Consider the following 144,179-nt stretch of genomic DNA (forward strand, 5'->3'; position numbering starts at 1 on the left):
TTGTCCATCAGAAATAACCCCTGGTCAAAGTGGTCTCGACTCACAGACCGTTTGTGTGAAGTGCTGCTGCTACCCCTTTTATTTTCCATTCATGTCCGATAATGGTATCAGGTTTGACCTCTGACCTATAGGCATACCAGACAGAGTCAGACAGCAACTGGAATGATCAAGACAAGTGGAGAAGAGGCTAGGTCAGGGAGGGAAACATGAGACCCCCACCAATCCTCTACCCACCCTGCTACACTGATCTATTCCAGACCTTGAAGGCCCTTCACCACCTCTCCCATTCTAGCCCTGTAAAAATAGACCCTATTTTTCACTAGCAAGAACACTAAGTAAGGCGACAGTCTAAATTCATGAGCCATGTAGATGTGTAGGTCTAAATAAAGCCCTGGTGGTGAGGTGTGTGGGATATTGACAGGACGAGCAAAGTATTTCCACAACACTTTATTTCTTTAAACTGTCAATTACATTAGAAAAATTACAGCTGTGTTTAAAAAACAACACCAAGTGAATTAAGTGCATTTTGCAGCAATTCAAGTTTTCAATAGTTTGACAGACAACGATATATTATACACAACATGAATAATGCTTTGCTATATTTTTCGATTTTTTTTTTCAATCTAGTCTAGACTTGAGCAATGTACATTATGTGAAAAGAGTTCAAGTGTAAACTTCGTTATTTCCATGAGATATCTATTTCAGTAGATATCAAAAAACAGTACCGTATAAACGTAGAAATACAAAAGTATAAAAAAAAGAACAAGTCTAAACAAAATGTTGCATTTTGTTAGTGAAAAAAAACGACTTTTCAGAATTGCACTTTCCACCTTGGCTCTAAATTGTGTATTCACCACAGTGAATATCCTAGTTATAACTAGTTGATAAATAACTAGTTACTCTTTCTAAAAAGCAGCTTGTTCATCAAACCAATCCTTATCTCTTAGTCCAAACCTCTCCTCAACTGCAATAATACAGTACTTCTAATACAGTCTTGAGTTAGAGTTTTACTATTCCTCCTCTTCTTCCTCCTCTTCTTCTTCCTCCTCCCCTTCTTCTTCCTCTGTCACCACATCATCATCATCATCATCCCCCAGTCCAAAGCCCATTTGGTACAAGATGACCTCCACGTCTTCTGTGCACAGTGTAAGGTGCTCCATGTTTTCGAAGCCAGGCTCGGGCCTCTCTAAGTGGGAGCCTTTAGCTGCCTCTTTGGCCTGTGCGATCAGCTCCTTCCCACTAATCAGGAACTCGGCTGCATTGCCCTTCTCCATGGTCTGGGCCGCCTTCTCCTTTAGGTTGATACTAGCCTGGAGCTGCTCCGTGTACCTCTCCACCAGGGACCTCAGCAACCCCAGCTTCCTCTCCTCCTCCTGGGTGATCTTTTCCAGGAGCTGGCCCTTACGTTCCTCCAGGATGGCATAGAGCAAGTCGAAGCTCTCCCCCAGACGTCTCTTCTGAAGCTGGCTGTTCTCCTCGATGCTCTTGCATGTGTCCTCCATCTGAGCCATCACGGCCTGGACACAGCTGTTACCCGCCGCAAGGAGATCTATGGCGTTCCGCAGCTCGGCCTTCTGGGTATCGTAGATGCTCTGCAGGGGTGACACCTCACAGTCCTTGTGCTGGCCGAACACTTTGCACATGGAGCAGGTGGGCGTCTGGCAGGTCACACAGTAAATATTGATGCGCTCGTCCTCGTGCTCCGTACACATGGGCTCCTTGGTGTCTTTGTCCTTCAGCGGTGGGTCTGCAACGTTACTTCCTACTTCTCCGCCGCCGCTCTCCGGCTGCTGCTTGTAGATATCAATGATGTTCTCCACTAGCAGGTTCCTCTGCAGGCCGTAGACGCCGTGGCGGTCCAGGACGACCTCGAAGCGGCAGGTGGGGCAGCGGAAGATGCCCCCGGAGTAGTGATAAGGGTTGCGGGAGTCGTAGAGGTCGCTGGCGCAGCCGCGGCACAGGTTGTGTTGGCAGGGCAGGATGACTACGGGCTTCTGGAACATCTCCAGGCAGATGGGGCAGCTCAGCTGGCTCTCCAGGCTCTCCCTGGGGCTGGGCTGGTGCGTCACCTGGCCGGTCTGGATATCCATGTCTGGATAGATGTGTTTCTCTGTTCTCACAAGGTATAAGTCCTTAAAGTTCAGAGTAGGTGGCCTAGGCGCTTTGTCTTAGGTGGTGTGGCTCTTTCTCTGTCTGTCTCTCCTTCTATTGCAGTCTGGTATAGTGACTGCTTTCTCCACTTGGTTTATTTTGATCTAGCCACTCTCCGGCCACAGCTGACGATTTATACCGCTGGGCTGGCCGTGACACCCGAGCCTCCACGCGGTCTGAGGCACGGGTCCCACCCTTTGCTTGTTTGCAAGGCTCAATTCTGAGATAATTAACCCCTTCTGGCCCCGGCACATGCCATACTTAGCAACACCCCCCGTCCCGCCCTCCCCTCTCTCTCTTTCTGTGGGAGGGGCTAAATCAATAGACAACTGGCCAAACAACCTCCAATAACAACAGGTCTCGTCACCCACCACACCACAAGACACGATTAGGGTCGTTCACATCTGTTTACATCTTTGATTGCCCCCTTTCGGCCTCTGCAGAAATAGGTCAGACATAATGCATATGCCTTCTCATAGCCAGACATTAGGTACGTTATAAATTCATCTCTCGTGGACAGACTACGTAAACATAAAATAAGCATCTGACCAAATTATGCAAGATTTTAGTTTCTGGGTTAATGGAGATTAGTGATAACATAAACATGTCCACATTCTGGCGTTATGCAGAGAAATTGTAAACATGTTGGTTTCCTTGAAGATGCTCTAGCAGACTGTAAATCTAATCCATGGCTGACAGAAAGAAATGCAGATTTGACAGAGTAAACAACGTAGAAATAGAATGAACACAAGTTGTAGAATCCACATAGTTTGTAATAGAGCAGGTAGAATGTGCCATATTGCTCTACTATATGTCTACAGAGAAGAGTGACTGAGCTGGTAGTACACACTATAGAAATAGAATGTCATGTCTTATCCTCTGCCAGGTTCCCCTCCCCCTCTCCCTTTACCCTGTACCCCTGCATAGCCTAAAAGACAGACTGTGTGTGTGTGTGTGTGTTGCACAACTCTGGAAAGTTTGGGGGTTGTAAACATTAAGTTATGTGCCCTCATCGACACCCCAGCAGGACATGGTCGACCCAGTCCGGGCGATCACAGCAGCTTGTGCAACACTGTCCACATCACACACCACAACAAAGAACATCCATGGTCCTCATTGAGCCGCTCTGAAAACCAGCAACAACAAAATAACAGGTGTTGTACACAGGGGGGTGTACTCATGCACATGGGCTTGGTTGCAGGGGTGGCATCCCAAACATTTCCACCGTGGAGGGGGGTTGTGTCAGGTTGTGACACGTTGGAGGTGTAGGGGGACATTAGCCACGTGGGTGTAATCATGTCAACATGCTGGATATGGCTTAGAGAAGAAGATGGGGCCGATCGTCTGTGGTTTAGGACAGACACACAGTATACTGACGGTCATCTCTACCTGCACTGGTTCACAGGTACTGTAGTTTAGGACAGACACACAGTATACTGACTGTCATCTCTACCTGCACTGGATCACAGGTACTGTAGTTTAGGACAGACACACAGTATACTGACTGTCATCTCTACCTGCACTGGTTCACAGGTACTGTAGTTTAGGACAGACACACAGTATACTGACTGTCATCTCTACCTGCACTGGTTCACAGGTACAGTAGTTTAGTACAGACACACAGTATACTGACTGTCATCTCTATCTGCACTGGTTCACAGGTACTGTAGTTTAGGACAGACACACAGTATACTGACTATCATCTCTACCTGCACTGGTTCACGGGTACTGTAGTTTAGGACAGACACACAGTATACTGACTGTCATCTCTACCTGCACTGGTTCACAGGTACTGTAGTTTAGTACAGACACACAGTATACTGACTATCATCTCTACCTGCACTGGTTCACAGGTACAGTAGTTTAGGACAGACACACAGTATACTGACTGTCATCTCTATCTGCACTGGTTCACAGGTACTGTAGTTTAGTACAGACACACAGTATACTGACTATCATCTCTACCTGCACTGGTTCACAGGTACTGTAGTTTAGGACAGACACACAGTATACTGACTGTCATCTCTAGCTGCACTGGTTCACAGGTACAGTAGTTTAGTACAGACACACAGTATACTGACTGTCATCTCTACCTGCACTGGTTCACAGGTACAGTAGTTTAGTTCACCTGTAGCCCAGATAGTTCACCTGTAGCCCAGATAGCTCACCTGTAGCCCAGATAGCTCACCTGTAGCCCAGATAGCTCACCTGTGGATGCTGTGCCGGATAACAGACCTTCCTTATTATCTTGTGTGTAATGATATCATCACTGAATGGTGCTTTCTAGTACACAACATTAGATTTTGAATCATGAATAGATCATCCATCCTTTCATCTGTTCACCCCAGAAAACACTCATAAAATATACATTCACAGTTTGAGTATATCAACAGCCATGTAACTAACCACTCCAGCATCCCTAGAGTACCACAACAAACGCATGAGGTTGTGGTGATGCAAGACTTCTCTGAACCTGCCCTGTCCCAGCCCTTCCAGTAATGTTGAGAGACAGAGTCATGTGCTGCCTGGTCCTGCAGTGGGTGGTGCTATGGGACAGGTGGAAGGGAGCAGACAGGGTAGACAGTGTACTTCAGAGAGAGATATACATGTGTGGTTCCAGGAGAGCAGTGGCGGGGTGAAGAGTCACACTCCTCAAAATGTCAGCAGGCGCATCACAGGCCAAGGCCACTGGCACCAGTGGATGAGGGAGGGAGGAGCTACGGGAGGACGTGCTCATTGGCTGGAATGGAATACATGGAACGGTATCAAACACATCAAAAGTTTGGAAACCACATGTTTGACTCCATTCCATTTATTCCATTCTATCCATTACAATGAGTCCGTCCTCCTATAGCTCCTCCCACCAGCCTCCACTGACTGGCACTAATAATGAAACCCTAGCCTGGAATCCAAACGTATATGCACGAATCAGAGCAAACTCCAGGCTAGACCGAGAATGTGGTTATGTAATATGCATGTTGTTGTTGTTGTTTGTGTTTGTTGATTTTCTGTTTCTTGTTGATCACTTTATCACTGAATTCTATTTGTTTTATCTGGGAACCCAGGACCAACTGTTGAATGCAGTGGACAACTCCTCGATTAGTTGACAGTTGCTTTAACAGTGTGTCATGAGAGCCTTATGTACACATTGCTAAAAACATTGTGTCAACTCTTCTATGACATCATCAGTGTGTGCCGGGTTACCAAGGTAAATAGTCAGTCATGAAACGAACCACTAGATGGCGAACCTTTACCATTTATTTATCTGATGAGACAAGTTGAGGCATTGACCGCCTTACTGGCATGATGCGTGACTGGGTTTGAGAGACTGACTACTTTTTTCCACACAGACATATGCACAAACACAGACAGATGCACAAACACAGACAGATGCAGACGCACACACAAACACACCCTTAAATGTCAGTTGTTTGGAAACTAAATGAATTTGTTTCCCCCCCTATGGCACAATAACATATCCAATGAGACTGAGTAAGCTGAGAGAATGTTTGTGTTCTTGTGACAATCAAAGATAAACAATCAAATGTATGTTTCCTCTGTGGTGCCACTCAGATACATATCAGCTGTCCCATCACCGTGTCAGAGCCCTGCCAAAATGAATGATCCATTGTGCTGTTGTGTATGGAAACACAATGATGGGGACTGACGTGGGGAGGTAAGTGGCTGAAGGAGGCCTAGGACCTACTGGCGGAGGATCTTAAGTTGATCACACTTTTGTTTTGAGAATTTTCCTGTACAGAAGGAAATGCAAACCTATAGTGTATTTTGAGGTTTGAAAAAGATTCTAAAGTTTGTGATTTCCACTTTAAAATGTCAGACTTGATTCGCCCTAATGAAAAATGGATCAGCCCCTACAAAGAATGTCCATTAATTGTAATTCACATAATAATTCACATTTCCTGTTGAGGCAGGATCATTTTCCTGCTGTAGCAAACTGGATCAAATTAAGATCCTAGGCCACAGCCCAGGCACAGGACTGCCAATATGGGCAGGAACAGGAACTAGGCAGCAGGAAAGGTCAGCCTTAGCCCGCCATCTTGTATAAACACCCTTTCTGTCTCTGAGACTGTGTTTAATTCCCTGGAAATCAAGGTCCACTTTGAGACATTATGCCATTCTGAGGGTCCTACCCTGTTCTGTTCTGTTCAGCTCTGTTCTCAGTGGTTTTCCCACGGTCAATTAATATACATGTCAGAATGTTTCCATGTTGGTTTTATAATGGGATATAGGGAGAGAGAAGAGGAGAACATCAACGTTGCCACTCATCAAGAGAAATAGAAGTGATTGAAACGTGGAAACCTGGGCCCTTGTCCACAAACTGTCTCAGAGTGCTGATCTAGGATCAGTTTAGCCTTTTAGATCATTATAAATAATATTATATGAACAGATCCTAGATCCCCACTCCTACCCTGAGACACTTTGTGTATACGGCCCTGACAGTAGACTGCCCTTTCACCAAAGTCCTTCTACCGACTGTGTTTTATTTTGATTTATTTCACCTTTATTTAACAAGGTAGGCCAGTTGAGAACAAGTTCGCATTTACAACTGCGTCCTGGCGTGTGTGTGTGTGTGTGTGTGTGTGTGTGTGTGTGTGTGTGTGTGTGTGTGTGTGTGTGTGTGTGTGTGTGTGTGTGTGTGTGTGTGTGTGTGTGTGTGTGTGTGTGTGTGTGTGTGTGTGTGTGTGTGTATTGTGTGGTAGAGGACAATGCAGGGATGTGATCTTACTGTGGCCATTCACACAGACCATGGCCATGGCGAGAAGAGGGTTAAAGTCTTATCTCTCTGTTCTCACACCAGTCAGGCTAAAGGTCAGCTTCCTTCTCTAGCCTGACCTTTCTCTCTTGCCTTTGGACAAATGTACATGTTATGTTATTTTAACATGGCTTTGGTGTTTATTTATCAAATTGGTATGACATTCATGATGGAGGGTGTATGGAGTGTGTATTTTGCAGTACTAAAATGTTACGTCATTACGAAGATAAGTTTTTAAATAATTTTTAGATGTTATGTTGATACCCAACAGACGTAGCAACAGAGTGTTATTTGTTGTCCCGTTACTTCTTGAGAAATGGTTGTTTTATTTCCCAGAGAAGACACAACGTACTGTAGAATCTTGTCACAGCAGTTACTCTTTCAGATGTCTTCAAACAGAAGGGTTTGTTTTCACCGAATATTACACTACAGCTCCCATTTCAGCCGGCTGAAGTCAGTTGAATCATGAATCTCCCAAATAAATGTGTATATTCATCAGACAGTTAAAAGACAAATAGTTGACTCCCAACCCAACAGGGGTAAAGGAGGCTCCAATTAGTAGTGATCTCTCTACCAACCTTTATGGCTCAGTAATCCCTTCGGAAGGAATACGGAGGTTCTCGTCCCTCAACCCTGACGAGTTTCATGTTTGCAGGGCTCACACATGAATCATGAAAAGCTTCTGGACTATTGACTTTCAGTTCTATGACTTTCAGTTCTGTCTGCTTGAAAATGTCCTTTGGGCATTACATAACGCTCATGACACAATGTTAGGTCACAAGTTCACAACCCTCCAAGGTCTGTGAGGGAGCCCCTATCTAATCTTTTGAGCAACATCCTTTATTTACTAGACTAGCTGTCAAAATAAACAGTTTTTTTTATTCAGTGGTGGTTTGTTTCCAGGTTAAACACTTCTAGAGCATTGAGGTTGGCTCTAAAAAATACTGAACATGAAGGAGTACTCCCAGTCCAGCCTGGTCTCATAAACTAGACGTAACATAGTAAACACTCAAAATTGATATGTTACGTTTGATATGGTTACATAAGACAGAAGGTTACTTAAGAAGGCTAAAGGCTAAAACAAAAGTAGGGTGGTTGGTCAGGGTGAATAGGTAGGCGTATTACGCGAGCATCTAGCAACCCAGAGGTTGCGTGTTCAAATCTGATCTCGGTTGAGATTAGCTAACTTTAGCTAATTAGCAACTTTGCAATAACTTACTACTTTTTTAGCTACTTCGCAACTGCTTAGCATGTTAGCTAACCCTTCCCCTAACCCTAACCTTAACCCTTAACCTAACTCCTAACCTTAACCCTAACCCTAACTCCTAGCCTAGCTAACGTTAGCCACCTAGCTAACGTTAGCCACCTAGCTAACGTTAGCCACCTAGCTAACGTTAGGCCACCTAGTTAACGTTAGCCACCTAGCCTCCTACTGTGACGTGGTGAGGTTAGACCCAGGTGCAAAGAGTCCAGATGAGTAATCAGTATTTAAGGATAAACATAATATTTCACAGTACACTGGAAAACTAACTCAGGAAACGACCGCACACGGTAAACATTTCAAGCTTCTGCAAAGGACAGCAGAAAACACAGGGAATTCATAATGAGTAAATTGGACACACCTGAGTGGCGTTAATGTCTCTAGGACGGTCTCTGCCATCCTCTGGTGACAGGTGGAACCATGAGCCCTAATTAATGTTAGCCACAACACATTGGAATTCATAACATATCATATGAATTGTAAAAGTAACAGATCATACAAAATGGATGATGGACAGTCACAAATAAGTGGAGTGTCCTGGATTTACATTTACTATGTTATGTCTACTCCTGAGTCCAGGTTGCCCAGTCCAGTTATTATTCCCATGCCCCTACTCTGCCTGCCTGCCTGCCTGGCTGGGCGGAAGGCGTGAGAATGTGGTTGCCTAGTAGTGTCATTGTTTACTGTGCCAGCCCCAGCGTGTGAGCCCTCACCCCTGCTTGTGAGGCCCTGGCCCACACTGTGCCCGCCTGGAGCCACTGGCGTCCCCTCAGTCTCCGGGAATGGAGTTTCCATCCAGGGGCCTCCCTGGCGCCAGAGTGATGCCAGCCCAGATCTCTCAACTTTGATTGAGGACTCAACCAGGGTTTTACCAGGCTCTCACTGGGATTTTTATTGTGTTAATTTATTGTGTGTAAGTTTACAGCGTCATTCATCCCCATGCCTGTCCTCTCCCCCCTTCTTTTTATGTTGATACACAGACAAATATATATAGAGCATAATGGCATGTCCATCGCACTCCAGAAACAGCTTTGATCCATTTAGAGATGAAAGGATGTTTGGCTTAATAGATAGAGCTCACTGGTACTTCCTCCTCTCACGTACTGCCGTGTCGCCTGGCCCTAAACTGCTGTCCGAGTCACACAGAACATGATGTGTGGAGGCAGTTTGACTATAAATGATTTTGTGCCTTAACATCCATCAGGCAGAGTCACACAAGATCCACCGCTGGGCACACAAGAGATTAGACAATCATGCTGTATCCTCGACTAATGGAATTAATGCTCAAACATGTTGAACCGGTAAATCAAAGGGATATTTGCGTCTGTCCGCCATGTTGCCTGTTCTCATGGGGCTCCTCTCTTTTCTCAGCGGTGCTGGTGAAAGACGGTGGGGTTTGGGTAAGAAGATCAGCATTGACTGACTGGCTGACTGACTGACTGGCTGACTGAGTGACTGGCTGACACTGACTGGCTGACTGAGTGACTGACTGACTGACTGAGTGAGTGAGTGAGTGACTGAGTGACTGAGTGACTGACTGAGTGAGTGACTGACTGACTGACTGACTGACTGAGTGACTGACTGAGTGACTGACTGACTGAGTGACTGACTGACTGAGTGACTGACTGACTGACAGTGACTGAGTGACTGACTGGCTGACTGAGTGACTGACTGACTGACTGAGTGACTGAGTGACTGACTGACTGACTGAGTGACTGAGTGACTGACTGACTGACTGGCTGACTGAGTGACTGAGTGACTGAGTGACTGACTGACTGAGTGACTGAGTGACTGACTGACCGACTGGCTGACTGAGTGACTGACTGGCTGACTGACTGACTGGCTGACTGACTGACTGGCTGACTGACTGACTGACTGGCTGACTGGCTGACAGAAAATCTGGTTCCTGACCATTGAGGAAGTCACATTATTTATTTTGGTGGCCACAGTGTTTGGGTTTACGGAGTAAAAATGTCCTCAGTTGAGACTCTTCTCGGAGATTTATAATGATGGATTGGTACAACAAAGTATTTTACAACGTTTGAACGGATGTTGATGTAATCTAAAAGTGTTACTGGCAACATTTGGGGAGAGGAATTTCAACCCGAGAGAAAAATATTTCCTTCTGGTTAATTATATATTGTATGTTTTTTATTTAACCGAATTAATGTTAATTGACATATTCTAAACATATAGACAAAACCTAATTTAGTAAGATGATCTGTGTGTCTTTGGATAAGCTAAAATGGGCCAGTGTCTCTCCAACTGACCTAACCATATTTTCCCATGAACTTTCTGAAAGACATTAGCAAGTCTCCCTCAGAGGGACAGCTGTAGGATGTGATATATGTTGAAACGGCGTGAAATGACCCTGCCTGAATGCTAGTGTATAACCTCCATGCTGCTTACCCAGGTCACATCTCTCCCTGATTAGATCAGATCAGGGAAGAAATATACACTGAGACCACGTCAGTTCTCTGATAGAGTCTGGAGCATGGCCAATGTGTTGAAACTCAGGTCAAAACACAGGTTATATATTATACAGTCTATGGTCAAAACACAGGTTATATATTATACGGTCTATGGTCAAAACACAGGTTATATATTATACAGTCTATGATCAAAACACAGGTTATATATTATACAGTCTATGGTCAAAACACAGGTTATATATTATACAGTCTATGATCAAAACACAGGTTATATATTATACAGTCTATGGTCAAAAGACAGGTTATATATTATACAGTCTATGGTCAAAACACAGGTTATATATTATACAGTCTATGATCAAAACGCAGGTTATATATTATACAGTCTATGGTCAAAACACAGGTTATATATTATACAGTCTATGGTCAAAACACAGGTTATATATTATACAGTCTATGGTCAAAACACAGGTTATATATTATACAGTCTATGATCAAAACACAGGTTATATATTATACAGTCTATGGTCAAAAGACAGGTTATATATTATACAGTCTATGGTCAAAACACAGGTTATATATTATACAGTCTATGGTCAAAACACAGGTTATATATTATACAGTCTATGGTCAAAACACAGGTTATATATTATACAGTCTATGGTCAAAACACAGGTTATATATTATACAGTCTATGGTCAAAACACAGGTTATATATTATACAGTCTATGGTCAAAACACAGGTTATATATTATACAGTCTATGGTCAAAACACAGGTTATATATTATACAGTCTATGGTCAAAACACAGGTTATATATTATACAGTCTATGGTCAAAACACAGGTTATATATTATACAGTCTATGGTCAAAACACAGGTTATATATTATACAGTCTATGGTCAAAACACAGGTTATATATTATACAGTCTATGGTCAAAACACAGGTTATATATTATACAGTCTATGGTCAAAACACAGGTTATATATCATACAGTCTATGGTCAAAACACAGGTTATATATTATACGGTCTATGGTCAAAACACAGGTTATATATTATACAGTCTATGGTCAAAACACAGGTTATATATTATACAGTCTATGATCAAAACACAGGTTATATATTATACGGTGTATGGTCAAAACACAGGTTATATATTATACAGTCTATGGTCAAAACACAGGTTATATATTATACGGCCTATGGTCAAAATACAGGTTATATATTATACGGTCTATGGTCAAAATACAGGTTATATATTATACGGTGTATGGTCAAAACAGGAACCTCATATTTAGATAATCTTTTGTTATTAGTTATTTCTCCACTTTAGCTGAAGTTAGTAGGCTATATTTGTTTGATTTATTTGACTATGTTATTTCTGTCCTCTGGCCTCCAGTAGGGAGACAGTGGCATTCTGACTTATTGTTTTGGATCGATGCCTTGTTGTTGCCAAGGGGGACCTCATACTGGTAGTGAAATATATTAGCCCAAGTATCTTCTTTTCATTTCTAAAACGTATCTCCGTCCCTCTGTAGTTCATTTGGGGAGATCTCTCTCTCTTTCTCTCTCTCTCTCTGTCTCTCTCTCTCTCTCCCTCTCTGTCTGTCTCTCTCTCTCTCTCTCTCTCTCTCTCTCTCTCTCTCTCTCTCTCTCTCTCTCTCTCTCTCTCTCTCTCTCTCTGTGTCTCTCTCTCCCTCTCTCTCCCTCTCTCTCTCTCTCTCTCTGTCTCTCTGTCTCTCTCTGTCTGTCTCTCTCTCTCTCTCTCTCTGTCTCTCTCTCTCTCTCTCTCTCTCTCTCTCTCTCTCTCTCTCTCTCTCTCTCTCTCTCTCTCTCTCTCACTCTCTCTCTTCATGTTTCCTTAACCTCTCCTTTGTCACTTTTCTGTTGATATTTTGGATGCTTGCTAAAACCTAAGGTATTCAGAATATGCTTAATTAATCATTGTTTTCTTACTGCAATGCTTCATTCTTCTTTTGTGAATCAGACACAATGTGTGGCAGAAGAACATATTCAGGGAAACAGAGTGGATTGTTTTCTCCTTCTACCTGTCTGTGAAAGTTGATTTGATAGTGTGATTTTATTTTCCCTTGTCTGCAGGTTAATATTAGAACACACTTGACCCTCTCATCAGAAGCTGGCTGGTAATGAGCCAAAAGAGTTCAGTGCTAATTGTCAGGGGTTTAAGCCGTCTTACTTTCTGAAGTAAATCTTAGTAAATCTTTGATGAATCCATCGTAGGAACTCCCTTAATTGGAACGTTTTGCAGCTTCTACGGGTCACTGCAGGGTCAAAAAGCAGAGTAATTAGAAGAAGAAGAAAAGAAAGGGCTTCTTGAGTTGATAGCACATGAACAATGGGCTTGTGTGGCATGTTTAAGCCTTTCCCAAAACGCTTGTGTATCTTCTTTTATTACAGGCTTGTTTTTGTTTACAGCACAAGGAAGTGTGTGGCATGTTTAAGTGTTCCCCAATCTTATTTGAAGTTCTAGGAAATTGTAACGGTTGTCTTCGGTGGAAGGAGAGGAGGACCAAAGCGCAGCGTGGTTTGTGTTCATGATATATTTTAATGAAATATCACTGGACACAGAAAACAAAAGGAACAAGAGAAATAAATGAAAACCGACACAATCCCATGTGGAACAACCACTGACACGGAAAAATAATTACCCATAAATCACAGGTGGGAAAAGGCTACCTAAGTAGGGTTCTCAATCAGAGACAACGATTGACAGCTGCCTCTGATTGGGAACCATACCAGGCCAAACACATAGAAATAGAAAACATAGAAAAAACACATAGAATCCACCCCAACTCACGCCCTGACCAAACCAAAATTAGAGACATAAAAAAGGAACTAATGTCAGGACGTGACAGAAGTGTCTGTGAAATGTGTCAGAACCACTGAAGCACTGCCCTAACCTGTCGTGTCTGGCTCCAAATATGATTGAAAGGAAGACCATTTACTTTTACCACACTGATTGACTGTGGTGGGTTTATGTTTGGGTTGATTTTAGACTCTGTGTGAAAGTAGGGTTCCAGTGGCTTCATTAAGGAGATCAAACACAGAAGGATGACTGTGAAGGTCATCTCCCTTCATCTCCCTTCATCTCCCTTCATCTCCCTTCATCTCTCTTCATCTCCTTCCTCTCCCTTCTTCTCCCTTCATCTCCCTTCATCTCCCTTCATCTCCTTCCTCTCCCTTCATCTCCCTTCCTCTCCTTCCTCTCCTTCCTGTCCCTTCCTCTCTCTTCCTCTCCCTTCGTCTCCCTTCCTCTCCTTCCTCTCCTTCCTCTCTCTTCCTCTCTCTTCCTCTTCTTCCTTTCCCTTCTTCTCCTTCATCTCCTTCCTCTCCTTCCTGTCCCTTCCTCTCTCTTCCTCTCTCTTCCTCTCTCTTCCTCTTTCTTCCTCTCTCTTCATCTCCCTTCCTCTCCTTCCTCTCCTTCCTCTCTCTTCCTCTCCCTTCATCTCCCTTCCTCTCCTTCCTGTCCCTTCCTCTCTCTTCCTCTCCTTCCACTCCCTTCCTCTCCTTCCTCTCCTTCCTGTCCCTTCATCTCTATTCCTCTCTCTTCCTCTCCCTTCCTCTCCTTCCTCTCTCTTCCTCTCCCTTCGTCTCCCTTCCTCTCCTTCCTGTCCCTTTCTCTCTCTTCCTCTCCTTCCTCTCCCTTCCTCTCCTTCCTGTCCCTTCCTCTCTCTTCATCTCCTTCCTCTCCCTTCCTGACCCTTCCTCTCCTTCCTCTCTCTTCCTCTCCCTTCGTCTCCCTTCCTCTCCTTCCTCTCCCTTCCTCTCCTTCCTCTCCTTCCTGTCCCTTTCTCTCTCTTCCTCTCCTTCCTCTCCCTTCCTCTCCTTCCTGTCCCTTCCTCTCTCTTCATCTCCTTCCTCTCCCTTCCTGACCCTTCCTCTTCTTCCTCTCTCTTCCTCTCCCTTCGTCTCCCTTCCTCTCCTTCCTGTCCCTTCCTCTCTCTTCCTCTCTCTTCCTCTCCCTTCGTCTCTCGTCCTCTCTCTTCCTCTCTCTTCCTCTCTTCCTGACCCTTCCTCTCCTTCCTCTCTCTTCCTCTCCCTTCGTCTCCCTTCCTCTCCTTCCTGTCCCTTCCTCTCTCTTCCTCTCCTTCCTGTCCCTTCCTCTCTCTTCCTCTCCTTCCTCTCCCTTCCTCTCCTTCCTCTCCTTCCTGTCCCTTCCTGCCCCTTCCTCTCCTTCCTGTCCCTTCCTCTGTCTTCCTCTCCTTCCTCTCCCTTCCTCTCCTTCCTGTCCCTTCCACTCTCTTCCTCTCCTTCCTCTCCCTTCCTCTCCTTCCTGTCCCTTCCTCTCTCTTCCTCTCCTTCCTATCTCTTCCTCTCCCTTCGTCTCCCTTCCTGTCCCTCCCCCCTTCCTCTCTCTTCCTCTCCCTTCCTCTCCCTTCCTCTCTCTTCCTCTCTCTTCCTCTCTCTTCCTCTCTTCCTGACCCTTCCTCTCCTTCCTCTCTCTTCCTCTCCCTTCCTCTCCTTCCTGTCCCTTCCTCTCCTTCCTCTCCCTTCCTCTCCTTCCTCTCCTTCCTGTCGCTTCCTCTCCCCTTCCTCTCCCTTCCTCTCTCTTCCTCGCTCTTCATCTCCCTTCCTCTCCTTCCTCTCTCTTCCTGTCCCTTCCTCTCTCTTCCTCTCCTTCCTGTCCCTTCCTCTCTCCTCCTCTCCCTTCATCTCCCTTCCTCTCCTTCCTGTCCCTTCCTCTCCCTTCCTCTCCTTCCTGTCCCTTCCTCTCTCTTCCTGTCCCTTCCTCTCTCTTCCTCTCCTTCCTCTCTCTTCCTCTCCCTTCGTCCCCCTTCCTCTCTCTTCCTCTCCTTCCTCTATCTTCCTCTCCCTTCATCTCCCTTCCTCTCCTTCCTGTCCCTTCCTCTGTCTTCCTCTCCTTCCTCTCCCTTCCTCTCCTTCCTGTCCCTTCCACTCTCTTCCTCTCCTTCCTCTCCCTTCCTCTCCTTCCTGTCCCTTCCTCTCTCTTCCTCTCCTTCCTCTCTCTTCCTCTCCCTTCGTCTCCATTCCTCTCTCTTCCTCTCCTTCCTCTATCTTCCTCTCCCTTCATCTCCCTTCCTCTCCTTCCTGTCCCTTCCTCTGTCTTCCTCTCCTTCCTCTCCCTTCCTCTCCTTCCTGTCCCTTCCACTCTCTTCCTCTCCTTCCTCTCCCTTCCTCTCCTTCCTGTCCCTTCCTCTCTCTTCCTCTCCTTCATGTCCCTTCATCTCCTTCCTCTCCTTCCTGTCCCTTCCTCTCTCTTCCTCTCTCTTCCTCTCCCTTCCTCTCCCTTCCTGTCCCTTCCTCTCTCTTCCTCTCTCTTCCTTTCTGTTCCTCTCTCTTCCTCTCCCTTCCTCTCCCTTCCTGTCCCTTCCTCTCTCTTCCTCTCTCTTCCTCTCCTTCTTCTCTCTTCCTCCCCCTTCCTCTCCTTTCCTCTCATTTCATCTCACTTCCTCTCCCTTTCTCTTCCTTCCTCTCCCTTCCTTTCCTTTCCTCTCCCTTCCTCCCCCTTCCTCTCCTTCCTCTCCCTTCCTCTCCCTTCCTTTCCTTCATCTCATTTCCTCTCCCCTCCTCTCCCTTCCTCTACTTTGTGTCTTGCTGTTAAGTGACATTGTAAGCACAGACCAGGGTTTCCTCTACTTACTCTGTGTCTTGCTAATTGAAAAACACAGTGACATGAACTCAGAGGCTTAATGTTGTATGCGAATTGCTGTGTACAACATGATCTGAGATGAGATGGTTGATAGCTTGATCTCCTTATTGTATTATTGAAAACGTCATTGTTTACCTGGAAGCCACACACTCTAGCTATATTCTGACAAATCTGATATCTGGAGTAACTTAAAGCAATATGGCTTTAGTAAGGCCATGTACATGTGTTGTCCATGGAAAAATAAACATGACTCGATTCAAACAAACCACATTCTGGTCTCCACCCTTCACTCCACATTAAAGTTTTCCTGTATACTTGTAGCTTAACTACCAACAGGACTGGGTGGATGGAACTGGTCTGAACTGATCTGAACTGTCCTCTAGAGGCATGCTGTATGAGGGTCTGCCAGTCCTGGGCTGCACACTGCAGAGAGCTGTGATGAGACTCCGATGCTGAGACCACCAGGGGCCAACAAGCCAGGGGAGCTGATGTTTCTGTTTATTAGTTGGTCCAGACACCAAACTGCCTCCTCTGGAAATTCCTTCCTGGAACTTGGATTTTTGATTTACTGGAACTTTTGCATCCAGAGTGGAGCAAATAAGATTAACTGTGAGTGAATTAACTGACCACAATGTATTTTTCCCATATTTATTGTGCATTTTATGTCTATTTCCCTTCCTTTTTAGAAAGTGGCAAGCAATTAGAGGTTCTATACTTGGCTGTTGAAATGTGTGTCTGTCAGCGAACCACTAATCATCTGCACTGTGTGTGACCAAACCATTACATAAAACGTGTACACATCCTCTACTTATATTTGTTAAATATACTGTTTTTACAATCTTAAACCATTGACTTTTCCTGTCTTTTCGTTCTACTGATATTGTCTGTAAGGTCTGTAAACATCTTTAAACAGTTGGTTTTATATGTTTGAACACCGTAACGGCCCGTAAAGAAATAGACGGAAGGAGTTCATTTGGGAAAGCTTAATAGCTTTCAGCACTGGTAGAAACACAACACTGACCATGCCTGGCTTTGAGATAAGAGCTCGATACATGAGGCGATGAGAGAATATGTCTGGACAAATGAGGAAATGAAATATTGCTTTTGTAGCAACATAATGAACACATTTCATAATTTCTTCAGACAATCAGGCACATTGCCAGCATTAGCACATGTATTTTGATCCTATTCAAGCCACCTCTCAACTCTCAAAAGGGGATGTGACCAATAAATGTTATATCCGTATATAACAGTATATCTCCGTATGTCCATTATATCTATTCGAACTATGTAATAATAACACATTACATTTAAGTGCCATCATGACTATATGTCAAGTAAGCTAACCAATACCCCACTGCATCCTCTATGGGCCAATCAACCTCCCAAATACACCCCCTTGTTCAGGCGTTTCCTCTGGCAGTAAATCCCTGACAGACAGACAGCTATAGGAAACACTCACTAACACTCACTAACCTGGTCATTGAAGTGTCCATGGTAGTTAATACCCCTGGTCTAACCTGGTCATTGAAGTGTCCATGGTAGTTAATACCCCTGGTCTAACCTGATCATTGAAGTGTCCATGGTAGTTAATACCCCTGGTCTAACCTGATCATTGAAGTGTCCATGGTAGTTAATACCCCTGGTCTAACCTGGTCATTGAAGTGTCCATGGTAGTTAATACCCCTGGTCTAACCTGGTCATTGAAGTGTCCATGGTAGTTAATACCCCTGGTCTAACCTGGTCATTGAAGTGTCTATGGTAGTTAATGTGTAGTGGCAGCAGTATAGAAACCAATAACCAATGGCTAGCACACCATTAATGGTACTTAGACTGACAGCCTGGCTCCACTCTGTGTTTACAGACCCAGAGCCCTCTATTTAGACACTATAGTAGCATGGTTGCCACAGTGACATGGGATTGATCAGTGGCAGGGGGCTGAAAAGAGACTGGTCTTTACAACTGGCAGATGTAGTTGGACTGGTCGTATTCTACACCACCTGAGTGGTGTTAATGATAGTCAACTGAAAGTCCAGACAGTCTCAAATACCAGTTAGATTATATAGAATATCTGAACAAGAGCTTCCTCAACAGGCTTGGAGCCCCACACATCCCCTTCAGCCAATCCGTCTGAACCAGTCTCTTGTAAAAGCCAGAGAAAGTTCCTTGTGGCAAGTGTTAGGAGGTGTCATCTCAGATGTTGAAGTGGTGTCGGGTTGAGTTTCCTCAGTGTGTTAGGAGGTGTCATCTCAAATGTTGAAGAGGTGTCGGGTTGAGTTTCCTCAGTTTGTTAGGAGGTGTCATCTCAGAGGTTGAAGAGGTGTCAGGTTGAGTTTCCTCAGTGTGTTAGTGCTGGTTCACATTAGTGGTTTGGTCAGGCCACCGCCACTACAGGCGTTAGATATTGTTCTTTCTAATCAGCACCCCTATCGGGTTTCTCTGTGGTGAAGCAAGGCGCCACAACCACGTACACACACACACACACACACTTCATCCATCCCCTTCTCCAACGACCGCCGACTGGCTGGCTGTGTGTGGGTGTGTGTGATGATGAATGAGAATGTGTACGGCCCGAGGTCCTTTTCTCCATTCCTTTCTCCTCCAACAGGGTTTCTTGTAGGTGTCCTATTGAGCCGTGGTTTGAGGGTGGCTGGGTGGTTGAGTCTGGAGACAGTGATGGATGGGACCATGCGAGGCCCTGTTAGCGTACTGTTATTAATTACAGGCTAAGAGAACAGATGAGTGGGAGAAAGACCACCGAGCCAGAGAGAGACAAGTAGAGTTAATGATGACGGCCTCCCTTGACCACGCTGAGACGGGCCACTTCATTCTCTGACTGGGGGCTGGATTTAATGGATTTAATGTTGAGGTTTACAGTTTGGGGGTAAATGTTGCTCCTAGAGAGGAAGCTGGTACATGGAAAATGTGATGCTTTGTGCTGCTGAGGCGTTTTGATGGATTTCAAATATGTATAATTATGAACGGGTCTTCTCCATAGACTGTCCCCAACCAGGAAGACATAAGGGAACAGAATCCTGAGACAAATGAAACAGCAAATAACTTCCACTTGCGCTTTCCACCCGAGGTCTGTCATACGGCTTGAGAAATAAAACTTGGGATCAACTAATCCTAACCTAACCTCATCCTAATCCTAACCCTAACCCGAGCTTCATATCCATATCCTGGTTCAAACCTAACCTTAGCCTCAATCCTAACCCTAACCCGAGCTTCATATCCATATCCTGGTTCAAATCTAACCTTAGCCTCAATCCTAACCCTAACCCTAGCTTCATATCCATATCCTGGTTCATCCCTAACCTTAGCCTCAATCCTAATCCCAACCTTAACTTCATATCCATATCCTGGCTCAACCCTAACCTTAGCCTCAAGCCTAATCCTAACCCTAGCTTTATATCCTGGCTCAACCCTAACCTTAGCCTCAATCCTAACCCTAACCCTAGCTTCATATCCATATCCTGGTTCAACCCTAACCTTAGCCTCAACCCTAACCCTAACCCTAGCTTCATATCCATATCCTGGCTCAACCCTAACCTTAGCCTCAACCCTAACCCTAACCCTAGCTTCATATCCATATCCTGGTTCAACCCTAACCTTAGCCTCAACCCTAACCCTAACCCTAGCTCTAACTGGTTAGGCTAATTTTATTCCTTGTGATAAACAACATTTATATTCCTGTGCTTAATTGCTTCTGGCTTTCTTTGCACGTAACTGAAAGTTGAGCTCCTCTTAGCGATATGAATTGAATCTAGCCCTTACTGTAGGTCGTGTCTGTGATGAGATGGTTGAATGAGTGATACGTCACCAGACAATTACCTAAAATAGCTCACCAGTCTTTTTGTTACCGCGATCTTTCAGTGAACTTAAACTATCACCACAGGGGAACAACAAATACAAGGACTGAGAAAAAGATCATCGAAAATCACCTTAGGTTGCCATGGTTATACTGTACTTTTTTAAATGGTGGATTAACTACCCCAAAGACAACACTCCATATTACCACTCCCATATATCCAAATCATTTGTCTGAATCCACCCATTAAGACATGTGGTTGAGTGGATACCATGTATATTTCAGTGTTGGGGTAATGATAATGATGGTGTTATTAATGTGTGGTATGCAATTGAATAGAAAATACCTGCATGCATACAAGCACAATGGGAAAGGAAATGATGCAAAATGCCAACAAAACAAGTATCCAGTTACACAGTATAATCAGATAAATAGTTTAGATTCTGTTTAATTCACCTCATACATTTTGTTTTGCTAAGTATACTTTTTGGCAACAGAATATCGTACCCAGAGAAGCATTAGAATTAAAGCAACATATTTTCTCAGAATCATAGACTGTTTCAGGATCAGTCTGTGGAGTGTTTGCACCACTGTCTGTTGTTTCCACTATTCCAGCTTTTTCAGTGTAATATAAGACTTTGGTCCCTCAACACCATGGTAGCCTATAGTTTTCATGTCATGGTTCAGGAAGAGTCTTACAGTGTTTAGTCAAATCAAATCAAATGTTAATTGTCACATGCGCCGAATACAACAGGTGTAGACCTAACAGTGAAATGCTTACTTTCAAGCCCTTAACCAACAATGCAGTTTTAAGAAAATAGAGTTAAGAAAATATTTACTAAGTAAACTAAAGTAAAAAATCCCAAAATCCAAAAAGTAGCACAATAAAATAACAATAATGAGGCTATATCCAGGGGGTACAGGTACCGAGTCAATGTGCAGGGGTCCAGGTTAGTTAAGGTCATTTGTACATGTAGGTAAGGGTAAAATGACTATGCATAGATAATAAACAGTGTCGTGTCTTTGGCTATGCCGGATCAAGTGATATGACATGCTATTCTATAAAATAATTTCTCCGTAATTAATATTACCTGATTGAGCTAATCATGTAAATGTAATTAACTAGAGAGTCGGGGCACCACAAAATAATATTTATAGAGCTGTTTTCTTCCGAATAAACTCTTAAAGGCATAGTAATATTTTACATCAATAGCAGTCAATATTAATCGTCACCTTAATTCAGTCTCATCTGAAAGTTGTAAATTCTTGGTTATCTGAATGAACCCTGGCTAAGAATTTGAATCAGCAATACAAAATTGGGTTTAATTATTTATTTACTAAATACCTAACTAATCACACAGAATTACACATACACGTAATTAAATCATAACTTGATTAGAAATTGCATCATAAAGGAAAACGTCCCTAGCAGGCGGAACAGATATGACAGCTTGTTAAACAAAAGGGCTGGGTTTGAGTGAAAGAGCGGGAAGACCGAGGAACAAAGGGAAGAAGCTGTGCTATCGTAAATACAGTATCATATGCATTCTAAATTACCACCCATTTGGAAAAGGAAAATGCAATAAATAATTACTCTGAGCTGCGCTTCGGTAGGTTGGTGGTAGATGGAAGGCCGTGTTGCCCAACCGAGTCCTTTAAAGAATGTCTCTGGTTGTCAATTGGATACGTTGTAGTAACGTCGTTGGTACATTGGTAACGTTGGTATCGTTGATAGACGGGATACTGTCTGTTCTTTCCTTGCCCTCGTTTGCATCTGCTGTTGCTAACTCAACGGCTAGGAGGTATCACTTCTGTTGTGGATAAGAGTTCAAAGTTCATACCATTCGCAACCAAAGCTCACGCTGATGTTGGCTTCGTTTTGTAGTTATTGTCTGAACCATTCTGACATAGGACCGTCGTCCTCACGTCCTCGGAACAGGAGGTTATATTGTCGTCAAGGGCTTATATAGGAAGGGAGAGGAGGGCGTGTTTGAAAAGTTTTATAGCCCATGTCCCTTCACAGGGGCGGGCCACTGATTGAGCAGAGGCCAATCTTATGAAAACCCAAATCTCACATTTTAGAAGCTAAAATCACATTTCATCCCAACACGAATAATTTAATATTCAAACATTTAAATTGAACAACAATTCCATGTGAATGCGATAACTCTGATGTGTAGACTTTTCACTGTAGAGTTTATGTCATCTTATCATTGATGAGAATGTCTCAGATGACAACCGAACTGACATCAAATTCATTAAGTACCACCGCATAAGCTCAATTGATCGGATTACCAGAATATAGTTAATTTCCCCCCACCTTCTGATGTCCCCAGAATCTCTATGTTAACCAAGGGTTCTGCAAATGTATCCTCAGTAGGGTAGAAAGAGGAAAAAGGGGGGAAGAGGTATTTATGACTGTCATAAACCTAACCCCCAGGCCAACGTCATGACAATAGCGAGTAACATCAGTGTGAAAACAAAGGTGGGGGGGGGGGGGGGGGGGGGGGGGGGGTCAATGCAAATAGTCTGGGTGGCCATTTGATTCATTGTTCAGCAATCTTATGGCTTGGGGGTAGAAGATGTAAAGGAGCCTTTTGGACCTAAAGTTGGCACTCCGCTACCATTTCTCTTACGGTAGTCTGGGCGGCCAGGTCGCAGTTGTAAATGAGAACTTGTTCTCAACTGGCCTAACTGGTTAAATAAAGGTGAAAAAAATTAATAAAAGTACAGTCTCAGACTTGGGTGATTGGAGTCTTTGACAATTTGTTGGGCCTTCCTCTGACACCACCCAGTATAGAGGTCCTGGATGTCAGGAAGCTTGGCCCCAGTAATGTATTGGGCCATACGCACACCCTCTGTAGCGCCTTACGGTCGGATGCTGAGCAGTTGCCATACCAGGCAATGATGCAACCAGTCAGGATGCTCTCGATGGTGCAGCTGTAGAACGTTTTGAGGATCTGGGGATCCATGACAAATCTTTTCAGTCTCCTGAGGGGGAAAAGGCGTTGTCGTGCCCTCTTCCCAACTTTCTTGGTGTGTTTGGACCATGATAGTTTGTTGGTGATGTGCACACCAAGGAGCTTTAAACACTCGACCCACTCCACTACAGCCCCATCGATGTGAATGGGGGCATGTTTGGCCCCCCTTTTCCTGTAGTCCACAATCATCTCTTTTGTCTTGCTCACGTAGAGGGAGAGGTTGTTGTCCTGGCAGCACACTGCCAAGTCTCAGAACTCCTCCCTATAGGCTGTCTCATCGTTGTCAGTGACCAGGCCTACTACCATTGTGTCGTCAGCAAACTTAATGAATGGTGTATGGAGTGGTGCTTGGCCACACGGTCGTGGGTGAACAGGGAGTACAGGACGGGACTAAGCATGCACCCCTGAGGGGCCCAGTGTTGAGGATCAGCGTGGCAGATGTGTTGTTACCTTAGTCTTATTCCTGTATTGACGCTTTGCCTGTTTGATGGTTTGTCTGAGGGCATAGTGGGATTACTTATAAGTGTCCGGATTCGTGTCCCGCTTCTTGAAAGTGGCAGCTCTAGCCTTTAGCTCAGTGCGGATGTTGCCTGTAATCCATGGCTTCTGGTTGGGATGTGTACGCACGGTCACTGTTGGGAAGACATCGTCGATGCACTGACTGTGACTGAGGTGGTATACTCCTCAATGCCATTGGATGAATCCCAGAGCATATTCCAGTCTGTGCTAGCGAAACAGCATAGCATCTGTCGTGTAGCGTAGCATCTGCACCATCTGACCACTTCCGTATTGAGTAAGTCACTGGTACTTCCTGCTTTAGTTTTCGCTTGTAAACAGGAATCAGGAGGATATAATTATGGTCAGATTTGCCAAATGAAGGGTGAGGGAGAGCTTTGTGCGTGCATCTGTGTGTGGAGTAAAGGTGTAGTGTTTTTTTTCTCTGGTTGCACATGTGACATGCTGGTCGAAATTAGGTAAAACTGATTTAAGTTTGCCTGCATTAAAGTCCCCGGCCACTAGGAGCGTCGCTTCTAGATGAGCATTTTCTTGTTTGCTTATGGCCCTATACAGCTCGTTGAGTGCAGTCTTAGTGCCAGCGTTGGTTTGTGGTGGTAAATAGACGGCCACGGAAAATATAGATGCAAACTCTCTTGGTAGATAGTGTGATCTACAGCTTATCATGAGGTACTCTATCTCAGGCGAGAAATACCTCGAGACCTTAATATTAGACATTGCGCACCAGCTGTTATTGACAAATAGACACACACCCCCATCCCTCGTCTTACCGGACGTACCTGTTCTGTCCTGCCGATGCAAGGAAAACCCAGCCAACTGTATATTATCCATGTTGTAGTTCAGCCACAACTCGGTGAAACATCAAATATTACAGTTTTTAATGTCCCATTGGTAGGATATTGTCGAACGGAGCTCATCCAGTTTATTCTCCAGTGATTGCACGTTGGCCAATAGAACGGATGGTAGAGGCGGGTTACCCACTCACAGACGAATTCTCACAAGGCACCCTGATCTGCGCCCCCTGTATCTCCTTCTTTTCTTCATGGGGATTTGGGCCTTGTCCGGGAGCAGCATTATATCCTTCGCGTCAGACTCACTAAAGAAAACATATTTGTCCAGTTCGAGGTGAGTAATCGCTGTTCTGATATCCAGAAGCTCTTTTCAGCCATAAGAGACGGTAGCATCAACATTATGGGCAAAATAAGTTACAAACAACGCAAAAAAACACACAAAATAGCACAGTTGGGTAGTTCCCAGTCATATCTCACTAGATACCAAAGCAAGGACGCGCATTCAGACACATACCAGTATTCAGGAAAATAATTTAAGGCCAGTTATCTGATCAACCTTACCCCACAGTCAGCTGAAAAATGCCTGTGATGAGAAGAGAATGAATAGGAACGATGCCCATCCATGTTTTAGCACCAGGATGCTGTTTGTTTTGGCAGTCTGACAGACAGACTGTGGAATGCAGAATGCTGTGTTTCCTCTGGGCCATTTCCATCCTATAAAGAAAGACTACAAGATACGGCCCATCTCCAGGGTGTAGTGTCATGACAACGCTGCCTCGAAGCATTCAGTAAATAGAGGTGTCATTTGTCAATCTGAGTTACACCATCACAAAACAGATATCATGTTTGAGATATCATTTGTCTCTATGTGACAGGAAGCCACAATGGAAGTTGGAACCCAGTTCAATTCCACATCATAATGTCGCTTTCCCCGGGTCTATGAGTGACCCTGGTGAGTGACAGGGTTCAGGACCCCCAAACAAACACGCACAAACACACACACACTGCCGTCAGCTGGCCTTGTGTGCTCAACGGCCCCTCGCTCTAAATAAATGAGCCACTGAGTTCATCACACTACAGAGGCCCTCAGACAGGATGAGGAAGCTAAGACCATTTGATGCATTTGCCTATAATATCTCATGATTCACTGCAGCTGTCTCCTCCCTTGTAGATCTTTAATTCCTATTTTTGTCCATTTAATAAGGGATACACTCATTCATACATCTTCAGTAGTAAGACTCATGCAGGTGTGCTGGAGACATTCCCAAAAACAGATTGCTAGCCTAAGTTGAACCTTTTTATTGAAAATGAAGTCCCTGTTTCGGTCTAATCAGCATGAAAGGCTTTAACAGAGGTTGGTAGACCAAAACATAACTCAAATGATTTTATGCCATACACGTACATTAGCAAATGCTTTCCAACAGATGTTCAATAGGACCTGTTTAGATTTTCCTTGTGTTATGGTTATCTTACTTTCCCAGCGGTGAGGTTTCTCTATCTTATACATGTCATAGGATAGATGGGAGTCCTGCGGTAATTACTACTAACCATTCATGAAAACAAAAACAAAAAGAGAGCAGCGAGGCAGAACTAAGACAAACCGCTGGCCAGCCAAGGTTTCGTGAACATGGCATGTTACTTAACGATGGCGTGCTTCGTTTGCCAACACTGACATGCCCACATTTCACAGGCTCATCCATCAAACTAAACTCTACCCTTTAAAGTGAACAAGTGAAGGGAGAAATATTAAGTGCATCTCTCCCTTCTTCTTCACGGAGGGCACGCCAAAACATAGAATAACTGTCTACGATTTACAAGAACAGGAGCATGATTATTTTGAGGGAGCTGAAGTAGTAGGTCTACTGGAGCAACCAGTAAAAGACATCTGGCCTCGGCCAATGAGAGCTCTTAAACACTGTCGTCCTGGAGACGTTTAGTCTAGGGCTCCATGCTGGAAGGGGAGGTCAGTGAAGCATGTCGTGAGGTTTGACCCCAATGGCATTTCCTATTGGCCAAGGTCAGGATTCTGGAATGTGTGGAGCCGGTGCCCTCTTTGTTTCACACCTGCTCTCGGTTAACATGACCTCTGTGGATCTAAAGGTTAACTGCATGCCCCTTTCTTAAATAGTTATGTGGTTTTTAGAGCAAGTGGCTTGTTTTGGGTGTGTGGGTGTGTACATTGTAAGATGCATTCTGGGTAAGAGCGCATACTATGGCTAAAATGTAAATGTAAGATCGCCTTTATTCCTTTCTACAACAGTGTTATATTTCCTTGTATTGCATTACAAATGTACATTTAGAGATTCATGCCTAAATAAAGGCTGATATAAGGAGCTATGAGCTGTTATGAATGCTTATAACAGGTCTTAGAATACATTATGATCTGATGGAAGGCTATGTAATGGTTTATTGGGGGATAATTTGAATGATGTGATTGGTATAGATCCAGCTCATACACCCTTGACGTATGTTTCTGGAACTAGTTGAAGGAACCCCGTGACAGTCAATCATGCCTGATGATTTTCAGTCCTAGTTGAAGGAACCCCGTGACAGTCAATCATGCCTGATGATTTTCAGTCCTAGTTGAAGGAACCCCGTGACAGTCCATCATGCCTGATGATTTTCAGTCCTAGTTGAAAGGGTTACAGTGCTGATAAAACTCAAACACAGATTGAGTAAGGAATGTCTGTCATATAAAACAGGGTTTGTTTTTAGAAGATATTTCTATTCAGGCTTTTTCCCTGGCAGTCGTTTCCCAGTCTGCATCAGAAGGAACTTACCAGGGAAGGATTGTTTCAATTAAATTGAAATTGAACTTCAGCGATTTAATCTTGGAACACTGACGTACCCTTTATTTACTGATTATAATGGGACATATTATCGGAACTCTGGGACATGGTTCTATTTTGATATGTCACGTCTCACTCTCACAGCATATTTAGCTCTTTCACCAGTATACATTTAGGTTTTCGCTCTCAGAGAGAAGATTGTAAATGTGAACTCCTTTTCTGGCCAAAGCTGTGTGAGCGATCTTAGTCGGACTGTCAAATTCACCTTGTACATAACACAAACTGCTCATGCTAAAAGCAACAATGAAAATGGAGACCTAACTCATCAACATGCCAATACTGCATACTTTTGAGGTCAGGGGTCAAGGGATGTTCACTTCTGTGAGTATAGATTACTTGTCGTCATGGTGACATATTATGGCATTCCTGCACGCCATAGCTCGGGGTGATTGGAAACGCAAGAAGGTATGAAGAGGTCCATTTCTCAGTCTCAGATGGGTAGTCTTTGTCCCAGGCCCATTCTCTTCTTTTGATTCCATTCAGACTTCGACATGCTTTGGAAACTCTATCCAGCATTGGATGACAGGGGATGACAGGGGATGACAAGGGATGACAGGGGATGACAAGGGATGACAAGGGATGACAAGGGATGACAAGGGATGACAAGGCAATATAAAAGATATCCAGCTTTCATGTCAAAAGACATATATTTTATTCAACTTCCATTTCCCCCAATAATGACTCAATGTTGTTTTTTCTGTAGGCTATATTCAGTTAGTTATGTGGCTATATTCAGTTAGTTATGTGGCTATATTCAGTTAGTTATGTAGGCTATATTCAGTTAGTTATGTAGGCTATATTCAGTTAGTTATGTGGCTATATTCAGTTAGTTATGTGGCTATATCCAGTTAGTTATGTAGGCTATATTCAGTTAGTTCTGTAGGCTATATTCAGTTAGTTATGTAGACTATATCCATTTAGTTATGTGGCTATATTCAGTTAGTTATGTGGCTATATTCAGTTAGTTATGTGGCTATATTCAGTTAGTTATGTGGCTATATTCAGTTAGTTATGTGGCTATATTCAGTTAGTTATGTGGCTATATTCAGTTAGTTATGTGGCTATATCCAGTTAGTTATGTGGCTATATCCAGTTAGTTATGTGGCTATATCCAGTTAGTTATGTGGCTATATCCAGTTAGTTATGTGGCTATATCCAGTTAGTTATGTGGCTATATTCAGTTAGTTATGTGGCTATATTCAGTTAGTTATGTAGGCTATATCCAGTTAGTTATGTGGCTATATTCAGTTAGTTATGTGGCTATATTCAGTTAGTTATTTGGCTATATCAAGTTAGTTATGTGGCTATATTCAGTTAGTTATGTGGCTATATTCAGTTAGTTATGTGGCTATATTCAGTTAGTTATGTGGCTATATTCAGTTAGTTATGTAGGCTATATCCAGTTAGTTATGTGGCTATATTCAGTTAGTTATGTGGCTATATTCAGTTAGTTATGTGGCTATATTCAGTTAGTTATGTAGGCTATATTCAGTTAGTTATGTAGGCTATATTCAGTTAGTTATGTGGCTATATTCAGTTAGTTATGTGGCTATATCCAGTTAGTTATGTAGGCTATATTCAGTTAGTTCTGTAGGCTATATTCAGTTAGTTATGTAGACTATATCCATTTAGTTATGTGGCTATATTCAGTTAGTTATGTGGCTATATTCAGTTAGTTATGTGGCTATATTCAGTTAGTTATGTGGCTATATTCAGTTAGTTATGTGGCTATATTCAGTTAGTTATGTGGCTATATTCAGTTAGTTATGTGGCTATATCCAGTTAGTTATGTGGCTATATCCAGTTAGTTATGTGGCTATATCCAGTTAGTTATGTGGCTATATCCAGTTAGTTATGTGGCTATATCCAGTTAGTTATGTGGCTATATTCAGTTAGTTATGTGGCTATATTCAGTTAGTTATGTAGGCTATATCCAGTTAGTTATGTGGCTATATTCAGTTAGTTATGTGGCTATATTCAGTTAGTTATGTGGCTATATCCAGTTAGTTATGTGGCTATATTCAGTTAGTTATGTGGCTATATTCAGTTAGTTATGTGGCTATATTCAGTTAGTTATGTGGCTATATTCAGTTAGTTATGTAGGCTATATCCAGTTAGTTATGTGGCTATATTCAGTTAGTTATGTGGCTATATTCAGTTAGTTATGTGGCTATATTCAGTTAGTTATGTGGCTATATCCAGTTAGTTATGTGGCTATATCCAGTTAGTTATGTAGGCTATATTCAGTTAGTTATGTGGCTATATCCAGTTAGTTATGTGGCTATATTCAGTTAGTTATGTGGCTATATCCAGTTAGTTATGTGGCTATATTCAGTTAGTTATGTGGCTATATTCAGTTAGTTATGTGGCTATATTCAGTTAGTTATGTAGGCTATATTCAGTTAGTTATGTGGCTATATCCAGTTAGTTATGTGGCTATATTCAGTTAGTTATGTGGCTATATCCAGTTAGTTATGTGGCTATATTCAGTTAGTTATGTGGCTATATTCAGTTAGTTATGTGGCTATATCCAGTTAGTTATGTGGCTATATTCAGTTAGTTATGTGGCTATATTCAGTTAGTTATGTGGCTATATTCAGTTAGTTATGTGGCTATATCCAGTTAGTTATGTGGCTATATCCAGTTAGTTATGTGGCTATATCCAGTTAGTTATGTGGCTATATCCAGTTATGTAGGCTATATCCAGTTAGTTATGTAGGCTACATCCAGTTAGTTATGTAGGCTATATCCAGTTAGTTATGTGGCTATATTCAGTTAGTTATGTGGCTATATCCAGTTAGTTATGTAGGCTATATCCAGTTAGTTATGTAGGCTATATTCAGTTAGTTATGTGGCTATATCCAGTTAGTTATGTAGGCTATATCCAGTTAGTTATGTGGCTATATTCAGTTAGTTATGTGGCTATATCCAGTTAGTTATGTAGGCTATATCCAGTTAGTTATGTAGGCTATATTCAGTTAGTTATGTGGCTATATTCAGTTAGTTATGTGGCTATATTCAGTTAGTTATGTGGCTATATCCAGTTAGTTATGTGGCTATATCCAGTTAGTTATGTGGCTATATTCAGTTAGTTATGTGGCTATATCCAGTTAGTTATGTAGGCTATATTCAGTTAGTTATGTAGGCTATATTCAGTTAGTTATGTGGCTATATCCAGTTAGTTATGTGGCTATATTCAGTTAGTTATGTGGCTATATCCAGTTAGTTATGTGGCTATATCCAGTTAGTTATGTGGCTATATCCAGTTAGTTATGTAGGCTATATTCAGTTAGTTATGTAGGCTATATCCAGTTAGTTATGTGGCTATATTCAGTTAGTTATGTGGCTATATCCAGTTAGTTATGTGGCTATATCCAGTTAGTTATGTAGGCTATATTCAGTTAGTTATGTGGCTATATCCAGTTAGTTATGTAGGCTATATTCAGTTATTTCTGTAGGCTATATCCAGTTAGTTATGTAGGCTACATCCAGTTAGTTATGTAGGCTACATCCAGTTAGTTATGTAGGCTACATCCAGTTAGTTATGTAGGCTACATCCAGTTAGTTATGTAGGCTACATCCAGTTAGTTATGTAGGCTATATTCAGTTAGTTATGTGGCTATATTCAGTTAGTTATGTGGCTATATTCACTTAGTTATGTAGACTATATCCAGTTATGTAGGCTATATTCAGTTAGTTATGTGGCTATATTCAGTTAGTTATGTGGCTATATTCAGTTAGTTATGTGGCTATATTCAGTTAGTTATGTGGCTATATTCAGTTAGTTATGTGGCTATATCCAGTTAGTTATGTGGCTATATTCAGTTAGTTATGTGGCTATATTCAGTTAGTTATGTGGCTATATTCAGTTAGTTATGTGGCTATATTCAGTTAGTTATGTGGCTATATTCAGTTAGTTATGTGGCTATATTCAGTTAGTTATGTGGCTATATTCAGTTAGTTATGTGGCTATATTCAGTTAGTTATGTGGCTATATTCAGTTAGTTATGTGGCTATATCCAGTTAGTTATGTAGGCTATATCCAGTTAGTTATGTGGCTATATTCAGTTAGTTATGTGGCTATATTCAGTTAGTTATGTGGCTATATTCAGTTAGTTATGTGGCTATATTCAGTTAGTTATGTGGCTATATTCAGTTAGTTATGTGGCTATATTCAGTTAGTTATGTGGCTATATTCAGTTAGTTATGTGGCTATATTCAGTTAGTTATGTGGCTATATTCAGTTAGTTATGTGGCTATATCCAGTTAGTTATGTGGCTATATTCAGTTAGTTATGTGGCTATATTCAGTTAGTTATGTGGCTATATTCAGTTAGTTATGTGGCTATATCCAGTTAGTTATGTGGCTATATTCAGTTAGTTATGTGGCTATATTCAGTTAGTTATGTGGCTATATCCAGTTAGTTATGTAGGCTATATTCAGTTAGTTATTTAAAACGTAGCTTTTAATTTCACGACTTCCGCCGAATATGGTCCCTCTTCTGATTCGGGCGGTGTTCGGCGGTCGACGGCAACTAACTTCTAGTCTTCACTGATCCACTTTTCATTTTCCAATGGTTTTGTCTTGTCCTCCATCACACCTGGTTCCAATTCCATCAATTACATGTTGTGTATTTAACCCTCTGTTTCCCCCTCATGTCCTTGTCGGTAATTGTTTTCTTGTTGTGCTTTTGCACGGTATGCTGATATTCACCGGGTTTTGTTTAACCCATTTATTGTATTGTTCTGTTGACGGTGGTTTATGGATATTAAACGACACCGTTGTGAATCAGTTTTTACTCTCCTGCGCCTGACTTCTCTGCCGCCTGTACGCACCTCACTACATTTATACTTTTCTTACTTTCTTTTGCAAGGCTAGTGCTAGATCAGTGTGTGATTCCAACACCAGATCTCCAGGTAGTCTCCTCATTTCTCCTCTTCTGAAAGGAAAGTGTGCTGGTCTGGAGGAGGTATGGCTTCCCTTGAAACAACATGCCAAGGACAGAAGCACAGCCTGTGTGGGCTCAAGTCCATTATCCCAACAGCACCGTCAGTGTGAATGCAGGCGCCTGTGGTGGGACTGTGCTAAGTATAATAGGATTTTCATGTTTCACCATGGTAGAGAGAGAGAGAGAGAGAGAGAGAGTCCACCTTTCCTTCAACACAGAAGGGGCCCTACTCCTGACAAGAACTGCAATGGGAATCATTTTGGTGCTTCTTTTGGGGTGTTGGAGGGATGGTTTGGGATAGGTTTTACAGTGTTTGCAGATTGCTTCCACACTGAAAGTGAATGCTGAGACTAAAGCGTCAAACCCTTAACTTTTGGAACCATGTTTTAAACAGAGGCACCAATTGTACAAGTAAATGTTCTGCTTTGTGCTTTGTTTGCAATTGTGCAACACACTTGCAAAACACTACACACTGTTTCTTACATTAGACACTTTGTTCAAGAATGACATTTCTTGCAATCATTGGGAAAACACTTCTATTCAAAATGCAAAACATACCTGAAATGTGCAACACACACACACACACACACACACACACACACACACACACACACACATGAAAACACAGTAGTTGAACACCAATTAGTCTGAGCCTCAGCACTACAAATAGACCTACGGTAAGCTCACCTCTTTTGTGAGAACTTTGCAAACATGGAGGCAGCGATAGTGAGAGGAAGAGGAAGAGGACGAGGACAAATAAGGGGACCAGGCAATAGACAGAGGCATATTTCCAACAACATTAGGGCCACTTTAGTGGACCATGTCATAAATCAAGGCCTGACGATGAGGGAGGCTGGGCAGAGAGTCCACGGTAGCATCCATAATACGGACATTTAGACTGGAGAACAGGTATGTCTACACTAGGCTGTTCCTATGCAATTGTTGTACATCATTCTATATCACAGTACAATACAAGTGAATTCAGTGAACCAAAACAATAGGTAGAGCATAGTGCTGTGAAGTACATGTAAAACAGTTTTGATGTTACTGTCTACAGTATGACAGTACAGTATGTATGTTGTCTGTGGGGGAACCTGCCTTGCTTGTAGTTTTGACTGAATGTGTCTGTCCCAACCCACTCTTCACCCCCACCCTCATCCTTGTGTGAAAATGTAGACATTGTAGTCCTGTGTTTTGAGTTACGCCATATTCACGGTACAGTGTCTGCATTTTCTGTTACAGAGAGTCCTGGACTTTGATGCAGCTGCACAGCCTCATGAGTTCTTTTTCATTGATGAAGCTGGATTCTATCTAAAACCAGGCGTCAGGGCCGACATGTTACAGGACAAAGAGCCGTTGTGAATGTCCCTGGGCAGCACAGGGAAATATCACCTTGTGGGCCGCCATTAGTCTGCAAGGAGTTCTCCATCACCATGCCACCCTCGGTCCCTACAACACTACACACATAATCATATTTCTGGATGCATCACCATGCCACCCTCGGTCCCTACAACACTACACACATAATCATATTTCTGGATGCATCACCATGCCACCCTCGGTCCCTACAACACTACACACATAATCATATTTCTGGATGTATCACCATGCCACCCTCGGTCCCTACAGCACTACACACATAATCATATTTCTGGATGCATCACCATGCCACCCTCGGTCCCTACAACACTACACACATAATCATGTTTCTGGATGCATCACCATGCCACCCTCGGTCCCTACAACACTACACACATAATCATATTTCTGGATGCATCACCATGCCACCCTCGGTCCCTACAATACTACACACATAACCATATTTCTGGGTGCATCACCATGCCACCCTCGGTCCCTACAACACTACACACATAATCATATTTCTGGATGCATCACCATGCCACCCTCGGTCCCTACAACACTACACACATAATCATATTTCTGGATACACTACATAATGCAGTTGTACAGGACGGACCAGAGCAGCCCAGGTTTGTTGTCATCTGGGATAATGTTAGTTTCCACCTGGCTGCTCTGGTCAGGGACTGGTTCACCAACCACAATAACTTCACAGTTGTGTACTTGCCCCCTTTACTCCCCATTTCTCAGTCCGATTGAGTAATTATTTTCGGCTTGGCGTTGGAAAGTGTATGACCGCCAACCACATGTCTGCCTGCCTCTTCTGCAAGCAATGGAAGAGGCATACGGAGTTATTGAGGTGGTGTCAGTCCAGGGTTGGCAATATTTTCCCTGTTGACTAACCAGGGATGACATTGCTTGTGATGTGGATGAGATGATGTGGCCAGACCCTAACAGAAGGCCGGATCCATAAACCATCCACTCCATCCCTTACAATCCCTTACAATACTAGTTTTTGTTTACCATTGCGCTGTAATTTTACTGTAATTATTTTTGAGTTTACAGTAACATATTGTATTGATTATTGTACTGTAATTCTACTTTTATTTGTGTGTTTTTGTTGTTGTAAAAACCTGCAATGGCAAAAAACAAACTGTATATATTTGTCTCTGGAGCCTTTCTATTTCTGTGTTCATTGAAATGTGAGTAGATGTACTGTACCGGAACAATCTTTCACAGAAGCCTGTATGAGAAATGAAAAAGGTAAACAAAGTACTAAAGACAGCAGTGTTTTGTATAAAGTACATCAGTGTGTTGTTGCTGCTGTGAAATAGTCATTTAAATGGTGCATGTATCATTTTGTTGTGTCTCATTTGGCATGTGTGTAGAGTTTTGACACAATGAGCCAAATTCCGCAACAAGTGTGTAAGCAATTGCAAAAAAACTATAAATAATTACGGACAGCACTTTGGCCGAGTCTGCTGGCTCAGTCAATTTCATTGGGACTATTTATCTCTAAAAATAAACCAATACCTTGGAGATTGTTTCAAATTGTAACCTTATAAAAATCTAAATGCTGAGCCATCTTTTATTTTCCTCATAAACTACTGTCCACACACACCCGAACTTTAACAGGAGTTTAAATTGCCTTTCCAAAACCATTCAGATTGATTTAACCACTGGGAAAATGGTTTAACTGCTACTGCATAAATATTCCGGATTTAGCTGGTTTAAGGAATTTATCCCTACTAGGATACCGCAGCTGCATACAATATCCAATATACCAGGGGTTGTGAAGAGGCATGGGTTTTATCCACTCCTCACCCTTATCTGACAGCCCCTTGCTGTGCTGGAGTGTCGGTGGAGTATTACTGATGCATCGTTCCCTAATGACACTGAATACAATCCTCAGTAGATAACCCAGGCCTAGCCAGGGACAATGGGCCTCACAATGGGCTGCTGAGCTGTAAATGTAAATCTAATATGCCACTGTTTGGCCAGGACAGATAAGCCTTACTGAGTCCCTGCTAGATTCAACAGATGAGAAGAGACATGAATCCTCAATACAAACGGACCAGACTGGCCAGAGGAGGAACCCCTATCAGAAAGTGTGTGTGTGTGTGTGTGTGTGTGTGTGTGTGTGTGGCTCATGGCAATTCAATGAATTGGTCAATGCACTGGAACATTCTTTTGGTCACGTTTTCTTTGGAGCTGAAAGCTGTGGATTGTGTGTCTATGAAAGATGTGTGTCTTTGAGTTAGAATGCAGATTTACTGTGCCATTGTGATTGCATTATTAGATCATTTGAATATGAATGAAAGAAACCTGGATCTCCACCATGAAGATAATCCCTTTTGGGGTTCTCACACACATATGTCAATCTCACAGAAGTAGCCCTGGCCATAGAGGCCTCTCCCCCTCTCCTTTTCCTCCCTCTCTCCCTCTCCTCCTGCCTGTACAGCGGTTGTAAGGTGATGCTGGCTTCTTTGAAACCTCTCTTTCTTTTCAACAGAAGACTTGGCCCTGCCCTTACACATGCCTCTCAGATCCCTACTCACACTACTCCTCCCATGCCTCTGAAGGGCAGAAGAGAGAGATCCCTACTCACACTACTCCTCCCATGCCTCTGAAGGGCAGAAAAGAGAGATCCCTACTCACACTACTCCTCCCATGCCTCTGAAGAACAGAAGAGAGAGAGATCCCTACTCACACTACTCCTCCCATGCCTCTGAAGGACAGAAGAGAGAGATCCCTACTCACACTACTCCTCCCATGCCTCTGAAGGGCAGAAGAGAGAGAGATCCCTACTCACACTACTCCTCCCATGCCTCTGAAGGACAGAAGAGAGAGATCCCTACTCACACTACTCCTCCCATGCCTCTGAAGGGCAGAAGAGAAAGAGAGAGAATTCGAAAACAACCCCAATTTTGATAAACTCCCATATCTACTGGGTGAACTACCAAAGTGTGCCATCACAGCAGCAAGAATTGTGACCTGTCCCCACAATAAAGGGCAACCAGAGAAGAACATATACCATTGTAAATACAACCCATATTTATGTTTATTTATTTTCCCTTTTATACTTTAACCATTTGCACATCCTTACAACACATCGTTACATAATATGGCATTTGTAATGTCTTTATTCTTTTGGAACATCTGTGAGTGTAATGTTTACTGTTCATTTTATTGTTTATTTCACTTTTGTATATTATCTACTGCACTTGCTTTGGCAATGTTAACACATGTTTCCCATACCAATAAAGCCCCTTGAATTGAATTGGCCTAACTGACTAACTAAGGAACTTCTGCCTCTGTGCCTGGCCAGGCCTGGGCCCCAATGTACTGACACACAGAAAGACATTTAATGGAATGATGCATCTTAAATACAGTGTAGTGTAATGCTTCAACCCTTCTGTGGTATGTCTAACTAATAATGATGTTGACTTAACCACATATTAATATAGGTAAAGAGCTTTGAGTTTGAGGAGTAGACGTTCTGTCTATGCAAATCATCAATATTACTTTCTGACAATAACACCAGATCTCCATGGCTACAGACTAGTTGCTATGGAGAGAGGTTAGATCTAAGAAAATAACCTCTCAAGTTGTCTAGGCTACTGAGCCTTGACCCACAATGCTGAGCGCTAGCTGCAGACTACCCCCTTGTCGAGGGGATGTCGGCTTGGTTTCATCTCAGCAGGACAAATATGAATTATGGATTTCACTGTTTGAAAGGGGAAAACCAGGCCAAGGCTTTCCAATTAGTGAATCTAGCTGAATGCCAAGTGCAGTTTGTTGCCCTAGTATCTTGTTCCAATGGGAGCCTTTTATATATAACCCCACTGATCTAAAAAATAACATTGTAATTATTAGATTTTTCTAATAATGCACCCAAATCTCTGTTTAAAAGGCTGCAAGCATTCCTTTTGTAGTCCAGACATCAATCAGATTAGCAGTTGGTTATTATTGAATCAAAGGTTAAATTCTACGTAGGAAAAGTATGAAAATCATTTATTTTTCCTTTCTTTCTTTTCAGTAACATTGTCCTCACACAGGAGGGCAGGGAAGGACAGGCTCTGTCTGTCTTCCCCTCGCTGAGTCTGTCTGTCTGTCTGTCTGTCCCTAGCTGAGTGTCTGTCTGTCTGTGTTTCCCTCCCTCTCCAAGACACATTCTGCTCCAGATAACTCTTCTATAAACATTACTGTTGATACTTTCACAATTTACAGAACATAGAATAGAGGCAAAACCACCTCCCTGTAAAAATGATCACAATCATCTCTTCCCATCATTACATGCCTGTTTTCCCAACATGGTGTTACATGACAGGAACAAAATAGGGATTTCTTCCATTTCGGACCGAGCCAGGAAGACCCCATTTGAAGAAATAATCATGTGGTCTCTGTACCCAGATGACCCGATAGACCGAAGGTTGTTCATTCCCCAATGCTCCATCTCCACTGACCCTTGACCCAGTTAGCTTCACCTTTCTATGGGTTAGGAATGTCCTCCCCACACTGGATAAAGACTGACCAATAAGCTAACCTAAAAACCAGTCCAGGGACACCCCATGAGAGAACCACTATGTCTATTTGCACTTTACAAGCTAATTACCAAACAACGGAGCAGGGTTAAAGTAAGTTTAAACTAGCAGCTCAGAACGCATATACACAGGCAGCTGTTGAATGGTCCATTAGCGCTATGCTAACAGTTAACATCAGTAGAGGCCCCACAGGGTGGAGCCCAGTGAAACATGCAAATCCACTGACCTCCGCCCTTTCCCACATGACCTATGCAGGCGTTCAATGATTGGCCTTGGATGCTCTGTTCCAATGTTCATAGTGTACCAATTAGAAGCAATGTGTTGGACATGCATTCTAAATGTTATTCTGTTACGCATGTTGGAACATAGACTTTTGTCTTGTGAATGCACTGACTACTCCTCATGAGTCTTATCTACCCACTATTGTTTCAGCTCTGACTATCCTCATGATATCAATGAAGAGTCTGAACTACCCACTATTGTTTCAGCTCTGACTATCCTCATGATACCAATGAAGAGTCTGAACTACCCACTATTGTTTCAGCTCTGACTATCCTCATGATACCAATGAAGAGTCTGAACTACCCACTATTGTTTCAGCTCTGACTATCCTCATGATACCAATGGAGAGTCTGAACTACCCACTATTGTTTCAGCTCTGACTATCCTCATGATACCAATGAAGAGTCTGAACTACCCACTATTGTTTCAGCTCTGACTATCCTCATGATACCAATGGAGAGTCTGAACTACCCACTATTGTTTCAGCTCTGACTATCCTCATGATACCAATGGAGAGTCTGAACTACCCACTATTGTTTCAGCTCTGACTATCCTCATGATACCAATGAAGAGTCTGAACTACCCACTATTGTTTCAGCTCTGACTATCCTCATGATACCAATGAAGAGTCTTATCTACCCACTATTGTTTCAGCTCTGACTATCCTCATGATACCAATGAAGAGTCTGAACTACCCACTATTGTTTCAGCTCTGACTATCCTCATGATACCAATGAAGAGTCTTATCTACCCACTATTGTTTCAGCTCTGACTATCCTCATGATACCAATGAGGATGAGGGAGGATGGGAGGATGAGGGAGGATGGGAGGATGAGGGAGGATGGGAGTATGTGGGAGTATGTGGGAGGATGAGGGAGGATGGGAGGATGGGAGGATGTGGGAGAATGAGAGGATGTGGGAGGATGGGAGGATGTGGGAGGATGGGAGGATGAGGGAGGATGGGAGGATGTGGGAGGATGAGGGAGGATGTGGGAGGATGGGAGGATGAGGGAGGATGGGAGGATGTGGGAGGATGAGGGAAGATGAGGTAGGATGGGAGGATGTGGGAGGATGGGAGGATGAGGGAGGATGGGAGGATGTGGGAGGATGGGAGGATGAGGGAGGATGTGGGAGGATGAGGGATGAGGGAGGATGGGAGGATGGGAGGATGTGGGAGGATGGGAGGATGAGGGAGGATGGGGGGGGTGAGGATGGGAGGATGAGGGAGGGGGTGATGAGGGGTGGAGGAGTGGGGTTGGATAATGAGCCCATACCTCCTGGGAGACTGATCTGACAGTGGATCAGATCGCTGTTTCACTGCCACATTCATGGCCGTGAGAACGAGGAATCCAAACACACACACACAACCACTCATGCACACACACCGCCAGCTTTTCTGTGTCCCAGGAGGAATGAGGATACAGTGAAAGGCTGTTTGTTCTGCTACATGGCTGTGCCGCCGCGGAGGCCTTTGGCATTCAGACGCACACTGCTCCCACGATCAGTCCATTCAGGAGGCCCTCACACAGGAGAGGGTGCGATGCTCTTAGACCTCTCTGGCGTTGTTCTGGAAGTCCCCATTGATGTTTGGACGGGAGAGTGAAACAGTGAAATAGCACAGGGAAGGTCTTAGCTGTTGTCTTACTGGATGTGTCTTAATGTCCTGACTGTCATGCCTCTTTCTGTATGTTCTCCTATAGAATCTTATACATAGTGGAAAGTACTTGATTGGGTCAGGCTGGGTAGATGCCAAACTAGTTAACCCTGAAAACCAGTTGGAAACCAGATACTCATGTCTGAGTTTCATTGACTGGGCTCCCCAGATATCCCTAAACCAGGTTCTGAGTCAACTCTCATAACAATCCATGTAACAGCTAACTTGCAAGCTTTCAAACATCATTCTGTCTCCTGCCAGAACGCGGCCTCTCTGCCTACCTGCTACTCCACGTAACAAGCCTAGCCTGAGGCCCCTGGGGTGGGGGACAAGTTTAGACAGGGCTGGAAGAATCCTCCAGGAGCCAGTCAGGAGCCACTGTCAGTCAGTCTGTCTGTTGCCCCAGGGATCATCACACTCCACTGGGCTAATGTGGATGCGACAGCCCCTGACACGGGGGACAACCCTACTGGAAGAGCATAGTTCCCAACAGGGAGGTGGTTTGTTTGTGTGTTTATTAAATATCATGTCTTGGTTGTTGTTATTGGAGAAACATGATTAAATGTGATTTCAATATTTCTCCTTTCATGTCCTGAATCTGCAGCAGCTAAACATATAAACTACCCCATATATACAGAGAGTTCATTGGGATAAACACGGTTTTAACAAGATTACTGTATGTTGTGGAAAAGAAGAGATGTGTTCAATAACTTCCATGCTGTGATATCCATGTGTTTTTCTTTCTTCCCATCAGCTGGTTAAACAGGGTTCTACCAGGACAGTGTCATTTACACACAGTTGGTGCAGCTTCAGCCCCCGGTGGGTAGAAAGGTCTGTCATTGACACGGTTAACTGACTTGGTGAACACCTGGGGTTTCTCTTCATCCAGACACAAACTACAGGGAATAACTGGGGTGGGGTGGAGCACAGTTGGTACTGATTAGGTTCTGCCACTCACGCACAGAGACATGTTGTTCTGGAAGAGAACACAACCCATACATTCTAGAACACACACAGACACATGTTGTTCTGGAAGAGAACACACCCCATACATTCTAGAACACACACAGACACATGTTGTTCTGGAAGAAAACACAACCTATACATTCTAGAACACACACAGACACATGTTGTTCTGGAAGAGAACACACCCCATACATTCTAGAACACACACAGACACATGTTGTTCTGGAAGAGAACACACCCCATACATTCTAGAACACACACACATGTTGTTCTGGAAGAAAACACAACCCATACATTCTAGAATACACACAGACACATGTTGTTCTAGAAGAAAACACACCCCATACATTCTAGAACACACACAGACACATGTTGTTCTAGAAGAGAACACAACTCATACATTCTAGAACACACACAGACACATGTTGTTCTGGAAGAAAACACAACCTATACATTCTAGAACACACACAGACACATGTTGTTCTGGAAGAGAACACACCCCATACATTCTAGAACACACACAGACACATGTTGTTCTGGAAGAGAACACACCCCATACATTCTAGAACACACACACATGTTGTTCTGGAAGAAAACACAACCCATACATTCTAGAATACACACAGACACATGTTGTTCTAGAAGAAAACACACCCCATACATTCTAGAACACACACAGACACATGTTGTTCTAGAAGAGAACACAACTCATACATTCTAGAACACACACAGACACATGTTGTTCTAGAAGAGAACACAACTCATACATTCTAGCACACACACAGACACATGTTGTTCTAGAAGAGAACACAACTCATACATTCTAGAACACACACAGACACATGTTGTTCTAGAAGAGAACACAACTCATACATTCTAGAACACACACAGACACATGTTGTTCTAGAAGAGAACACAACTCATACATTCTAGAACACACACAGACACATGTTGTTCTAGAAGAGCATTCTATACATTCCAAAACACAAATATTCCCCTCTCAGACAAAGAAGTTTGAGGCAATAATAAACAGTTTTGTGCATTTATTTGTTATTTTACACAAGAGCGTAAAAACATCCACTGACTGGCAAGAAACTGCGTTTGCAAATTCAAAAAGAGTTGCAAATGATGTGCAGGTTGTGACTGAAATGTACACACATTGGCTGTTTTTCTTTTGTGTAGTGAAATAAATGCAAACGAGTTGAACAAAAAGAACAAGATAACTGAAATAGAACTAATGGTATATTATTTTAAACAGTAGCAGAACTGACATTTTTAAACATTACACAGAAAGCACACCTTCATTGATTCCGTTTCACAAAACTTCACAAAATCACTGCACCTACAGATCAACAAATATATAAATATGATATTTACAAAATAAACAATGATCTAATAATGTGGATTTGAAAGTCTACTCCTTCATTCTACATACTAAGCACCAATACTTTCTAAATGTGTCATCTAGAGGAGTGTTTGGGACTGGATGGATTCTCCTGGCTTCACATTGACACCTCACTAACCATCATACACACATCAACATACATACATCTACTTCTCACATTGACACCTCACTAACCATCATACATACATCTACTTCTCACATTGACACCTCACTAACCATCATACATAGATCAACATACATACATCTACTTCTCACATTGACACCTCACTAACCATCATACATACATCTACTTCTCACATTGACACCTCACTAACCATCATACATACATCTACTTCTCACATTGACACCTCACTAACCATCATACATACATCTACTTCTCACATTGACACCTCACTAACCATCATACACACATCAACATGAATACATCTACTTCTCACATTGACACCTCACTAACCATCATACACACATCAACATACATACATCTACTTCTCACATTGACACCTCACTAACCATCATACACACATCAACATACATACATCTACTTCTCACATTCTACAGATTGGTTTCGTGTTTGTAATGTCTTTTTTATGGCCCCAGTGAAGACCAGAAGTTGCTTAAGAGTCAGCTGATGGGGATCAGAATAAAGAATACAAAATAAAATATAGCTCTAGAGTTTTGACTCTGGTCTCGGCTGTCAGTCCGTTTGACATTCCTGATTTCCATGTAAACACAGTGGCTTGATTCAGTGGCAGGTCCTTCAGGGTAATGGAGTCTGGTTGACTGACTGCCTGCTCACATAAACACTGGCAGGGAGAGCACCTCGTCTCCCTCCGCTGTGGCTCTGACCAGGGCAGGGGGAAGTGTGTGTGTGTGTGTGTGTGTGTGTGTGTGTGTGTGTGTGTGTGTGTGTGTGTGTGTGTGTGTGTGTGTGTGTGTGTGTGTGTGTGTGTGTGTGTGTGTGTGTGTGTGTGTGTGTGTGTGTGTGTGTGTGTGTGTGTGTGTGTGTGTGTGTGTGTGTGTGTTTACGGTGTCGTTGAACCATCTGTTTGGGTGACACCAAGTCTCCAGTTCAGAAGAAGTGCTTTCTCAAGAAGACCCCCCACCCCTGTTACTAGGCAAGGGGGAAGTTAACCAAACTCACTCAGAAAGGGGGAAGTTAACCAAACTCACTCAGAAAGGGGGAAGTTAACCAAACTCACTCAAAAAGGGGGAAGTTAACCAAACTCACTCAAAAAGGGGGAAGTTAACCAAACTCACTCAAAAAGGGGGAAATTAACCAAACTCACTCAAAAAGGGGGAAGTTAACCAAACTCACTCAGAAAGGGGGAAATTAACCAAACTCACTCAAAAAGGGGGAAGTTAACCAAACTCACTCAAAAAGGGGGAAGTTAACCAAACTCACTCAGAAAGGGAGAAGTTAACCAAACTCACTCAGAAAGGGGGAAGTTAACCAAACTCACTCAGAAAGGGGGAAGTTAACCAAACTCACTCAAAAAGGGGGAAGTTAACCAAACTCACTCAGAAAGGGGGAAGTTAACCAAACTCACTCAGAAAGGGGGAAGTTAACCAAACTCACTCAAAAAGGGAGAAGTTAACCAAACTCACTCAAAAAGGGGGAAATTACAACAAAACGGGAGTTACACTGAAACAGAGCATATTTGGTCTTGGTCTTTTACAGTGCGTCTAATGTGCTTGAGATGTCCTTCCCAGGGACTGCATTCAGTCAGTTAACTGTTCAGCCCATTCAGCAGGCCTTAAATAGAGTCCGTTTGGTAGAGAGTCAGTTCTCTGTGAGTTGTGTGACATCACCTCTGTGTGTCCAAGACAATTTTCCCCTCAGGGACAATTTTCCTCTCCCAGCGGGCCAATCACACGTTATTCTCCACCGCCGCCACGGCCAAGTACTCTGTCTCGGACACATGTGATGCGTCAATGAGCTTGGCCAGGCCCGTCTTGGTGGAATACTTGAAGATGAAGGCCTTCATGAGGTCGTAACGGTAGTTTCTGTTGATGAAGTTATAAATGACGGGGTTGATGCAGCAGTGGATGAGGCTGAAGCACTGGGTCAGGTGGAGGGACACATACAGGAAGTTCTCCAGCCTGCAGCTGAAGGGCAGGACGTTGAGGAGAGATAAAGTGTCGACCAATAGGACTCCGTGGTAGGGCAGCCAGCAGACCAGGAACACCACAATGTAGGTCAGGATGATCTTCCGGCTGAAAATAATCATTGATTAATCATTGATTGGATTTATAAAGTGTATGTGTGTGTGTGTGTGTGTGTGTGTGTGTGTGTGTGTGTGTGTGTGTGTGTGTGTGTGTGTGTGTGTGTGTGTGTGTGTGTGTGTGTGTGTGTGTGTGTGTGTGTGTGTGTGTGTGTGTGTGTGTGTAAGGGGGATACTCACCTGATGCGGCGCTCCTGGTTTGAGTTGGCGTTGCCAATGGAGCTTACTAATAACAGGTAGAAGACAGCGATGACTGGGAACGGGATGGCGAAGCCCAGGACGATGAAGCTAAGCTGGATGCCCACCATCCACTCTCGGGGGTTGTCAGTGGGGTAGACGGGCCGGCACAGGGTGGCGTCAGAGTGTGTGGACTTGACCGCCTGCAGAAAGTAAGTGTCTGGGACGGAGGCGGCCAGTGCCAGCAGCCAAACCAGGATACAGATCACCCTCCGCACCACCTTCTTCCTGCGGCTGTTCCCTCCGTCGCCGAATAGCGCCACGGACAGGTAGCGGTCCACGCTCATACAGGTGAGGAAGAAGATACTCCCGAAGAGGTTGACGCTGAACACCAGGTGGGTGATCTTACAGACGGCCTCGCCGAAGGGCCAGTGGCCGCGCTGTAGCAGCGAGCTGACCCAGACTGGGAGAGTAGCCACCACACAGAGGTCAGCCACAGCCAGGTTGAGGATGTACAGGTGGGTTTCAAAACGGTTCCTCTCTGAGCGGAGGTTGACCCACACCACCAGGGTGTTGGCGGCCAGGCCCACCAGGAAGATGAAGATGTAGAGGACGGAGAGGGTGTAGAGCACCGCCGCGTGGCTGAACCCAGCCGGGCACAGCAGAGCCTCTACGTGGTGGGATGACATGTTGTCCCCTGTGAAGTTAAGTTCCGCCCACATCTCCATCAGCTCCGTCAGCTCGTTCACACTCAGACTCATGGTGGCGTTCACCGCAGTAGGGGGAAGGCTGTGTTGTGAAAAAGCCAGAATCCACAATCTGTAAAGCAAGAAGTTAGCTGGTTAGAGTTTGCGCAAAACAAATGGATCAACTGAGGGGAAATATGTCCATTTGCAAAACAAGACATTTGCTGGGTGACCACACAAACATATGGACCAAATATGTCAAACAATAATTTGTTTAGAGGGACAACAGGCGTTATCTAAAACATCTCAAGAGGCCAGGGGCGTCAATGACCCCCGAAATCTGAGGGTACAAAGTATGTGATGATGTCTGGGGGGGGGGGGGGCTAGGTGGTCCTGAAGTTGGAGAATCTTCCATTTTTCAAACTCCTGAAACAGCATTTTCCATGCTTAATTCTACGTAAAAAATATATATTTATTTTTTTGCATATCTAAGCATACCTCTTGAGCTGTCTGTATCCTCCTGGACCGTGGTTATTATTGTAAAGAAACTAAATATGCTAAAATCTGGGTAACAGATTGAAAGGTGTGTGACTTATTCAGTACATTTAGTTATTGGTTGCTTTTCTAAAGTCTTCCAACCTTGCCAGCCGGCATTCCAGCTAAGATGGTTTTAGACAAGCTAGCTACTCCAACTAGATTGATAACCTGAAATGGCTTCTGGGTAGCTAGTTACTGGGTTGGGGGATTGGGAACATATCTGAAATAGCTAAAGCCAACTTCATACAATTGCAAGGTGGCTAGTAGTGTTAAAGAGACGTTTTAGTATTTTTTATTACAGGATAAATCTGAGGGTCATGTCCCCTGTGCTCCCCATGGGCATGGCGCCTCTGTCCGAGGCGGCATGGTGGGATGTCAGGGGGTTCGACCGATCGCATGCTGTGTCCAGGAATGTTCTCAATGTTTTCCCTCTAGTTCATTAGACAGAGACATTCCTCAGGACTCCCGAGTTCCTCCTAGTCCATCGATAACAATCAAAGTTCCTCCTACCTAGTCCATCAATTACAAGCAGAGTTCCTCCTACCTAGTCCATCAATTACAAGCAGAGTTCCTCCTACCTAGTCCATCAGTAACAATCAAAGTTCCTCCTACCTAGTCCATCAATTACCAGCAGAGTTCCTCCAAGTACATCAATAACAAGTAGAATTCCTCCTAGTACATAAATAACAAGCAGGATTTGGGCCATCGCTGCCAAAGGAGGAGTTATCATGGTCTAAGACAGACAGATTCTCACATCTGAGACTAATCTGACTACTGCAAACTGGGAGCTGAGGGACTATTTCAACTATGCCTGTATTACCACTGAATTATGAACTGAAGTAAGCCAGTAAATGATTTATTACTAAATCAAATAAAGTGCTTTTCAGATTATACCATGTTCAAATGTAACTGTGGCATGGTCCATTTTAAGCTAAATCAAATAAATATCACTAAATACTGTAGGTACATGTGGAGCATGGACATTTATGAGTCCATTGTATTTGTGTACATCCATTTTTATGACTGTGAAATAGGGACCTCCCAACCTCACAAGGACCTCTGAACGACATTCACTTAGCCTTGAGCACAAAGAGAGTGAAGAGAGTACTGACGCTTTCAATGCGACCCAGGAATACCTCACTTCACGGGCAGGGAAACATACCCTGCGATTGAGATATGGACAGGATGGAGTGTGTGTGTGTGTGTGTGTGTGCGTGTGTGTGTGTATGTGTGCGTGTGTGTGTGTGTGTGTGTGTGTCTGTCTATGGAAGGTATGGAAGGTGAACGGTCCCGTTCTTCACTAGAAACAGTGAACCGGCATCATGTCATGACCCTTTCCTTTGAACCGACAGTTCCAGGGTGAGGGGTCAGAGGGCCGTGTTGTTGAGAGAGAGATGTGAAGCGAGCCAGAGAGATTCACATCAGATGAGACCAGAGAACACAGGATGTAACTGGTGCTGCTGGGTAGCCCTTCACACACTGATAAAACCTCTCACGACTTGGCTTTTACTGCCTGTTTCATGGAATACAGCACTTCATAAGACATGTTCAGACTGTTCAGAGTTTATACCTTATAAGACATGTTCAGAGTTTATACTTTATAAGACATGTTCAGACTATTCAGAGTTTATACCTCATGTCTGTAAAACAAATAGAACTAATATAAATGCAATTGAAACAGATGAACTGGATTTAACCATCAAACAACTGAATCGTTTCTTTATTTGCTTATAACGTTAGCCAGATGTTTGTTCATCTAACAGAATTACCATATAGCCTTAAAAGCATTGTGGGTAACATGAGTAGATAGACAGCTGTCTTTAAGATGACCTTAAATCCCTGACAGATGAAAACTAAAAGCCTGACCCATTTGGGAGAGGTGGGTCACATAATAACAAAAGCTGCAGAAAGCTTGGTGTTGTTACTGCCGTCAATCCCACCTCCATCCATTTGGGAATGGATAACATTAAACGCTGCATCTCCACCTGCCATAAAACACAGCGGCCCTTTTGAGGACCCCAGTCCTTGTAAATCTGTTGTGTTTTCACTGGTCAAACAGAGTGGCTCTTCACCGGGTTCCCTTGTCCTCCCTCTAGCCCCCAGTGGCCCCAGGGCAGCTAGCACCGTCTGGGGCACAAAGAGCTGCCCGTGTGGACACAGCGTCTCTCACCACCACACCCCAATATTACATCCAACCACAGACACACACAAACACACTCACATACACTCACGTACTCACAAACACACAAACAAACATCCAGTATACACATATTATACACACCTCCACTCTCTTTCTCGCTCCCAGTCTCTCAGTCTCCCAGTCTCCCAGTCTCTCTGTCTTTCAGTCTCCCAGTCTCTCTGTCTCTCTGTCTTTCAGTCTCCCAGTCTCCCAGTCTCTCAGTCTCCCAGTCTCTCAGTCTCTCAGTCTCCCAGTATCTCAGTCTCAGAGTCTCCCAGTCTCTCAGTCGCTCTGTCTCCCAGTCTCTCAGTCTCCCAGTCTCCCAGTCTCTCAGTCTCTCAGTCTCACAGTCTCTCAGTCTCCCAATCTCTCAGTCTCTCAGTCTCTCAGTCTTTCAGTCTCTCAGTCTCTCAGTCTCCCAGTCTCCCAGTCTCTCAGTCTCCCAGTCTCTCAGTCTCTCAGTCTCCCAGTCTCTCAGTCTTTCAGTCTCCCAGTCTCTCAGTCTCCCAGTATCCCAGTCTCTCAGTCTCTCAGTCTCCGAGTCTCTCAGTCTCTCAGTCTTTCTCACTGTTTTTCTGTCTTTCTCCATCTCTGTCTTTTCTGCTTTTTCCTCTCTGCATAATACACTCCCTCTCCTTGTCCATCTCCCTGTCCAGCTCCCTGTCCATCTCCCTGTCCATCTCCATGTCCATCTCCCTGTCCATCTCCATGTCCACCTCCCTGTCCAGCTCCCTGTCCATCTCCCTGTCCATCTCCATGTCCATCTCCCTGTCCATTTCCATCTTCATGTCCATCTCCCTGTCCAGCTCCCTGTCCATCTCCCTGTCCATCTCCCTGTCCATCTCCATGTCCATCTCCCTGTCCATCTCCCTGTCCATCTCCCTCCCCCTCTCCCTGTCCGTCTCCCTGTCCATCTCCCTCCCCCTCTCCCTGTCCATCTCCCTCCCTCCCCATCTCCCTGCCCATCTCCCTTCCCCCTCTCCTCTCCCACCCCTCTCCCTTCCCCTTTCCATCTTCCCTACCCCTCTCCATCCTCCCTCTCCCTCTCAATCCCCCTTCTAGTTCTTGTCTCAGAAGAAACCCTGCAACTTTAAACTGTTTCCCTCCTCCTCCAAGGAACTATACCCCCCCCCCCCACACACACACATACACACATTTCTCTCTCCCCACTCTTTTTCACAGTGAAAATTCTGCCACCATCTGTACTAAATGAATGCATTGAAAGGTAGGCTCTTAACGGTGTCCATCAGCTGAATATGTGAATGACCAAAATGGGTCAGTCTTAAATGGGATTTTAGTGATTGTGCATAAGTCTTCTGAAGATACAGTAGATGAATGTTGTCCTACTATAAACGACTTTTGTTAACGGAAATACACACTATAAACTACAGAACTTTTCCATGAATTATTTGATGCGTGATTTATTCACATAAACATACCCACAGTTCCTGAACACGCTATACCTCTACCTGTCAGCTATAATGCAATATGTTAAGATTTTTTTTAAAGAACGTTATTGTACACAATTTAGGTGCGTCTATCCATTGCCGTATCATTTGCTTACATACAGGGCAATCTAGATCTGATTGAATGTAGACCAGTCTGCGGGGATATAACCCACTGTTAATCCGTTAGAACCCACTGTTAATCCGATAGAACCCACTGTTAATCCACACCCCCAACTGTGAGACCCGGGGCGCTTTTACAAATGTATGACAACTTCAGAGCACAACAAATCTCAGCGCCATGGAATGGTTGGGTAATGTCGAAGCATTTGTTTTCTAAACTCAAGAAAAACTAGCAAATAACAAACATATAACATGCCAGTTATAAAAAGTATAATAACCTATGAAAACGAAATGTATTTTATTTTCTGTCAGTGAAAAAGTAGGATAAAATGCACTATGGGTAGTGTTATTTAAAGGTTACTTACAAAAGGCCTTTCGGTGTCCTTTGTAACTCCGTCAACACAGAAATTGCACAGAATGTCCCCGTGAATGCTTTTGAGAGTCCCTAGACTGGTGTCAATATTGAGGTTATAGTAGGCCCATTGAAGTCTGTAGGTTATACGCAAATTGACTGAAGAGCTCTCGGGTTCCTGCTCTGTCGAGACTAACTCGCTTTGTCCCGGTGCACTTGTTAAATACTGCAGAGAGCAACGCCTACTAGGGCAACTAGGCAGCTTGGTAAAACTGATTCATTGAGGTTTCAGCAAAAAAAAACAATGGAATCGACGGACTTGCGAAACATCGGATTTCCACTCCCACCAACATAATAGAGATATAAATAGTAGTTAGTTATTTGTGTCCGAGTACTGAAAAGTCTGACGTCCAATTTGAAAGTCAGTGGGCTACGGAGTGCGTATGCTGCTTTGCATTCCATCACCTTCCGATACTGGTGGTGCGTTGGTGCTGAATTCTTTAGGGGACATTTCTTATAATAGACTTACGAGCTTTTCTGTAGGGCCATATATTATCATGATAGTATTATAATTTAGTAGCCTATGCTAAATTCATTAGAATATTGGTAGATAATTGACTAAAATCAATGTAAAATATTTACAAGAAACTGTTAGCCAGTGGGCTATGTTTTACACTGAATTATTGTCTATGCCTACTTTTAAACATACTTTTGAATGCATTAATAGGTCTATATAATAATGTGCAGGCATCAGGGTAGCCTAGTGGTTAGAATGTGAATGTTTTTGGTGTTTAACTATATATTTTTAACCTTTCTTGGAACAAACTCAAAGGCTTGGCGTTCTTTAGGAGCTCACCTGTTCACCTGCCTTACTGGGATGAGTTTAAACACATAGGCCCTATGCCAGCTTGGCTCTTGTTATCTTGATTTTGGCAAGACATCTTACCATATGCCATATAAAAAAAGCACAATGTGAAATTTTATTCATTGAAATATTTGCCAATGTATTGTGTAATTTTAGAAAGGAAGGATGGATGTTTGTTTGCCAGGGAATTTGATACAGTAGATAGATTGTGTCTGACTGACAAAGCCAGGGTGCTGCACCTGGTTGAACAATGCATGTCCATCCTCACTGCATCTGACAGAACCATCAGGGCCAGTCTCTGATATCCTGCAAGCCAACGCCAGATTCGGGTACTTTCTGAGGTTGTTCCCACCTGGCTTGGGCCCGTCAGAGGGGAATCCAGTGAGATTCGGTAAAAAGCACCCCTCTCCCCTCCACCTTATGAGTTTACAGTTGGCTACATAACTGCCCATGTTGTGTCCTTAAACCTCTATTTTAATGATATAAAACATGTCAGCGGAAAATGAAATGTAACTGTGGATCATTGATAAGATGAGTTTATATATAAGTTATCTGAAATACCGTTCCACTTCAAACATTAGCCTATCTGCTACTTTTGATGTAGCCATTAGTGAACGTGTGGAAAGTTCATTTCAACAGGCTGTAGCACCTGTATGTTACTGTCTATCTCACCATTCAGTTATTCAATATACCATGGCAGGCACACATGACGGATCATATAGCACTCATAATCAGCCTTTGTTTTGGGGGACCACCGGGATAAAGGATGTCCTTAGGATCTATTGATGCGTTCACTGCAAATAGAATTTTACAGTATGCTGATATTGCACATTAGAAAGCCATACATCTCTGTTTTCAGCCAGCTCATTTGCCTAAGCGTGCATATAGTGACGTGTCTTTACATGTGCTGGTAATGTTGACTAAATATTGTCAACAACTTTAGAAAAACAACTTGGGAATATGTAGACTGAAAAAAGAGAAAGGAATGCTCTGTATAAATTCATTTGCTGCCGGTAAAGTGAGAGCAACATCTCTTCTGCTATAGTTCTAAACGACACGAGCGATCGTTTGGTCAAACCTCATTGCGCAGGCGTGGCGTTTCGTTGCTAGACGCTCTGGCGCACACACAGCAAGAAAGCAAACACGCTTCAGTCGATGGGAAGCGCATAACTTTTTGGCGAAGTCTTTAAATTGAAAAATAGGTATAGTATGGCATCTTCAGTGTGATTTTATTGATAAAACAAATCTAAAATGATTCGTGTTTAAAATTGTAATCTTATTCTGTGTTATTTGAGAGTATGACGATATTTTCCCACATCAAATGCGATGTTATTGGCTCCTGTTTTGTGTGATAGAGATTTGAACCGTGTCTCCAAAGCACCTGTCTGACCCATGTTTTGACTGCCGAACGGTTTCTGAGTCTGAACATCCCAAGGATTGAACCGATCTAGAAGAGCGGTGTTTCCCCTACATTAACGTAAATATAGCAATTATCATTAAATACCCCAATTTTTAATTTGGAAATTAAAGTGAGATGTTTTCAATTTCATCCGATGCGTAATTTTGTATTTTACAAGGAAAGTCCGTTAAGAACAAGTTATTATTTTCAATAATGGCCTAGGAACAGTGGGTTAACGGCCTTGACGGACAGATTTTTACCTTGTCAACTCGGGTTTCGATCTTACAACCTTTCGGTTTCTTGTACAACGTTCTAACCACTAGGCTACCTGCCGCCCAATGCAATGCTTGTGCATTAATAGCCTTATAGTGCATCAAGAAAAACGGAACTCACAATTCTATTGGAAACATAGCTCCTGGAATTACACTCAAGAATGTCACACAGGTATTCTATTTTGTTTTATTTACATGATGTATCTCATATTGTGCAAATTCTGTAACCAATGTTGTGGCTAGACTATATAGGTCTATAGGACACTTGGAAAGATCCAAATGACACCCACAGACATTTCCAGGAGAGGCACTGCACAACTCTAAACAGAGTCAACCACTTACTCAGTTGTGGTCATACTTCCTTTATGATTTCCTGACTATTAAAAGGGCTATGGGAGAGCAGCAGTTTGCGAAAGAGAGAGGAAGTCTACATTGTGTTTTGCTGTTCCCATAACAACAGACAGTCATGTTTGTATCAACCTGGCTAAGCATTTCAAAAGCAGTTAGTCTGAGCTATATTTCCCATCCCTAGATGTTGTTACTGAAATGTTACCACACAGCTTTATTCACAGATGTATGTCTACTCACTGAGGACATGTGAAACAAAATAAACTAAATAAAGCCTAATCCTTTATTTCCTGGTCACCTGACCGATTTAAGCCTTTCTGATTTGTTGACCTTGTAGTTTTTGGGGTTTCATTGGGGGTCCTTTGAATTATTTTGACTTAACAGCGTTGTTGCCTGGGCACTAGTTGGGTATCTGGTTGAATTCCCCAACACCCTCTAATTTTTATTGTAATGTCCCCCTCAGAAATGTCCTTTCAGCCTAGTCTTCACTACACCTCCCCCATTCCCACCCACTGACCCCTGGCAGCTTTGATTCAACCAGTCCCTTTAACAAGAGTGGGCCATGGAAATGCTGCCTTTAGGGTAATGACATAGGCCTCATAGGAATATGAAAGGAGCATGGTTTCACCATTGTAAGCCTCAGCTCTTTTAGATATACAGAGGCAGCAACTATGTTAAAAGTTACAAGAGAAAATAATTACATGTTTACAGATGTAGGAGCGTAATTTGCTACAGGATTATTTTGCTGCGACAATATGGGTCAAATTAAGATCCTACATCTGTAGGCCTATAATGGTTATTTGTTGATGGCTGTTAGGGAGTGACATTAGGGATATCTAGCGGCCATTTTTGTTTTCTTCATGGCATTGATTGTTCTATGTGTCAACAAACTCACATTTTTACAACAGCTAGGCTGAGGTAGGAAGGTATTTTTATACCTACAGTAAATATCAACTATGACCTAGAAGACAATTGCACCCCTCTCATTCCCAGGTGTTTTAGCCAGGTGGTGTTAGGCTTGTTTGAAGGTTTTGACTGACAGACACCTGCCAGTTACTGCATGACAAAGAGAGGGTTATTGACAATCTACTGCAAAGTGCAAGAAATAGGTGTTAGAATCCTTCAATCCTTTTAATGGTACTTATCAGACATTACCTGGAGAGACAGCTCTGCCAAGGGCAGCTATCCTGAAGCAGGTGACGGTTCTACCTTGGCCTTGATCCGTCCAGAAAAGTAAGAGAGAAAAGGGATAGAGAAAGAGCCAGACATAGTAAGAAAGAGAACCCTCCCCTCGAAATATGTCCAATATGTCCACCCACATACGATATGCCCTTCCCCTTCGCTCTCCCTTCTCTTCCTCCTTCACTTCCCCTTCTCCTCCTTCCCCTCCTCCTTCTGTTTCCCCTTCACCTTCTCTCTCCTCCTGTTCTTTCCCCTTCACTCTCCCTTCTCCTCCTCCTCCTTCACTCTCCCTTCTGCTTCTCTTTCCCCTTCTCCTCCTTGTCCTTCTCCTCAGCTCCTACACCAGGATGTGGGTCCAGGCCCATGGAGCCTTGGAGGACCTTCTGGTGGATGAGCACCCTCCCACTGCCCCTCGGCCGCTGAAGGACCGGCTGCAGGTCTTCCAGGGCCTGGCCACCTTCTACCTGAAGTACCTGCAGATCTTCCGCAGCCTGGAGGCTGTCTACGACCAGATAGTTCACCCCCAGAAGAGACGCATGGTCAGGCACGTGTTGGACGGCGTGATGGGTAGAATCCTGGAGCTCAAGAACGAGATGGTGGAGCTGGAGTTCTCAGAGTTCCACTACTTTGATGATGTGCTGCAGGACCTCAAGCTGACACCTGTGAGTCAGTGGTACTGTACCGGGGACTGAGTGATAGGACGTGAAGGGGGAATGAGGAAAAGGAGTTTCTGTATCCTGACAGTCATTTTCAAAGTATTTGGAACTCACCCCTTTAACTCAGAGATTCTACCTTTTTAATCACACACAACGACAGAGAAATATTTATGCAATATTATATTTTGCAGGAGGACCTGGAGGTGCCCATCCCTCAGTATTTTGTGAGAGAGAAGATGCGTGTGCTGCGGGACAGAGAGAAGATGCTGGCTCATGTCATGGCTAAAGGGGGACACATTGAACAGGTTGAGCAGGTTAGAGAAACACACTATCAGACTCCCTTATGTAAGAAATGATTACAATTATTACCATGAAATTCATTAAAATAAATACGGTTACCTCAGCCTAGATATATAGTGTGGATGTAGAATAAAATATTAAACATTATTCTAGTCTCACACAGCAGATCCTTCTTCCCCAAGTTGTATGCCTGGGGAGGAGGTTAACATTACTCTAGTCTCACACAGCAGATCCTTCTTCCCCAAGTTGTATGCCTGGGGAGGAGGTTAACATTACTCTAGTCTCACACAGCAGATCCTTCTTCCCCAAGTTGTATGCCTGGGGAGGAGGTTAACATTACTCTAGTCTCACACAGCAGATCCTTCTTCCCCAAGTTGTATGTCTGGGGAGGAGGTTAACATTACTCTAGTCTCACACAGCAGATCCTTCTTCCCCAAGTTGTATGCCTGGGGAGGAGGTTAACATTACTCTAGTCTCACACAGCAGATCCTTCTTCCCCAAGTTGTATGCCTGGGGAGGAGGTTAACATTACTCTAGTCTCACACAGCAGATCCTTCTTCCCCAAGTTGTATGTCTGGGGAGGAGGTTAACATTACTCTAGTCTCACACAGCAGATGTTTCTTCCCCAAGTTGTATGCCTGGGGAGGAGGTTAACATTACTCTAGTCTCACACAGCAGATCCTTCTTCCCCAAGTTGTATGCCTGGGGAGGAGGTTAACATTACTCTAGTCTCACACAGCAGATGTTTCTTCCCCAAGTTGTATGTCTGGGGAGGAGGTTAACATTACTCTAGTCTCACACAGCAGATCCTTCTTCCCCAAGTTGTATGCCTGGGGAGGAGGTTAACATTACTCTAGTCTCACACAGCAGATCCTTCTTCCCCAAGTTGTATGCCTGGGGAGGAGGTTAACATTACTCTAGTCTCACACAGCAGATGTTTCTTCCCCAAGTTGTATGCCTGGGGAGGAGGTTAACATTACTCTAGTCTCACACAGCAGATCCTTCTTCCCCAAGTTGTATGCCTGGGGAGGAGGTTAACATTACTCTAGTCTCACACAGCAGATGCTTCTTCCCCAAGTTGTATGCCTGGGGAGGAGGTTAACATTACTCTAGTCTCACACAGCAGATGTTTCTTCTCCAAGTTGTATGCCTGGGGAGGAGGTTAACATTACTCTAGTCTCACACAGCAGATCCTTCTTCCCCAAGTTGTATGCCTGGGGAGGAGGTTAACATTACTCTAGTCTCACACAGCAGATCCTTCTTCCCCAAGTTGTATGCCTGGGGAGGAGGTTAACATTACTCTCACAGTGTTGAGGTCCTGTCCCTCTTATGTCTATACTGCTGTCTGTGTCAGGAGGTGTCGGTTCAGACCATGTGTCTGGAGGAAGCTGTTCGGGTCCTTCAGGTTTGTGAGCGGGCACGGCAGGGTCGGCTCAGGCATCGCTTCATGAAGGAGATACGGCAGGCTGAGGAAGAAGGGAGCCAGGCCAAGAGCCAAACACCCATCAGCACCCTGGACCCCGACCAGGCTGCCACATGCATTCAGAAGGTAAGGAGTGTAGTATACTTATTGTTTCGTTTCTCATATTTTGTCCGCAAACTTTACTTTCAATACCAGGCCTACATCTCCAATTGCTGTTGAACAGTACTGACTGATGTTTTAAGACGAGTGAACCACTAAAGACACAGCCAACAGTCAGGGAAGCTGATTAACTGGGTTAAAGTAAGTGTCCAGTGTTTCCAGATTTCTATTAAATATTACTTATAGTTAATTACAACATGAGTGAAATAGTTTTCCCTTTTCATTTATTAAGTATGTTAAAACGCAGCTTTTCTGTGTTGGAATGGTGTGGGCATTAAAAATATTCATGCAAGTAGACCACTGACTGGCCAGCTCATCCTCAGGATGATGACATCATCCTCTATAAGGAAATAATAAGCATTTTTGAAATGGTCTGTTTGAGATACAAGTTTGAGTTGGTTTTTTTTAAAGTGTTTTTTTCCCCAATTTATACTTTGTCCACAAATACAAGTATTGGATAAGTTAACAACATTATTTGAGTATGAGTTAACTTTTAAAAGTGAGATTTCCCTGGAAATGTACTTTAATATGGTCACAAAGGGTTGTAGTTCATCCCACTCTCTCTAGTCAGAGGGTTGTAGTTCATCCCACTCTCTCGTCAGAGGGTGGTAGTTCATCCCACTCTCTCTAGTCAGAGGGTTGTAGTTCATCCCACTCTCTCGTCAGAGGGTTGTAGTTCATCCCACTCTCTCCAGTCAGAGGGTGGTAGTTCATCCCACTCTCTCTAGTCAGAGGGTTGTAGTTCATCCCACTCTCTCGTCAGAGGGTTGTAGTTCATCCCACTCTCTCTAGTCAGAGGGTTGTAGTTCATCCCACTCTCTCTAGTCAGAGGGTTGGAGTTCATCCCACTCTCTCTAGTCAGAGGGTTGTAGTTCATCCCACTCTCTCCAGTCAGAGGGTGGTAGTTCATCCCACTCTCTCTAGTCAGAGGGTTGTAGTTCATCCCACTCTCTCTAGTCAGAGGGTTGTAGTTCATCCCACTCTCTCTAGTCAGAGGGTTGTAGTTCATCCCACTCTCTCTAGTCAGAGGGTTGTAGTTCATCCCACTCTCTCTAGTCAGAGGGTTGTAGTTCATCCCACTCTCTCTAGTCAGAGGGTTGTAGTTCATCCCACTCTCTCTAGTCAGAGGGTGGTAGTTCATCCCACTCTCTCTAGTCAGAGGGTTGTAGTTCATCCCACTCTCTCCAGTCAGAGGGTGGTAGTTCATCCCACTCTCTCTAGTCAGAGGGTTGGAGTTCATCCCACTCTCTCTAGTCAGAGGGTTGGAGTTCATCCCACTCTCTCTAGTCAGAGGGTTGTAGTTCATCCCACTCTCTCTAGTCAGAGGGTTGTAGTTCATCCCACTCTCTCGTCAGAGGGTTGTAGTTCATCCCACTCTCTCTAGTCAGAGGGTTGTAGTTCATCCCACTCTCTCTAGTCAGAGGGTTGGAGTTCATCCCACTCTCTCTAGTCAGAGGGTTGTAGTTCATCCCACTCTCTCTAGTCAGAGGGTTGTAGTTCATCCCACTCTCTCTAGTCAGAGGGTTGTAGTTCATCCCACTCTCTCTAGTCAGAGGGTTGTAGTTCATCCCACTCTCTCTAGTCAGAGGGTTGTAGTTCATCCCACTCTCTCTAGTCAGAGGGCTGTAGTTCATCCCACTCTCTCTAGTCAAAGCCAAACCACCTCTTGATGAATTGCTCAAAGATGGGTAACAGAATACCATCTGTATAAAACTCTGCTAGACACTTGGACTGAGTCCAAGTCCAGATCGATGGCTGCTTTTACTTTGTATGGAGACATGGGTCCGAGTGATATAGTTTTCTGCCTGCTTTGCAAAAAGGCACAAGAACTCCATCTCAACAATGTTATCTCAATGTCACCTCTCTGTTGTTGGTTGGTTCAGAACCAGAGTACCACCTAGATGTTCTCGTACTGACACCCAGATGTCAAAACGCGGGGTCATCACATTACATGATCAGCAAGGTCATGGAAACAAACACCTAAAATTCAGACTCCCTTTCAGTTCCCCCCACCATTCTCTCTCATCGGCCCAAGTGTAAACCATCTCTGGCCTAACAAAGCCGCTGGGCACATTGCTTTCACGGAAGAATCGGGTGTGTAGATATTTTATGGAGAGGTTGGATCATGTATCGTTATAATAATGTGGCATGGCTGAGGTAGTGACAAGTGGTTCTGTTGACCTGACCTGTTAGGGTTCATGTTCAGGTCAGAGCGCTGGGACAATGTTAATCCCTGTCTTGCACAAGGGACGGTATCGATCAAACACTGTTAGACAAACCTGACTTTGTAAGCAGCACCTTGGTAGAACAGGACACTACTTTTATATCAGATGACACCACCACTGTGACTGATACATAGAGGCTCATTCCTCCCTGCAGTAGAGTTACATTCCTCGTCTATGTGGGGGGAGATATCATTGTAGCAGACCAGACAAAGAGAGGGGTCTCTTCTACGGGGGGGGGGGGGGGGGCAGGTGTTATCATGAGTAGCGTCAGTCTCCTGGATGTTAGCTGCCTGCCAGCCCCCGGGTCCTGAGTGTCTGTCTCCTGGATGTTAGCTGCCTGCCAGCCCCCGGGTCCTGAGTGTCTGTCTCCTGGATGTTAGCTGCCTGCCAGCCCCCGGGTCCTGAGTGTCTGTCTCCTGGATGTTAGCTGCCTGCCAGCCCCCGGGTCCTGAGTGTCTGTCTCCTGGATGTTAGCTGCCTGCCAGCCCCCGGGTCCTGAGTGTCTGTCTCCTGGATGTTAGCTGCCTGCCAGCCCCCGGGTCCTGAGTGTCTGTCTCCTGGATGTTAGCTGCCTGCCAGCCCCCGGGTCCTGAGTGTCTGTCTCCTGGATGTTAGCTGCCTGCCAGCCCCCGGGTCCTGAGTGTCTGTCTCCTGGATGTTAGCTGCCTGCCAGCCCCCGGGTCCTGAGTGTCTGTCTCCTGGATGTTAGCTGCCTGCCAGCCCCCGGGTCCTGAGTGTCTGTCTCCTGGATGTTAGCTGCCTGCCAGCCCCCGGGTCCTGAGTGTCTGTCTCCTGGATGTTAGCTGCCTGCCAGCCCCCGGGTCCTGAGTGTCTGTCTCCTGGATGTTAGCTGCCTGCCAGCCCCCGGGTCCTGAGTGTCTGTCTCCTGGATGTTAGCTGCCTGCCAGCCCCCGGGTCCTGAGTGTCTGTCTCCTGGATGTTAGCTGCCTGCCAGCCCCCGGGTCCTGAGTGTCTGTCTCCTGGATGTTAGCTGCCTGCCAGCCCCCGGGTCCTGAGTGTCTGTCTCCTGGATGTTAGCTGCCTGCCAGCCCCCGGGTCCTGAGTGTCTGTCTCCTGGATGTTAGCTGCCTGCCAGCCCCCGGGTCCTGAGTGTCTGTCTCCTGGATGTTAGCTGCCTGCCAGCCCCCGGGTCCTGAGTGTCTGTCTCCTGGATGTTAGCTGCCTGCCAGCCCCCGGGTCCTGAGTGTCTGTCTCCTGGATGTTAGCTGCCTGCCAGCCCCCGGGTCCTGAGTGTCTGTCTCCTGGATGTTAGCTGCCTGCCAGCCCCCAGGTCCTGAGTGTTTGGCATTTGTCGGGCTCTGCTCAGCTCTCAGCTGTTCATGCAATGCAGTATGGGCATGCTGGTTATAAAATCCCCTTTTGTCTGTCCCCTTGTGTTGTGTTCTACTTGTCTCGTTTTATGTTCTATGTGTGTCTTGATTTGGGTTCTAGGTAAGTATTTTTGTGTTCTAGGTGTCCTGTTTGTCTGGTGTGTTCTAGGTGTCCTGTGTTGGGTCCTAGCTGTCCTGTTTGTCTGGTGTGTTCTAGGTGTCCTGTGTTGGGTCCTAGCTGTCCTGTTGTTCTGGTGTGTTCTAGGTGTCCTGTGTTGGGTCCTAGCTGTCCTGTTGTTCTGGTGTGTTCTAGGTGTCCTGTGTTGTATCCTAGCTGTCCTGTTGTTCTGGTGTGTTCTAGGTGTCCTGTGTTGTATCCTAGCTGTCCTGTTGTTCTGGTGTGTTCTAGGTGTCCTGTGTTGTATCCTAGCTGTCCTGTTGTTCTGGTGTGTTCTAGGTGTCCTGTGTTGTATCCTAGCTGTCCTGTTGTTCTGGTGTGTTCTAGGTGTCCTGTGTTGTATCCTAGCTGTCCTGTTGTTCGGGTGTGTTCTAGGTGTCCTGTGTTGTATCCTAGCTGTCCTGTTGTTCTGGTGTGTTCTAGGTGTCCTGTGTTGTGTCCTAGCTGTCCTGTTGTTCTGGTGTGTTCCAGGTGTCCTGTGTTGTATCCTAGCTGTCCTGTTGTTCTGGTATGTTCCAGGTGTCCTGTGTTGTGTCCTAGCTGTCCTGTTGTTCTGGTGTGTTCCAGGTGTCCTGTGTTGTGTCCTAGCTGTCCTGTTGTTCTGGTGTGTTCCAGGTGTCCTGTGTTGTGTCCTAGCTGTCCTGTTGTTCTGGTGTGTTCCAGGTGTCCTGTGTTGTGTCCTAGCTGTCCTGTTGTTCTGGTATGTTCCAGGTGTCCTGTGTTGTATCCTAGCTGTCCTGTTGTTCTGGTGTGTTCCAGGTGTCCTGTGTCATGTCCTAGCTGTCCTGTTGTTCTGGTATGTTCCAGGTTTGGCGGGGCTACAGTCAGAGGAAGAGGACCAGGAGAGAACGGCTGGAGGAGATGATATTTCTGGGAATGGTGGGTGTGCTTGTTCACTGTTCCCTCTACCAGGACTGTGTTGGGTAACAAAGGGGCAGGGTTACTCTGAGTCAATAAACACAGGCACGTCTGTATTGGGAAGGTCAGCCAATCAGTACCAGTGGTGATAACCAGACAAGCCTTGGTGCCATGGTAACTATGTTTATCTTCCCTTTGTGCTAAATCTGTTTCCCTGTCTGTCTGTCTGTCTGTCTCTCTGTCTCTCTCTTTAAGGGGCTTTATTGGCATGGGAAACATTGCCTAAGCAAGGGAAATAAACATTAAAACAGTAAACATTACATTCACAAAAGTTACAAAAGAACAAAGACATTTCATATGTCATATTATGTCTATAGACATTGTTGTAACAATGTGCAAATAGTTAAATTACAAAAGGCAAATAAAAGGTGTTTGTTCTTCACTGGTTGCCCTTTTCTTGTGGCAACAGGTCACAAATCTTGCTGCTGTGATTGGATTGGATTTGGATTCAAATTCTTTGTGGATCTGTGTAATCTGAGGGAAATATGTCTCTCTAATATGGTCATACATTTGGCAAGAGGTTAGGAAGTGCTGCACAGTTTCCACCTCATTTTGTGGGCAATGTGCACATAGCCTTTCTTCTCTTGTTGGCCAGGTCTGCCTATGACGACCTTTCTCAATAACAAGGCTATGCTCACTAAATCTGTACTGAGTCAAAGCTTTCCTTAAGTTTGGGTCAGTCACAGTGGTCAGGTATTCTGCCACTGTTAATTCTTTCCAATGTGTCAAGTAATTATCTTTTTGTTTTCTCATGATATGGTTGGGTCTAATTGTGTTGCTGTCCTGAGGCTCTGTGGGGTGTGTTTGTGTTTGTGAACAGAGCCCCAGGACCAGCTTGCTTAGGGGACTCTTCTCCAGGTTCATCTCTCTGTAGGTGATGGCTTTGTTATGGAAGGTTTGGGAATCGCTTCCTTTTAGGTGGTTGTAGAAAATCTTTCTGGATTTTGATAATTAGCGGGTATCGGCCTAATTCTGCTCTGCATACATTATTTGGTGTTCTACGTTGTACACTGAGGATATTTTTGCAGAATTCTGCATGCGGAGTCTCAATTTGGTGTTTGTTCCATTTTGTAAATTCTTGGTTGGTGAGCGGACCCCAGACTTCACAACCATAAAGGGCAATGGGCTCTATGACTGATTCAAGTATTTTTAGCCAGATCCTAATTGGTATGTTGAATTTTATGCTCCTTTTGATGGTCCTCGTCTCTCAGATCGTTCACAGCTTTGTGGAAGTTACCTGTGGCGCTGATGTTTAGGCCAAGGTATGTATCATTTTTTGTGTGCTCTAGGGCAAAGGTGTCTAGATGGAATTTGTATTTGTGGTCCTGGCGACTGGACCTTTTTTGGAACACCATTATTGAGATTTACTGTCAGGGCCTAGGTCTGGCAGAATCTGTGCAGAAGATCTAGGAGCTGCTGTAGGCCGTCCTTGGTCAGAGACAGAAACACCAGATCATCAGCAAACAGTAGACATTTGACTTCAGATTCTAGTAGGGTGAGGCCGGGTGCTGCAGACTGTTCTAGTGCCCTCGCCAATTCGTTGATAGATATGTTAAAGAGGGTGGGGCTTAAGCTGCCTCCCCCCACTAATCTCTATAGCTGTGTCTGGTCCTCAGGTCCTTCCAGAACAGCAACAGCAGCAGAGGCCCAGCGTGGCCCAGCTGAAGGCCCAGCAGGTGGAGACGACTCGCAGGCTGGTCCAGGAGGAGAATGAGGCTGAGTATCAGAGGGCCCTGGTCAGCATCAAGGAGTCTGTGCGTGCCGTGGACGGCCCTGACCTACGGGAAACCCTGCAGGAGCAGATCAGACAGTGGTTTATCGAGTGCCGGTGAGACAGGCAGGCAACAGGGAAGTCTGTCTTCTTTCACAGTAGCTGTTTCTTTTCTGTGTTATCTTCTCTCTCTGCCCAAACTAACTCCTGCCTCTTTCACTGCCATGTCTCTGAGGTTATCACACCCATAGACTCTTCCTGGCTCCTGCCAAACCCTTCACCACCAGTATGTATCTATCCCTGTTCGTGTCATGAAGAGGAGGTTGGAATGGAAAAGGGGAGGGTGAGGACAAGAGCAAAAACAGAGTGTTCGTGTGAGGCCTAATGGCTGTTAGGTGCAGGATATGGCCGGAGGAAAGGAGTCACAGTCAGTGGCTAGGTGTGTCTTCCCTCTATGTGTGTCTTCCCTCTATGTGTGTCTTCCCTCTATGTGTGTCTTCCCTCTATGTGTGTCTTCCCTCTTTGTGTGTCTTCCCCTCTATGTGTGTCTTCCCTCTGTGTGTCTTCCCTCTATGTGTGTCTCCCCTCTGTGTGTCTTCCCTCTATGTGTGTCTCCCCTCTATGTGTGTCTTCCCTCTATGTGTGTCTCACCTCTATGTGTGTCTTCCCTCTATGTGTGTCTTCCCTCTATGTGTGTCTCCCCTCTATGTGTGTCTTCCCTCTATGTGTGTCTTCCCTCTATGTGTGTCTTCCCTCTATGTGTGTCTTCCCTCCATGTGTGTGTGTCTTCCCTCTATGTGTGTGTCTCCCCTCTATGTGTGTGTGTCTCCCCTCTATGTGTGTCTTCCCTCTATGTGTGTCTTCCCTCCATGTGTGTCTTCCCTCCATGTGTGTTTGTCTTCCCTCCATGTGTGTGTGTCTTCCCCTCCATGTGTGTGTCTTTTCCCCTCCATGTGTGTGTCTTCCCCTCCATGTGTGTGTGTCTTCCCTCCATGTGTGTGTGTCTTCCCCTCCATGCTAGCTGCCTATTAGTGCATTCCAGGGTGATTTATGGTTGGCCAGCGGTGGATGCTGCCTGCCTACCCAGTAGAGCAGGAACAATGGACATAAGTCATCCAGGCTGGAGAGCCCTGGGGAGTGAACAGAGAGAGAACAGCTCCCATGGGGACGAAGCAATGACCCACAATGGCCCTGGCCTCCACATTCAGCCCCAGTCTGCATCCCAAAAGGCACCCTATTCCCTAAATAGTGTACTACATTTGACCAGAGTCCTATGGGCCCATTTGGGACGCATCCCCAGTGTCTCAGGCTCCAGCCTGGCCTCCACGGCCCTGCCCTCTGCTGTGACCTCGGCTGAGCTGCTGACAACATTATAAGCACCGTGACGGATGGATGAGGTGGTCACACCCTCCAGGGTAGTCTAAACTCTAAACCCTGTTGGTACAGCTTCCTCAACCTGTCTGATGAGAATCTAAACCCTGTCGGTACAACTTCCTCAACCTGTCTGATGAGAATCTAAACCCTGTCGGTACAACTTCCTCAACCTGTCTGATGAAAATCTAAACCCTGTCGGTACAGCTTCCTCAACCTGTCTGATGAGAATCTAAACCCTGTCGGTACAGCTTCCTCAACCTGTCTGATGAGAATCTAAACCCTGTCGGTACAACTTCCTCAACCTGTCTGATGAGAATCTAAACCCTGTTGGTACAGCTTCCTCAACCTGTCTGATGAGAATCTAAACCCTGTCGGTACAGCTTCCTCAACCTGTCTGATGAGAATCTAAACCCTGTCGGTACAACTTCCTCAACCTGTCTGATGAGAATCTAAACCCTGTTGGTACAGCTTCCTCAACCTGTCTGATGAGAATCTAAACCCTGTCGGTACAGCTTCCTCAACCTGTCTGATGAGAATCTAAACCCTGTTGGTACAGCTTCCTCAACCTGTCTGATGAGAACACAAACATTTTGAGGCCAAGAGGAGAGGACCAGATTTGAAGGAAGTTGGAAGCTAAACGTTGGTTCACAGGGTTGCTCTAAGGTTTAGGATAATGAGAGCTGGAAGGGAAGTGAGGGATACATAGTTTGGCGTTCCAAAGAGCAATTCCTGGTCGGGTGATTATTTTCTCTCCACATTGAGATAACTGCTCCATGACATGAACCACCCCTAATTAGTGGAAGTATCTGAGGCATTTAGTAAACCATTAGGAGGGTCTGCCCTCTGGTGACCTTGTTGGAGGTCTGCCATCTAACTCTCAGTGTGACATAGTACAATTCATCAAGAATGATATATCTGTAATGATAATTTAAGAACAGCAAGTATCTTTAAAACATGCTATTTATTGTAGAGATGCCACTGGAAAGTTTCCTGACTTCCCCAATGCTGAGGATGGAGGATCAACAGCCATATTTGCACAGAAGACACCTGACCAGGTAGACTAATGACCCATGGTCCTCATCTAATCTACAGACAGTTAACAAACACTCCGTTTCCTTTTCTATGCTCATCTCATGTCTGTTCCTGATAGGTCGCTGCAGAATTAGCAGCGAAAGAGGAAGAGAAGGAGAAGAAGAGGAAAGACAACATAAATAAAGATAAGAAGGGTGGGAAAGACCGCAAGGATCAGAAGAAAGACAAGAAGCGGAGAAGCAAACAGAAGAAAGGAGGAAAAGAAGGAGAGGTGGGCTCAGACAAGGCTTGGCCAATAGTGGCTCATGTTATTAAACAGACAAGGCTTGGCCAATAGTGGCTTATGTTATTAAACAGACAAGGCTTGGCCAATAGTGGCTCATGTTATTAAACAGACAAGGCTTGGCCAATAGTGGCTCATGTTATTAAACAGACAAGGCTTGGCCAATAGTGGCTCATGTTATTAAACAGACAAGGCTTGGCCAATAGTGGCTCATGTTATTAAACAGACAAGGCTTGGCCAATAGTGGCTCATGTTATTAAACAGACAAGGCTTGGCCAATAGTGGCTCATGTTATTAAACAGACAAGGCTTGGTGGCCAATAGTGGCTCATGTTATTAAACAGACAAGGCTTGGCCAATAGTGGCTCATGTTATTAAACAGACAAGGCTTGGCCAATAGTGGCTCATGTTATTAAACAGACAAGGCTTGGCCAATAGTGGCTCATGTTATTAAACAGACAAGGCTTGGCCAATAGTGGCTCATGTTATTAAACAGACAAGGCTTGGCCAATAGTGGCTCATGTTATTAAACAGACAAGGCTTGGTGGCCAATAGTGGCTCATGTTATTAAACAGACAAGGCTTGGCCAATAGTGGCTCATGTTATTAAACAGACAAGGCATGGTGGCCAATAGTGGCTCATGTTATTAAACAGACAAGGCTTGGCCAATAGTGGCTCATGTTATTAAACAGACAAGGCTTGGCCAATAGTGGCTCATGTTATTAAACAGACAAGGCTTGGCCAATAGTGGCTCATGTTATTAAACAGACAAGGCTTGGCCAATAGTGGCTCATGTTATTAAACAGACAAGGCTTGCTGGCCAATAGTGGCTCATGTTATTAAACAGACAAGGCTTGGCCAATAGTGGCTCATGTTATTAAACAGACAAGGCTTGGCCAATAGTGGCTCATGTTATTAAACCGACATGGCTTGGTGGCCAATAGTGGCTCATGTTATTAAACAGACAAGGCTTGGCCAATAGTGGCTCATGTTATTAAACAGACAAGGCTTGGTGGCCAATAGTGGCTCATGTTATTAAACAGACAAGGCTTGGCCAATAGTGGCTTATGTTATTAAACAGACAAGGCATGGTGGCCAATAGTGGCTCATGTTATTAAACAGACAAGGCTTGGCCAATAGTGGCTCATGTTATTAAACAGACAAGGCATGGTGGCCAATAGTGGCTCATGTTATTAAACAGACATGGCATGGTGGCCAATAGTGGCTCATGTTATTAAACAGACAAGGCTTGGCCAATAGTGGCTCATGTTATTAAACAGACAAGGCATGGTGGCCAATAGTGGCTCATGTTATTAAACAGACAAGGCTTGGCCAATAGTGGCTCATGTTATTAAACAGACAAGGCTTGGCCAATAGTGGCTCATGTTATTAAACAGACAAGGCATGGTGGCCAATAGTGGCTCATGTTATTAAACAGACAAGGCTTGGCCAATAGTGGCTCATGTTATTAAACAGACAAGGCTTGTCCAATAGTGGCTCATGTTATTAAACAGATAAGGCTTGGTGGCCAATAGTGGCTCATGTTATTAAACAGACAAGGCTTGGCCAATAGTGGCTCATGTTATTAAACAGACAAGGCATGGTGGCCAATAGTGGCTCATGTTATTAAACAGACAAGGCTTGGCCAATAGTGGCTCATGTTATTAAACAGACAAGGCTTGGCCAATAGTGGCTCATGTTATTAAACAGACAAGGCATGGTGGCCAATAGTGGCTCATGTTATTAAACAGACAAGGCTTGGCCAATAGTGGCTCATGTTATTAAACAGACAAGGCTTGGCCAATAGTGGCTCATGTTATTAAACAGACAAGGCATGGTGGCCAATAGTGGCTCATGTTATTAAACAGACAAGGCTTGGCCAATAGTGGCTCATGTTATTAAGCAGACAAGGCTTGTCCAATAGTGGCTCATGTTATTAAACAGACAAGGCATGGTGGCCAATAGTGGCTCATGTTATTAAACAGACAAGGCTTGGCCAATAGTGGCTCATGTTATTAAACAGACAAGGCATGGTGGCCAATAGTGGCTCATAGTATTAAACAGACAAGGCTTGGCCAATAGTGACTCATGTTATTAAACAGACAAGGCATGGTGGCCAATAGTGGCTCATGCTATTAAACAGACAAGGCTTGGCCAATAGTGGCTCATGCTATTAAACAGACAAGGCTTGATGACCAATAGTAGCTTCAGAATTGCTTTATCCAGGCTTTTGATAAGAAGAGCTGAGTTTATTCTCTTCCCCTGAAACATGACTGATCTGAGTCTGGTCTTAATGCCATTCTTAAAACAAAGTCAAACATAACTGATCTGAGTCTGATCTTAATGCCATTGTTAAAACAAAGTCAAACATAACTGATCTGAGTCTGATCTTAATGCCATTGTTAAAACAAAGTGAAACACCCAAAACCTTCAGAAGACCACAGTCTCCAAGTCAAACCAGTAGACAGAAAGTGTAAGTGACGGGCAATCGTCGTGTGCTTTTCCTCTTAAGCGAATTGAAGTATGTGCTGTGTTGCAGCCTCTCTCCACCTGTTTTCCTCATGAAGGCCCAATCCCACTGGACGTGCACAATTAAGACCATAAAATACACCTCCGCTACTAAATCAGAAGCTAAGCGGTAGAGCTTTGTCATCTCAGATGATTGAGGGTGTGGTGGAACGAAAGAGATGTTTACTGCTGAAGACTGTGAAGACTCTGTGAGGAAATGTTTCTGATTTCAGTCAAGTGTTCCTCAAAATGGTTTGTTCAAGCCAAGGATTTAGTCCCAGTCCACATCCCCCTTGCATGAACATACCCTGTGGAACAACAATATGTCTCTCGTTGTCCTAGATCAAGCCAATAAAACTAAGGGCTATATTCATTCTGTAGCGCTGAAGCGTTACAGATTCCGCAATATAAATGTAGAGGTAAATTCTGATTGAGCTGACATGTGCAGCGTTTATCGTGAATGCAGGCTCAGCGAATGCTGGAACATTGCCTTTAAATTTAAATCTCTCTGTAACACTGTGTTTCCTGGATATGGATTGAATAGAGCATTAAGATTATTCATGACTATTTTGTTGAATGACTTCTCTATGACTTTAAATCTCTTATTGAAGTAGCTAATATGTGTTCCTGAACAGAATAGCAACAGCTATTGGACAAGGAGGTCACTTGTTTTCAATCAAAGTCTATTTAACTGGGTTTACCGTACAGTCCTGGACATCCGGTTACAGAGTTTGCTTGAATAGGGCTCTTAGAATAGCTGTGATAATGGTTGAGGGTGATAATGTAGGGTTAAAGCCAAAAGAACTGATAAGAGATGTTCAGGAGAACAGAGCTGAGCCTTGGCAGGGCTTCTCTCCTTTGTAGTTGGGAGTCACTTTAGCCTCTCAGACAGAATGGCACAGCGTGCTTCTGAGTGAGGTGTGTGATTAAACTAGCACTCTGCAGTCTGTCAGACTCTAAAAGCAGACTGACCGTCTCAGAGATAAAACCAATGTGTCTTAGTCTGTCACTCAGGCCTTTACCAGAGACGGATAGAGTTGAAAAGGGCATGATACTTCTCGTTTTACAGTAAGGCTAATCCTGTACACTGGGGACCTTACAATGTTCTAGAATCAGGATGATGTCATGACTAGTGGTTACCGTGCAACAGAAAGAGGATGACAGGTCCTCACTCACATTGTCTGGCTCTGATCCCACAGACTAGAATGGAAGCATTGTTCACGTAAAAACCAAGAAATGCCCCTTTAATTTGCTGTGGAGGAACATGTCACATCCACCTGACTACGTTGGAGACAGCTCATGAACCAGAGAAATAGCATGGCTAGAAGGGGACATCACTTTAGAGGTTCCTAGAGGAGTATTCCAGATGTGCTTGGTATGGGATGGTTGAACTCATCAAATAGACACTTCATCTCTATACTGCTTTCTTAACCTCCGTCTGTAACGGAGGTTAAGTTACACATTGACTCATGGTGGTGTGAACGGTTATATTTTAAACCCTATGGTTTGTTATTGGACTTCTATGGGACTTCCTTAACCTTGTCCTGAACAATCCTGAACAGTCCTACAAAGAGAAACAATGAAGTGTTGTCTATAGATCAACACTGGTTTACCAGGTCACTAAAACCCCCCAGTCTAAAGCACGATGATCGACATCAGTTCCTCACTACCTGATCCGTCTCTATTAAAACCCTGGTACGTTCTCACAGCCCTGAAACGCAACATCTGACATTCGGATCATTCCTGTCCTGTCCTGGTCCTGGTTCTGGTTCTGGTCGATCCATAAGGACGCTTCCTGCCTCGCACCATGAGTGTCGTCATCCAACGTTGGAGCGTATTATGAAGCACTTAAGATTCCTACAATATTTTCCAATGGATTCCTCCTCTTCTGGGAGCCATTCAATGCTACTGGAGGAATGTATTAAAGAATGAGAGGGAACATAAAACATGCCATGTCTGAATAACTGATAGACCCCCTTTAGAACCCCCCCCCCCCCCCCCAGTCCACTCCCTACCTGTCTAGAACTCTCCTCATTGAATGGAAGAGAAACTGTGCGTGTGCGTGCATGAGCGCGTGTGTTTTCGTATGCGTGCATGTGTAAAGGGACTGGATGTTGATGTTGTACCCCTGACTATGCATTAAGACAACATTTAGTTCATGAAGTCATCCACTCAGCATCTCTCTGTCTGCTACTGTTTATCCACATCATCAAACTTAGCTCTGGATCTGACCTGGTGTCACAGCATGGATAGTTCTGGATCTGACCTGGTGTCACAGCATGGATAGTGCTGGATCTGACCTGGTGTCACAGCATGGATAGTTCTGGATCTGACCTGGTGTCACAGCATGGATAGTTCTGGATCTGACCTGGTGTCACAGCATGGATAGTGCTGGATCTGATCTGGTGTCACAGCATAGTTAGTTCTGGATCTGACCTGGTGTCACAGCATGGATAGTTCTGGATCTGACCTGGTGTCACAGCATGGATAGTGCTGGATCTGACCTGGTGTCACAGCATGGATAGTTCTGGATCTGACCTGGTGTCACAGCATGGATAGTTCTGGATCTGACCTGGTGTCACAGCATGGATAGTGCTGGATCTGACCTGGTGTCACAGCATGGATAGTTATGGATCTGATCTGGTGTCACAGCATAGTTAGTTCTGGATCTGATCTGGTGTCACAGCATGGATAGTTCTGGATCTGACCTGGTGTCACAGCATGGATAGTTCTGGATCTGATCTGGTGTCACAGCATGGATAGTTCTGGATCTGATCTGGTGTCACAGCATAGATAGTTCTGGATCTGATCTGGTGTCCCAGCATAGATAGTTCTGGATCTGATCTGGTGTCCCAGCATAGATAGTTCTGGATCTGATCTGGTGTCACAACATAGTTAGTTCTGGATCTGACCTGGTGTCACAGCATAGTTAGTTCTGGATCTGGTGTCACAGCATGGATAGTTCTGGATCTGACCTGGTATCACAGCATGGATAGTTCTGGATCTGATCTGGTGTCACAGCACAGCGGGGGGCAGGTCATCTGTAGAGCAGCTTTGAACTCTATCCAAGTCATGTGGAGTCTCTGAAAACCTCAACTCTCTCCTCTAAATTAGCCTTAAGACCTGAGACCACTGTCATTATCTTAAACTGGGGTGGCAGGGTAGCCTAGTGGTTAGCGTGTTAGACTAGTAATCGAAAGGTTGCAAGTTCAAATCCCTGAGCTGACAAGGTGTCATTGAAATGTGTCATTGAAAACAAGAATTTGTTCTTAACTGACCTGCCTAGTTAAATAAAGGTTAAAAAAAACTACAAATTTCCTTTCTACCGTTCATCTATCCTAAAATACATAGGACTTTGAGAAAATAATACGGAATGAACCTGCTTTAAAACTGTGTCCAGCTGTAATACATGTAATGTAATTGATTGATTAATTTCTTGTCTCTTGAAGGAGGAGGAGAAGGGCTGGAAAATGCCCCCGAGCAACTTCCTCCATACTGTTGTGGAGGGAAACAAAATGTACAAAGGTGAGTTAGAGAGTAGGTATGAGGACCATAGTAATGTACAAAGGTGAGTTAGAGAGTAGGTATGAGAACCATAGTAATGTATAAAGGTGAGTTAGAGAGTAGGTATGAGGACCATAGTAATGTATAAAGGTGAGTTAGAGAGTAGGTATGAGGACCATAGTAATGTATAAAGGTGAGTTAGAGAGTAGGTATGAGGACCATAGTAATGTATAAAGGTGAGTTAGAGAGTAGGTATGAGGACCATAGTAATGTACAAAGGTGAGTTAGAGAGTAGGTATGAGGACCATAGTAATGTACAAAGGTGAGTTAGAGTAGTAGGTATAGGTATGAGGACCATAGTAATGTATAAAGGTGAGTTAGAGAGTAGGTATGAGGACTATAGTAATGTATAAAGATGAGTTAGAGAGTAGGTATGAGGACCATAGTAATGTACAAAGGTGAGTTAGAGAGTAGGTATGAGGACCATAGTAATGTGGTGACAGCATTGCTAAAGGGTCGAGCTGATAGGCACAGATCTGAAGTCTACCTTCCACAGTGTTTCTCTCTGTCATGATGTCTCACTGAAGACAGTGGTGTATAGTGACAGGAGTCACAGCTTGAGAGGCTAGTGGTTTCTGAATCTTTACCATGGGCCTGTTGTTGGTGTTTTTTTGAATCAGTGTGGGACCACAAATCAATCTGATCACCTGACATATTTCCTGTCTCTCATGGTGCCCTGGGCCCTTAACAAGGAAGTGATGCGTGCCGCCCAGGCTCCTGTCTCTCAGTGACCCGTGGAGGGGCGTGTGTCCAACCCCCATATCTGTCTTTACGCAATGACTCAGTGAGGAACAGTTGGACCTGGAGCCTCCAGATTGTTGTTTCAAGTCAACCACCCTGCTTCCTCCAAACCCAATGGAGATGGATGACTGACTTTGTTTTGGTCTTTTAGCTTTTCGCAGGTTTAGTCATTAGCCCTTTGACAGCTATCCCCTCTTCTGGTTAAGTCAGTTTGACTCTTCCCACATTTTGATAGGCGACCAAGGGAGATTTCAACAGAATGTAGAGTACTGAAGTAATGGAGAAACAATGAAGAGAAATGACAGAAGCTGCTGCTTCCCTCCTGTTGCTGCCAGATACAGGTCAAACATCCAGGAGTAACTCTCCATTTGAGCTCGCCTGGCTTCAATATTTTACTCCTTAAAGACTCAAACCCTTTCAACAACGTTTCAGCAGCCAGATGAAGCTTCTCGGTCCCGAGTAGGGAGGGATCTCTCTCTCTCTCTGGAGGAGTCTGCATCCTCCAACCACATACATCCTGGGTCTCATCACTCCTTTCTCTCCCCTCATTTAACTTATCTGACCCAGTCACCTGAGGTGGAAGGGTTCTAGGTGGAATGGTGGAATGCTTTTCTGGGGGCAGCATGTGTTATTTGGCTTCTCGCAGGCGGTTCCACTGCTGCACAAACACCCACAAGTCACTGAGGGAAATATGCGGGATCAGTCACCACTGCTCCCCGGGCATGTCTCAAAGGTCTACAGGGTTGGTGCCAAAACAACAAACATTATTCAGAGGAGAAATGGCCTGATTATTATATTACGCAGGCTTATCCCCCAAAAGCTGTGGGGAGTATTATGGATAGCACAGTAGTTTCATTTAAACGTCTAGGAACTCAATAGTTCCATTCTGAATTCCAGGCAGTTTAGTAGTTGAAATGGAATTGACTCCCTCTCTGATACAAAGTGACCAGTCAATATCTCGGCTCATTGAACGTTCATGGGCCTGTGTTATCCTTGGATGAAAGGTAGGTGAATGAGGCTGAAGGGAAGTGAGTGAATAGTCGCTGTGTGTATATCTGTGCCACAGTGTCAAATTGAGCCCATTAAAACCCGCTGCGCTACTTCCTAATCTACACAATGAGAGCATTAGAGTCAAATCACTGGGATATCCTGTTGACATCCCTACGGAGGACAAAGATACAGCCTTCTCAGTGTTCCCAGCTTAATGAGATGTGTCATAACAACACAACAACGCCTTTATTCAAAGATACCTACAGTCCAATATTAAACACACATATTCAGAGCAGGTGACCCATGTGGGAATTCATTTGAAGCCACAACGTTGGTCTTGCCAGCACTGGTTTTACAAACTCCACTTTTTTTGGGACAGCTCAATGGTCTTTAGATCAGAATCATGCTCCAACCAACAGAACCAGCTGGAGAAATGAACATCTTACTTGTGTCTAACCCTAGTCTGTCAGTGACCGTAGAAGGTCTCTGCTCCACCTCTGCTCTGCGTCACCTTTAGTTCAGCATTGAGAGGGTGAAGGAGAGGGTAACAGAACCTACAACCAATAGTCAGTCAGCAGCTGTAGTTAGCAGGACGTAATTATATTCCCAGTCAAAACTGTTCAATTCTCTCCTCGTTATCATTCACCTCAGAATGTCAACTGGTACAACACAGGGCTTTAGGTTACATTCCTGTTAGAAGCAACACACACACACAGACCTTTGAGATGTAATGAAGACCAGATGCTGGCCCAGCGCTTTACACCTCACCAGCTGACCTCCACAACATTTATAACGTTATGTGTGTGTGTGTGTGTATGTGTATGTGTGTGTGCAGTGTGTGTGTGTGTGTGTGTGCAGTGTGTGTGTATGTGTGTGTATGTGTGTGTGTAGTGTGTGTGTATGTGTGTGTGTGTGTGTGTGTGTGTGTGTGTGTGTGTGTGTGTGTGTGTGTGTGTGTGTGTGTGTGTGTGTGTGTGTGTGTGTGTGTGTGTGTGTGTGTGTGTGTGTGTGTGTGTGTGTGTGTGTGTGTGTGTGTGTGTGTGCAGTGTATGTATGTGTATGTGTGTGTAGTGTGTGTGCACTGTGTAGTGAGGTCAGCGGTTTCTACAAGGCCATGGAGTGGTGTTGCCTATATCAGGGGCCAGTCTCTCTTATTAGCCCAAACTTTCCCCGGTCTAAGGTAGCTGTAGGTTGACGGAGTCTAGACTCCAACATGAGAGGGGAGTGATTGATTTTGAGGTTTTTATTAGGAGTGACCTCTCCTCTTAGTGCAGTAATGGGGAAGGACAGGAACTAAAACACTGCAGCTGGTCCTCCTCCCTCTCCTCCCACTCTCTCTCCTCCCTGCCTTCCTCCTCCCTCTCCCTTGCCTCCCACTCTTTCTCCTCCCTGTCTTCTCTCTCCCTCTCCTCCCTCTACCTCTCCACCCACTCTCTCTCCTCCCTGTCTTCCCTCTCCCTCTCCTCCTTCTCCCTCTCCCTCTCCTCCCTCTCCTCCCACTCCCTCTCCCTTTCTTATTCTCCTGTCTCTCGTCTCCTCCTCCCTCCCTCTCTTCTAATCCTTCTCCCTCCTCACTCCTCCTCCTTCTCCCTCCTCTCTTCTTCTCCCTCCCTCTCTTCATCTCCCTTAAGCCTCAGCATTAAAGATCCTTAAACACAGTTTGTCATTAACATTAATAAAGAGCAGAATATAGCTCACAAACCCATGTAAAACATCCAGCCTGTCAAAGGCCTGATTAAAGATAATAATAATAAACGTCAGGGGGCTTTGTAAACGGTGGTCCTGTCACATCAGCTCTGTTTTATCAGGTGTGTGTAATTGGAAAATGGTTTAATGACTGGCTCGTTAGGTTGATTTAGATGTAATGAAGCGGAAAAGGTGAAGCAAATATTTACCCAGAATTCAATGAGGGTTCAGGTCTATAGGTCCGTTGCTCTGAGAGTTTGTGTTTGTTGGGAAAACAAAAGACGCTTGATTTTCTCGGTAGTGTGAGACTTTTACTTTGGCATCTTGTCCCACTAGTCACGGATAAGTGTTTCATTGAGGTGATCCTTCATTGTGTGCTACTTTATCCTGTTATTTTTGTTTTGTTTTGTTTCCGTCTCTCTCGTTGGGTACTTTTTTTTGTTTATATCACTTTTTTCCCACTACCTCCTCTACTTCCCCCCATACATCCCAGCTGGGCTGGGGGCTGGAAGGGAACCATGGACGGACAAACCCTGGGAGTGTGATTGAAACTGGACCTCTCTTCCTGTGTGCCCAGACAAGCCAGGCCCAGCGTCACGGAGCAGCGGTTAGATGTGAACCATGGATATCATTTCAATTTCCTGGCCAGAGGACCGTGCAATAGGAAGCATTCTTTACTTAGCAGACTCACTCTTCCTGTTTGCAGCTCAGCTCAAAACACCTTGTTTTTCCCAGAGTGAACAAGCAGAAAAGGGGGCTCTGTGGTAGAAAGGTGTGCAGCAGCATACTAATGGCTACATATATATTGGAAGCCGAAGCACATACTGTGGGTGTAGCAGACTGTGGCCTTGGCAAAGACAACGCTGTTGATCACAATTCAGTTCTAATGTGTCTTTCACCAGCCAGGTGGTATATATATATATTATATATATATGGCCAACACAGTGTATCCAATGACAGAGCAGCCTGTTCTTACAGGTAGGTGTGTGTGTGTGTGTGTGTGTGTGTGTGTGTGTGTGTGTGTGTGTGTGTGTGTGTGTGTGTGTGTGTGTGTGTGTGTGTGTGTGTGTGTGTGTGTGTGTGTGTGTGTGTGTGTGTGTGTGTGTGTGTGTGTGTGTGTGTGTGTGTCGTGAGCTTGACGTGAGCTTGTCCAATAGTCAGCTTGGTCAAGTGAACTGATTAAATTGCCGTTGGCTTATCCTCAGACCTAGTGAGACTTTTTCTCTACCCAGCCTAAGTCTCTTAAATTCTCCTAATGGCAATATAGTGGACTTTAAATGCTGACCTTTCTACCACTTGCACCACTGCTTTCTCTTCACACCCTTCTACTTTCAGAGGCATAGAAAGGATGCCCTCTTTAAACAAACAGACAGATTGACTTTTGGGAACACACACACGAGACAAGAGAAAAGGTAATTACATGTATCAGATTGCCTGGGGGATGTTTTGAAGCGGGGGACTTTTAAAAGGGGGCCTTGTGGAGGAGGAGAGGAAAGGTTGATCTCTGACCTTCTGAGCAGATCTCATTTCAAAGAGACGCCGTATATAGAGGTGCCACCGACGCAAGCTGTCAAACCAACGGCCTTTGACTCCTGCCTGAACTTGACAGGTCTGCATTCGAAAGGGGGGGGTTATCTGTCAAATGTGAAAACAAGTCGGATGTTGGTAATTATCTTGTGATACCATGTTAACAAAAAGGTCTCACAAAATGGCACATTTTGACCACAACCGTTACCATGCCAATGCAGAGACCAAAGGAGGATTTTAGAAGAGAGATGGCAGAGCAGCTGTGGTCTTCTGTCTGTAATGGCCTTTGGCCGTACCAGTGTTTAGTCGTGTCCGGCATTTTGAATGGTTGTTTTGAAGGCTTAGATCCCATTCCCCCCACCTGTCTGGCTTGATGTGTAAATCTTTGCTTGGCGTTGTGACAGGCCGGTAGCAGGAACAGGAAGTTAATTTCCTGACCAGGAAGTGGTGCCTGAGAGCGGACAGAGCAACTTGGAAAGGAAAATATGCATTGCCTTAGTCCCACACAAAAACACATACACTCCTCCACCTGCCTCTCTCTCTGGTCCTGTCTGCTTTCCCTGCTGACCACTCCAGCATGCTTCCTCATGCTCTACTGTCTGTGTGTGTGTGTGTGGTGTGTGTGGTGTGTGTGGTGTGTGTGTGTGTGTGTGTGTGTGTAGACGTGTGGCAGGGGCGTGATGAAACACAGAACTTCCTGCAGCGGTTTGATGCCCAGCTGGTGCGTGAGGAGAAGAGGTTGGAGGTGGAGGAGGAGGTCAGAGTTCAGGTGAGAGACTGGGCCATTGGTCTCAACACACACTCACACACAAACATTCACACACACACACACACACTTGTGTTGTGGAACAATGCGAAATAAATTCTGCTTTGAAAGTTGATAAACTTGTAACCACCCTTTTGAGAAAATGGTCCTTGAATGTTTTGGTACCTACTGGAGAGCTCTTCATTAAGGATTCACTTGAGACCATTTGCTAAACAGAGTGCGTAGTTTAGTAAACAACCAAAAATGTGAAGACTAAAAGTGGTAAAAGTAGTAGCCTACAATAAGGAAATACACTTGATCTCGTCCTTGGTCTATATTCTAAACTGACTTTGGTGTAGGTCATGTTGTTCTTCACATTACCATCTCTGGTAAACACACACTATATCAAATATAATCAGTATTTGTCACACAGGATACAGAAGGTGTAAACGGTACAGTGAAATGGTTATGTGCATATTTGTATAGTAGCAAAAAAATAATGTCCACAAAAAATATTGTATAAAAATTTTACATTTATTAGATGATGCTTAGTGCTTACCCAGACACACTGACCAACCCCCAGACATTCTAACCAACCCCCAGACACTCCAACCAACCCCCAGACACTCCAACCAACCCCCAGACACTCTAACCAACCCCCAGACACTCCAACCAACCCCCAGACACTCCAACCAACCCCCAGACACTCTAACCAACCCCCAGACACTCTAACCAACCCCCCACTCCAACCAACCCCCAGACTCTCAACCAACCCCCAGACACTCCAACCAACCCCCAGACACTCTAACCAACCACCAGACACTCCAACCAACCCCCATACACTCTAACCAACCCCCAGACACTCTAACCAACCCCCATACACTCTAACCAACCCCCAGTCACATTAACCAACCCCCAGTCACATTAACCAACCCCCAGTCACATTAACCAACCCCCAGACACATTAACCAACCCCCAGACACATTAACCAACCCCCAGACACACTTGTCTAAATTGATGGGTCATGTGAACTAAATGCTAAAACAAACCCCCAAACCCCCTAACCAACCCCCAGACACACTAACCAACACCAAGACACACTAACCAACCCCCAGACACACCAACTAACCCCCAGACACACTAACCAACCCCCAGAACCACACTGACCAACCCCCAGACACACTAGCCAACCCCCAGACACACTAGCCAACCTCCAGACACACCGACCAACCCCCAGACACACCAACCAACCCCCAGACACACTAACCAACTCCCAGACACACTAGCCAACCCCCAGACACACCAACCAACCCCCAGACACACCAACCAACCCCCTAACACACTAGCCAACCCCCAGACACACTAGCCAACCCCCAGACACACTAACTAACCCCCAGACACACTAGCCAACCCCCAGACACACCAACCAACCCCCAGACACACCAACCAACCCCCAGACACACTAACCAACACCCAGACACACTAGCCAACACCCAGACACACCAACAAACCCCCAATCACACTAACCAACCCCCATACACAATTTTCTAAATTGATGGGTCATGTGAAATAAATGCTAAAACCAACCCCCAGCCACATCTAGCTAAGTGAATGGGGCCCTATTGTCTAGACATGTACACGTGTTCATGAAATCCAATAGGTGGCTGTAATCACCCTCAGACACAGCTGGCTAACTTGATGGGTCATGTAATCATCTGGCGAAGTGGAGTCTTTTGTTTAGACATGTAGCGAGCTAGCTAGCTAAACAATGAACCATAATCCCAACCCATACTACTGGCAATACAAACGGTTTGTCATAGCTAGCCACCATGCATGAAATTATGTAGTATGAATCTGAAGATAGCTAAAGCTAACCAATTAGGCTCAATGTTAGCTAGCTAGCTAACATTAGGCTATAACTAGCAGTGCAAATGGATTCTGAGATACAAATAATATTACTACACAGATCATACACGTAACGTTAGCTAGCGAGCCAGCAAGCTAATGTTTGTTAGATAGTGAACAGTACGCTTTAAATTGCAATGATAGCGCAGTTTAGCCCATGCATTCATGTCAGTCCATCCCTATTAAAAAATTACAATGCATTATTAACCTTTAAAAAAAATCAGTTCATCACCTGAAGATAATATTACCTCAAATGAAACAGAATTCACCTTTACCCTGTTGCATACATCAGAAGCGGGCTTGAAATGCTGCACATCTGTGAACGATTTCCAACTATGAGACAAGCCGAGTGGTTATGGTGACTGGTGAGCGTGCATGTTAAAACATCTCTCCACAGGTCGATGAGCTGATGAGACAGGAAGTGAAGAATCTCAAGCTGGCTGTGGACCGAGAGAAAGGGAAGAAGAAGAAGAAGGGAAAGAAAGGTGGCAAGAAGGTAAAGAGTCGCTCTGCTCTGAACTCGTGTGGATGTGGGGTCTGGATAGTTTGGATGGTGATGGTGAGATATGGGGTTAATCCAAGTCATATGATCAGACAAATGTATGGTTGGGATGAAGGATTACACATTTCGTAGGTAAGCAATAATAGCTTCCATATGGCATTTCTACCACTGCTTAATGTAGGAGTAATATAAAATGGACATTCATAATCTCAAAATAAAATGAGCGTTATGAATTAATGTAATGAAATGAAAGTAGTCAACCATTGGCCTCGTTGTCTGTTGGTGTGAATGTCATTCTATTGTACCTCACAGTTGTCTTCTCTGGGTTCTGTTTGTCCTTTTCCAAACAAACTAAGTAGATATGAGAACAGTCATTACATTTCTACACTAGTGTCAGTTCATCCCCACAATTTGCATATGCCCTGCACATTCCCCTCCCCCATATCTCAATTTGTGCCAAATCTGTGAGACATTTTTGAGAAACCTACATGCCAAGTATAAACCATATATTGTGTTCCCTACAGGTGATAGAAAAGAGCAGAAACACTGAACCTGTCCGTTCAGACCCCAGTCCTACCTACCTACAGGTTATAGAAAAGAGCAGAAACACTAAACCTGTCCGTTCAGACCCCAGTCCTACCTACCTACAGGTTATAGAAAAGAGCAGAAACACTGAACCTGTCCGTTCAGACCCCAGTCCTTCCTACCTACAGGTTATAGAAAAGAGCAGAAACACTGAACCTGTCCGTTCAGACCCCAGTCCTTCCTACCTACAGGTTATAGAAAAGAGCAGAAACACTGAACCTGTCCGTTCAGACCCCAGTCCTTCCTACCTACAGGTGATAGAAAAGAGCAGAAACACTGAACCTGTCCGTTCAGACCCCAGTCCTTCCTACCTACAGGTGATAGAAAAGAGCAGAAACACTGAACCTGTCCGTTCAGACCCCAGTCCTTCCTACCTACAGGTGATAGAAAAGAGCAGAAACACTGAACCTGTCCGTTCAGACCCCAGTCCTACCTACCTACAGGTTATAGAAAAGAGCAGAAACACTGAACCTGTCCGTTCAGACCCCAGTCCTTCCTACCTACAGGTTATAGAAAAGAGCAGAAACACTGAACCTGTCCGTTCAGACCCCAGTCCTTCCTACCTACAGGTGATAGAAAAGAGCAGAAACACTGAACCTGTCCGTTCAGACCCCAGTCCTTCCTACCTACAGGTGATAGAAAAGAGCAGAAACACTGAACCTGTCCGTTCAGACCCCAGTCCTTCCTACCTACAGGTGATAGAAAAGAGCAGAAACACTGAACCTGTCCGTTCAGACCCCAGTCCTTCCTACCTACAGGTGATAGAAAAGAGCAGAAACACTGAACCTGTCCGTTCAGACCCCAGTCCTTCCTACCTACAGGTGATAGAAAAGAGCAGAAACACTGAACCTGTCCGTTCAGACCCCAGTCCTTCCTACCTACAGGTGATAGAAAAGAGCAGAAACACTGAACCTGTCCGTTCAGACCCCAGTCCTTCCTACCTACAGGTGATAGAAAAGAGCAGAAACACTGAACCTGTCCGTTCAGACCCCAGTCCTTCCTACCTACAGGTTATAGAAAAGAGCAGAAACACTGAACCTGTCCGTTCAGACCCCAGTCCTACCTACCTACACAGGTTATGGCAAATATGTTAGTATTTCTCCAGTAGCCCCAAACTTCTATGTCAAAGATAATAAAACAAAAACACTACAGTAAATACTACAGTATACTACAGTCTACAAAAACACTACAGTAAATACTACAGTATACTACAGTCTACAAAAACACTACAGTAAATACTACAGTATACTACAGTCTACAAAAACACTACAGTAAATACTACAGTATACTACAGTCTACAAAAACACTACAGTAAATACTACAGTATACTACAGTCTACAAAAACACTACAGTAAATACTACAGTATACTACAGTCCACAAAAACACTACAGTAAATACTACAGTATACTACAGTCTACAAAAACACTACAGTAAATACTACAGTATACTACAGTCTACAAAAACACTACAGTAAATACTACAGTATACTACAGTCCACAAAAACACTACAGTAAATACTACAGTATACTACAGTCTACAAAAACACTACAGTAAATACTACAGTATACTACAGTCCACAAAAACACTACAGTAAATACTACAGTATACTACAGTCCACAAAAACACTACAGTAAATACTACAGTATACTACAGTCTACAAAAACACTACAGTAAATACTACAGTATACTAGTCCACAAAAACACTACAGTTTATACTATTTATTTTACTGCAGTATTTATAATATAGTAAACTGTAAATACTACAGTATACTACAGTATACAACAGTATACAACAGTGAATAATACAGTTAGGTCCACAAAAACCCTACAGTGAATACTTTAGTATACTACAGTCCACAAAAACACTACAGTGAATACTTAAGCAACAAGGCATGAGGAGGTTTGGTATATGGTCAATAAACCACGGCTCTGGGCTGTTCTAATCATGACACAATACGGAGTGCCTGGACACATCCCTTAGCCGTGGTATATTGGCCATATACCACAAACCACGAGGTGCCTTATTGCTATTATAAAGTGGCTAACAACGTAATTAGAGCAGTAAAAATAAATGTTTTGTCATCCACCTGGTATACGGTCTGATATAACACGGCTGTCGGCCAATCAGCAATCAGGGCTCAAACCACCCAGTTTATACTATAGTATTTTTTCATGTGGATCTCCAAAGACTTATTTGGCAGAATATTTTGTGATTTACCTCAGCCAGAGTAGCTGAGCGTGTTGATTATTGAATCAGTAGGCCTGTTTATCTCTTGTTTGTGTCCATACTGTAATGAAAGTACTGTGGTAAACAAAGAATGTCAAATCCTGAACCACCCAACATCACCTCTCAAAGAAGGAGCTATGGTTTTAATTTATGGTTTGCTGCCAGCACTGTAGGCTACGATTAAACATAGTTTCACAGTGGTCCAAAATTCCTGAAGAAAGAGAGGGGAATTCTTCAATATTTCTGTGAGAGGAACACCCTCTCATAGCAACAGGGAGGTGGTGTATTTACTAAATGAAACAACACATGTATTTTGGTTCATAGGTTGTGTAAGATCATCTCTCTAGGAGTGTTATTATAGACCAGGAACATGTTGTTATCCCCAAAGACTGTGACTCAGTTTTTCCTTTCTGATGATTTTTTCTGAATTCAACATCTTCCATGTTGTTCATTTTAGGCTCCCTCTGTATGACGTTTTAGTTGAGCTATGAGCTAGATTCATCGCAATGTTTTCAGCTGTCTTATGTGCATATCTGACTATCTTGTAGGACATTCCTTGGCTGCTCGGCCAGCTTGGTTGTGGTTTTGGAAGAACCCTCAGTTCCAGAGGAGGCTGGTGTGAGGAGCTATACGAGCACAGGCTCATTGTAATGGCTGGAATGGATTACATGGAACCGTGTCAAATATATGGAAACCACATGTTTGACTCTGGTACATTGATTCCATCCCAGCCACTACACTGAGCCTGTCTTCCTATAGCTCCTACTACCAGCCTCCTCTGCTTAGTTATATGTCTCCATTGTAGAAAAAGAAGAAAGGAAAGAAGGGCAGTAAGAAGAAGAAGAAGAAAGAGAAGGATCTGACTGCCGACAGGTCAGTGTCTGATAATATCACTCTGCCATATGGAGCAGATGATTGGTTGGCAGAGGGCAGGAGTATGATGTCATGGAGTGACCACCACTCCAATAGGCCTGGTTAATGATTAGTGTGTTTGTGACCTGCTCCCCCGCCCTCAGTTTAACACCATCTTTCTCTCTCCCTCCCTCTCACCCGACTTACCATTCTCTCTCTCCCTCTCTCTCCTTTCCTTTCTCTACTTCATGTTTATATCTCACTTTCATTGCTCTTTTCTCTCACTCTGTCTGTCCCTCCACACTCTCTCTCCCTCCTCTCTCTCTGTGTCTTACTCTCTCTCCCTCCCTCTCTCGCCCTCCTCTCTCTCTTTGTCTCTCTCTGTCTGTCTCTCTCTCTCTCTGTGTGTTGATCTCTCTCTCTCTCTCTCTCTCTGTCTCTCTCTGTGTGTGTCTCTCTCTCTCTGTGTCTCTCTGTGTGTCTCTCTCTGTGTGTCTCTCTCTCTCTCTGTGTCTCTCTGTGTCTCTCTGTGTCTCTCTCTCCCTCTCTCCCTCCCTCCCTTACTCTCTCCCTCCCTCCTCTCTCTGTGTCTCTCTCTCCCTCCCTCCTCTCTCTGTGTTTCTCTCTCTCTGTGTCTTACTCTCTCCCTCCTCTCTCTCTCTCTCTCTCTCTGTCTCTCTCTCTGTGTGTTACTCTCTCTCCCTCCTTCTCTCTCCCTCCTCTCTCTCTCCCTCTGTCTCTCTGTGTGTCTCTCTCTCTCTCTCTCTCTCTCTCTCTCTCTCTCTCTCTCTCTCTCTCTCTCTCTCTCTCTCTCTCCCTCCCTCCTCTCTCTGTGTCTCTCTCTCCCTCCCTCCCTCTCTCTCTCTCTCTCTCTCTCTCTGTGTGTCTTACTCTCTCCCTCCTCTCTCTCTCTCTGTCTCTATCTCTGTGTCTCTCTCTCTCGCTGTCTCTGTCTCTCTCTCTGTGTCTTACTCTCTCTCCCTCCTTCTCTCTCCCTCCTCTCTCTCTGTTTCTCCCTCTCTCTCCAGAACCCTTGAGTCTCTGTATGAAGAGCTGGTGCTGGAAGGCTTCTTGATTAGACCCTTGAACATCAAGCTCTCTGAGTACATTGGTACAGTACTGACATCTCACACACACACACGCACACAGCGCGGAAACTATTCAGACCCATTTTTTTCACATTTTGTTACCTTTTTTTCCCTCATCAATCTACATACAATAGCCCATAATGACAAAGCAAAAACAGGTTTTTAGAAATGATTGCAGATGTATTCAAAACAATTATAAAACTGAAATATCACATTTACATAAGTATTCAGACCCTTTACTCAGTACTTTGTTGAAGCACCGTAGCACCGTCAGTGATTACAGTTTCAAGTCTTCTTGTCACACCTGTATTTGGAGAGTTTCTCCTATTCTTCTCTGCAGATTCTCTCAAGCTCAGTCAGGTTGGATGGGGAGCGTCGCTGCACAGCTATTTTCAGGTCTCTCCAGAGATGTTCGATTAGGTTCAAGACCGGGCTCTGGCTGGGCCTCTCAAGAACATTCAGAGACTTGTCCCGAAGCCATTCCTGTGTTGTCTTTGCTGTGTTCTTAGGGTCGTTGTCCTGTTGGAAGGTGAACCTTTGCCCCAGTCTGAGGTCTTGAGCGCTATGGAGCAGGTTTTCATCAAGGATCTCTCTGATCTCTATCTCATCAAGGATCGCTCCGTTCTTCTTTCCCTCGATCCTGACTAGTCTCCCAGTCCCTGCCGCTGAAAAACATCCCCACAGCATGATGCTGCCACCAGCATGCTTCACCGTAAGGATGGTATCAGGTTTCCTCCAGACGTGATGCTTGGCATTCAGGTTTCATCAGACCAGAGAATCTTGTTTCTCATGGTCTGAGAGTCTTTAGGTGCCTTTTGGAAAACTCCAAGCTGGCTGTCATGTGCCTTTTACTGAGGGGTGGCTTCCGTCTGGCCACTCTACCATAAAGGCATGATTGGTGGAGTGCTGCAGAGATGGGAGAACCTTCCAGAAAGACAACCATCTCCAAAGAGGAACTCTGGCCCTTCTCCCCCGATTGCTGAGTTTGGCCGGACGGCTAGATCCAGAAATAGTCTTGGTGATTCCATTTTTTTTCCATTTAAGATTGATGGAGGCCACTGTGTTCTTGAGGATCTTCAATGATACAGAAATGTTTTGGTACCCTTCCCCAGATCTGTGCCTCGACACAATCCTTTCTCAGAGCTCTGCGGACAATTCCTTCAACCTCATGGCTTGGTTTTTTCTCTGACATGCACTGTCAACTGTGGGACCTTACATAGACAGATGTGTGCCTTTCCAAAACATGTCCAATCAATTGAATTTACCACAGGTGGACTCCAATCAAATTGTAGAAACATCTGAAGGAGGATCAATGGAAACAGGATGCACCTGAGCTCAATTTTGAGTCTCCTAGTAAAGTGTTTGAATACTTATGTAAATAAGGTATTTCTGTTATGTATTTTATATACATTTTCCAAAAATGTCTAAAAACCTGTTTTTGCTTTGTATTTATGGGGTATTGTGTGTATATATACATTTTAGAATAATGCTGTAACGTAACAAAATGTGGAAGAAGTCAAGGGGTCTGAATACTTTCCCAATGCGCTGTGCATATAAAATGTTGGTGACTTAGGTCTGGCTTCAGTCAATTGGATAATCCTTAGTCACAGCTATACGAATGTTCATGCATACGTGTGTGTCTGCGTGCTTTGGTGTGTGTGTCTGCATGCTTTGGTGTGTGTGTCTGCGTGCTTTGGTGTGTGTGTCTGCGTGCTTTGGTGTGTGTGAGTGTGTCTGCATGCTTTGGTGTGTGTGTCTACTTGCTTTGGTTTGTGTGTGTGTCTGCATGCTTTGCTGTGTGTGTCTGCATGCTTTGCTGTGTGTGTCTGCGTGCTTTGGTGTGTGTGTCTGCATGCTTTGGTGTGTGTATCTGCGTGCTTTGGTGTGAGTATCTGTGTGCTTTGGTGTGTGTATCTGCATGCTTTGGTGTGTGCATCTTCGTGCTTTGGTGTGTGTATCTGCATGCTTTGGTGTGTGTGTCTGCGTGCTTTGGTGTGTGTCTGCGTGCTTTGGTGTGTGTGTCTGCGTGCTTTGGTGTGTGTGTCTGCGTGCTTTGGTGTGTGTGTCTGCGTGCTTTGGTGTGTGTATCTGTGTTCTTTGGTGTGTGTATCTGCATGCCTTGGTGTGTGTGTGTCTGCGTGCTTTGGTGTGTGTATGAAAAGGTGTGTTTGCTCACGAGTGTCTAGTAGGGCCAGCTGGATATCAGACAGGGAGCCTGCCTCATCTCCACAGGGATTTATGACTCAATATCCCACTCTGTGCCTCATTCCCTCCCTGCCTCCCGCCCTAGATGTCTCGCTGTGGCCATGTTGCAATAAGGGTCAGGATGACACCACACTCTATCATGTTGAACAGACAGACACACATGCCTGGCTCCCCAAAACCAGTTACTGTTGGTTTCAATTATATCCACATACAGTGCCTTTGATGTTGGGAGGGAGTTTGGAATGGTTGAGGAGGAGAGTCCGGCAAGAGGGACAGAGAAATAGATGTTGATGTCTTGTCTATGATAGTGGCCTAAATACCTTCCCTTATTTCAGTTCTAGCCACAGTATAGCTCGATGCCTTGATGCCTAGAAGTCTGAAGATATGCATCAGCCAATGTACAAAGAGCAAATTCCATACCTCAAAGAACAAGACTATTGTCTGATTGATGTCTGACTTCTCTCCCTCCCCCTTCCCCCCCCTCTCTCTCTCCCTCCCTCCCTCCCTCCCTCCCTCCCTCCCTCCCTCCCTCCCTCCCTCCCTCCCTCCCTCCCTCCCTCGTCTCTCCCTTCCCCTCCCTCCCTCCAGGTGAGTTCAGCTACCTGGGTACGACCCTGCGCCAGGCAGACATTGAGCCCATGCCCTCTCTGTCAGACGTCAGACAGCTCATTGCCCTTTATGGGATCCTGCCTCTGGGTGAGTGAGAGAGAGCCCATCCCATCCACTCTCATCATTGTGACTGTGATCACATCACCCCACAACCTGGCTAGCCTGATTCATACTTATTGTACTTGCAACACACACACACACACTCACACTTTGATCCTTCAGCCACTCTCTCCTGGCTGAGCCTTTCTGTCACTGTCTCTGCCACCACTATGCTACAGCTGCAGAACACAGGGGAGTCAGGTAACTGTGGTCCAGAACCCAGAATAGAATAGAACAGCACAGAGAAGAACATAGAATACTAGAGGAAAGTAGAACAGAATATAATAGAACAGAATAGAATACAACAGAAATACAGAATTCAAATACAGAACAGAACAGAATAGAATAGAATAGAATAGAACAGCACAGAGAAGAACATAGAATACTAGAGGAAAGTAGAACAGAATAGAATAGAACAGCACAGAGAAGAACATATAATACTAGAGGAAAGTAGAACAGAATAGAACAGAATAGAATAGAACAGAATAGAATAGAACAGAAATACAGAATACAAATATAGAACAGAAATACAGAACAGAATAGAATATTCCACACCACTAGATCATCTAGAAGCAGCTAGTGGGCTGATGCTAATCCAGGGATCCTAATGGTAATAGAATACAGCTCACTGAAATTCACCCCAACCCTGAAGGGACGTGATCTTTCTCCCCAACACGTCTCATGTCACCTGGCGTTAAGACCCATTTCCATCCCATCCCCCTACGCCAGCGTCGTGGACCCCCAGACGTAGCTCCTGAAGAGGGGAGGGTTACTGAACAAACAGGCCACCCACCCTGGAGAAGAAGATGATGTCTTTCAGCACCTCAGACCTAATCAAAGGCAATATGACTACCAGAGGCCTGGATGGGCTGGATGTCCATCACCACCATCATCACTACCACCACCACCTTCGTCACCTGCAACACCACCCCCTCCACCACTACCATACCCCCCACCACCATCACTATTATCATCACCACCACTACTACCACCGCCACTAGCACCACTACCACCACTAAAACCACTACCATCACCACCACTACCATCACCACCATCACTAACACCACCATCACAACCATCACCACCACCACTAACACCACCACTACCATCACCACCACTACCATCACCACCATCACTAACACCACCACCACTACCATCACCACCGCCACTAACACTACCATCACTACCATCACCACCTCTACCATCACCACCGCCACCATCACCACCACTACCATCACCACCACTACCAACACCATCACCACCAACACCACCACTACCACCACCACCAACACCATCACCACCAACACCATCACTACCATCACCACCACTACCATCACCACCGCCACCATCACCACCCCCACCCTCACCACCACCACCACCACCACCACTACCAACACCATCACCACCTCCATCATCACCACTACCACCAACACCACCACCACCACTACCACCACCATCACTACTACCACTACCACCTCTACTGCCACCATCACCTCCACCATCACCGCCACCACTACCACCACCACCAACACCATCACCACCAACACCACCACCACTACCTCCACCACTACAACCACCATCACCTCCAGCATCACTACCATCACCACCACCACCATCATCCCTCACTACCACTACTACCACTACCACCACTACTACCACTACCACCACTACCACCTCTACCACCACCACCACCATCACCACCACCACTACTACCACTACTACCACCTTCGTCACCTGCAACACCACCCCCTCCACCACTACCATCCCCCCAACCACCATCACTATTATCATCACCACCACTACCACCACTGCTACTTGCACCCCTACCACCACTACCATCACCACTAAAACCACTACCATCACCGCCACTACCATCACTAACACCACCATCACAACCATCACCACCACCACTAACACCACCACTACCATCACCACCACTACCACTACCATCACCACCACTACCACTACCATCACCACCACTACCATCACCACCGCCACTAACACTACCATCACTACCATCACCACCACTATCATCACCACCGCCACCATCACCACCCCCACCATCACCACCTCCATCATCACCACTACCACCACCACCACTACCAACACCATCACCACTACCACTACCACCACCATCATCACTACTACCACTACCACCTCTACTGCCACCATCACCTCCACCACCACCGCCACTACCACCACCACTACCACCACCACCACTACCAACACCATCACCACCAACACCACCACCACTGCCTCCACCACTACAACCACCATCACCTCCAGCATCACTACCATCACCACCACCACCGCCATCACCACCACCACTACCATCACTACCACCACCATCATCACCACCCCTACCACCACTACCATCACCACCACCTCTACCATCATCACAATTACCACTACCACCACTACTACCACTACCATCACCACCACCACTGCCATCACCACCACCACTACCATCACTACCACCACCATCATCACCACCCCTACCACCACTACCATCACCACCACTACCACCACCTCTACCATCATCACTACTACCACTACCATCACTACCACCACTACTACCACTACTACCACCACCACCACTACCACCACTACTACCACCAATTACACCACCACCACCACTACCACCACCAATTACACCACCACCACCACCATCATCCCTCACTACCACCACTACCACCTCTACCACAACCACCACTACCACCACCACCACCACCACAACTACCATCACCACCAGCACCACTACCATCACCACCACCATCACTACCACCACCATCACCACCACTACCATCACCACCACTACCACCACCCCTACCATCATCACTACTACCACCATCATCCCTCACTACCACTACCACTTCCTCTACTACCACCACTACCATCACCATCACTACCACCACTACCACCACCACCACCACTACCACCACTACCATCACCTCCATCGTCACATACTACAGTTTATTTATACCTGCACTGTGTACACACAACACTGCCTAAGCTTCCACCTCTTTTTATGAAATGAATCACAACAGGACATTGTTTTGTTTTGTTGTTCCCGGAACTTTATTCTCATTCTCACCAAGAGTTGGCTCAGTTTCAGTTACTCTGTGATGATTCAGAGATTCCTTAGAGACTGCTTTGGTTTTCTGAAGTATAAGCATTGTATATTGGAGGGAGGCTGGCTAGATCGTGTCCTTGGTAGAGAGATATCTCTGTGTACTCCCTTTGTTAGCGATTCACAGCCAATTATCCAGACTGGCTGCTATCTCATTCTCAGTGGTGTCTGTTATTTTCACAAGAAAGTGACAATATTTGAACATGATAGTTAGTGTTCCTTCTTTTAACCTGTGTTTGACCTTATTGTTCAAGCTTCTACATTTCCTTTCCTATGGAAAAGGACAAGTGCACGTTGCACTAGTCAATTGATCGGCTAATCTGTCCCAGATGGGTTAGAGGCAGGAAAGAGATCATCATTAGACCTTAATGGGAGGAGTAGTCTTCTAATCAGTGCTCATAGTGTACCTAATGAACTAACACTGTGACCTGATCTAACAGAGAGTGAACTGACCCTATAAACAGCCTGCAGCATAGAGAGAGAGAACAGAGGCCAGAGCCTGTTGCCAGCTATTGTAGTTTTAATGAGTTCCGGTCAGAGCAGCAGGAGCGGGACTTCTTGGCTGGGCCTACCCAAGGGACAGGAGGGGATTCCTGGGGATAAGGGTTACACGGCTGCACCTGCTCTGGGTCTCTGGGTCTAGAGGTTAATGGAGGGGTGTTGTGATTGGATGTGTTTACTCTCACGTTCTGTGTCCTGGCCCTCTGGCCTCTGTCCAGCCTGGACTTTTAATCACGGTTAGTATCAGAGAGCACACAATGCTGCACCCTCAGCCCAGCCTCACTATAGCCTCAGCACACCCTCACTGCAGCCTCAGTACACCCTCACCCCAGCCTCAGCCCACCCTCAGTCCAGCCTCACCCAGGCTCAGTCCAGGCTCATCCCAGCCTAACCCCAGTCTTATCCCAGCCTCAGCCCCAGCCCAGCCTAACCCCAGTATCATCCAGCTGGGTAATTCAACTATTGTTCCCTGTGGTAGGAGGTTAACCTGGCTGAATCAGTTAATACCAGTTAAGCAGCACTGCTGCTGCTGAGGCCCTCAGAGACCTCACAGGGGCTACAAACACCTATAGTGACCTTACGGCTCTGTTCAATCCGCATGGCAGAAGTTCAGCTTTATGCTGTGATTGAAATTTAAAGACAATGTTCCCACTTTAAACTGCATTCACCATAAACGCTGCATCTGTCGTCTCAATGGGAAATAACCTTTACATCTCTATCTGGAATCTGTAACACTTCAGCTTTCCAGACTGAATAGAGCCCTTAGTCTCACAGGTTCATGGTTACTGCTGTGTTGTCCTACTGCTAGTGTATTCACAGCTTGGCTCAGTGCAGTCTGGAGGTTACATTATACAGTCCTTTCCTGGTCCGGCCCGGTTGCCATCAATGGTAAGAATTACTACCACCTAACAATCACCCTCTATATGTTATTATCCTCTCTCTCTCTCTCTCTCCCCTCTCTCCCTCCCTCCCTCCCTCCCTCCCTCCCAGGTTCCCAGTCCGTCCATCAGAAGGCTCCGCTGATGAAGACTCTGCTGCTGGCTGGTCCTGGAGGCGTAGGGAAGAGGATGCTGGTCCATGCTCTGTGCACTGAGACCGGGGCCAACCTCTTCAACCTGTCCCCCAGAAACCTGGCTGGGAAGTACCCCGGCAGGAGCTGCCTCCAGTACCTACTGCACATGGTCTTCAAGGTTTTTGTCAATCTGCTACTGTACATAGTGAGGAAGGAAGCAAAATGGTGCCATGTACGAGGGTAGAGGTCATTGTCTGGTTTGATTCAGATAGTATATGCACACATACTGTATGCCCCACAAAAACACTTTGGCAGTGCACATGATTAGGTATCAGTGTTGTGAATGAAATGCCTGCTGGTGAAGTCAGGAATAAGCTGCACTATGAGCTGCTCTATGTGTTGCTCTGTCAGCTTGATGTTGCTATGTGTTGCTCTGTCAGCTTGATGTTGCTATGTGTTGCTCTGTCAGCTTGATGTTGCTATGTGTTGCTCTGTCAGCTTGATGTTGCTATGTGTTGCTCTGTCAGCTTGACGTTTATCAGATCAACATAGTTGTCTATCGGTTAACACAGTTACTGTTCACGGTTCCCCTGTGACATTCTGCACCACTGACTCATCTGAGACATGGAGGGGGGACGAGGGACATGAGAGAAGAGAGAGACATGGAGGGAGAGAGAGATTTGTCTCGCTTGGACACCTCTCTATGCAGCTGTCTTGAGAGGCAAACAAGTCAGGAGCCCACAGCCACTAGCGACATTGTTCTGAATCTCGCCTGTCAGCACCTCATTGGTCGGCACCCTCTCTAAGTGCATTCTGGGATCAGGAGCGTGTCCTGACAGCACTTCCTGCTTGCTGAGACAGTGTTGGTTTCTAAAAGGCTTGTAACATTTGGGTGTGGCTGCCTCCCTCACCCCAAGTTGTTTTTGTCAATGCCAGCCATGGAAACACTGCAAGTTCACAATACTGTTTCTCCATAAGCCTGTGGTGTCATTAACTAAGACTTACTAGCTCTCCTCCCCTATGGGACATAAGGCAACAATGAGCTCCTTCCAACACTCTCTGTCCTTGGCCACGTGTTGTGCCTCGTGATACGAGAAGTTCATCTTGGCCAGCTCCTCTGTCACAGTTCTGCACCAGGAATTCTTCTTCTCCCTGGTAGAGTCCACCTTTTGGGGATAAGGGTTATGGTTAGGGCCAGGGTTAGGGTTATGGTTTGGGCTAGGGTTAGGTTTAGGGTTATGGTTAGGGTTAGGGTTAGGGTTATGGTTAGGGTTAGGGTTAAGAGATACACTGTAGTTTAAATGTTACTGATAGTCCAGTTAATGTACGACTTGTGCGTGTGGGTGTTATTTTGTTTGTGTGAGACTGATGTTTCTGCTGGTTAGACTGTTTGTTTTGTTGAGGTTACTCATTTTCCCATATGGGAGAGAGTTGTTTGAACATTGGCCTTGATGTGTGAAATAAAGAGGTGTGTTTCTTTGTGTTGTTCTGCTGTGGCAGGTGGCTCGCCAGCTGCAGCCCTCTGTAATATGGATCGGAGATGCCGAGAAAACCTTTTATAAGAAAGTCCCGAAGCTGGAGAAAGAGGTATGTTCTCTACACAACAGCAGCATATCTCAATACCACTGTTCATCTCGTCAACAAAAATAGTGAATCAAATATTTGGCAAACATATATTTTTCAGTGGCAATTAACGAGACTATAACTGAGTAAATAGACCCAGAAAAAACTGTAACTAAACAAAAAAGAGGACACTAAATTATCTCTGTGACTAAAATATGTTGGACTGAACAAGAGTTTTTAGACAGATTGAGAGCTTTTCAGTGATACGTACTGTTAATATTAGCAGAACAGATGCCCAGTCCAGTTCTGTTCATGAGTCTGGGCAGACAGGCTCCACTCCGGCTCCACCTCCGATCAAACACATTGCGCAGGCAACTCTGTTGCTTCCTCGTAGCTAACCAGTCACCACCAGCCTTCTAGTTAGATACCACCCTTTGCCTAGTTAACAAACACAAGATGCTTTACAAAATTAAAAACAAAAGCAGCATTAAGTTTAATAGTAAAACAACAGTCCAGCTATGTTTTTCTCTCTCGAGTATAGAAACGTTTTTTAATTTGTAGGCTCGCTCAACACTCACACTTTCCCCACTGCATTTCATAGCCAGGTTCTGTCTCCGACTTCTAGCCAAGTCTCCCTCTTTTCCTCAGAGAAATTGGCTCTATTGTAGCCATTACCTTTAAAAAGATATGACTCATAATACCAGCGCTACATTTGTTGTCTTTCTGTCGTGGCGGTCCGTTCTACAACTAGGCTACTTGCGGACTCGATTGGGACTCGAGGTTAAGTGGATCGGCTACATCACTGGGTGAAACAGTCATTAGCTCCCATTCAGAGTCATTAGCCCTCGTACTGTACAACTTCTGGACCTCAGTGTGTCTGTGGAACGATGATAACGATGACACCTCAGAGTGACGGAGGTGCAACACACTACTTTACCAATACTTTACATCACTTTCTCTCTCTCTGTCTCTCTCTCTCTCTGTCTCTCTCTCTGTGTGTCTCACTCTGTCTCTGTCTCTCTCTCTCTCTCTCTCTGTCTCTCTCTCTGTCTCTCTCTCTGTGTGTCTCACTCTGTCTCTGTCTCTCTCTCTCTCTGTCTCTCTCTCTGTGTGTCTCACTCTGTCTCTGTCTCTCTCTCTCTCTCTCCCTCTCTCTCTCTCTCTCTCTCTCTCTGTGTGTCTCACTCTGTCTCTCTCTCTCTCGCTCTCTCTCTCTCTCTGTGTGTCTCTCTGTCTCTGTCTCTCTCTCTCTCTCTCTCTCTCTCTCTCTCTCTCTCTCTGTCTCTCTCTCTGTGTGTCTCACTCTGTCTCTGTCTCTGTCTCTCTCTCTCTCTCTCTCTCTCTCTCTCTCTCTCTGTGTGTCTCACTCTGTCTCTCTCTCTCTCTCTGTCTCTCTCTCTGTGTGTCTCACTCTGTCTCTGTCTCTGTCTCTGTCTCTCTCTCTCTCTCTCTCTCTCTCTCTCTCTGTGTGTCTCACTCTGTCTCTCTCTCTCTCTCTCTCTCTGTCTCTCTCTGTCTCTCTCTCTGTGTGTCTCACTCTGTCTCTGTCTCTCTCTCTCTCTCGCGCGCTCTCTCTATCTGTCTTTTTGTCTCTCTCTCTTTGTCTCTCGCTCTCTCAGACTCTCTTTGTCTCTCTCTGTCTATGTCTCTCTGTCTCTCTCTCTCCTTCTCTCTCTCTGCGCTTGTGTGTGCCTGTTTGATGTGTACAGTGCATTCAGACAGTATTCAGACCCCGAGACTTTTGTTAAGTAACATTTTGTTACGTTACAGCCTTATTCTAAAATATATGTTTCTCCTCATCAATCTACACACAATACCCCATAATGACAAAGCAAAAACTGTTTTTTAGACATTTTGCTAATTTATTAAAGATAAAACACTGAACAATGGCATTTACATAACTATTCAGACCCTTTACTCAGTACTTTGTTGAAGCACCTTTGGCAGCGATTACAGCCTTGAGTCTTCTTAGGTGTGACGCTACAAGCTTGGCACACCTGTATTTGGGGAGTTTCTCCCATTCTTCTCTGCTGATCCTCTCAAGCTCACTCAGGTTGGATGGGGAGTGTCACTGTACAGCTATTTTCAGGTCTCTTCAGAGATGTTAGATCGGGCTCAAGTCCTGGCTCTGGCTGGGCCACTCAAGGACATTCATAGACTTGTCCCAAAGCCACTCCTGCGTTTTCTTGGCTGTGTGCTTAGGGTTGTTGTCCTGTTGGAAGATGAACCTTCACCCCAGTCTGAGGTCCTGAGTGTTCTGGAGCAGGTGTCATCAAGGATCTCTCTGTACTTTGCTCCGTTGATCTTTCCCTCGATGCTGACTAGACTCCCAGTCCCTGCCACTGAAAAACATCCACACAGCATGATGCTGTCACCACCATGCTTCACTGTAGGGATGGTGCCTGGTTTCCTCCAGACGTGATGCTTGGCATTCAGGCCAAAGAGTTCAATCTTGGTTTCATCAGACCTGAGAATCTTGTTTCTCATGGTCTGAGAGTCATTTAGGTGCCTTTTGACAAACTCCAAGCAGGCTGTCATCCGTCTTTTACTGAGGAGTGGCTTCCGTCTGGCCACTCTACCATAAAGGCTTGATTGGTGGAGTGCTGCAGAGATGGTTGTCCTTCTGGAAGGCTCTCCCATCTCCATAGAGGAACTCTGGAGCTCTGTCAGAGTGACAATCGGGTTCTTGGTCACCTCCCTGACCAAGGCCCTTCTCCCTTGATGCTCAGTTTGGGGATGAGTCTAGGAAGAGTCTTGGTGGTTCCAAACTTCTTCCATTTAAGAATTATGTTCTTAGGGACCTTCAATGCTGCAGACATTTTTTGGTACCCTTCCCCAGATCTGTGCCTTGACACAATCCTGTATCGTAGCTCTACGGACAATTCCTTTGACCTCATGGCTTGGTTTTTGCTCTGACATGCACTGTCAACTGTGGGATCTTATATAGACAGGTGTGTGCCTTTCCAAAACATGTCCAATCAATTTCATTTACCACAGGTGGACTCCAATCAAGTTGTAGAAACATCTGAAGGATGATCAATGGAAACAGGATGCACCTGAGCTCAATTTTGAGTCTCATAGCAAAGAGTCTGAATACTTATAAATATAAGGCATTTCTGTTTTATGTTCACTTTGTCGTTATGGGTATTGTGTGTAGATTGGTGGGGAAAAACATTTATTTAATCCATTTTAGAATAAGGCTGTAACGTAACAAAATGTTGAAAAAGGGAAAGGGTCTGAATACTTTCTGAATGCACTGTATGTAATATCTATGTAGTCTGAACTAAGAATTCATACGGCCAGATAATTGTTATACATTCTTATATATATGTGTTGGTAGGATAAGGCTATGTCTGTTTGGTCACATAGAAGTCAGTGATGTGTGTTTACTATAGGTTAATGAGGCAATGCAAATGTGATGTGACTAAAATGGGACTAAAATTAAAGGGCATTTAGTTGACTAAAATGGCTCACTGTTTTTGTCATTTTGACAATAACTAGACTAAATCATTATTCAATCGACAAAAACTTGACTAAAACGTAATGATATTTTAGTCAAAATGACTAAGACTAGACTAAATGTAAAAAAAGAGACCAGTTATTAGCACTGCTCAATACCAGCCCTCGACACTCGACTCAACAAACCAGATGCCGTCTATCACAGTGCCATCTTTTTTGTCACCAAAGCCCCATATACTACCCACCATTGCAACCTGTACTCTCTCGTTGGTTGGCCCTCGCTTCATACTCGTCGCCAAACCCACTGGCTACAGGTTATCTACAAGTCTCTGCTAGTTAAAGCCCCACCTTATCTCAGCTCACTGGTCACCATAGCCGCACACACTCGTAGCACGCGCTCCAGCAGGTACAGTATATCTCACTAGTCACCCCCAAAGCCAATTCCTCCTTTGGTTGTCTTTCCTTCCAGTTGTCTGCTGCCAATGACTGGAACGAACTGCAAAAATCTCTGAAGCTGGAGACTCATATCTCCCTCACTAACTTTAAGCACCAGCTGTCAGAGCAGTTTACAGATCACTGAACTTAGCCCCTCTGTAAACACCCCATCTATCTACCTACCTCATCCCCATACTGTATTTATTTATTTATCTTTCTCCTTTGCACCCCAGTATCTCTACTTGCACATTCATCTTCTGCACATCTACCATTCCAGTGTTTAATTGCTATATTGTAATTACTTCGCCTCTATGGCCTATTTATTTCCTTATCTTACCTCATTTGCACTCACTGTATATAGACTTTTTGTTTTCTTTTGTTCTACTGTATTATTGACTGTATGTTTTGTTTATTCCATGTGTAACTCTGTTGTTGTATGTGTCGATTTTGCTATGCTTTATCTTGGCCAGGTTGCAGTTGTAAATGAGAACTTGTTCTCAACTAGCCTACCTGGTTAAATAAAGGTGAAATAAATAAAAACACTACAGTGCACATTGACAAACAGTGTAATCAAGGGACTTGTTTTGACAAGAATGTTTACATAGCAGATTGTCAAGTAACCTTCTCCATTATTGTATTGTTTGTGAATGAACTAAAGTGGGACTCACATCCATTGTTGGGTAACATGGGTTATTTGAGATGACAGCTGTGAGCAGTTGAAAATGGGGACATCTTGAATTTACAAATAAGTTTATGCTGCCCTCATGTGGCCGGTCATAACTCTCCATACCCCTCTCCTCCCTCGCTCTCTATCTCCATACCCCTCTCCATCTCCTTCTCTCTCCTCCCTCTCTCTCTATCTCCATACCCCTCTCCATCTCCTTCTCCTCACTTACTCTCCCTCTCCTCCCTCTCTCTCTATCTCCATACCCCTCTCCTCCCTCTCTCTCTATCTCCATACCCCTCTCCATCTTCCTCCCTCTCTCCATACCGCTCTCATTCTCTCTCCTCACTCTCCCTCTCCTCCCTATCTCCATACCCCTCTCCATCTCCCTCTCCTCTCTCTCTCCTCACTTCCTCTCCATCTCCCTCTCTTTCTCTCTCCTCCCTCTCTCCTCTCTCCCTCTCTAGATGGAGCCTAAGCGTCTGAAGAAGGACCTAGTAAAGGTGCTGAAGTCTGTGAAGCCTGAGGATCGTGTTCTGGTCGTAGGGACGTCCCGGAGGCCCTTTGACGCAGACCTCAAGCCCTTCTGTAAAGTCTATAGGAAGATCATCCTCATCCCCAGACCTGACTATGCCTCCAGACTGGGTGGGTTATCTATAGTAGTCTATATCGGTTTATATTGGTTTATAGTTGTCTATAGTGGTCTGCCTTGGTCTATATTGGTTTATAGTGGTCTATATTGGTTTATAGTGGTCTATATTGGTTTATAGTGGTCTAAATTAATTTATAGTGGTCTATATTGGATTATATTAGTTTATAGTGGTTTATAGTGGTCTATATTGATTTATAGTGGTCTATATTGGATTATATTAGTTTATAGTGGTTTATAGTGGTCTATATTGGATTATATTAGTTTATAGTGGTTTATAGTGGTCTAAATTGATTTATAGTGGTCTATATTGGATTATATTAGTTTATAGTGGTTTATAGTGGTCTATATTGGTCTATATTGGTTTATAGGAGTCTATAGTGGTCTATATTGGTTTATAGGAGTCTATAGTGGTCTATATTGGTTTATAGTGGTCTTTAGTGGTCTATATTGGTTTATGGTGGTTTATGGTGGTTTATAGTGTATATAGTGGTCTATATTGGTTTATGTTGGTTTATAGTGGTCTATATTGGTTTATAGTGGTCTATATTGGTTTATAATTGTCCATAGCGGTTTATAGTGGCCTATATTGGTTTATAGTAGTCTACAGTGGTCTATATTGGTTAATATTGGTTTATTGTGGTTTACAGTGGTCTATATTTGTTTATAGTAGTTTATAGTTGTCTATAGTGGTCTATATTTGTCTATATTGGTTTATAGTGGTCTATATTTGTCTATATTGGTTTATAGTGGTTTATAGTGGTCTATATTGGTTTATAGAGGTATATAGTGGTCTATATTGGTCTATATTGGTTTATAGTGGTTTATAGTGGTCTATAGTGGTTTATATTGGTTTATAGTGGTCTATATTGATTCATAGTTGTTTATAGTGATCTATAGTGGTTTATGTTGGTTTATATTGGTCTATATTGGTTTATAGTGGTCTATAATGGTTTATAATTGTCTATAGTGGTTTATAGTGGTCTATATTGGTTTATAGTAGTCTACAGTCGTCTATTGGTTAATTTTGGTTTATAGTGGTTTATAGTGGTCTATATTGGTTTATAGTGGTTTATAGTGGTCTATAGTGGTTTATAGTGGTTTATAGTGGTCTATATTGGTTTATAGAGGTCTATAGTGGTCTATATTGGTCTATATTGGTTTATATTGATTTATAGTGGTCTATATTGGTTTATAGTGGTTTATAGTGGTCTATAGTGGTTTATATTGGTTTATAGTGGTTTACAGTGGCCTATATGGGTTTATAGAGGTCTATAGTGGTTTATATTGGTTTATAGTGGTATATACTGGTCTATATTGGTTTCTAGTGGTTTATATTGGTTTACAGTGGTTTATAGTGGTTTATAGTGGTCCATAGTGGTTTATAGTGATGTATAGTGGTCTATATTGGTTTATGGGGGTTTATAGTGGTCTATAGTGGTCTATATCTAGGCCAACCTGTTGGCTATGGACAGACAGAATCTGTGGAGGTTTTATTCCCTAAAGCCACCAGAAATGAGTTGACATGAAAACTACTGGTGGAATGAATTCATATGATAGGCCCACCAGTAAACACACATCTTTAAAAAAAAACAAATTATTCATTGCCCACTTCTGGTTTGAACCCTAACCTTTCTCTCCCTGTCTGATTTGTTCTCCAGTGGTGTGGAGGGAGCTGCTGTGTGGCGGCGGTGCTCGCCTCACCCCCAGCCTGGACCTGAGCTCCCTGGCCAAGGTGACAGATGGCTACACCCAGGGCCACATCCTGCAGGCTGTGAGGCAGGTGCTGACCCCTCGCAGGCTGGCCCAGCAGACTACCAGACCACTGACCGCTGAAGAGTTCATCCCTCCACTGGCCAGACAGGACCCCGTCTACAAAGAGGAGGAGGAGGCCTTTAAGGTTCAGTAGCATCAATCAATTAATCACCTTTTATTTGCATAAATATTTGTTTATATATGTTTATCACCAAAGTGCTCAGGATAGCCTTACTCCCACAGAAATCAGAGGCGACAATTGGAAAGCTCCTATGTAGGAGGAAGGAAGGGGTTATTTTGCCATTATAACAGTTAAAATGGTCCTCTGTATCTCAGTAGGTGGTGCAGTAGGTGGTGCTTGCATCTTAGGATAGTGGGTTTGATTCCCGGGACCACACATATGTAAAACAATAATATGTAAGTGGCTATGGTTAAAAGCTTCTGCTAAATGGTATTTTATTATATTAAAACGTGTTTTTGCCTTTGTTGTGCTGATTGGTTTACATCTATTATCATAATCAGATATGAATTCAGTATTATTACTATTATCATTATTGTATTATGAATTCAGTATTATAATCCGATATGAATTCAGTATTACAATCAGATATCAATTCAGTATTATAATCAGATATCAATTCAGTACTTTAATCATATATGAATTCAGTATTATAATCAGATATCAATTCAGCACTTTAATCATATATCAATTCAGTATTATAATCAGATATCAATTCAGTATTATAATCAGATATCAATTCAGTACTTTAATCATATATGAATTCAGTATTATAATCAGATATCAATTCAGTACTTTAATCATATATGAATTCAGTATTATAATCAGATATCAATTCAGCACTTTAATCATATATGAATTCAGTATTATCCGATGAACTCCATATATACATTTGAGAGTCATGCTCCAACAATCACCACATGAGGGTGCTGCGTTCCCACAGTTAGGAAGGAAATGCCACTGTATACCAGGTTTTATTTCCTCCGACCGTGGATTGATGGCTGTGAATGTGTTTCCAGATGTGGTACGGCAGGACACCTTTGGGTAAGAAGAGGGCACGGGCGGCCAAGGCCATCGAGGAGGAGGGAGAGTCGGGCAAGGACAAAGACAAGCGGGGCACTGGGAGGAAGACAGGGAAAGAAGAGAAAAGCAAGAAGAACAATAAGTAAATGTCAAAGACAAGAGATAGACGTCGTCAACATTGGGGAGGTCTACAGACAGGGACTTTCAGGGGATGTGATTTACATTCCTACTTCTTAGATATGATGGACGATACATTTACTACCAGTCTATGACTGTAAATGTCATGACAACAGTATAACGGTAACAGTCGATCGTGTTATGATCATAATGACTAAAGTAGCTGTTTATCTTGTATGAGACCAGATATAAAGTATGTCAAATAAATCATTATTATCGCAGTGTAAATATTGAAGATGGAAATAAGTGTTGTTGATTTTAGTCCAAATGGATCACAGCAGTATAATTTCATGAGATTCTATTTAGGGGATGTTTATTTTCAGTCTCTGACTATTTTGACCATTAGAAGCTAATTAGCCTTGTTGATGAGCGCTGAGTTGTTTAAACTGGGGGCTCTGAGCTGCAGTGGGAGGGGGGGCGTACTGAGACTCACAACCCCCCCAAAATACACCCCGTCGCATCCGAGCCCCGGGCTCCCCTCTCTCCCCTGTCCTGAGACAAATCATCATTAACCATCCCCAGAACCACGAGACCGTGCAACGATGGAGGGATTCCTCTCAAATGTTAGCTTCTAACCGTAATGATGAAAAAACACAGCAACGGTGCCTTGTATTTCCTGTCCGTCTTCCTTCTTCTTCTCTCTCCGTCTCTCACTCTCTCTCTCTCTCTCTCTCTCACTCTCTCACTCTCTCACTCTCTCACTCTCTCACTCTCTAACTCTCTCACTCTCTCTCTCTCTCCCTTTCCTCAGCCATCGTTGGGTTTGCGTGGCTTCTGTGCCATAAGAGTCTGTTAATTAGCCTGTGTAATTGTCATTGTTGCCAGTTACAGCCAGGGGGCTTCAGGCAGAGAGACACTGTGCAATGTAGCAGCACCTTGTCCCAGGTCGCCCTGTGTTACTGTTTACACCCAGTTAGCGCTAACAAGCCAGCCTGCCCTGCCAAGCGGCTGACCCACTTCCCGGCTCCAGCAAGCCTCTACTAGCTCCCCAAGGACCAACTACCCCCCTTCACTGGCCATCTTTAATCAAGTATTAGTCAATGGGAAACCAGATCCCCATTGTCCACCACAGCATAACCCTAACCATGCATCTGTACCCCTCTTGTCTTTTGGGTGTCTGGGTCTACACACTCCACACACTCTCTTGTCCCTGTCTTTATAGTCATCCTCTACCTTCCCTTTCTGTCTGTCTTTCTCTCACTGTCACATCCCATCGCTCTCTCATTTTCTCTCTTTCTTTCTTTATCTCTCTCTTCTTCTTCCCCGTCCCATCTTTCCTCCTGCCAGGTGGGTTTACAGAGCGTGACAAACACTGTCACCTTTCCTGCTCCTTGTAGCTTAAACCAACATCTAATTGAATTATTCATGTGTGTGGACCACCGCCTTCTCACCCAAGAAAAGGCCCTTCAGCAGTCTTTTATGTGACGACCAAGCTGTTTTTACTCCAGTGGTGATCCCTTTGGGATCTATTTACTGTAGTATGACTGAGGTGAACCACGACGTGCATTTATCCAGAATAACACATTCACAATGTCTTAATGCACAGATAATTAGCAAATGTGGAAAGACAGCATTGTGTTTGGTTAATTGCTCACAGTGTGATGGTTACTAGCGTTGTTATCAGCTGATCTGTATCTCAGGCAGACTTATTTTTTTTGATTTTGCCCATCTTCTCCTCCTTCATGCTTCATTTCTTAATTTCCATAAGACTGGATTTCTCTCCGCAATTTTGTGGCGATGATAATGAAGCATTATTTGATTAGATTAATCATTCTTTAATTTCTGTGTTTTGTGATGACAGAGTCAAGGGTGATTCAACCCTGTGGTCATGGCAGTAATAAAATCAAGACCACTGTCGACTCTTGGAGACTTTTAACCATTATTTTGCAATTCCTATTTATGTCCCTGTCTCTTGGCTTGAGGGCCCAGTTCTCCATACACCCATACTTTCTCTCTCAACCCCTGACCTAGTGTTCCTTTTTATGGTGATGTATCCAGTCTTTCCACACAGTCCTCAGCCAGAGGTGGGAAGAAATGCTGATATGACCTAGAAAATGTTCAGCTCAGGTCCCAGCCACATTCCCAGCTCCATTCCTATTCCCAACCCCAGCACCAGCCTTCCTCTGTAGCCCAGGGGGAGTGATGCTCTGACAGGCTCATTTGCTTTGTGATCCCCTGGTCTACTGGGGCCCTGTACTGGGACAGAGTGACAGCTAGGAGCTCCCTGGGTGGGAGGGGGACACAGGCTCAGGGGGGTCCCCCCTCCACCTCACTGCCTGTCACATACTATCACAAAGTTCCTATACTCTTTTTCAAGGCAGCATCCACTTTAAAACCATGAAACCTTCAAATAATGTTTGAGATCTTTCCTGTATTCCACTGTTCTATTGTAATAAAATAGATGTATACCATATACATAGATTTATAGTTGAAACGTTGTGCTGATGACATTTGAGACAAACTCAGGAAGCTAGGCCAATTTGAGCTGGTTGGTTAGTACTATCTGGTTGGTTAGTATTATCTAGTTGGTTAGCATTATCTGGTTGGTTAGTATTATCTGGTTGGTTAGTATTATCTGGTTGGTTAGTACTATCTGGTTGGTTAGTATTGTGTGGTTGGTTAGTATTATCTGGTTGGTTAGTATTATCTAGTTGGTTAGCATTATCTGGTTGGTTAGTATTATCTGGTTGGTTAGTATTATCTGGTTGGTTAGTACTATCTGGTTGGTTAGTATTATCTGGTTGGTTAGTATTATCTAGTTGGTTAGCATTATCTGGTTGGTTAGTATTATCTGGTTGGTTAGTATTATCTGGTTGGTTAGTATTATCTGGTTGGTTAGTACTATCTGGTTGGTTAGTATTATCTAGTTGGTTAGCATTATCTGGTTGGTTAGTATTATCTGGTTGGTTAGTATTATCTGGTTGGTTAGTACTATCTGGTTGGTTAGTACTATCTGGTTGGTTAGCATTATCTAGTTGGTTAGTATTATCTGGTTGGTTAGTACTATCTGGTTGGTTAGTATTGTGTGGTTGGTTAGTATTATCTGGTTGGTTAGTATTCTCTGGTTGGTTAGTATTATCTGGTTGGTTAGTATTCTCTGGTTGGTTAGTATTCTCTGGTTGGTTAGTATTCTCTGGTTGGTTAATGTTATGTGGATTGTTAGTATTTTCTGGATTGTTAGTATTATGTGGTTGGTTAGTATTATCTAGTTGGTTAGTATTATGTGGTTGGTTAGTATTATCTGGTTGGTTAATATTATCTGGTTGGTTAGTATTATCTAGTTGGTTAGTATTATGTGGTTGGTTAGTATTATCTGATTGGTTAGTATTATGTGGTTGGTTAGTATTATCTAGTTGGTTAGTATTATGTGGTTGGTTAGTATTATCTGATTGGTTAGTATTATGTGGTTGATTAGTATTATCTAGTTGGTTAGTATTATGTGGTTGGTTAGTATTATCTGGTTGGTTAGTATTATCTGGTTGATTAGTATTATCTGGTTGGTTAGTATTATATGGTTGGTTAGTAATATGTGGTTGGTTAGTACTATGTGGTTGGTTAGTATTATCTGGTTGGTTAGTATTATATGGTTGGTTAGTAATATGTGGTTGGTTAGTACTATGTGGTTGGTTAGTATTATCTAGTTGGATAGTATTATGTGGATTGTTAGTATTTTCTGGACTGTTAGTATTATTTGGTTGGTTAGTACTATTTGGTTGGGGACAGTCTTGTTACTGCTGGTTTGATGACAGATCAGAGGTCTGGGGACAGTCTTGTTACTGCTGGTTTGATGACAGATCAGAGGTCTGGGGACAGTATTGTTACTGCTGGTTTGATGACAGATCAGAGGTCTGGGGACAGTATTGTTACTGCTGGTTTGATGACAGATCAGAGGTCTGGGGACAGAAATTGATTGGTTTTAACACTCACCTGTTGTTGTTATGGCCTCCAGTCCAAGGACATTAGCACTTCCTCTACAGGCCCACTGTGTGTCTCTCTCTGTTTATCTCTTTATCTTTATTCTCTGTGTGTGTGTGTGTGTGTGTGTGTGTGTGTGTATGTGTGTGTGTGTGTGTGTGTGTGTGTGTGTGTGTGTGTGTGTGTGTGTGTGTGTGTGTGTGTGTGTGTGTGTGTGTGTGTGTGTGTGTGTGTGTGTGTGTGTGTGTGTGTGTGTGTGTGTGTGTGTGTGTGTGTGTGTGTGTGTGTGTGTGTGTGTGTGTGTGTGTGTGTCACAGCAAGTGTAGTCACACACTCCATCGTGTTGGCGGGGAGGAGAGAACTGCTTACCTCAATTCCAGAATAATTATGGAGGGAAAAAGAACAATTAGCCAGCTGGGTATTATAAAACAAAGCAATTCATGTTATGCTAATAAGTCGAATTTCCAGCAATTGTCGATCATTTGCTAATTATTTGTTAATTAGTCTGACTTTTTAGTGCATCAATTTATGAGAGATTAATGAACAGACAGATTCTGGTATTTAACAAACTCTCTCGGCAGCAGTTGAGAGTTCTGTTCCTTCCTGCTGTGATCGTAATTGCTGTTATGAAAAGTCAAACTCCATTGAGACACTTTTACAACCATGTCCTCTAGTGTATCATATTCCTGGGACAACACACGAGGTCTCTGGGACAACACACGAGGTCTCTGGGACAACACACGAGGTCTCTGGGACAACACACGAGGTCTCTGGGACAACACACGAGGTCTCTGGGACAACACACGAGGTCTCTGGGACAACACACGAGGTCTCTGGGACAACACACGAGGTCTCTGGGACAACACATGAGGTCTCTGGGACAACACACGAGGTCTCTGGGACAACACACGAGGTCTCTGGGACAACACACGAGGTCTCTGGGACAACACACGAGGTCTCTGGGACAACACACGAGGTCTCTGGGACAACACACGAGGTCTCTGGGGAGGTCTCTGGGACAACACACGAGGTCTCTGGGACAACACACGAGGTCTCTGGGACAACACACGAGGTCTCTGGGACAACACACGAGGTCTCTGGGACAACACACGAGGTCTCTGGGACAACACACGAGGTCTCTGGGACAACACACGAGGTCTCTGGGACAACATGAGGTCTCTGGGACAACACATGAGGTCTCTGAGGTCTCTGGGACAACACACGAGGTCTCTGGGACAACACACGAGGTCTCTGGGACAACACACGAGGTCTCTGGGACAACACACGAGGTCTCTGGGACATGAGGTCTCTGGAACAACACACGAGGTCTCTGGGACAACACATGAGGTCTCTGGGACAACACACGAGGTCTCTGGGACAACACACGAGGTCTCTGGGACAACACACGAGGTCTCTGGGACAACACACGAGGTCTCTGGGACAACACACGAGGTCTCTGGGACAACACACGAGGTCTCTGGGACAACACACGAGGTCTCTGGGACAACACACGAGGTCTCTGGGACAACACATGAGGTCTCTGGGACAACACATGAGGTCTCTGGGACAACACATGAGGTCTCTGGGACAACACACGAGGTCTCTGGGACAACACACGAGGTCTCTGGGACAACACACGAGGTCTCTGGGACAACACACGAGGTCTCTGGGACAACACACGAGGTCTCTGGGACAACACATGAGGTCTCTGGGACAACACACGAGGTCTCTGGGACACCACACGAGGTCTCTGGGACAACACACGAGGTCTCTGGGACACCACACGAGGTCTCTGGGACAACACACGAGGTCTCTGGGACAACACACGAGGTCTCTGGGACAACACACGAGGTCTCTGGGACAACACATGAGGTCTCTGGGACAACATGAGGTCTCTGGGACAACACACGAGGTCTCTGGGACAACACATGAGGTCTCTGGGACAACATGAGGTCTCTGGGACAACACACAAGGTCTCTGGGACAACACATGAGGTCTCTGGGACAACATGAGGTCTCTGGGACAACACACAAGGTCTCTGGGACAACACACGAGGTCTCTGGGACAACACATGAGGTCTCTGGGACAACATGAGGTCTCTGGGACAACACATGAGGTCTCTGGAACAACACACGAGGTCTCTGGGACAACACATGAGGTCTCTGGGACAACACACGAGGTCTCTGGGACAACACACGAGGTCTCTGGGACAACACATGAGGTCTCTGGGACAACACATGAGGTCTCTGGGACAACACATGAGGTCTCTGGGACAACACACGAGGTCTCTGGGACAACACACGAGGTCTCTGGGACAACACACGAGGTCTCTGGGACAACACACGAGGTCTCTGGGACAACACACGAGGTCTCTGGGACAACACATGAGGTCTCTGGGACAACACACGAGGTCTCTGGGACACCACACGAGGTCTCTGGGACAACACACGAGGTCTCTGGGACACCACACGAGGTCTCTGGGACAACACACGAGGTCTCTGGGACAACACACGAGGTCTCTGGGACAACACACGAGGTCTCTGGGACAACACATGAGGTCTCTGGGACAACATGAGGTCTCTGGGACAACACACGAGGTCTCTGGGACAACACATGAGGTCTCTGGGACAACATGAGGTCTCTGGGACAACACACAAGGTCTCTGGGACAACACATGAGGTCTCTGGGACAACATGAGGTCTCTGGGACAACACACAAGGTCTCTGGGACAACACACGAGGTCTCTGGGACAACACATGAGGTCTCTGGGACAACATGAGGTCTCTGGGACAACACATGAGGTCTCTGGAACAACACACGAGGTCTCTGGGACAACACATGAGGTCTCTGGGACAACACACAAGGTCTCTGGGACAACACACGAGGTCTCTGGGACAACACATGAGGTCTCTGGGACAACACATGAGGTCTCTGGGACAACATGAGGTCTCTGGAACAACACATGAGGTCTCTGGGACAACACACGAGGTCTCTGGGACAACATACGAGGTCTCTGGGACAACACACGAGGTCTCTGGGACAACACACAAGGTCTCTTGGACAACACACGAGGTCTCTGGGACAACATGAGGTCTCTGGGACAACATGAGGTCTCTGGGACAACACATGAGGTCTCTGGGACAACACATGAGGTCTCTGGGACAACATGAGGTCTCTGGGACAACACATGAGGTCTCTGGGACAACACACGAGGTCTCTGGGACAACATGAGGTCTCTGGAACAACACATGAGGTCTCTGGGACAACACATGAGGTCTCTGGGACAACACATGAGGTCTGTGGGACAACATGAGGTCTGTGGGACAACACATGAGGTCTCTGGGACAACACATGAGGTCTGTGGGACAACATGAGGTCTGTGGGACAACACATGAGGTCTCTGGAACAACACATGAGGTCTCTGGGACAACACATGAGGTCTCTGGGACAACACATGAGGTCTCTGGGACAACACATGAGGTCTCTGGGACAACACATGAGGTCTCTGGGACAACACATGAGGTCTCTGGGACAACACATGAGGTCTCTGGGACAACACATGAGGTCTCTGGGACAACATGAGGTCTCTGGGACAACACATGAGGTCTCTGGGACAACACATGAGGTCTCTGGGACAACACATGAGGTCTCTGGGACAACATGAGGTCTCTGGGACAACACATGAGGTCTCTGGGACAACATGAGGTCTCTGGGACAACATGAGGTCTCTGGGACAACACATGAGGTCTCTGGGACAACACATGAGGTCTCTGGGACAACATGAGGTCTCTGGGACAACACATGAGGTCTCTGGGACAACACACGAGGTCTGTGGGACAACATGAGGTCTCTGGGACAACACATGAGGTCTCTGGGACAACATGAGGTCTCTGGGACAACACACGAGGTCTCTGGGACAACATGAGGTCTCTGGGACAACACATGAGGTCTCTGGGACAACACATGAGGTCTCTGGGACAACACATGAGGTCTCTGGGACAACACACGAGGTCTCTGGAACACATGAGGTCTCTGGGACAACACACGAGGTCTGTGGGACAACATGAGGTCTCTGGGACAACACATGAGGTCTCTGGGACAACACATGAGGTCTCTGGGACAACATGAGGTCTGTGGGACAACACATGAGGTCTGTGGGACAACACACGAGGTCTCTGGAACACATGAGGTCTCTGGGACAACACACAAGGTCTGTGGGACAACATGAGGTCTCTGGGACAACACACGAGGTCTCTGGGACAACACATGAGGTCTCTGGGACAACATGAGGTCTGTGGGACAACACATGAGGTCTGTGGGACAACACACGAGGTCTCTGGGACAACATGAGGTCTCTGGGACAACACACGAGGTCTGTGGGACAACATGAGGTCTCTGGGACAACACACGAGGTCTCTGGGACAATGTAAACCTTCAGCGACAGCAGCGTAATACTCACTATCTAGCCTACATTTCATTACTGTGGGATCCTCTAACTCTAAGATACTGTATGTCCTTTTTTCCTTGATTCAACTAGGTTGTTTGTCACATTAAATGTGTTAATGAGGATGATTGCTTGCTTGCTTTCTCTCCTTGGGGACAGCCATGCAGGTCTGGGATGGAATTGAATTTCAGATGTTGAGTGGGATGAAGGTCCCCTACTCCCCTTTCCCCTCAGTGATAGTCCTATCACCATCCTCTGCTCTCCTATGACAGATCATTACCATAGTCCTGGGGTGCCTGGTCTCATCCACTGGGATCATTTACCTTGCCCTGGGTCATACACACTGAAAAGAAGACTCTATAACCAAATCATGTTTACGGTAGGAAAAGAAACTCAACTGCATATAAAAATATAAATTCATTGCTGCAAGGGACACATGTTATTTTTGACGTATCCCAGAAATCTGCCTAAAGGGCCTTTAGCGTGTTGAGTAGACAGGCATTCATCACAGTGGTTTAGTTGGACAAGTAGGGCTAGGATGGACACCAGAATATAGAGACCACAGACCCTTCACTGAGAGAGAGAGCGAGAGAGAGAGAGACAGAGAGAGAGAGACAGAGAGAGAGACAGAGAGAGAGAGAGAGAGAGAGAGAGACAGAGAGAGAGAGAGAGAGAGAGAGAGAGAGAGCGAGAGACAGACAGACAGACAGACAGACAGACAGACAGACAGAGAGAGAGAGACAGAGAGAGAGAGACAGAGAGAGAGAGACGGAGAGAGAGAGAGACAGACAGACAGAGAGACAGAGACAGACAGAGAGAGAGAGACAGAGAGAGAGAGAGAGAGACAGAGAGAGAGAAAGAGAGAGACAGAGAGAGACAGAGAGAGAGACACAGAGAGACAGAGAGAGACAGAGAGAGAGACAGAGAGAGAGACAGAGAGAGAGAGAGAGAGAGAGAGAGAGAGAGACACACAGAGAGACAGAGAGAGAGAGACACACAGAGAGACAGAGAGAGAGAGTCCAGCTCTTTTAAATACCTGTAAAAGACTATCAGTAAGGGTTAGTAGACTTGACTGGGTCCTGGGTCATACACAGGGCAACCAGACCTTTTGTTGTGAGACGGTTTGTGTTTCTGAACCAGATGAAGACGCCGTTAAACCCCAGATGTTCCACTCCTCAATTACACTGCGTCAGGCCACACTAATTGGCGTCTGTCCAGCGAAGGTCACAGCTCCAGCAGGGCACTTTGGGAAATCACAGGGCAGCCGCGGCCGTCATGGGCAGGGGTGGGACGGCTGGGACGGAGTTAATTTGAATGTATATTTTTATGGCTGTCCAAAACAGAAGCTCGTGGTAATTATCTACATAGCTTCCTCCTCCCCTCCCTCTGAGGCAGAGTGTCTTTTCTTCCCCAGTCCAAGGTAGCAGTATACTCCAGGACAATGGACAACCCATGCCGTTAACCCAGGACAACACAACCCACCATTTGACTCCTGGGAGACAGACAACCCATGCCATTAACCCAGGACAACACAACCCACCATTTGACTCCTGGGAGACAGACAACCCATGCCGTTAACCCAGGACAACACAACCCACCATTTGACTCCTGGGAGACAGACAACCCATGCCATTAACCCAGGACAACACAACCCACCATTTGACTCCTGGGAGACAGACAACCCATGCCGTTAACCCAGGACAACACAACCCACCATTTGACTCCTGGGAGACAGACAACCCATGCCATTAACCAAGGACAACACAACCCACCATTTGACTCCTGGGAGACAGACAACCCATGCCTTTAACCCAGGACAACACAACCCACCATTTGACTCCTGGGAGACAGACAACCCATGCCGTTAACCCAGGACAACACAACCCACCATTTGACTCCTGGGAGACAGACAACCCATGCCATTAACCCAGGACAACACAACCCACCATTTGACTCCTGGGAGACAGACAACCCATGCCATTAACCCAGGACAACACAACCCACCATTTGACTCCTGGGAGACAGACAACCCATGCCATTAACCCAGGACAACACAACCCACCATTTGACTCCTGGGAGACAGACAACCCATGCCATTAACCCAGGACACCACAACCCACCATTTGACTCCTGGGAGACAGACAACCCATGCCGTTAACCCAGGACACCACAACCCACCATTTGACTCCTGGGAGACAGACAACCCATGCTGTTAACCCAGGACGCCACAACCCACCATTTGACTCCTGGGAGACAGACAACCCATGTCATTAACCCAGGACACCACAACCCACCATTTGACTCCTGGGAGACAGACAACCCATGCCATTAACCCAGGACAACACAACCCACCATTTGACTCCTGGGAGACAGACAACCCATGCCGTTAACCCAGGACACCACAACCCACCATTTGACTCCTGGGAGACAGACAACCCATGTCGTTAACCCAGGACACCACAACCCACCATTTGACTCCTGGGAGACAGACAACCCATGCCGTTAACCCAGGACACCACAACCCACCATTTTCACTTTGACATTGTAATAGAAAGTGTCGTCTGTCTTTAATAACTGTAAAAGAGTTTGTCTTCTCTCCTCATGACATCACAGGTCATGTGTTACTACTATATAGCTACTATATAGTGACATGGTTACATCATCTTCAGACGGTCCATATTGGTCCCTACTGGGGCAGTGTGAGAGAAATACTACTGTATAGTGACATCGTTACATCATGTTCAGACGGTCCATATTGGTCCCTACTGGGGCAGTGTGAGAGAAATACTACTGTATGTTTTTGAACGAGACAGGGAACACTGAATCGTGTTTAAATTCATCCCAGATATGACACAGAAACCTTTGTCTCTTTAAATGGTTCCTTAGCCTGCACTGTGTTTAACAAGGTTACTATAGCAGCCTATATAGGATACAGCTTCATATTATCCTCACCTCAATCCCCTATATGTCCTCCCACCCGTCTCTGCATCACACACACATCTCTGCATCATCAGAACCCTCATCCACCGTAACCTTGACACCCTGATGTGAGGTCATCATGGAGGGATCATGGACCCAATCACCTTGGTGACCTTGACCAGTCATGTCATTACATCTCCACGCCCTCTGTCACGTATCACGTAGAGGAGACACCTTCTATCCTCCCACACATACATGCACACGCTCACACAGACACACTCACACAGACACACGCTCACACAGACACACGCTCACACAGACACACAGACACACGCTCACACAGACACACGCTCACACAGACAAAAAGACACACGCTCACACAGACACACGCTCACACAGACACACGCTCACACAGACACACGCTCATACAGACACACGCTCACACAGACACGCTCATACAGACACACAGACACACGCTCACACAGACACACGTTCACACAGGCACACGCTCACATAGACACACGCTCACACAGACACACGCTCACACAGACATGCTCACACAGACAAATGCTCACATAGACACACGCTCAAACAGACACACGCTCATACAGACAGACACACGAACACACAGACACACGCTCATACAGACACACAGACACACGCTCACACAGACACACGCTCACACAGACACACGCTCATACAGACACACGCTCACACAGACACACGCTCATACAGACACACAGACACACGCTCAAACAGACACACGCTCACACAGACACACGCTCATACAGACACACAGACACATGCTCATACAGACACACGCTCACACAGACACACAGACACACGGTCACACAGACACACGCTCATACAGACACACAGACACACGCTCACACAGACACACGCTCACACAGTCACACAGACACACGCTCACACAGACACACAAACACGCGCTCACACAGACACACGCTCACACAGACACACGCTCATACAGACACACAGACACACGCTCAAACAGACACACACTCATACAGACACACGCTCACGGAGACACGCGCTCATACAGACACACGCTCATACAGACACACGCTCACACAGACACACGTTCACACAGACACACGCTCACACAGACACGCTCATACAGACACACAGACACACGCTCACACGTTCACACAGACACACGTTCACATAGACACACGCTCACACAGACACATGCTCACACAGACACATGCTCACACAGACACACGCTCACACAGACACACGCTCACACAGAAACACACTCACACAGAAATATGCTCACATAGACAAACGCTCACACAGACACACGTTCAAACAGACACACGCTCATACAGACAAACAGACACACACTCACACAGACACACGCTCACACAGACACACGCTCATACAGACACACAGACACACGCTCACACAGACACATGCTCATACAGACAGACGCTCACACAGACACACGCTCACACAGACACACAGACACACGCTCACACAGACACACGCTCACACAGACACACGCTCATACAGACACACGCTCATACAGACACACGCTCACACAGACACACAGACACACGCTCACACGGTCACACAGACACACGGTCACACAGACACACGCTCACACAGACACACGCTCACACAGACACACGCTCAGACAGACACACGCTCACACAGACACACGCTCACACAGACACACGCTCACACAAACACACAGACACATGCCCATACAGACACACAGACACACAGACACACGCTCACACGGTCACACAGACACACGGTCACACAGACACACGCTCACACAGACACACGCTCACACAGACACACGCTCACACAGACACACACTCACACAGACACACGCTCAGACAGACACATGCTCAGACAGACACACGCTCACACAGACACACGCTCACACAGACACACGCTCACACAGACACACGCTCATACAGACACACGCTCAGACAGACACACGCTCACACAAACACACGCTCACACAGACACGCGCTCACACAGACACACGCTCATACAGACACACGCTCACACAGACACACAGACACATGCTCATACAGACACACAGACACACGCTCACACGGTCACACAGACACACGGTCACACGGTCACACAGACACACGCTCACACAGACACACGCTCACACAGACACACGCTCAGACAGACACACGCTCACACAGACACACGCTCACACAGACACACGCTCACACAAACACACAGACACATGCTCATACAGACACACAGACACACAGACACACGCTCACACGCTCACACGCTCACACAGACACACGGTCACACAGACACACGCTCACACAGACACACGCTCACACAGACACACGCTCACACAGACACACGCTCAGACAGACACATGCTCAGACAGACACACGCTCACACAGACACACGCTCACACAGACACACGCTCACACAGACACACGCTCATACAGACACACGCTCAGACAGACACACGCTCACACAAACACACGCTCACACAGACACGCGCTCACACAGACACACGCTCAGACAGACACACGCTCAGACAGACACACGCTCAGACAGACACACGCTCACACAGACACACGCTCACACAGACACACGCTCACACAGACACACGCTCACACAGACACACGCTCATACAGACACACGCTCACACAGACACACGCTCAGACAGACACACGCTCATACAGACACACGCTCACACAGACACACGCTCACACAGACACACGCTCACACAGACACACGCTCAGACAGACACACGCTCATACAGACACACGCTCAGACAGACACACGCTCACAATCATAAATGAAAATAAACAGTGTCTTCAGTATGAAGGTATTAACATGGCCTGTTATAACATTTGAAATTCACACAATAGAATGTTGTGAAGGTCCACTTGAAAACGCACCATTAAACCATGTCATTGAGAATGTTCTAGTGCACAGACAGACAGACCAGCCTCGCTAGCTCTTTTTGAAGCCTCTCTCTTGGCTGAAGAGACAAGATATCTTGCTGGGAATCATCCGGTTTGTGCAGCTTTGATCGGAATTCTAAGACAATACACTGGTCCTACAAAATACAGACAGACAGGGAGGCAGGGAGACAGACAGGGAGGCGGGGAGACAGACAGGGAGGCGGGGAGACAGACAGGGAGGCGGGAGACAGACAGGGAGGCGGGAGACAGACAGGGAGGCGGGGAGACAGACAGGGAGGCGGGGAGACAGACAGGGAGGCGGGGAGACAGACAGGGAGGAGGGGAGACAGACAGGGAGGCGGGGAGACAGACAGGGAGGCGGGGAGACAGACAGGGAGGCGGGGAGACAGACAGGGAGGCGGGGAGATAGACAGGGAGGCGGGGAGACAGACAGGGAGGCGGGGAAACAGACAGGGAGGTGGGGAGACAGACAGGGAGGCGGGGAGACAGACAGGGAGGCGGGGAGACAGACAGGGAGGCGGGGAGACAGACAGGGAGGCGGGGAGACAGACAGGGAGGCGGGGAGACAGACAGGGAGGCGGGGAGACAGACAGGGAGGCGGGGAGGCGGGGAGACAGACAGGGAGGCGGGGAGACAGACAGGGAGGCGGGGAGACAGACAGGGAGGCGGGGAGACAGACAGGGAGGTGGGGAGACTGACAGGGAGGTGGGGAGACAGACAGGGAGGTGGGGAGACAGACAGGGAGGTGGGGAAACAGAAGTAGAGCTAAATGATGAAGAAAGGAGGTTTTAGGTTAGGACATTCACTGTGATATGGTGGCTACATGGCCCAACATAATAGTGCTCTTTTTCTGCCTGGCTCACTCCATTAGCGTTGAGTGGGTTTGCCATTTGGGACGTGTACTGGGTCTCAGTCTGGGCACTAATTACTGTGAAGGATGAGGAGAGAGGGCTCATTACCAGGAGAACAGGCCGAAACATACTGTCTCCCTCGCTGCTAATGATGTTGGATCCACCGTGCAGCGAGAGCGGGGAGAGAGTCGTAAGAGACACCGCTTCATCAGACGTCTGACTCTGTCCGCCTGAACAGGGTTAATGCTGCTGTTGACTTCTCCATCTCTCTCTATCTAAATTCTAATTCAAATTCAAGCTGCTTAATTGGCATGAAAAACATTGCGTCAATATTGCCAAAGCAACAATGTAAACAATATATTATTATTATTGTATTATTACAATGTATATCTCGCTTTTCTCCACTCTCTCACTCTCATTCTCTCTCTCTCATTCTCTCTCTCTATCTCCCGCTCTCTTATTCCCTCTCTCATTCTCTCTCTCTCTCTCCCGCTGTCTCTCATTCTCTCTCTCTCATTCTCTCAATCTCTCTCTCACTCTCTTGCGCGCTCTCCGTCTACCCCTCTCTTCTTCCCTCCCCCTTCTCCCCCTTCTCCCCCCCACCCTCTCCCTCCCTGTCTGCTGTAACTCAGCCACAGTTGTTCAGTCTTCATTAGAAGCTGTTACCTGACACAATGAAGCAGAACTAAATGGTGCCGTGCGCTCCGGCCAGATATCTGTCACAGCTCTTTCTACCTTACAGTGTACTACAGACACTGAACACTGACTGAGACAAGCCATTCAGCCCTACAGACACTGAACACTGACTGAGGCAAGCCATTCAGCCCTACAGACACTGAACACTGACTGAGGCAAGCCATTCAGCCCTACAGACACTGAACACTGACTGAGGCAAGCCATTCAGCCCTACAGACACTGAGCACTGACTGAGACAAGCCATTCAGCCCTACAGACACTGAACACTGACTGAGACAAGCCATTCAGCCCTACAGACACTGAACACTGACTGAGGCAAGCCATTCAGCCCTACAGACACTGAACACTGACTGAGGCAAGCCATTCAGCCCTACAGACACTGAACAATGACTGAGGCAAGCCATTCAGCCCTACAGACACTGAACACTGACTGAGGCAAGCCATTCAGCCCTACAGACACTGAACACTGACTGAGGTAAGCCATTCAGCCCTACAGACACTGAACACTGACTGAGGCAAGCCATTCAGCCCTACAGACACTGAACACTGGCTGAGGTAAGCCATTCAGCCCTACAGACACTGAACACTGACTGAGACAAGCCATTCAGCCCTACAGACACTCAACACTGACTGAGGCAAGCCATTCAGCCCTACAGACACTGAACACTGACTGAGGCAAGCCATTCAGCCCTACAGACACTGAACACTGACTGAGGCAAGCCATTCAGCCCTACAGACACTCAACACTGACTGAGGCAAGCCATTCAGCCCTACAGACACTGAACACTGACTGAGGCAAGCCATTCAGCCCTACAGACACTGAACACTGACTGAGGCAAGCCATTCAGCCCTACAGACACTCAACACTGACTGAGGTAAGCCATTCAGCCCTACAGACACTGAACACTGACTGAGGCAAGCCATTCAGCCCTACAGACACTGAACACTGACTGAGGCAAGCCATTCAGCCCTACAGACACTGAACACTGACTGAGGCAAGCCATTCAGCCCTACAGACACTCAACACTGACTGAGGCAAGCCATTCAGCCCTACAGACACTGAGCACTGACTGAGACAAGCCATTCAGCCCTACAGACACTGAACACTGACTGAGACAAGCCATTCAGCCCTACAGACACTGAACACTGACTGAGGCAAGCCATTCAGCCCTACAGACACTGAACACTGACTGAGGCAAGCCATTCAGCCCTACAGACACTGAACAATGACTGAGGCAAGCCATTCAGCCCTACAGACACTGAACACTGACTGAGGCAAGCCATTCAGCCCTACAGACACTGAACACTGACTGAGGTAAGCCATTCAGCCCTACAGACACTGAACACTGACTGAGGCAAGCCATTCAGCCCTACAGACACTGAACACTGGCTGAGGTAAGCCATTCAGCCCTACAGACACTGAACACTGACTGAGACAAGCCATTCAGCCCTACAGACACTCAACACTGACTGAGGCAAGCCATTCAGCCCTACAGACACTGAACACTGACTGAGGCAAGCCATTCAGCCCTACAGACACTGAACACTGACTGAGGCAAGCCATTCAGCCCTACAGACACTCAACACTGACTGAGGCAAGCCATTCAGCCCTACAGACACTGAACACTGACTGAGGCAAGCCATTCAGCCCTACAGACACTGAACACTGACTGAGGCAAGCCATTCAGCCCTACAGACACTCAACACTGACTGAGGTAAGCCATTCAGCCCTACAGACACTGAACACTGACTGAGGCAAGCCATTCAGCCCTACAGACACTGAACACTGACTGAGGCAAGCCATTCAGCCCTACAGACACTGAACACTGACTGAGGCAAGCCATTCAGCCCTACAGACACTCAACACTGACTGAGGCAAGCCATTCAGCCCTACAGACACTGAACACTGACTGAGGCAAGCCATTCAGCCCTACAATTCATTCAAAAAGGGGCTTATTTGAGATGTTAAGATGACATGTAACGATACTTGTAATCTGAATATAATGAAGGAATAAATGTGAGTTAAAAAGATGCGAGGCCAGTCAACAGAGGCGCAGGAGAATCACATCCCTAAGAGAACGCAGTGAACTCTTCACCTCATGAGAAAAAAGACATCAATTGTTCAACCTTATAGACACTTGTTGGGGATGAAAGAACCCTCTGCTCCTCTTTCCCAGACAAGGAGACAAGTAGATTTTAGTGTCCCTTCAAGTCCCTAATCCGAGCAGACACAGTTAACACCGTCTAGGTCTAGAGGGAGAGCAGGGAAATGAAGACCAGGCTCTTCTAACTAACCCAGTTTAGCCTCAGAGCCGCAGTCAGACGACACTACTCTTGTTCTGTTTCTGTCCCGTTGATTGGAACGGTAATTAAGGCTGTAGTTATTAAATAACTGTCTTTTTGGTGGGAGAGGGAGGCTGGAGGTGAACATTCACTAGATGATGTAATTAGCTGTTCGTCTGAAGCGCTCGTCTCGTGGTGAATGTAAGGAGGTGGGAGGTGGGGGTTGGGGGTTCTAACATGACACCAAAGTGACCGTCTGGACAGAGGAACCCGTGTCTGTCTCTGTCTGTTCTTCATATGTTTTTCTGAGAAACGGGGTGGTCATGTCAATGTCTGTTCCCTTTAATGTATAGTGCACTACTTTTGACCAGGGCCCATAGTAGTGCACTATATAGGGAATAGGGTGCCATTTGGGACACACAGAGTGTACATGTTGGCTATGTGTTCTGTTGTGTGTGATTTTAACCGTCTGACTCCATGGTCACAGAGAGGGGAGGCTGGCTGTGTGTCTGATGACTATCATTAGCGAGCCCTGAACATCTGGGGCTCTGTCTTCAGGGGCATAATGAAAGTTGATGCTGCTATGATTCATGTGTTGGAGTGTCATAGGTCTGGTCCAGTCAGGAACTACCCCTGGCCCTGACCTCCCCCAAGATAGACAAATCACGCAGCCTAGAGGTGAAAGAACTGGACAGGTATAAGCAATATGGTTGTAGCTGTGCTTTTTCCTCCGACAAGCCCCGTTTTGGACCACATACACTGGTGCAATCCTGTCAGACCTGCATAAGTACCTATGGGACAGGGATACACGTTATCCCGTGTTTACCTGTGGATTTGTCTGTGTGTTTTTTCTCACAGTGACACTTCCAGACCTGTATTTAACCTGCTCACCCCGTCGCTCTCACTCTCTCCCAGCGCTCCTCACCTCTCGCAGACGCCTCAGGGTGCCATCTATTCAAGCTGTCTGGAGAAAACACGGCTTCAATCACATCACAGCAGTGGTTGGCACACACACTGATCCCCCTCCTAGGGCTCTGTAAAACTGTCAGACACCCCCCACAGACCAGGGACTCTTCCAAAGTCCCTCAGCAATTACAGGCCCTGTCCTGAGACTGAGATGGCGTTAGTTATTCTGATGTCAGTGTAGTTTAACATATTGTATTCATATTGAAGTGAGTAGTGTGGCTAGAATAAGGATTTTCTGATTGCTGTTTCATTGTTCTCTGTGTGCAGTTCCGTCCCTGAACTGCAGAGGGCGCTGTGGGTTAATTAGATTACAATGGGTCAGGGAGCTGTTGCACTTGGATCCTCATTTTGTCTGGAGCAAATGATTAGGCCTGTATTGTTTCATCTTGCTCATGGTAAATACTGAATGTTTTCAGAAGAAGTTAAACAGTTTTTTATTTAATTAATTCTGTTTTATATACTTAAATGAATAAGTCAGTATAATTGTGTCTAAGTAAGATAAAACATTCATTCATATCTTGTGGTACAGACAGTATAGTAGGTCTTGACTGAAATAACTGTCACCTTTGTTGTTCTACTGTGCTGAGATATGTACATGATGTCTGTGTGTTGTTGTGATTCTGTGCTGAGATATGTACATGATGTCTGTGTGTTGTTGTGATTCTGTGCTGAGATATGTACATAATGTCTGTGTGTTGTTGTGATTCTGTGCTGAGATGTGTACATAATGTCTGTGTTGTCGTTGTTCTACTGTGCTGAGATGTGTACACAATGTCTGTGTGTTGTTGTGATTCTGTGCTGAGATGTGTACATAATGTCTGTGTTGTCGTTGTTCTACTGTGCTGAGATATGTACATGATGTCTGTGTGTTGTTGTGATTCTGTGCTGAGATATGTACATAATGTCTGTGTGTTGTTGTGATTCTGTTCTGAGATATGTACATAATGTCTGTGTTGTTGTTCTACTGTGCTGAGATATGTACATAATGTCTGTGTGTTGTTGTTCTACTGTGCTGAGATGTGTACATAATGTCTGTGTGTTGTTGTGATTCTGTGCTGAGATATGTACATAATGTCTGTGTGTTGTTGTTCTACTGTGCTGAGATATGTACATAATGTCTGTGTGTTGTTGTTCTACTGTGCTGAGATGTGTACATAATGTCTGTGTGTTGTTGTGATTCTGTGCTGAGATATGTACATAATGTCTGTGTTGTTGTTCTACTGTGCTGAGATATGTACATAATGTCTGTGTTGTTGTTCTACTGTGCTGAGATATGTACATAATGTCTGTGTGTTGTTATTCTACTGTTCTGAGATATGTACATAATGTCTGTGTGTTGTTGTGATTCTGTTCTGAGATATGTACATAATGTCTGTGTGTTGTTGTTCTACTATGCTGAGATATGTACATAATGTCTGTGTGTTGTTGTGATTCTGTGCTGAGAAATGTACATAATGTCTGTGTGTTGTTGTTCTACTATGCTGAGATATGTATATAATGTCTGTGTGTTGTTGTGATTCTGTGCTGAGATATGTATATAATGTCTGTGTGTTGTTGTGATTCTGTGCTGAGATATGTACATAATGTCTGTGTGTTGTTGTGATTCTGAGTCTGGAGGTCATCCTGGAGGACCATCTCCTGTGGTTCATTTGGCCAGAACAAGTGGGGTACGCGCAATGCCGTACCCCAGAATGTATATTTATACAGTGGGGCAAAAAAGTATTTAGTCAGCCACCAATTGCGCAAGTTCTCCCACTTAAAAAGATGAGAGAGGCCTGTAATTTTCATCATGGAGGACCATCTCCTGTGGTTCATTTGGCCAGAACAAGTTTTCCCTAACTGGGGTACGCGCAATGCCGTACCCCAGAATGTATATTTATACAGTGGGGCAAAAAAGTATTTAGTCAGCCACCAATTGCGCAAGTTCTCCCACTTAAAAAGATGAGAGAGGCCTGTAATTTTCATCATAGGTACACTTCAACTATGACAGACAAAATGAGAAAAAAAATCCAGAAAATCACATTGTAGGAGTTTTAATGAATTTATTTGCAAATTATAGTGGAAAATAAGTATTTGGTCACCTACAAACAAGCAAGATTTCTGGCTCTCACAGACCTGTAACTTCTTCTTTAAGAGGCTCCTCTGTCCTCCACTCGTTACCTGTATTAATGGCACCTGTTTGAACTTGTTATCAGTATAAAAGACACCTGTCCACAACCTCAAACAGTCACACTCCAAACTCCACTATGGCCAAGACCAAAGAGCTGTCAAAGGACACCAGAAACAAAATTGTAGACCTGCACCAGGCTGGGAAGACTGAATCTGCAATAGGTAAGCAGCTTGGTTTGAAGAAATCAACTGTGGGAGCAATTATTAGGAAATGGAAGACATACAAGACCACTGATAATCTCCCTCGATCTGGGGCTCCACGCAAGATCTCACCCCGTGGGGTCAAAATGATCATAAGAACAATGAGCAAAAATCCCAGAACCACAAGGGGGGACCTAGTGAATGACCTGCAGAGAGCTGGGACCAAAGTAACAAAGCCCACCATCAGTAACACACTACGCCGCCAGGGACTCAAATCCTGCAGTGCCAGACGTGTCCCCCTGCTTAAGCCAGTACATGTCCAGGCCCGTCTGAAGTTTGCTAGAGAGCATTTGGATGATCCAGAAGAAGATTGGGAGAATGTCATATGGTCAGATGAAACCAAAATATAACTTTTTGGTAAAAACTCAACTCGTCGTGTTTGGAGGACAAAGAATGCTGAGTTGCATCCAAAGAACACCATACCTACTGTGAATCATCGGGGTGGAAACATCATGCTTTGGGGCTATTTTTCTGCAAAGGGACCAGGACGACTGATCTGTGTAAAGGAAAGAATGAATGGGGCCATGTATCGTGAGATTTTGAGTGAAAACCTCCTTCCATCAGCAAGGGCATTGAAGATGAAACGTGGCTGGGTCTTTCAGCATGACAATGATCCCAAACACACCGCCCGGGCAACGAAGGAGTGGCTTCGTAAGAAGCATTTCAAGGTCCTGGAGTGGCCTGGAGTGGCCTAGCCAGTCTCCAGATCTCAACAGATCTCCATAGAAAATCTTTGGAGGGAGTTGAAAGTCCGTGTTGCCCAGCAACAGCCCCAAAACATCACTGCTCTAGAGAAGATCTGCATGAAGGAATGGGCCAAAATACCAGCAACAGTGTGAAAACCTTGTGAAAACTTACAGAAAACGTTTGACCTCTGTCATTGCCAACAAAGGGTATATAACAAAGTATTGAGACAAACTTTTGGATACCATAATTTGCAAATAAATTCATTAAAATCCCACAATGCGATTTTCTGGATTTTTTCCCCCTCATTTTGTCTGTCATGGTTGAAGTGTACCTATGATGAAAATTACAGGCCTCTCTCATCTTTTTAAGTGGGAGAACGTGCACAATTGGTGGCTGACTAAATACTTTTTTGCCCCACTGTATATATATATATATATATATTTATTTTTAGCCCTTTTTCTCCCCAATTTCGTGGTATCCAATTGTTTTAGTAGCTACTATCTTGTCTCATCGCTACAACTCCCGTACGGGCTCGGGAGAGTCGAAGGTTGAAAGTCATGCGTCCTCCGATACACAACCCAACCAAGCCGCACTGCTTCTTAACACAGCACGCATCCAACCCGGAAGCCAGCCGCACCAATGTGTTGGAGGAAACACCGTGCACCTGGCAACCTTGGTTAGCGCGCACTGCGCCCGGCCCGCCACAGGAGTCGCTGGTGCGCGATGAGACAAGGTTATCCCTACCGGCCAAACCCTCCATAACCCGGACGACGCTAGGCCAATTGTGCGTCGCCCCACGGACCTCCCGGTCGCGGCCGGTTACGACAGAGCCTGGGCGCGAACCCAGAGTCTCTGATGGCACAGCCCTTAACCACAGCGCCACCCGGGAGGAATGTTCTTTTTATTTTTATGAAATCTTCACATTTTCAAACGGGTCTATACATTTGGGTGAGGTTTTTTTCTCACCTGAGTAGCCTCGTTTCACTACCAAAAATGAAATAACACAATGTCAAATACAGGTAGCCTAGTCAAATAATGAACATCCAATCACATTAACCGTTACTCTCTCACGGGAATGCCACTAACGGTATGTAGCCAAACGTAGCTGCTGCTCATTCCGTTTGCTCAAAAATAGATAAATGGTTTTAAAAAAGTAAGGCCCATGTCCATAGAGACAAATACCAGCTCTACTGGTAGTACTGTTACTACCAGCAGTACTACACCTGCACCTGTCAACAACAAGTTGGTCTGCTTCCACGAGCACATCCAATGCTAGCATCAGTAATTATACAGTTGTTGTTAGCCCAGCTAGCATGGACACTGGCAGTTGTGAATCTGATGCAGCCGAAGAGCTACTGCCCCCTTCTCCGGGAAAGCACCGAACAACAGACAGGGATGTTGGACCATCGAAGAGGTGCAAATATGATGAGAACTACATTGATTTGTGGTTCACTTATTGGGAGTAGTGCCTTTCCTCAGCCACAGTGTGTTATATGTGCAAAAGTACTATCTCACAACTCGATGAAACCTTCACTCTTGCGCAGACATTTAGAAACAAAACATGCCCATTTGAAAAATAAGCCACAGGAGTTTTTTGAGCAAGAATTAAGACGACTTTTGATATTTTTAAAGTGCTGGACACCTTTGTGACATCAAATGGACTTTGGTGGTCAAGATGTGTTGGTATCTGTACTGATGGAGAAAAAGCCATGACAGGGAGACATAATGGAGTGGTAACTCGCGTGCAAGCAGTTGCTCCCGATGCCACTTGTGTACACTGCAGCATCCACTAAGAGGCTCTTCCTGCCAAGGGAATGCCTGACAGCTTGAAAGATGTTTTTGACACTACAGTGAAAATGGTTAACTTTGTTAAAGCAAGGCCTCTGAACTCTCGTGTATTTTCTGCATTATGCAATGAAATGGGCAGCGACCATGGAACGCTTTTACAACATACAGAAGTGCGCTGGTTATCAAGGGGCAAAGTATTGACACGTTTTTTGAATTGAGAGACGAGCTTAAAGTTTTCTTCACTGACCATAATTTTCACTTGTCTGACCGCTTGCATCATGACGGGTTTACTGGTCTACCTGGGTGATGTTCTTTCTCACCTGAATGATCTGAATCTAGGATTACAGGGACTCTCCGCAACTATAACTAATGTGCGGGACAAAATTGAGGCTATGATTAAGAAGTTGGAGCTCTACTCTGTCTGCATTAACAAGGACAACACACAGGTCTTTCCATCATTGTATGATTTATTGTGTGCAAATGAACTCAAGCTTACGGACAATGTCAAATGTGACATAGCGAATCACCTGAGTGAGTTGGGTACTCAATTACGCGAGTACTTTCCCGAAATGGATGATACAAACAACTGTATTTGTTATCCCTTTCATGCCCTGCCTCCAGTCCACTTACTGATATCTGAACCTGAGAGCCTCATTGAAATTGCAACAAGCGGTTCTGTGAAAATTGAATTTAATCAGAAGCCACCGTCATATTTCTGGATTGGGCTGCGCTCAGAGATTCTTGCCTTGGCAAATCACGCTGTTAAGACACTGATGCCCTTTGCAATCACGTACTTGTGTGAGAGTGGATTCCCGGCCCTCACTAGCATGAAAACTAAATACAGGCACAGACTGTGTGTGGAAAATTATTTAAGACCGAGTCTCTCTCCAATACAACCCGACATTGCAAAGTTATTTGCATCCTTTCAAGCACACCCTTCTCGTTGACCTGTGGTGAGTTATTCACAATTTTCGATTAACAAATAAGATGGCTTATAAGATGTAAGATGGCTAAATATTATTATATTATTATTTGTGCCCTGGTTCGATAAGAGCTCTTTGTCACTTCCCATGATCCGAGTTGTGACAAAAACTCACACTCATTCTTATGTTTACTAAATGTATCGTGTGTGTGGCAGGCTTACAATGATGGCAAAAAACAACATTTGAGAGCACGCTGACCCTGGTGCTAGAGGGGGTACGCAGCTGGAGGTTGAATGTTTGAAGGGGTACGGGACTATTAACAGTTTGGGAACCACTGGGCTAGAAGATCAAGCTGCCCCTAAAGGTGCTGATCACTGATGCTTCAGCCAATCTCCCCAAGAGGAATTGAACCGTGTCAGTCTCACTGCCTTGTCAGTCTCACTGCCCTGTCAGTCTCACTGCCCTGTCAGTCTCACTGCCCTGTCAGTCTCACTGCCAACTCTGTCAGTTGTTTGGTTTTGCCACACCAGACCAGAAATCCTATGGCAACTCCACACCATGCCAAGAGCTGTCATTAAGGCAACAAAGGGTGACAACTTTGAAGAATCTCAAATATAAAATATATTTTGATTTGTTTAACACTTTTTTGGTTACTACATGATTCCATGTGTGTTATTTCATAGTTTTGATGTCTTCACTATTATTCTACAAGGTAGAAAATTGTAAAAAATAAAGACAAACCCTGGAATGAGTAGGTGTGTCCAAACTTTTGACTGGTACTGTATCTCTACTGTTGTACGTATCATTGGTAGTTGATTGTGTCTAAATTGTCCCCGTGTAGCTACACAGGGCCTACAGTACGCATTGCATCTGATTACTGCAGGGCTATTTGGGCTGTTAATCAGATTTGTTCCGCCGTTCTAGATTTCATGATTTCACTTTTTTTTTCTTACATTCCGACTGGGCACACACTGGTTGAATCAATGTTGCTTCCACGTCGTTTTAATGAAATGATGTTGAACCAACGTGGAATAGACATTGAATTGACGTCTGTGCACAGTGGGTTGTTAGGAGCTAGTAACTTAAGCATGTCACTGCATCTGCTATAACACCTGCTAAACTGTGGACACGACCAATACACTTTGATTTGAAGTAATTGAATAGCGGTGGGGTAAAAGATTATGCACAAAGGCCACAAGAGAATGTCAGAATAGTTTAAACCTCTCCTCTCTGGGGGCATTGATCGCTACTAGAATGGATGATGTGATGAGCCTAAAGAGAAAGAAGAGGAATGGCTACAGGATCAATAGCTAGGCTGTTGTGTTTCTGGAGATCTGGCTGAAGACAGGCTCCTTCCTGTGTACATCCCAAATAGCACCCTTTTATACTCCACTACTGTTGTCCAGAGCGCTCTGAGCCCTAAATAGGGAAAAAGGGGTGCGATTTGGAACGGACGCCAGGTTCTGCTCTAGTCAAAGTCGCCATTGTGGATCAGGCTTCCTTTTGTTTGATTGGTCATCATCGGGGACAGACTTATTAAAGGTAAATCAATTGGATTCGTTTAAGCTTTAATAATCAAAAATCCTATGGCAACTCTAAATGTTCATTGATTTTGGATTGGGGGGGACGTGAATGGAAACTGAGAGGTGAGTTTGGTGCTTTTCCATACTTTTTTCATTCCTAGTAATGGAGTCTAATCGAAAAGTAAGGCAAACAACGAGATATGTGTTTTCACAAAGAAATCTGAACTGAGCAGAATAAATTATAGCTGACATTTAGATCTTTCTGAAAAGGTTGAGCCCGACCGAGACACTCCAACTAAATAATGTTGAATGGTCGAACGCTGGAGGCAACATTTTCAAATCCAATTTTTCTCCTTCTACCTCCCTCCAACTGCAGCCTTCAGTCAAAACACCTTTGTAATTGCTTTACCCACCACACCCCCTCCACTTAAATCCACATATCAGTGTAGGCTCACGGCGAATGCTCCGTTTGATAACAGATAAATGCTAGGGTAGGGGCCATTCTTGGCATCGTTGTGATTAATACACTGTTTGATTGTATCCCAGTTCAGAGGTATTATTTCCTTCTATTCGTTGTGGAAGTGGTAGCAGTCTGATGTTATTGTTCTAAGTCCTAGCAGTAAGCAGCTCCTTAACAAGCCTCAGCTTCATTTAGTCTGCAGTTATACTCCCCTGTCCCCAGTAGAATGGATGATGGTGATCACTAGCATGCAGGAAAGGTTTCATTAAATCATATTCCAATCATAATCCATGTTGTTAATTAAACTGGATAATTTATAAGTATAAAAGAGGGATATTTAGTAGCTGTTCTGCAGCGGTGGCACTGCAGTGTATTAGTGAGAGCGCACGCACACACAAACACGGTGTACACACACACGGTCACACACACGGTCCACACACAAACACACACACAGTGACACACACACTTCTATCTCCCTCTCCTCTCCCCCCCCCCCCCCCCCCCCCCTTAACAACCCTTTACTATTGATGTCCCCACATGATTGATAATGAGACAGTGACTGCTGTACTATTGTCTAATGGCTGTGCAATTAAATTCCCTTGTAAATGACCCATGCCTCATTTCATCCTAATCTATGGAATTTTGATTGAATTTGTCAGCCCTAATTGAAAAATACTGCTATTTAATGTCTGCATTGCAGTTGTGGATCAGGCAGCCTTTAATGAGATGGTGTCCTTATGACCCTGGAGGGAGAAGGGGGTGGGAGTAGATGAGAGCTGGGGGTGAGGGGTCGGAGCTGGAGCCGAGGATTGGGGGAATTGGTGTAGTGGGGAGCCTGGGCTGGGGGGTTAGGGCTGGGTGGACCCTGGGCTGGGGGTTTGAGGTAGGAGGAGCCTGGGCTACAGGGTTGGAGTAGGGGAGCCTGGGCTACAGGGTTGGAGTAGGGGAGCCTGGGCTACAGGGTTGGAGTAGGGGAGCCTGGGCTACAGGGTTGGAGTAGGGGAGCCTGGGCTACAAGGTTGGAGTAGGGGAGCCTGGGCTACAGGGTTGGAGTAGGGGAGACTGGGCTACAGGGTTGTAGTAGGGGAGACTAGGCTGGGGGGTTGGGGGAGCCTGGGCTACATGGTTGGAGTGGGGGTAGCCTGGGATACAGGGTTGGAGTAGGGGAGCCTGGGCTACAGGGTTGGAGTAGGGGAGCCTGGGCTACAGGGTTGGAGTAGGGGAGACTGGGCTGGGGGGTTGGGGGAGCCTGGGCTACAGGGTTGGAGTAGGGGAGCCTAGGATACAGTGTTGGAGTAGGGGAGACTGGGCTGGGGGAGCCTGGGCTACATGGTTGGAGTGGGGGGACCCTGGGCTGGGGGGTTTGGGGCTGGGGGGACCCTGGGCTGGGGGGGTTGCGGCTGGGGGACCCAGGGCTGGGGGGATGGGGCTTGGGGGGTTGGGGCTGGGGGACCCTGGGCTGGGGCGTTGGGGCTGGGGGGAACCTGGGCTGGGGGGGTTGCGGCTGGGGGACCCTGGGCTGGGGGGTTGGGGCTGAGGGGAACCTGGGCTGGTGCGTTAGGGCTGGGGGGGTTGCGGCTGGGGGGTTGGGGTTGGGGCTGGGGCTGGAGGGAGCCTGGGCTCCCACACATTCCCTTGGATTGGCTCAAGGAGTGGATCTGGATTTAGGCGGGTTTAGCGGTTAGGGGGGGAGCACCCACCCCCCCAATATTAACTGACAGCTCACCTAATAGTAAAGTATGGTGGCGCTATGAGAGGCTGCCTTTTACACAGCAGTGACTTGAGTTATTCATATGAGGGACATTTATTGGTCATCATGAACATCAATAGGCACTGTGGCTACTGACTCGTATCAAGACTGTTATTCAAATGCACAAACAATATCTGGATAGGAAGCTAGCAGCAGTGAATGAACTATGGCAGCGACAAGAGATGGGACGGCACCATACGAAGGTCTCACATCAAGCAGAGGTTTGTCCATGCATGTTATTAACCTGGTACATTATACAGTCACTAAACATCACAAATCACTCACAGTGCTCTCATTCTACTAGATGGATCAAAGCTTACCAAAATGTATATGCACTTACAACTGTAAGTGGCTTTGGATAAAAGCCTCTGCTAAATGGCATATGTATTATTATACATGTATTATAAAGCTTAGCCAGCCGGAGTTGCTGGGGTTTGTTCAGTAAGGGCAATATTAACCAAGAAATACATTACTGTAGAGCCGATACAGTATGATTCTCTCTTATGGAGAATAAGGACTCACGGCAGCTCGATACATGACATTTCTATCAGCAACGTCCTTTCAGCTTCCTAAATATATTCTCCTGATGTTGATTCAACTCATGTCTCCATGTCTCCATCTACCCTCCATCTCTCCAACTACCCTCCATCTCCTCATCTAACCTCCATCTCCTCATCTAACCTCCATCTCCTCATCTCCCCTTCATCTCTCCATCTACCCTCCATCTCTTCATCTGTCCATCTTCCTCTCCATCTGCCCTCCATCTCTCATCTACCCTCCATTTAACCATCTCTCAATCTACCCTTCATCTCTCCATCAACCCTCCATCAATCCATCTCCCCTCCATCTCATTTCCATCTCCTCTCCATCTTTTCATCCACCCTCCATCTCTCATCTACCTTCCATCTAACTATCTCTCCATCTACCCTCCATCTAACCATCTCTCCATCATCTCTCCATCTACCCTCCATGTCTTCATCTACCCTCCATCTCTCCATCTACCCTCCTTCTAGCCATCTACCCTCCATCTCTTCATCTGTCCATCTTCCTCTCCATATACCCTCGATCTCTCCATCTCCCCTCCATCTTTACATCTTTTTCTCCATCTCTCCATTACCCTCCATTTAACCATCTCTCCATCTACCATCCATCTCTCCATTACCCTCCATTTAACCATCTCTCCATCTACCATCCATCTCTCCATTACCCTCCATTTAACCATCTCTCCATCTACCATCCATCTCTCCATTACCCTCCATTTAACCATCTCTCCATCTACCATCCATCTCTCCATTACCCTCCATTTAACCATCTCTCCATCTACCATCCATCTCTCCATTACCCTCCATTTAACCATCTCTCCATCTACCATCCATCTCTCCATTACCCTCCATTTAACCAACTCTCCATCAACCCTCCATCTATACTCTACCCTCCATTTTTCATCTACCCTCCATCTCTCCATTTACCCTCCATCTCTCCATTACCCTCCATTTAACCATCTCTCCATCTACCATCCATCTCTCCATTACCCTCCATTTAACCATCTCTCCATCAACCCTCCATCTATACTCTACCCTCCATTTTTCATCTACCCTCCATCTCTCCATTTACCCTCCATCTCTCCATTTACCCTCGATCACTCCATTTACCCTCGATCACTCCATCTACCCTCCATCTCTCCATCATCTCTCCATCTACCTTCCATCTCTCCATCAACCCTCCATCTCCCATCTACCTTCCATCTCTCCTCTACCCTCCATAAATCCATCTACCCTCCATTTCTCCATCTACCCTCCATTTCTCCATCTACCCTCCATCTCCTCATCTCCCCTCCATCTCTATATCCAACCTCTACATCTAACCTCCATCTCTATATCTAACCTCCATCTCTATATCTACCCTCCATCTCTATATCTACCATCCATCTCTATATCTACCCTCCATCTCTATATCTAACCTCCATCTCTATATCTACCCTCCATCTCTATCTACCCTCCATCTCTATATATAACCTCTATATCTATATCTACCCTCCATCTCTATATCTAACCTCCATCTCTATATCTACCCTCCATCTCTATCTACCCTCCATCTCTATATCTAACCTCCATCTCTATATCTAACCTCCATCTCTATATCTACCCTCCATCTCTATCTACCCTCCATCTCTATCTACCCTCCATCTCTATATCTACCCTCCATCTCTATATCTACCCTCCATCTATATCTACCCTCCATCTCTATATATAACCTCTATATCTATATCTACCCTCCATCTGTATATCTAACCTCCATCTCTATCTACCCTCCATCTCTATATCTACCCTCCATCTCTATATCTACCCTCCATCTCTATATCTAACCTCCATCTCTATATCTACCCTCCATCTCTATCTACCCTCCATCTCTATCTAACCTCCATCTCTATATCTAACCTCCATCTCTATATCTACCCTCCATCTATATCTACCCTCCATCTCTATATATAACCTCTATATCTATATCTACCCTTCATCTCTATATCTACCCTCCATCTCTATATCTACCCTCCATCTCTATATCTAACCTCCGTCTCTATATCTAACCTCCATCTCTATATCTACCCTCCATCTCTATATCTACCCTCCATCTCTATATCTACCCTCCATCTCTATATATACCCTCCATCTCTATATCTACCCTCCATCTCTATCAAATCAAATCAAATGTATTTATATAGCCCTTCGTACATCAGCTGATATCTCAAAGTGCTGTACAGAAACCCAGCCTAAAACCCCAAACAGCAAGCAATGCAGGTGTAGAGGCACGGTGGCTAGGAAAAACTCCCTAGAAAGGCCAAAACCTAGGAAGAAACCTAGAGAGGAACCAGGCTATGTGGGGTGGCCAGTCCTCTTCTGGCTGTGCCGGGTGGAGATTATAACAAAACATGGTCAAGATGTTCAAATGTTCATAGATGACCAGCATGGTCGAATAATAATAAGGCAGAATAGTTGAAACTGGAGCAGCAGCACAGTCAGGTGGACTGGGGACAGCAAGGAGTCATCATGTCAGGTATTCCTGGGGCATGGTCCTAGGGCTCAGGTCCCCCGAGAGAGAGAAAGAAAGAGAGAATTAGAGAGAGCATATGTGGGATGGCCAGTCCTCTTCTGGCTGTGCCGGGTGGAGATTATAACAGAACATGGCCAAGATGTTCAAATGTTCATAAATGACCAGCATGGTCGAATAATAATAAGGCAGAACAGTTGAAACTGGAGCAGCAGCACAGCCAGGTGGACTGGGGACAGCAAGGAGTCATCATGTCAGGTAGTCCTGGGGCATGGTCCTAGGGCTCAGGTCCTCCGAGAGAGAGAAAGAGAGAAGGAGAGAATTAGAGAACGCACACTTAGATTCACACAGGACACCAAATAGGACAGGAGAAGTACTCCAGATATAACAAACTGACCCTAGCCCCCCGACACATAAACTACTGCAGCATAAATACTGGAGGCTGAGACAGGAGGGGTCAGGAGACACTGTGGCCCACTCCGAGGACACCCCCGGACAGGGCCAAACAGGAAGGATATAACCCCACCCACTTTGCCAAAGCACAGCCCCCACACCACTAGAGGGATATCTTCAACCACCAACTTACCATCCTGAGACAAGGCTGAGTATAGCCCACAAAGACCTCCGCCACGGCACAACCCAAGGGGGGGGGGGGGGGGGGGGTGCCAACCCAGACAGGATGACCACATCAGTGACTCAACCCACTCAGGTGACGCACCCCCTCCAGGGACGGCATGAGAGAGCCCCAGTAAAGCCAGTGACTCAGCCCCTGTAATAGGGTTAGAGGCAGAGAATCCCAGTGGAAAGAGGGGAACCGGCCAGGCAGAGACAGCAAGGGCGGTTCGTTGCTCCAGAGCCTTTCCGTTCACCCTCCCACTCCTGGGCCAGACTACACTCAATCATATGACCCACTGAAGAGATGAGTCTTCAGTAGAGACTTAAAGGTTGAGACCGAGTTTGCGTCTCTGACATGGGTAGGCAGACCGTTCCATAAAAATGGAGCTCTATAGGAGAAAGCCCTGCCTCCAGCTGTTTGCTTAAAAATTCTAGGGACAATTAGGAGGCCTGCGTCTTGTGACCGTAGCGTACGTGTAGGTATGTACGGCAGGACCAAATCAGAGAGATAGGTAGGAGCAAGCCCATGTAATGCTTTGTAGGTTAGCAGTAAAACCTTGAAATCAGCCCTTGCTTTGACAGGAAGCCAGTGTAGGGAGGCTAGCACTGGAGTAATATGATCAAATTGTTTTGGTTCTAGTCAGGATTCTAGCAGCCGTATTTATATATCTACCCTCCATCTCTATATCTAACCTCCATCTCTATATCTAACCTCCATCTCTATATCTAACCTCCATCTCTATATCTACCCTCCATCTCTATATCTAACCTCCATCTCTATATCTACCCTCCATCTCTATATATACCCTCCATCTCTATATCTACCCTCCATCTCTATATCTACCCTCCATCTCTATATCTACCCTCCATCTCTATATCTACCCTCCATCTCTATATCTAACCTCCATCTCTATATCTACCCTCCATCTCTATATCTAACCTCCATCTCTATATCTACCCTCCATATCTTAATCTCCCCTCCCTCTCTCCATCTCCACACCATCTCTCCATCTAACCTCCATCTCCTCTCCAGCTCTCACTTCATCTGAAGGCCCATTCGTAGCCTGGTCGGTAGTGAATGGGGACCTTCCACTGTTTGATCTAAGCTTCCTTTAGGTACAAGAGGACATAATATCAGGGAACAGTCTTTTCGTCATTCTGAAAAGGTGGAACAGGATTTTTTTTATCAACACACACAAAGCAACAACAGACGCATACACACACACATTCAGTACTAGGGTTGCAAAATTCCGTTCACTTTCAATAGATTCCCTGGTTTTCCAAAAATCCTGGTTGGAAGATTCTGAATTTCCTACTTATTTCCTCCAACCCGGACTTTGGGAAAACCAGGGAATTTATTGACAGTTCACATAATTTTGCAACCCTATTCAGTACAAATAGTTATTTTTATGTTTTATACATTTAATGTAAGGAAGACAGTTGTAGTCAATATGTGTGCGTGCATATTGCATGTGTAGCCTAGCTAATTCCCATTTGCATTATGGTCCCTTAGGATGTGTATAGCCTACGCTTTACAAATCCACATAATTGGCATTTATTTCCTAGACCCAGACCGAAGCCAGCCCTCACAGGTCTATGTGACGAATGACAGCTAGGCTAGCCCAACAGTTTAACAGCGACCAATGAAATGCGAGAGTGCGATGAGAGGGTGGTCCTTGCGAGTGGAAGAGCCGATCAAACAGAGGGAGCGTAATTTAAACTCCTTGCTTAACATCTGGATGTTGTAGAACGGAGTAGCATCACTCTGCTCTCTAGAGCGAGTTAGACAGACGTGCGGAAACCGAGTATCATCGAATATAAGATTGTTGTTGTCAAATGGTCAGAACGTTAGTTTACAATCCGAGGATATTGATTGGCACTTGGAATGGGCTTTGGCTCCCGCTATCGGAGCGCAAGGTAAACCAAAAGGGGCCACATGAGTTCTGCTATATTCGGAAACCACCACGGCTCCAAGTTGACTGCTAATTTTGTTGATCTGGACACATCTCCACTCTCCAGTATCGTGTGTCGACCATCTGCAATGTTGATGGAATGGTTTCATTTAATCGCGAGAAACGAACAAATAATAACGGGATTACCAAAACGTCGACATTTCTAAGGTCGGTTGTCTGTCGAATAACAACGTTGTGAAGTTGGTTACTTCCGAACCCAAGGAAGACTGCAGGTGTCATCGCTCCCTTCCATTTCTCCAGTAACATTTCCTTGATTGACATTCCTTCCATCAGATCATATGAGTGCAGCGTTCAGCCCTTCGTTTATGATGATGCAGCGCCCACTGGGAAGCACCACTGCCTTCAGTATCGACTCTCTGATCGGCGGTCCCCCTCAGCCCAGCCCGGGACACTTCGTCTACACCGGTTACCCCATGTTCATGCCGTACCGGTCAGTGGTGCTCCCACCGCACCCTCCGCCGCCCCCTGCCCTATCCCAGTCCGCCCTGCAGCAGGGGCTCTCGGCTACCCATCCGCACCACCAGATCCCCAGCCTCCAGAACTCTTTCTGCTCTAGCCTGGCTCAGGGCATGGCGCTCACCTCCACCCTGATGGCCAGCCTGCCTGGAGGGTTCTCGGCTTCACAGCAGCACCAGGAGGCGGCGAGGAAGTTCGGCTCGCAGTCTCTCCACGCCGCCTTCAATAAATCTCAGGACATTCGTTTGGATGGGGATGACGGAAAGACATTTCTAGGAAAGGAGTCCGAGACGCTCCCCTCCTACCACGACTCAGAGCCATTGCAGTCATCCACAGGTACAGTAAACTCTGTTTTGTCTGGACTCTGCTGGACAGGGTTGTTTACTTGACCTGACGTAAGGTTCTATTGAGGAAAAGTTTGACTGCGTTTGGGATTTGTGGCTGTCTTGTGCTTGGACGCACTAACTGTAAGACACTCTGAACAAGAGCGTCTGCTAAATGACTAAAATGTAACCTAATGTTCTTGGATAAATAAGATATTATTTGTAAGTTGTAAAAGAGAAGTTCAAAGCGAATACTCGTATTTATTAGGCCTATTATATAAATAAATAAATAATAGTGCACATTTGCGAGGTACCTTATAAGAAGTAACTCGATCTCTAAACTTTATCTCATTAATTATGCTATTAGGCCTATTAGCTAACGGACCAATATTATCAATAGACCTACGTCATCAATGTACAAAAAAAGGACCCAAGTGCCATTTGAGGATAACTTATAAGTTCTACTCCCTCAGTGTTGGCGTAGGCTATATCCTGTGAATTTCACATCAAATGACAACGATTAAAGTATAGTGATAGAAAGTGGCAGTTGCCGCTGAGTGAAAAATGTCTTCTTTTTTTTAAAACAAATTCTTTACATGGACGCTTACATATTTTGTCGTGAGAAGCTTGACATGATATCCGCATATCAAATACGTTTATTTCAGGCTTTTCAATGAATAGTGCCTGGGGGCAAACTAAATGACTAAATTAGCCTATTTTAATTGAAGGATGGGAAAGCGCCTGCAGTATTTGAATGTCTATAAAACTGTGATCAGAATTCAAAGCCGACCGAGTCATTTATATGAGGGTCTATATGTATTATGAAATACATGCAAGAAACACTTTAACTCCGGAAGTGCGTTTAAGATATTGTATAATATAAATCAATTGATTTTGTCTCTAAAATGAATGGAATTATAGTAAGCGCGAGGCCTATTTCATACATGATATGTGTCATGATACAGCCGATGGGCCTAAATCGATAAATATTTACTTAAATATATGTTTAATAAAATAACTTTCACTTCACTTAAATACGTCCAGAGACATAATATAATTTGTTCCTAATTTACTTCATAATATAATAAGCTATTGTTTTCCTGTAACACAATATGTAAAGTCTACTCGTGGGTTTTTACTCATGAAACGAAATGTTGATACAATACACACAACGTTAGTGATTAATCAAATGTAGAAGAAAAGTTGCTTGTTTTTTTAAAGCAAAATATTTATTTAAAAGTATAATTGCGGTTATCCATTATATAAACTCATAAACTGTTGCATATCAGTCCATTATAGGTTACACATTGTCATTTACTTTTCTATTTTGAGGTCAATATATCCTAAACTAACCTGTTCTATTTCCTTACCCACACAGCCAGAACCCACGGCAAAGAAGACCCGAAAGAGGACGAATGCAATAGAAGAGATGAGAGCTTCTCAATGGACAGCGATTTAGACTACAGCTCCGACGACAACATGACGGGTAACTCGATGTGTCAGAAAGATGATGGGGAGGGTAACGTGGATGAGGGCGTCCACGGGTCCAACGGCACTGGCAGCACCACGTCTACCGGTAAGAACCGGCGGCGGAGAACGGCGTTCACGAGCGAGCAGCTCTTGGAACTGGAGAAGGAGTTCCATTGTAAGAAATACCTGTCTTTAACGGAACGCTCTCAGATTGCGCATGCCTTGAAACTCAGCGAAGTTCAAGTCAAGATCTGGTTCCAGAACCGGAGGGCCAAGTGGAAGCGCGTAAAGGCTGGTAACGTCAATTCCAAAACCGGCGAGCCCTCTAGGAACCCTAAAATCGTGGTGCCTATCCCCGTGCACGTCAGCCGGTTTGCAATAAGGAGTCAGCACCAACAGTTAGAGCAAGCCAGACCATAACATGTATTTATGTTAAACCGATGGACGAAATACAGATTAAGTTAATAACACTGTTTAAAAACAGAAAAACAGCACACACGTTATTTTGGAATTGGACTATTGATAATCACAAACCAAGTTTATCCTTTGGTGAGTCTTTGTAAATCTTTGTAAGACAGAGGAGAGCAAATGAATTGATGGTACATTGCTTTTCCTCTGCATTACTGCTGAATCGATCCACTGATGGTAAACTGATTAAATACCAAGACAAAAAAACTCAAAATGGTGACATGTATCACCTTGGTTACGAGTGTAAATACCGAGATGGGCCATAACTATAACCGCCATGGGACCAAATTGAGGACATTACAACAAGACAACAATACATCCAATTGTACATTTCCGAGATGTTGATTAAAAAGATAACCTACTTTTACGTCTGTTAGATTTTCTTTGAGGTTTGTGCTGCCGATTCTGAAGGACCTTGCTTGTATTATTGTTGTTTTTGCAGCAGGCGCAAATCAGATCAGAATGAACAGCTTTGTCCCAAAAGGAGCACTTTTATAATTTCTAATTATATCACCCCCCCCAAACCAGTACACATATTGTACACATAGCCTACAAATATGCTCAGACATCTCAACCACCAATCATCTCCTCCAAAAAGCAAAGAGTAGCCCTGTAAAACCATCCTACTTCTGTTCTCAGTTTGACTTTGTTTCCATTGTTTCATTCCATGGTTGCTTGAATGATTTTTCTTCATTGTGACTTTTTCAACAGTCAAGGAGCACGCTGCTAATTTATTTAATATTGTGCAAAAAGTAACTCACATTCCATGACTTATTGAGTAAATAATAAAGTGTGCATTAAAGATGAACCATTAGCAATTGTCAACAATTTGTCAGTTTGTTTATTGTCATTCCATTTTTGTGCAATTCTATTTGAATTTGAAATCTTTAGCGAAATTACGCATGCGCGGGTTTACAGGTGCTTTCTTGAGTGCTGGGCTTCGAGTTGATCATGATATTTGAATTCCTTGGTTGATTATTATTTTCACCAATATATCAAATGTTCATTTGGGATTATTCAATTTGTTGTCTGCAAGTGACAAATATTATTTTCACAATCCACTAAGGAAGATAAATGCGTATGTATTTTATCCTTGAATTAAGGGTGATTAACGACACGGTTTCGTTTAGATTTCATTTACAACACAATTTATACTATTATTATTAAGACTATTACTTGTAATAACCATGTCATTATACTATTATAATTAATGACTTTAAGAATTATATAATTTTTCCTGCACCAACTGTGAGTTGTGCAGATATTCCTGAGGCAGGAGCAACTGTGAGGTTTACAGGTAAATGCAGAGGCAGGAGCAACTGTGAGGTTCACAGGTAATGCAGAGGCAGGAGCAACTGTTTATCTCTCCGACAGTAGAGCCATGCAGTCAGCCAGGGAGGTGACAGTTTTACAGCTCTGCCCCTCTGCTCCAGCCACCCTCTGGAATTAAGGCCAACCTCGTCGCGAATGTTGGAGCAAATCAACCTGATGCATGCCAACAACAAATATGTAAGAAGATCTCGCTCGGCGACGCAATCTCGTGTTATGACAGGGGGTGGGTCCTATCAGCCAGGGTGAATGAAACTCCAAGGTTCCTCCAAGGCTGTGAGGAACACCAATTCCCATCCGAGTGAAACGTCACGAGCACGGTTGTTTAAGAAGGTCGCGGCCTGGTGTCAGCCTTGATTTTCGGCCTCACCTTGCCCCGGGCCCAGAGCGCCTCATTTACCAGGACAAAGAGGTGACGTGTAAGCCTCCCAGCGCACCAATTGCTTTGCCATTGAATATTTACATCTATTGAGGTGGACAATTTCATAAATGTATTTTGATAAGATTGGCGACTAAAATACAACGCAGGCCTACTTGCAGGACTTTTCCCTTGTGATCTCTAAGGACATCTTGTTGGTCTCTGTCATGTTCCGCACATGAATAGCCTGCGTTAAGCTCCATCTGTCAGCGCTACCACAGTAGGTCTATAGCCTACCCTAAACATATTAAACCGTTTCAAATGTCACTAGGCTAAATTATAAAATAATCCATTCTGATAATGTATTTATCGGTGTTATATAAACGAATTTAAAACAATATTGGTTATTATAATTATAAAGCCTTTCTTGAAATAGGTTGGATATTAAATAGACTAGGCTACACATTTTAGGACAAATATATTATTTAAATAAACAACTTTTTTTTTTACAATGTTCTAAAAAGCTATTTAGTCAACAACAAAAAAATTTAACAAACACATTTGGAGTTAAATAATATTGTCTACTAGACCTACTGTATATAAATGATACAAGTAAAACCCTCTATTCCAATGAGTATTGATTAAGCCCACAAGTGTCCTCAAATAAGACAACCATAATTCTTTCACAGCTAAAGCATCCTCCAAGATGTTGTTGCAGTAGTTTAACGATCGTTCTGTCGTGTAGCCCCTCTCCGTCTCTCTGGTAGCATTTAGACAGCGCGCTATTCCCCCCCCCGGCAACAACAACGCTATTATCGTCACGCGCATCATTTAACCCAGGCAAGCGTCGCACGTCACGCACCTGAACAATATTTTGATGTCAGTCATCGTTTGTAATTCGCACGCCATGATAACGCACAAATAACGCTGTTATATCTTCAAAATAAACTAGAGGAAATCGGCTATGGATCCTGACATAAAAACATGCAATTTATGGAATTAATCTTGTATTATGAGGCCTACCGCCTATCCAAATCCTAACGTTTACAGTCGCCTCTATTCAACCCACGTAAAATGTATTTTCCCTACTGATTCATCGTTGGAAATTCCCCAAGCACATTTTTTGATTATTAAACTGAAATCCCAAATCGTCATAGTAGCAGAAAGAGTGAATTACTGTGAAACTCAGATTTATTGCGGCAGCTCGCGCTCTGGCTGAGCATCACTGACAGGCCTGGCTACAAGATGAGCTCTCATGACCCGCTCTAGAGGAGTGTGTGTGTATGTTGTCTTCTATTCCACACAAACTCGTGCACACCCCGACAGAGATCCACTCAGGCATTTGATTACTGGATACAAAATATGTCCATTACACAATTACTCAAATACAGATTTGCTAGATTAGATTGTATTGAAAGAACACACACTGAGCAATTTGTGTAGCCTACTTGAGGAGGATGTTTGACAGAGAAAGCGATATGAGTATCGAGGTGAGAGGGAGAGATCTGACAATTGCCCCGCTAACTCTAATGAATTTTTTTGCAAATTGTAATCAAGCCGGGCCGTCGCGGTTGGCTGATAAATGAGGCCCAGGGGGATTGGTTGGGACCTCCGCTTTTCACTCTAGCATGTCCCCCCTGCACTAAATTAACAGCAACTTGTCGAAGCTTCAAATTAACCCCCAATGATTAATTCTGATGGAAAGCGAGCCATGAGACTCGCGTGACCTAATAGGCTCTGGCTTGAGAATGCTGTTACTGGAAATGAATACTCTATAAACCCCACATACACCAAGCTACACACTCATCTCTCTCTCTCTCTCTCTCTCTCTCTCTCAGTATATCTCTCTCTCCCCCAATTCAATTTAAGGGCTTTATTGGTATGGGAAACTTAGGTTTACATTGCCAAAGCAAGTGAAATAGATAATAAACAAAAGTGAAATAAACAAAAAATTAAGTTAACAGTAAACATTACACTCTCTCTCTCAGTATCTCTCCCTCCTTCCGTCACGTTCTGACCTTTATTTCCTGTTTTGTCTTTATTTAGTATGGTCAGGGCGTGATTTGGGGTGGGCAGTCTGTTTGTTTTTCTATGTTGGTTTTTGTGTTCAGCCTAGTATGGTTCTCAATCAGAGGCAGGTGTCATTAGTTGTCTCTGATTGAGAATCATACTTAGGTAGCCTGGGTTTCACTGTCGGTTTGTGGGTGTTTGTTTCCGTGTGAGTGTTTGTCGCCACATGGTACTGTTTCGGTTTTCGTTTTCATCACATCGTTTATTGTTTTGTATTTCAGTGTTCAGTTCGTTTTTAATAAATCGTCAGGAACACTTACCACGCTGCATCTTGGTCCGATCCTTACTCCTCTTCAGACGAAGAGGACATCTGCCGTTACACCTTCAGTATCTCTTTCATACTGTAGGTGCAGGCCAACATATAGCAAATACAGTACTAATATCAACAGAAAGATACAGGAACTAATACACTACTAATATCAACAGAAAGATACAGGTCATCTCATGATTTAATTATACAATGATTACCAGTAATTGTTGCAACAATATTTAATGTACCTCAATGCAAATAGTCTCACTGAAGAGGTTTGACTTTGCTAAGGACAAATACATTTTCTTCTATAAATTGTTACCATCTCAATCAAATCCATTATATAGTAAATGTTCAGAATAACTTAAATTCTTCATTTGCAAGAGTCAGACAACATATCATTCACATCCACATTTATGAACGTATTCCTAAATCTTTTTTTATACAACTTTAACATTCCACAGGAATCTTTAGAGTGATCATCTAATTTGTATCTAAATTAAAAACATGTTTTTTTACTGCATAAAAGTTTATTATTATTATTGAGAAATAATCAACTATTTGCTTGGAGAACGTGTTCCTTCAAAAGAGGGACTTCATTAAAACACTAAAACTAAGTTTTGCGGGAAGATTTAATCCACACTGAAGTCATTTCAAATGCAAATGAAAATAGCTTTCTAGATTCAGCATTTTACATTAAGTTGGTTATTTCAGGTTCAGGCATGAAATATAATTATTATATTGTCCTAATTTGTCCACCACTTTTAGCAAAAAATACCATGAAAATAACTATTGGGAAAATAATATTCGATCATTTCCATTTCACCGAGAAAAAGACATGTGTATAGGCTACGTCGTTTTCAAGTAATTATTTTAATTGATTTATTTCTTAATTATTTTCAGTGTTAGATATCTATGGAAATTGTGTGTTGAGGATGAAAATATATTTATTGAACATCATTTCAGATTGAATTTGGGTTGAGACAATTCCAAAACAAATTCAGTCTATCCAGCAGATTAATTGCAATTCCACACAATAATTTAATTTTTTTATTTTTTTTTATTCATTGCGCATTTCCTGAATTATATTTAAATTGAATTTATGAATTGATAAGTTTATTGAAGAAACTGACAACCTTAACCCAGAGTAAAGCATTAGTCATTTATACGGTCTCTATATCCATAGTATGCCCTGTCGGTATGGTTCACCATGGAGACAAATGTCATAACCAAACAGGGACACAGTCAGATACCTAGCTACTGGTCAGTCTGCTGGAAGGTTTCCTTGGCCAGGTCCCCTGTAGCTATCTGTCCTCTGGATCCCGCTGCATCAGGCTCACACCATCACGG

The 144,179-nt window shown here is 44.9% G+C and overlaps 4 protein-coding genes and 1 pseudogene across 4 annotated transcripts; 2 read left to right on the forward strand and 3 right to left on the reverse strand.

The window, feature by feature from the left end:
• Nucleotides 1-432: 432 nt before the first annotated feature.
• LOC139412767 (E3 ubiquitin-protein ligase TRIM63 pseudogene) lies at nt 433-2,377 on the reverse strand (annotated as a pseudogene).
• A 41,336-nt stretch (nt 2,378-43,713) lies between these two features.
• Nucleotides 43,714-50,264, reverse strand: LOC139414047 (atypical chemokine receptor 3-like). The gene is made up of 3 exons (XM_071161924.1): nt 50,093-50,264; nt 44,761-45,576; nt 43,714-44,572 (listed from the first exon to the last, which is right to left on the reverse strand). Exons 2-3 carry the CDS (start codon nt 45,516-45,518, stop codon nt 44,227-44,229), a joined length of 1,104 nt encoding a protein of 367 aa, XP_071018025.1. The 5' UTR covers nt 45,519-45,576; nt 50,093-50,264; the 3' UTR covers nt 43,714-44,226.
• A 2,475-nt stretch (nt 50,265-52,739) lies between these two features.
• On the forward strand, nt 52,740-102,183 carry LOC139414048 (dynein regulatory complex protein 11-like). The gene is made up of 19 exons (XM_071161925.1): nt 52,740-52,787; nt 54,480-54,807; nt 54,993-55,115; nt 56,456-56,650; nt 61,225-61,302; nt 62,967-63,163; nt 65,391-65,475; nt 65,571-65,723; nt 71,692-71,767; nt 77,413-77,519; nt 79,798-79,896; nt 83,521-83,588; nt 84,596-84,678; nt 87,449-87,556; nt 92,190-92,389; nt 93,712-93,798; nt 98,800-98,977; nt 100,643-100,881; nt 101,775-102,183. Exons 1-19 carry the CDS (start codon nt 52,777-52,779, stop codon nt 101,922-101,924), a joined length of 2,565 nt encoding a protein of 854 aa, XP_071018026.1. The 5' UTR covers nt 52,740-52,776; the 3' UTR covers nt 101,925-102,183.
• Nucleotides 102,184-130,044: 27,861 nt separating this feature from the next.
• On the reverse strand, nt 130,045-130,350 carry LOC139413986 (uncharacterized). Its single transcript, XM_071161871.1, has one exon. The coding sequence runs from the start codon at nt 130,348-130,350 to the stop codon at nt 130,045-130,047; it is 306 nt and encodes a 101-aa protein (XP_071017972.1).
• A 5,869-nt stretch (nt 130,351-136,219) lies between these two features.
• Nucleotides 136,220-139,542, forward strand: LOC139414049 (homeobox protein GBX-2-like). Its single transcript, XM_071161926.1, has 2 exons — nt 136,220-136,897; nt 138,263-139,542. The coding sequence occupies exons 1-2, from the start codon at nt 136,384-136,386 to the stop codon at nt 138,772-138,774; spliced, it is 1,026 nt and encodes a 341-aa protein (XP_071018027.1). The 5' UTR covers nt 136,220-136,383; the 3' UTR covers nt 138,775-139,542.
• The last annotated feature ends 4,637 nt before the right edge of the window (nt 139,543-144,179 follow it).

The sequence above is a fragment of the Oncorhynchus clarkii genome, chromosome 7, assembly GCF_045791955.1.
Source record: "Oncorhynchus clarkii lewisi isolate Uvic-CL-2024 chromosome 7, UVic_Ocla_1.0, whole genome shotgun sequence".
Lineage (NCBI taxonomy): Eukaryota > Metazoa > Chordata > Actinopteri > Salmoniformes > Salmonidae > Oncorhynchus > Oncorhynchus clarkii.

Bases quoted from the DNA above. Each gene is read 5' to 3' on its own strand.
- LOC139414047 (XM_071161924.1), bottom strand. From the start codon at position 45,518: ATGAGTCTGAGTGTGAACGAGCTGACGGAGCTGATGGAGATGTGGGCG. The intron at 44,573-44,760 runs GTGAGTATCCCC...GATTATTTTCAG, and splicing joins AACCAGGAGCGCCGCATCAG to CCGGAAGATCATCCTGACCT.
- LOC139414048 (XM_071161925.1), top strand. The intron at 54,808-54,992 runs GTGAGTCAGTGG...TATATTTTGCAG, and splicing joins AGGACCTCAAGCTGACACCT to GAGGACCTGGAGGTGCCCAT. The intron at 93,799-98,799 runs GTATGTTCTCTA...CTCCCTCTCTAG, and splicing joins TCCCGAAGCTGGAGAAAGAG to ATGGAGCCTAAGCGTCTGAA.
- LOC139413986 (XM_071161871.1), bottom strand. From the start codon at position 130,350: ATGTGTGGGAGCCCAGGCTCCCTCCAGCCCCAGCCCCAACCCCAACCC.
- LOC139414049 (XM_071161926.1), top strand. From the start codon at position 136,384: ATGAGTGCAGCGTTCAGCCCTTCGTTTATGATGATGCAGCGCCCACTG. The intron at 136,898-138,262 runs GTACAGTAAACT...TTACCCACACAG, and splicing joins GCCATTGCAGTCATCCACAG to CCAGAACCCACGGCAAAGAA.